The 144,179-nt window shown below is 46.3% G+C and overlaps 1 protein-coding gene across 1 annotated transcript; it reads right to left on the bottom strand.

Annotated features, from left to right (window-relative positions):
- Positions 1 to 25,345: 25,345 nt before the first annotated feature.
- On the bottom strand, positions 25,346 to 106,634 carry TDRD15 (tudor domain containing 15). Its single transcript, XM_073674050.1, has 5 exons — positions 106,538 to 106,634; positions 91,813 to 91,867; positions 80,293 to 80,386; positions 35,802 to 41,466; positions 25,346 to 26,362 (listed from the first exon to the last, which is right to left on the bottom strand). Exon 4 carries the CDS (start codon positions 41,459 to 41,461, stop codon positions 35,834 to 35,836), a length of 5,628 nt encoding a protein of 1,875 aa, XP_073530151.1. The 5' UTR covers positions 41,462 to 41,466; positions 80,293 to 80,386; positions 91,813 to 91,867; positions 106,538 to 106,634; the 3' UTR covers positions 25,346 to 26,362; positions 35,802 to 35,833.
- Positions 106,635 to 144,179: the final 37,545 nt, after the last annotated feature.

The raw sequence follows: 144,179 nt of genomic DNA, 5'->3' as shown, positions 1-144,179 counted from the left end.
ATGTTTGATGTTTTCCAGTGATTTTTTTTCTATTGCAATGAATTTAAATGTATGTTATGTTGTTAAAGGGTATCTGACAGCAGGTTTTTGCTACCTAATTGACAGCAGCATGATGAAGGGGCAGAGTTTCTGATTCTAGCAATGTATCACTTACTGGGCTGCTTGGTGCAGTTTTTATAAAATCACTGTTTTATCAGCAGGAGATTATTACTGCAGGACTAGTAAACCTGCTGCCATGTAGTCCAACCATTCTCCCACCACTGATTGGCATAAAGCTTCCAATCAGTGATATGGGCAGGGTTATACAGAGATCCGCATTTAGAGAACTGCTAGATCTACAGTTGATAAAAGTTTTAAATAAAACTGCAGCAAGCAGCCAGGTAAGTGATATGTCGCTGGATTCAGGGACTCTGCCCCTATATTATGCTGCTCTCGGATGGGGTAGCAAATACCTGGGGACAGATTCCCATAAAATTATCATATTGCAAAAATTAAACACTGTAGTAAAGCGACAAGTTCGACTGTAGGCGGAGGTAGACACAGGACACTGTCTTTTTCAATTTCGGGTTAGTTTATTCAGCGTCATAAACTACCCAGTAGTCCATAAAGAAAAAACACAGTCCATTCGGTTAAAGTGGCAAAGCAAAATACAAAACTTGCAGCACAGCCCGTATATCGGCCAAGGTCTGGCCACTCACGATTAAACACACACGGTTCAGCAAAGCACGTGTGAGCTCCTCTCTGGAGCAGGTTTTCCCCAGGTACTGAACACACCTGAGTGTAAAGGCTGGCTATTTAAAACCCAGAGCACTCCCTGGATTGGAGATATGGTGGATTGCGTCCTGCCCTGCACTTCGTCATCCACTAAAAACGTTCCCTTGTAAACCTGGGCTGTTAACCCTCTCTGCACTTAATGTGCAGGAGAAACTTCCATGTTTTCACATCACTGAGGCTAACAGCCTCAGTGACACATATCCCCCTTCCGACACACTGCCAGTGATTTTGTCACAACACAATGAAAAAACCTAACCCTACTCCTGCTATAAATTATGGCATGCAGAATATAACAATATCATGAAATTCCCTCATCACTTATCTGTGTACTCTGACTCATTCGATGGCTTTGCTGCATTCTTAATATAATGTATATAACGGTGTCTGATCTTAGCCATGAAATGACGTTTCTTATTGGTTCGGATTCCTACGTGTGTTATATCGATGCTGCACCAGAGATGCTTCTGCATGGAAATTTACATCATCATTTTCCGCACATATTGTTTGGGACGTCTGTTGTTGCAGTTCTATTTATTCACTGTAATTACGTGGCACATCTATTAACTACAAGTCAGTCGCATAGAAACCGCGCTCTTAAAAATAGTATTATTAGAAGCCTGCTATTATGTAACCTTGTAAAACGTAATTCCCACTGCTTAATTGTACCAGCTGATTTTTATAATGATGCTTTGAGCTGTATGCATTGGATTCCTAAGTAGCTTGGATGTGTATACAAATCACAGGTATTGCAATATTTTCCGACATATGTAGAAGCCATAATTTTAATTTCAGTATAATAATCTTTATTAACCACTTCCTAACATTTTTTTCATTTGTTATTCCAGCCATAAATGTTTTATTTTTCCATCAACATATAATGTACAGATTGAATTTATTAATCTAACATAGAAAAAAAAAAAACTAACTTTTTTTTGTGGGGTGAAATGGGAAAAAACAGCAATTCTTTAAATTTGGGGGTTGGTTCATTGTGAAATATAAATTACATATTGACTATATTCTGCAAGACAGTACCGTTACAGCCATACCAAATTCATATTGTTTTTGCGCTTTTACATCTTCTCTAAAAAAAAAAATAAAAAAAAAAAAGTAATCTTTTTAAAAATATTGTTTATTGCCATATTCTGAGAGCCAGAATGGTTTTTTTTTGGGGTGGGGAAATAATGGAATTCTGAGAGCTTTTTTTGCAGGAAGAGCTTTAATTTTTATTAGCACTCTTAGGGTACAAACTATTTTTTATTTAGTTTTTACTCTTTTTTTTTCAAAGGCAAGTTGACAAAAAAAAAAAATTCTGCCATTTTTTAAGCACTGTGCACCGTTAATGACATTTTTTTTAATTAATTCAGCCTGTGATTGTCATTGCAATACCAATGCTGTTTTCATCTAAATTATTAAAATTTTTCGTAAAAAAATGAAAAGGTGGCATTTGATCGTTTACCATTGGCCTTTTTAAGTTTTGACCATTCCTTAACACTTCTTTTACCTTTTTTTTTTTTCAATCCCACTAAGGCTATGTTCACACATCATGTTTTTTCAGTGTTTTTTGATGCAAATTTTCAGCTACGTTTTGCAGTACCAGCAAAGTCTATGAGATTCCAGAAATCTCATGCACACAATGTTTTTTTTTTTTTTTTTCAGGATTTTGTGCTTTGCATGTTTTTTTGCTAAATAGAGCATGTCACTTCTTTTTTTTTTTCAGCGTTTTTTGTGCCTAAACCAGAATGAGATTATTTTTCACTGAACTTTGTGTACATGCATAACAGACAAAAGGACAGTGAAAAAAACACGGAAAAAATGCACCAAAAAAGCAGGAAAACAGCAACAAAAATCCTGAACAATCTCCTGGCAAGAGATCAGGTTTTGCTGCAGAAAATGAACGCTGAAAAAAAACATGATGTGTGAACATAGCCTTAGAGACTTGAACATAATATAAGGTTTGTGAGACTTGTCTCGCACAAGGTCTTCTCCATTGCTGAACCTCGTTATGAGGTTACTGGAAATGTAAAAGGTGCAGGAAAGTAAATTTGTCAGTAGGATCAACCCTCCTAAGCCGTCTATATGGGCATGCAGGTCATAGAAAGTTGAATAAATGATAAATAGAAAAAAAAGTTTGCAATAGCACTGCCACTGATGTACTTGAAAAACTAATAACGGAAAGCTGCATTCTGAAAATGCACGTGTAGCCCGCATGCTATATAGTGGAAACAATGGTAAAAGAAGACAGAACGCACTGACACAGAGAAATGAGGATCAAAAAAGCTGGCACTAGATCCTACCTGGTATGGACAGTGCTGAATGAGAAGCCGATTCCAGTAAATGCAGTCTGCCAGTTCCATAGGCACCTAGGTAGGTGGTACGGAAGACAACGGTGTCTCTGAAGTCCACGCTGCTCCGGCTTGCTGGAGCATGCTGGAACTGCGTGATTACGGGCGTTCCACCTGTTCCCGGGTTGGTGAAACTGGTCCACAGACGCTCCGGTGAGTGTGGGGACATGGACGTCTGAAATGGTAGGGGCAGGATAGATGTAACCTGCTAGATCCGGGGGTTAGTAAAATAACATGAGCTCCACTAGAGCTGGATAAGGAAGACTTATGGTGCAAAGGGACGGATCAGTCCACAAGGTGTAGTGTGGTATGTCGGCCGGTCACACCAGCGCTAATAATACAAATGCTCAGTGTTGGAGTGACGTTATTGAAACTGCGAGCCTCTCTGTGATCAAAGAATACTCTCCGCAATATCCAACGCGTTTCTGAGGATATGTCCTCCTTCGTCAGGGATTACCAACACTTAGAGCATGATCAACCTTATAGGCAACTGTCCATTTTGATTGGTCCCTGAACATACTCCATCAATTAAATGCCCCTACCTAGGTGCCTTTAGAACTCACAGACTGCATTCAGTGGAGTCGGCTTCTCATTCAGCACGGTCCATACCAGGTAGGATCTAGTTTCAGCTTTTTTGATCCTCATTTCTTTGAATAAAATTATTACCTTGATATCTGATACAATGTCTTATTCCCAAAGAAGCGACGTGTTTCTTAATATGTAAATAAGCGGTTAAGATCTATGGGCCGGACATAGATCTTCCTGAGAATCTGCCCCCAGAAAGTGAAAGGGGGTGATACCAGTGTGAGGTGTGTAGATCAGGAGAGCAGACTGTCTGTCGTTACATTTCTCACACTGGCAGATTCTCAGGGAGATCTATGTCCAGCCCATAGATATTAACAGCCTATTTACATATTAAAAAAAAAACATGGATTTTTCTGGATTAAGACATAGAATCGCCGATATCAAGGTACCATTATATTAATATTTCTATGACCTACCTGACCATATAGACAGATCCTACAGACAAATTCCGTGTAACATAGCACCATCATGTTCTCATGGGTAGGAATTGCCCAAAAGTTTTAGGTATCGGAAAGGAAAGCCAATCTTTAGAATCATTTATCATATTACAATTGCTTCTGATATGCGTGTTTTGGAGGATTATTTTAATACAGACTTCCAAAATGTGAAGTATACGGGTCTTGGAGCCTCGATGCGAGTCTCAGACTTATATCGGGAAAGTAGTACCTGATCCACAAAAACAGTTTGTGAGCCGACTAGGCTGAATAGAAGTCATGATGTGAAGAACCGGACCGGAGTGATGCTGGAAACAGAAGAAGATGACGATTGTAAATTTTTAACACATGTGTGGCACCCCAAGGGTCTGGTTGCCACAGTGATAGAAATATCACGTCTGAGAGCAAGTGGGAGGTTCCCTGGTCAGGAGCCCTTGAACATGCAACACCTCCTGTCCCAGACCAGATAGGGGAGGAACCTGCCCTATATAAACTGGGTCTGGGGCGGGGTTAGTGAGACTAGAGACTGGAGACTGACACAGAGCTGAGTCTAGTTCTGAGTGAAGTTCCAGATACAGGGAAAGGAAGATCTAGGAGCTCTGTAGGAGCAGGAGCTGAGTGCCAGGGACTGGAAGCAGATATTGCTCGTCCTGGCTGAAGACACTACGACTGGACAACGGAGTCCGAGGCTGTGGGGATCTCTAAGTCCAGCAGCAGAAACCAGCCAGCAGGGGATTCCAGGTCCTCTGGCCATAGGAAGCCCGGAGGCTCAGTCACACACAAGGGACCGGTACCGCCATCGAGGAGCAGAAGCTACCAGAGGGTCCAAGTCACCAGCCATACGGGTGAGCACCACACGGTATACTCAGGGACGTGGGCTACTTCCACTAGCTTACAGCAAGGTAGCCAGGAAGAGTGCAGATAGACGGGGAGGCCTACAACTCCACCTGGCCAGGGGAACTCCTGTTTGTTCACAGACTGGCCAGGCCCCTTATGCTAGCCAGTACTCCCGCGAGGATCAGCCTTATCATCATCAGTAAAGACCCTGAACGGCACTGCGAAGACTCTGAGTCGTTCCTGCTTCACCCGTGCACCATCACTCCCATCATCCACACTCACTGCCCTGAGGCTATACTCCTCCCGTGGGGAGTTGTCCCATCCTCGGCTGCGCACACAACACCAGCCTCAGCGGTCTGCCTCGCAGCGGCGGTACACCCTGACCGCAATCCACGGGTGGCGTAGTCAGACATTAAATCATAAAAACCCTATAAAACAGATGGCCACTGGCCTGACCACCCTGAGCCACGGACCGGGTCACCGCCACAGAGACTACAACCCCCAGAGACCCGGCTCCGGGTAACCCACACGTGTGCACACACGGCCCAGGGGGCGCGTCACATGCACTGTACAATATATATATATCACTGAGGGACTACAAAATATTTTTTCTTGGAACCCTTCTCTTACATGATATGTATACCAAACCTTAAATTTTGTAAAGAGCGTACAGGGAAACAAGAGAAGTGTATTTTTTTTAGATATTTATTTTCTAGTTAAAGGGAAGGTCCACTACTCAGACAACCCCTTATCAGTCAGTATATTACCCCATGTAAAATAACAACAGCTATACTCACCTGTGGTGCGGGTGCCGTTCCAGTGATGTTGGCGTCTGTTCTCCCGGGGCTCACATGACACTTAGCGGCTGCTTCAATCTCACTTCCTTCAGATGTAATGGATGTCCGGAGGAAGTCCGAGAGCAGTGGCCGCTCTCACTTCTTCCTGATATTAGTTTCATCCAAAACAAGAGAGAGAAGCGACCACTGACTGGCTGCAGGGCTCTCATGACATGTTTGAGTAGTGGACAAGCCCTTTAATAACAAATGTTATATTGTGCCTTCGAAAAATACACCTTCAAAAATCAAGGTATACAGCTACAGTGGAAAAATAAAAAAGGAGGGTTTTTTGCCTGCTGAAAACAATCTTTATTGCTACCTGAAACTACCAATGAGCTGCTGTTGACGGATTTCTAATTCCTATTCAAATTAAATTTAGAATGAATTGTTTTCTTATATATTATCTTCTTTCCTTTCTGTTTCTCCTTAGATCCCCAGCCATTTCGTTAAGAATCTGACCTTTCCGTATGTTATTTTAATAAATTCCGATAATGCCGCTTGAAAGCTTATTTTAAGACTATGGGATATTTTCGTCGTTTATTTTTTTTTGCATTTGAATATAATTATAAAAGAAAGACTTTTGGTTACAAACATGACATTTATCCTAATATCGTTTTTTTTTCCTTAGGGCTTTTTATAGTCTTAGATAGAAAGATATTTGATTTATAGTCACGCTGGCACTTACAGTGATTTATAAATTAGTTACTCTCACTTTATGGGCTGTAATATAACTTCACATTTGGAAATAAAAGCACAACATAAAATTCCTACATAAAAAGCAACAGCAGATATGCGGTTAGTACATGTGCATCCTCTCTGAATGCTATTTTACTACTTTATTGCATTTCATTGCAATGTTGCGTTGGCCAAAAAAAACATAATTTTGTTGTTTTGACTTTTTTCTCATTACACCTGTAACACCTGCACATGGAACTGTCAGGGCAGCTACCGGTATACTGGAACTTACAGCCACTAAGAAGAGCTTTGCAGCTGCTGTTAAACAGGGACCTACAGACATTAACTGTTTTTCCCCTGAGCTGCAGAGGACTACAATTCCCAGGGACCCTTGTTTCAGTCAGATGACACAGCCTGGAAGGATAGAAGGAGAGAGAGTGGATTGGAGGAGGAGGGACTTGGGGGAGGGAGCTGGGCAGGAAGTGAAAGTGAAAGTTCAGAGGAGAAGGAGCGTGCAGCATGCTGTGAAAGACAGAGCGGTGTGGATCTGCATTCCTTTACGCTGCAGAGTGTGGCGGCCCCATCAGATAACCGCGCTGCTGGAGAGAGCGCGGTCCTGTCACCCTCTGAAGCAAGTTACATGAAGGACTCGGAGAGTTCTGCCGGCACTCCCACTGTATAAAGGCCTGAATCCTGCCGCCACCAGCTGGTGTCCAGAGACCCATCCGACTGTTTGAGACACACAGTGAGTGCCCTTCTGAGACTTGTGGTTGTACCAGCGCTATTTACAGTGAGTACACTACAACCCAGACTATTGACATTAATATTCATCTAAGTGCACCAACGGTTCTAATTTGCGCACCAACATCCGCGGCAACTGGGCCCCAACGTTTGGACTGAGTTAATACAAAAAGGGAAAACCTGCTACGTTATATTTGCAGGGTCGGAGTAGAAGTAGATTGTGATGTGTATATGACTTTTATAGAGCACCGTTACTTGCATTGTATGTTATTCCTTTACACCCACCTCAATTCTGCTGCATAGTAATAAACCTGTTAAACGGTTTTACTCCTGTTCCCTGTGTGTGTACTGAGCTGTGGCAGGGGCTTCCCGAATCAGTCCCTGGCAGAAGATAACCGTCCTTCTGCAGTCCCAGAGAGAGAGCTCCAATCAAGATTCGGGTGGAGGCACAGCGCCCTAGAGAGGTGAGACCCCCCATAACACCCAGTGTACCGTGGTAGCCCTAAAGGGGTGTTACAGTGGAGGCACTGCTGAGATCCAGAACTAACACAGGAGTATTTACTATGGAGACTTTAACAGAGCAAGAAGTGTATTTGTGGTGTGAAGAGATGGATGTTACAGCTAAACAAAGCTTTGCAGTGAGTGGTGAGCTCTGTGATGGGTCTGATGAAGAGATACTGAAAATAGTTAACCGACTCACTGAACTTGCCCACCCTAAAGTGGTCGACCGCAGGAAGGAAAAGGGGGGACAGTTACCCACAGCCCTGATCTCAACCGGGCAGATCTTGAGGAAAGAATACTTCCCATCCATGATAGCCGTGTCCCCAGAGTATGGTCGACAATGGAAGATCACTTGGCCTACTGAGTCCGAAGTTGAGACGCCGCAACAGGAATCAACCACTCAGCCTAGAAAGACTAGTATATGTCCACCCTCTATTCCACTTAGAGCCAGTCCTGAAGAGACAGCGGCCCCTGCTGATGTGCTTATGACCGCTATGGAAAAGTTAGTCAGTCAGTTTGCAAAGATGCAGCCAGAAGGGAACTACCGTCGTCTAAGAACTTTCTCTGGTGCCCTCCCCACCCCTGCTGGAGAAGAAGGATGTGATACTTGGAGGGATGTCACTTTACTGTGCTTAGAAGAGTGGCAGTGCACTGATGCCGTAAAGAAGCAGAGAATAGTAGAAAGTTTGAAGGGTACTGCTATGGAAGTGGTGCAGGCTGCTTGGCGGAGCAAGCCACTAGCAACTTATCAAGATTATATGAGTGCTTTAGAAGATGCTTTTGGATCCCCTGAAGATGCTACTGATCTACTCTATAAACTTCGTACCACCTATTAACTGCCAGATGAGAAGATGTCCAACTATCTATACCGACTAGATAAGCTGGTTCATAGATAGAATAGTATATAAAGGTGGAGTCAGCCCTAAAGAAGTTAATCAGTGTCATCTGGAACAAGTACTCAGAGGAGTTCTCACGCATGATCCAATTGCCCAGCGGATGAGGTCTTGTGATAAAGAGAAGATTCCTGGTTCTTTTCATGAGTGGCTTAAGGAAGTTCGCAAGGAGGAAGTTATTTTGGCCGCAAGAGAGAAGACATCCCCTCGGGTGACTACAGTTGCCCTGAAGCCAGCAGCCGACTGCCGAGAGATGGAACTGTTGAAAGTCATCGAGAAACAGGGGGAGCAGATTACACAATAGTTAAGTGCCCAGGCCAAGACAATACAGTGGCTACAAATTGCTGCGTAGGTAGCCGAGAAGCAAACCCTGGCTTCAGGAAGTGAGAATGATGACCTCTGTAGAGTAGAGAGTAGGAAACCAGAACAGCCGACTGCCGAGAGATGGAACTGTTGAAAGTCATCGAGAAACAGGGGGAGCAGATTACACAATAGTTAAGTGCCCAGGCCAAGACAATACAGTGGCTACAAATTGCTGCGTAGGTAGCCGAGAAGCAAACCCTGGCTTCAGGAAGTGAGAATGATGACCTCTGTAGAGTAGAGAGTAGGAAACCAGAAGGGTGCTTTGTCTGTGGGAGTCCAGGCCATATAGCTCGTCAGTGTCCGAAGAGGTGGAGCTCAAACAGCTCTTCACATTTTCCCCATCACACTCAGAGGCAGTCGGGAAACGGGAAAGGGGGCCAGTAGAACCCCATACTGAGCCCCCATCAGCAACTAAGACCTACTCTACCGCCCCATACAATAGTGCCTCATTGAAAACACTGCCTGAAGGTTTAGTGGGACCAGCCCCACATGTCCCCGCATATATCAATGGTCAACCTTGTACAGTATTCCTGGATAGCGGGTCTCAAGTGTCCATCATCTTCGAAGGATGGTATAAGAGATATTTATCCAATGTGCCTCTGAAACCGTTGTCTGGACTCGTGGTGTGGGGACTGAGTGAGCACAGCTACCCCTACAGAGGGTACGTGTCCGTGATACTACGATTCCCAAAGACTGTTGTTGGAGTGGATAAAGAGATACCCATCATAGTGCTAATCTGCCCGGAGGCAGAGGCAGATGAGAGACCAACACCTGTCATAGTGGGAACAAATGCCAACATCTTCCGTACGTTAGCTCAGTGGTGTCGGGAAGTTGGGGGAGAAAATTACTCGCAGACCCTATCCATCCACCCAGTCTGTCTGGAAGCCTATGTGAGCAAGAAGGAGGAGAAGAGGGAACTACAGCCTGAAAGCTTTGACCCTTGTTTTGAAAGAAGTGAGCTGAAAGGAGAAGAGAGGAGGCTGGTCATCGACGGCATGATTATGCAGGGGGCGGCTTTCTCTTTAGGCGAATGGGACATGGGCCTCGCCCAAGGAGTAGAGCATCGCATTCGGCTAAAGGATCAAAAGCCTTTCCGAGAGAGATCCCGAAGATTGGCCCCGGCGGATATCGAAGATGTCAGGCAGCATCTACGTGGTATGTTAGACACAGGAGTCATCATAGAGTCTAGTAGCGCCTATGCTTCCCCCATCGTGATAGCTCAGAAAAAAAATGGAGCTATTCGGATGTGTGTGGATTATCGTACCTTGAACAAACGTACGGTCCCTGACCAGAACACTGTGCCCCGAATCGATGAAGCTTTGGATTGCCTGCAAGGGAGCCAATGGTTTTCTGTGTTAGATCTCCGGAGTGGCTACTATCAGATACCCATGTCAAAAGAAGATCAAGAGAAGACCGCTTTTATCTGCCCAACTGGGTTCTTCGAGTTTCAGAGACTGCCTCAAGGACTGATAAGTGCTCCGGCCACTTTTCAGAGATGTATGGACAAAGTAGTGGGGGACATGCACTTATGTGAGGTCTTGGTTTATCTAGATGATCTTATTGTTTTTCGGAAGACTCTGGAAGAACACAACCAGCGGTTGTTCAAGGTGCTGGATCGGTTGAAGGAGGCTGGGTTGAAGTTGTCCCTTGACAAGTGCCGGATTTGCCAGACGACTGTGAAATATGTGGGGCACATAGTCAGCAGAGAAGGAATTTCCACTGACCCCGCCAAAGTGGAGGCTGTTGTAAACTGGCCTAAGCCCACCAAACTGAGGGAGCTTAGGTCCTTTTTAGGATTTTGTGGATATTACCGAAGATTTGTACCCCAGTACTCTCGGATTGCGAAGTCATTAACTGCCATTACCCAGGGGTATCCCCCTTCCGGGAGGACAGCCCCCTCCTCAAGGTCAGGAAAGAGGGTCTATTTCCGAGTTAATGAACTTTTTGGGAAAAGATGGACACCTGTATGCGATGAGGCATTCGAGAAACTGAAGTCATGTTTGACCCAAACTCCAGTGTTGGCCTATGCAGACCCCAGTAAACCATATGTGTTACATGTAGATGCTTCTCTCGATGGACTAGGAGGGATTCTCTACCAGGACCATGATGGCTGTCTGCGTCCCGTTTACTACATTAGTCGAGGATTGACTCCCAGTGAACGCAACTACCCAGCTCACAAACTGGAGTTTCTGGCTCTGAAATGGGCTGTAGTGGACACGCTGCATGACTACCTCTATGGGGTACACTTCGTGGTTCATACTGACAACAATCCATTAACCTACGTGAGAACCACAGCAAAACTGGATGCCATGGGGTACCGGTGGCTTGCCGCACTCTCTTTGTACGATTTCAGCTTAAAATATCGACCAGGGATCAGTAACATTGATGCAGACACACTCTCTCGCCTGCCTAGGGAACCCTTAAATGAGGAAGAAGAGGGAGGATGGATAGAGGTCCCTGCCCCTGAGGTGAAGACTCTGTGCCATAGACATCAAACTAATGCCCTCCCTATGCAGTGCTGTGCTAAATTCTTAGGAGCATCCAGTGAAGCGCTTCCGTTGTTGTACTGCCGAGTGACAAATGTAACCCCCGACTCTCTCCCTCAACTGACTCGTAATCAAGTCAGAAAGGCGCAGTAGGATGATCGGTCGGTGGGGCTAGTCCGATGGTGGGTTAAGAGGGACTGGAGGCCCGAAAAGAATGCATTAAGAACAGAGGAGTCTGTCCTGCTGACTCGGCAGCTAGAGTCGCTAATAGTAAGAAATGGACTACTATACCGGGAGTCAAAGCGCCAGAAGGGAGGAGTCCGTAGACAGCTAGTGTTACCCACCCGATTTCGGCGGATGGTCATGAAGTCCCTGCATGATGATCATGGACATCTTGGCATCGAGAAGACCACGGGTCTTGTGGCCGACCGATTTTACTGGCCTCAGATTGAAGCGGATATTGAAGAATACTGCAAATCATGCTCCCGGTGTGTGTTGAGAAAAACCTTGCCTTTGAGAACAGCCCCCCAGGTGAATATTACCAGTGATGGCCCACTTGAGCTAGTGTGCATTGATTTCCTCTCCATCGAGCCTGATGAAAGCAATGTCAGTAATGTGTTAGTGGTCACTGACCATTTCACCCGATATGCCCAAGCCTACCCCACTAAAGATCAAAGGGCAATTACTGTGGCAAAAACACTATGGGAGAAGTTCTTCATACATTACGGGCTGCCAGCCCACATCCATACCGATCAAGGAAGAGATTTCGAAAGTAGACTAATCAAGGAGCTATGCGCCATTTGTGGGATCAAGAAATCCAGAACCACACCATATCACCCCCAAGGGGACCCTCAATCTGAGAGGTTCAACCATACCCTTCTGAACATGTTAGGCACTTTGGATCCCAGGAAGAAGGGACACTGGAACAGGCATGTGAGTCAGTTGGTTCATGCCTACAATTGCACCACAAATGAGTCAACTGGATACTAGCCTTATTTCCTCATGTTTGGAAAAAAAAAACAGCTACCAGTGGATATTAGTTTTGGGACATCCTTTGACAGTTCTAATGGGAAGACCTACTTAAAATATGTGTCCCAGCTACAAGAAGATTTGAAAAAAGCTTACAGATTGGCAGAGCAGGCCTCTGGTTGGTCAGGGAGGTGCAATAAGACTCGCTATGACTGTAGAGTTCGGGAACAAGTTTTACTGCCTGGAGATAGAGTCCTTATTCAACTTCTGGGCCTTCCTGGGAAGCACAAGCTTGCTGATTGGTGGTGTCCTGACCCTTATGTGGTAATGGAGAAGCTGCCCGGTGTCCCGGCCTACAGAGTGAAGCCCGAGAAAGGGGGCGGAGCTGTCAAAACCTATCATCGACACCATCTGTTGCCCGTGGGAAAAAAACATCCCTTTACCACCATTGCCAACCCAAGGAGGTCATACTACCCTTCCGTGCAATAGGAGAAGTCGTAGGTGTGAACACCCACCCCAGCCTGGGGTTGCCTCAGGAGGAAGTGATAGCGAGTCTGGGGATGAATGGGGACCCGACGGTCAATGGAGCTACAGGTGGACCGAGGACCCATGCCCCATAGGCGCGGACCCTGTAAACCAGACTCCTCATGTGGAAACACGAAAAAAGGACATTTGTCAGGAGGCGAGTGCGCTCTGCCCACAATTGGGGGAGAGTTCAGAAGAGGGACATTTATTGAATGAAGAGATCCACCTGGAGGAGCCCGTTTTTGAGAGACAAGAGTCGGGGGCTGAGGAGGGGGCCCCCCTCGGTACACACTCGTCCCAAACGGGACACTAGGCCACCCATGATGCTGACCTATGATAGAATGGGACATACCACTGAGGTCCCCAGGCTGATACACCCTAATTCAAATTCTGTTTGGCCTTATTTCCCAGTATCTCTCATGTGTCCAGGCGGTGGTTTGTGTGCATGTAAATTTGGTGTTAGTCAGGATGCCTTAACCCCCATTCATGTTTCAGGTGGTGAGTCCTCATGTCGTGAAGGGACACTTTCAATGACTCACCAGGGGGAGAATGTAACACTTGCACATGGAACTGTCAGGGCAGCTACCGGTATACTGGAACTTACAGCCACTAAGAAGAGCTTTGCAGCTGCTGTTAAACAGGGATGTATGTCATATGTCGTGAAGGGGTTAATAACATGTAAACATTTACTGGCCTCTGGCCTGAACTGGAACTCGTGTCCCTGATTTTGATCTTTGCACCTAATTTACCCTGCCTGTTACTGATCCAAGCCTATATGGCCACAAATACCCCATCTGGCAGCCTAGAGGGGCCACATTCTGGGTATTTAACTGACAAAAGTCCAAACCTCCCTGTGGATAAGGGTAAAGAACAATGGATACCTTAGAATTCACAACCCAGGTTAGCCTGCACAAGCTCAATAACACATCACACCACTTATTGTTCTAGTTTGCTGATAAATTCTCCTAGAAATCCAACTCTTCTTAAAGAATTCACTGTTGTTGAAGTTAGTTGCTGATACACAGTTCTACCATGTCACCATCTGAGATAGGAGATAAGGAGGTAATGTTTTTTCCTTGTGGAGAGTGCAAAGTTAGCGTAAGAAGACTTCGAGGACATGCAATGCTCCTCTGGGAATTTAAAGACCCAAATAGTTTATTCACAGAGGAAGAGGATTTGAATTTTAACATCACCAATTGGGGGGTAGCAATCATAAGAGTCAATACTGGCCGTTTAACCCTAGAACGCATACCTGGGGCCTCGCAGGCCCGTCCTGTTAATTGTTTTCTATTTTCTGCAAGATTACTTTAGTTAGAATTTTGAAACTCTAGGTATTCCTCAGGTATATAGTTGTTTGTCATTTTTGTTTGAGTTATTCCATGTTATTTGCACACGGGCCTAAAAGGCCCCAGGTATGTGAAAATGTAGATTTTTATGGTCATGCGTTCTAGGGTTAATAAACCTTGCCACGACATAGGATAAGAAACCCAACCAGACACTCCATTTGCAGACCCGTGTTTCAGGGTGTTTGCCCCTCATCAGTGCAAAGCGGGAGATCTGATTTGGCTAAGGGAGAACATTTCCCCTCAATTCTCCAGCTTTGCTCTGATTAGGGGCCAACATTCTGAAACATGAGTCTGAAATAGGAGTGTCTAGTTAGGCTTCATATCCTAAGTTATTTGACAAAGCTCATTTAAGTGTCAATACTGGCTTTTAAGACTGCTACCCCCAAATAATAGCACTAGAGTTCAAATCCTCCTCCTCTCTGAAGACTATTTGCCTCTTCAAACTCTGAGAAGAGCAATGCTTGACCTGTAAGTCTCCTTACACCGGCTTGGCACTCTCCACAAAGAGAAATGTTCCTCCTTAGACCTCTAAACTATCAGAGGCCTCTCTCATAGCCAAATCAGACCCAGTTTACCAGACATTATATTGTGGCAAAATTTATAAAAATTATTATTTTTTTAATCTGCTTACTGTTTTTCTTTAACTTTTTAAAATTAATTTCTTAGCCTCAAAGTACAAGTGCTTCTCACTAAATTAGAATATCAAAAAGTTAATTTATTTCAGGTCTTCAATACAAAATGTGAAACTCATTATATAGAGTCATTACAAACAGAGTGATCTATTTCAAGTGTTTATTTCTGTTAATGTTGATGATTATGGCTTACAGCCAATGAAAACACAAAAGTCATTATCTCAGTAAATTAGAATACTTTATAACACCAGCTTGACAAACGTTTTTAAAATCCGAAATGTTGGCCTACTGAAATATATGTTCAGTAAATGCCCTCAATACTTGGTCGGGGCTCCTTTTGCACCAATTACTGCATCAATGCGTGACATGGAGACGATCAGCCTGTGGCACTGCTGAGGTGTTTTGGAAGCCCAGGTTGCTTTGATAGCAGCCTTCAGCTCGTCTGCATTGTTGGGTCTGGTGTCTCTCATCTTCCTCTTGATAATACCCCATAGATTCTCTATGGGGTTAAGGTCAGACGAGTTTGCTGGCCAATCAATAAAAACTGTTGTTTTTAATCCAGGTATTGGTACTTTTGGCAGTGTGGACAGGTGCCAAGTCCTGCTGGAGAATGAAATTTCCATCTCCAAAAAGTTTGTCGGCAGAGGGAAGCATGAAGTGCTGTAAAATTTCCTGGTAGATGGCTGCGCTGACTTTGGTCTTGATAAAACACAGTGGGCCTACACCAGCAGATGACATGGCTCCCAAAACCATCACTGATTGTGGAAACTTCACACTAGACCTCAAGCAGCTTGGATTGTGGCCTCTCCTCTCTTCCTTCAGACTCTGGGACCTTGATTTCCAAATGAAAATTAGAACTCTGGGACCTTGTGGAGTGTGTCAATGACTGCCTTCTGGACATCTGTCAAGACAGCAGTCGTCCCCATGATTGTGGAGCTTACTGAAACAGACTGAGGGACCTTTTTAAACGTGTAGGAAGCCTTTGCAGGTGTTTTTTGTTAATTATTCATATTTACTGAGATAAGGGCTTTGGTGTTTTCATTGGCTGTAAGCCATAATTATTAACAGAAATAAACACTTGAAATAGATCATTCTTTCTGTAATGACTATATAGGAGTTTCACTTTTTGCATTGAAGAACTGAAATAAATTAACTTTTTGATATTCTAATTTAGTGAGATGCACCTGTACATTCGATTTTGTATTTTATTTTTTAACCAGTTCTACCTCTTTTGCTCACCACGATTTCCCACAAAATCTCATTTGTGTACGAGGTTAAAGCTTTATTTAATCTCAAGTATCTTCGAGACCCTTATACAAAACTTCATTCAAGATAGTTATTTCCATTTTCTATTATCCAAGCAAAATTCATGAAAAGCCATTCAATGGCAGTCATCAAGCAAGGTGCCAGTACTGATGTGCCTCATTTTTGAGAGAAATTACATTTCATTTTCAAAAAAACAAAATGTGAAATTGAAGTGGGGGGGGGGAAACTATTTATGAATTTTACTTAAAACTACCAAAGTGAGCGATGCCAATCAAATGCGAGGGACCAATTTGTAACACTGGCCCATTTAGAATGGAAAATGTGCTGTAATTTCTGACATTTCATCACAGAAATTGTGAGCGTGAACAGATGAAATCTATCAAGGCCAACTGAAAGGAATGAAAAATAATTTGGAACATAACAGTAACATTGTTTTATGGAAACACTCATTTCTTTTTATGCTTGTTTATTACCGGGAGCATGGAAATGATGAAAGGCAGTGTCATGCATCTATTTCCTCCTTGCCATGGTGTGACGTTAATTCTCTTTGTATGTGATATGCAATTTGTGCGTCGAGCGTTGTGGCAGAATAAAAGATGGGAGGCGTTACACATTATCATTTATTAAGGTACTGCTGAAGCATGAAAACAAATTGGAATAAAGATGTCGCGCTAATAGAAGATTTGCCCTTCAATTCCGACCAACACTTAAGTTACCCTTCTGTGAAACTTTTTCGATCGTTCATGTTTACGGTAGGGACCATCATACTTTTATAAATGTGAGGCTATTTTCCAATTAAAAGCTAATTAAATATGCCATTTATATGCTTAGTGATTAGTAGTGGGAAGCTTTTTAGGAATAGAAAAAAATGCAACACTTATTTAGAATTCCTTATTTTTTTTTTTTTTATTTTGTCCTTAAGTTTTTGCACATTTGCATTAGCGATGGTCATCAATCACTGAATACATTTCTTTATGTAGTCCTTGAAATCTGCTTAAAACTATGTTTTGCCTAATGCAGGTGTTGTCACCACGTAATGTGGGACGTTCTGAGACTTTGTGCCTGTTAAATTAAATTGTAAAATCCAAGTACGTACAAGGAGAGGTACCACACTGACAATCTTAAGTATCAGAACAGAACTGTTTATTACATATATGACAAACTCTGGCCCAGCGTGGTTTTATTTGGCCCGTGACCCCAGATCCACCACCTTTATGTTGGGCCCATTATTCTGTATGGAGGACTATGTGGGGCCCATTATACTGTATGGAGGACTATGTGGGGCCCATTATACTGTATGGACGACTATGTGGGCCCATTATTCTGTATGGAGGACTATGTGAGGCCCATTATACTGTATGGAGGACTATGGGGCCCATTATTCTGTATGGAGGACGATGTGACGCCCATTATTCTGTATAGGAGTACTATGTGACACCCATTATTCTGTATAGAGGAGTATGTGGGGCCCATTATTCTGTATAAAGGAGTACGTGGGGCCCATTATTCTGTATGGAGAAGTACGTGGGGCCCATTATTCTGTATGGAGGACTACGTGGGGCCCATTATTCTGCATGGAGGACTACGTGGGGCCCATTATTCTGTATGGAGGACTACGTGGGGCCCATTATTCTGTATGGAGGACTACGTGGGGCCCATTATTCTGTATGGAGGACTACGTGGGGCCCATTATTCTGCATGGAGGACTACGTGGGGCCCATTATTCTGTATGGAGGACTACGTGGGGCCCATTATTCTGCATGGAGGACTACGTGGGGCCCATTATTCTGTATGGAGGACTACGTGGGGCCCATTATTCTGTATGGAGGACTACGTGGGGCCCATTATTCTGTATGGAGGACTACGTGGAGCCCATTATTCCGTATGGAGTGTTACGCTCACGCCCGGACTGACTGGCGTGAGCGTGGTTAGTGGTCCCACTGGGCCACGAACAGAGGAGTGCCTGGAGGGGCGTGACTAGGGGCCTCGCCAGATCCGACCATGAACACATGGCGGCTCAATAGACTCCGTGGTCCGAGGAGGGACGAGGGAGATGGCCCAGGTGCTACTCCAGGTCAGATCCCGGTCACAGCTGTTGACCCACAACGGGGAATGCAGGAACGGGCAGGCACGGCTGGTATGCAGACAGGTGGGTTCTGGCAGGCACGGAAGGTATGCAGACAGGCGGGTACTGGCAGGCAGGAAAGCAGGCTGGATAGGGACCAGTACAAACTGGGATACAGGAACAGAGCCGCAGGTGCGGTGGACAAGCAGAGCAGAGCCGCAGGCGCGGAGGACAAGCAGAGCAGAGCCGCAGGCGCAGAGGACAAGCAGAGCCGCAGGCACGGAGAACAAGCGGAAAAGAGCAGAGCAGAACCGCAGGCACAGAGGACAAGCGGAGGAGAGCAGAACAGAACCGCAGGCAAGAACAAGCGGAGCAGAGCAGAACCACAGGCGGAGGACGAGCGGAGCAGAGCATAGCCGCAGGCACGGAGGACAAGCGGAGCAGAGCAGAACCGCAGTTGCGGAGGGACAAGCGGAGCAGAGCCGCAGGCGCGGAGAACAAGCAGAGCAGAGCCACAGGCGGAAGACAAGCGGAGCAGAGCACAACAGCAGGCGCGGAGGACAAGAGGAGCAGAGCAGAACCGCAGGCGCGGAGGACAAGCGGAGCAGAGCCGCAGGCACGGAGGACAAGCGGAACAGACCAGAGCAGAATCGCAGGCGCGGAGCACAAGCAGAGCGGAGCGGAACCGCAGGTGCAGAGGACAAGCGGAGCAGAGCGGAACCGCAGGTGCAGAGGACAAGCGGAGCAGAGCGGAACCGCAGGTGCAGAGGACAAGCGGAGCAGAGCGGAACCGCAGGTGCAGGCAGACAGGACAGGGTTCTGTTCACATGGAACAGACTAGGAAACACAGGAAGATAGCTAGAACACAGGAGGTAGATACAGAGGCAGGGAAACGGGACAAGCAGAACCAGATGCACACAAGGTACTTGCAATGAAGTAGCGAGTGGATACAAAACTCACAAACAGAAGTACAGAGACAACGAGTTGGAGTTAGGTAGAGGTTAAGACACTGCAGGAAAATGAAAGGATCGGACATAGAGACAAACAGGTAAGGGGCTATGACAGTTCAGACAGGAACTGAACCTGGAACAAGATACAGGAACGAGCCTGGGTACTCAGCCCCCAGGGTGGCAGAAACAGACTAGAAGTCACAGATACAGGTAACGGGTCTGGGTACTCAGCCCGCAGGGTGGCGGAAACAGAAAAGATACAGGACAGGACCTGGCAACTCAACTGCACAGAACACACTGAAAGAAAGCGTTGCTCAGGCACCTCCTACTGGGTGGAGGGGGTTTAAGTATCCAGTGACTCACAGCAATAGGCTGGGGACGCATTAGGACTGCGCACACCGTAACTTTAAGAATCAGGAAGTAACAGCGCCGCCGCCCTAAGCAATCAGACAAGAGACGTGCACACAGCAAGTAATGTAGCAAAGTATGCAGCCAGGACTGATAGGTAAATTGGCGGTCTTGCTTGGTGGGAGATGGTAAGCCATGCCAGCACGCCGCCAGAGATGTTACATGGAGGACTACGTGGGGCCCATTATTCTGTATGGAGGACTACGTGGGGCCCATTATTCTGTATGGAGGACTACGTGGGGCCCATTATTCTGTACGGAGGACTACGTGGGGCCCAATTATTCTGTATGGAGGACTACGTGGGGCCCAATTATTCTGTATGGAGGACTACGTGGGGTCCAATTATTCTGTATGGAGGACTACGTGGGGCTTATTATTCAGTATGGAGAATAATTATTTAATCATTGGTCACTTTATATAGGCATTTACTGGAAATACATTGTAACACTACAATTGGCTCAGCTTATCTCTACATATGTGCTGGCATTAGCATTTATACATTTCATTGGCTAAAGTTAATACAGTCTACACCCAACTTTAAGGGTTTAGGTGTGGTACTCACTTCTTTACTTTCACTTTCCTATGAGTTATCTCCAAGACCCATTAGACAAAAAAATTCCTGTGACAATCTAAACCCAGACTTCATTTCACAAGAACAGGAGATGCAAGTAAAATAACCAAAATAGATAAATAAATCCTGCTCTTACACAGGTCATGAGGAGGCATAGCGAAAGATGGTGCCATACCGGTACCGTAAAAGTACTGTAGTATGAAGTAGAAACTTTCTTTTACACCAAACTACTAGGTTCAGAAAGATATGACATATTATAATCCAGGCTGTGATTACCCTGTGAAAGAATGAGTGTATCTTCAAATGATTTCTGTATAGCTTTACTTGTCTCAAAAACATTTATCAACTATCCACGATAGATATAGGATTGTGGGGGTTTCAGATGCTGAGAACACCAGTCATCTTGAGATCATGGGGCTAAAAGTCTCAAGTGAATGAAGTGATAGTGAGCATGTGCAACCACTGCTTTATTAGGGTATGTGCACGCGCCGTCATTTTTCAGGCGGATTCTGCCTTAAAAAAAAAAAAAGGTCCATAAATGTTAAAAAGAATAAACATATGCACAGCAAATGTTAGAACAATTCGTTGTGCGTATGTTCATTCTTTTTCAGCTTTTTTTCACCCCTTTAGGCTTTAAAAGTCATTAAGCAACTGAAAGATGGTGATGGGTCCATTGTTTTGCTGGCACTTTTCGACTTCAAAAAAACTATGCCCGGACGCCGACATCTCCTAACTGTAACTAAGACTAACTAAACCCTTATTAATTTTTTTTTATTCTTTTAATTGCAAACACACGTGGGGGGGGGGCAGGGGGTTCAGATCCTGAGACCCGTACCGATCACTCAAAAAAATCCCTGAGAAGTGCGCAGCTCAGTAGAGAGAAACGCACAAGTTCCTGTGTCAGCGTACAGATAAAATAGAAAGTCTATGCAAAACCAAAAAAAATTTGAACATGTGTAAATGCAACGTGCTCCATTCCTATTCCCATCACATCTGAAGACACAAAACAATGATTTTCTTAGTAGTTCATGCCTAATATGTAAATATTCTATTAGATAAAAGCATATTTAGTTTCTATAAATCTTTCACTTTTTTTCTTCTTAATTTGTCATTTGCGAGAACAAGTGCAAGTTTCTCCTACGCAGAATTTTACTGCCACCATGTGGTCATAGTTTGCTTGCAAAATGACAAAGCAAGCAGCTAAAATATCTTCGCAAAATATGCAGACGCATAGAGGGCCTTACAATAACAAAATCCGTCTGCTTTTACCCTCTTAAGATTAATCGGTCTCAAAATACAAATGTAGCAGCCTCACTTCCAATGGCAAATGAGACCGGACCTTCTGTACTGAACTGAATAGTGAATGTTCTTGGTCAAAGATCTCACTGCATGTCCAGCCAAGAAGGGGATACTCACCTTTAACACCCCCCAAAGACTTGATATTCTTAAAAATAAAATCATTGCTCTCTGCTGCCCCAGCGCCATCTCTCGCTTAGTCTTTGATGACGTGACCGCACCAATGTAGTCACATCTACAAGCGCGACTGCTGCAGTTAGAGACCGAGGTGCCCAGCAATTGGGTGCAGCAGCTGTGTGATGTAATTGTGAAGTTACCCCTGCAGTTAAATCAAAAATGGCTGGAGGGAGAAGCGGAAAAGATACGATTTTGGTATTTTAAGGAATTCGTGCCTTTAAGAGCGTAAAGCATACATGGATTTATAGCACTTCAGAATAGATCTGCACGTAAGGAATCCACAATCTATGGCTACTATATGACTTGCATCCTTCATATCTAGTTTTTAGTTGTCTCAGATACTGGGTGGAAACTAGATGCTATGATATCTCTGATACAGTAGGAAAAATAAGTATTTGATACGCTGCCGATTTTGCAAGTTTTCCCACCTACAAAGAATGGAGAAGTCCGTAATTTTTATCGTAGGTACACTTCACCTGTGAGAGACAGAATCTAAAAATAAACTCCAGAAAATCACATTGTATGATTTTTAAATAATTAAATTGCATTTTATTACATGAAAATAAGTATTTGATCACCAACCAACTAGCAAAAATTCTGTCTCTCACAGACCGGTTAGTTTTTCTTTAAGAAGCCCTCCTACTCTGCACTCATTACCTGTATTAATTGCACCTGTTTGAACTCGTTACCTGCATAAAAGACACCTGTCCACACACTCAATCAATGACACCCCAACCTCTCCACCATGGCCAAGACCAAAGAGCTGTCTAAGGACACCAGAGACAAAAGTGTAGACTTGCACAAGGCTGGGATGGGCTACAGGACAATAGGCAAGCAGCTTGGTGAAAAGGGAACAACTGTTCGCACAATTATTAGAAAATAGAAGAAACACAAGAGGACTGTCAATCTTCCTGGGTCTGGGGCTCCATGCAAGATCTCAACTATTGGGGTAAAGAAGATTCAGAGAAAAGTCACAGTAGTGTGTGGAAATTTGGTCAAGAATTACAGAAAATGTCTGACCTCTGTAATTGCAAAGGTTTCTGTACCAAATATTAAGTTCTGTATTTCTATAATTTGCATTTTATTGCATGAAATATGTAAAAATCATACGGATTTTTTTAGATTCTGTCTCTCACAGGTGAAGTGTACCTACGATAAAAATGAAAGACCTCTCCATTCTTTGAAGGTGGGAAAACTTTAGCAAAATCGGCAGCGTATCAAATACTTATTTTCCCCACGGTACATTGTCATTAAGGGATTCCTGCTATCCATTCCATCTATAGCACAGACAAAAAGAGGATGAATACAGAGCAGTGAAGCAGTGATTCTAGCTCTTGGGTGGGTAAGCTGCAATGCCACCTCTTTGTCTCGCTTTAGCTTCTCTTAATGTGCTCCTCCCCGTATGGACTTCGATAGGCAGTTTAAGTTTGGTATTGCAGTGTCTTGATTTTAGCAAGAAGATTTCTATCAGTGAAGTTCAGGAGGTGTGAGACAGTAGAAGGAAGCATATTTCATACATAAGATGTATTACTATTATAGTATGCAGGAGTGTACATAGAAATCATGGAGTTCCATAGCAAATGTTCGAATTGGACCCACCCTCTCACCCCCCAAAAAAATATTTGGAGTAGGAGAGGTCATATCTCCCAACATTTATAAACATGGAGAGGGACAAGTATTGTGGTATGTACACAGGTAATTAATTATACCTTAAATGAAGCCCCTTATAGTTCTTACTCACAATACCCCTTTAACGGCCATTAAAGTATAATGCTCCCAAAAAATCCCCCACCCACACAGTATAATATACCACAGTGAATGCCCCCCAATTTAACCACACCTCCCTTGACATATACTGTATGACTCCACAGTACCTCAAGAAAAATATGACACCCCCAACAGCATAATGCCCCTAAACTACCCCCCATGGTATGTTTCCGTAGTTCCCTACACAATATGGTGCGCCACCCCACCTTGGTATGATGATGGACCCCCAAGTTCTGATATTTAAAAGTAAACACTACTCACCTACTCCTGTTCCCCTGCAGCTCAGGTCTGCGCGGTGTGAGGATGGAGGCACCACACAACATCACTTCTATTAACCACTTCAGGTTTCGGAAACCCTTAAGCCATTCAGAGAAATGACATGCACATTCTTCAGGCGGCTTGAGTTTGGAAACAGCATCATGCTCTATACTTGAAAGTAGAGAGTAAGAGGCGCCGGAGGAGTTTTGATGAAGCAGCTTTTGCCTAAGAACTCAGCAGATATGCTATCATCTAAAAGATGGCGGGTGAACATACTCTTACAGACACAAGTTGAATGGTGGATCAAGGAGCTGTTGGCCCCTGATCCACCATTCTATTTAACGGTGAAATTGTAAAGACTGGCACTGGTGAGGTGCCCGGTGAGGCCCCATAGTGGTCGCATAACCCCTAATAGTACAATTTATGCAAGGTTTGTTGAAACGACAAACTAATTAAGGAGTCTGGCACATGACCATATCATAGCTCAGAATGGTATGCATCACAAATTCTGGTGCACGAATACTATTCCATAGGGAGGGTTTTTTCCAACAGACAATAGTAATATGAATGAAAAAAAATTGTGCCATCAGATCAGGTTCAAACAGAAGTTTTCTCCCTAAGGCTATGTGCCCACGATGCAGAAATGCTACATATTTTTTCAGCATCTCCCTGGCAGGAAAAACGCATGCGGATTTTACATGCGTTTTTCCTGCCAGGTAGAAGCACCGACATGGATTTATATAGTGTGACCAAGTTAATAGTTGAAGAAAAGAATAAAAATGGTAAAAAATAAAAACATTATACTCACCTTCTGGTGGCCCCAAGTCTTTTCTCTGCTGCGTCCAGTCTCTTGTACGGCTCGCGGTGGTGTGAAAGGACCTTCCATGACGTCAGAAAAGACTGGGGGCCACCAGAAGGTGAGTATAATGTTTTTATTTTTAACCATTTTTATTCTTTTTTTCAACTATTAACTTGGTCACACTATATAAATCCATGCTGTTTTTTTTTTTTTTTTTTTTTTTTTTTTTAACAGGTACCATGGTACCTGGGTCTGGATGAGAGTCTCCTCTTCTCCAGACCCGGGTACCATCCGCACACTGAATCGCTTAATATCCGCATGTGCACATGTAGTGATGCGGATATTAAGCGACTCAATGCAAGTCAATGGCGGCAATTACGCTGCGTGACCGCAAAATTAATGGACATGCGTATTTTACCGCGATGATAATCCGCAGCGGAAATTTCCGCAGCATGTGCACAGCACATGCGGATTATCATTGGGGACCATGAGGCACATATTACCAAGTGTTTTCGCTGCGGAAATTCAACGGCAAAAATGCTTGAAAAACACATAGTGGGCACGCAGCCTTAGATTAAATGCCATACATATAACGCCAAACATATGGCTTGACAGTGGGCATGTAGCCTGACTTCGAGGGCCAGACACATTCTCTAGTAAAACTAAAAATGGTACATTAATCAGAGAAGTCACTAACGTGAGACATAAATCAGCTTTATTACAAGTAATTTAATACAGACCAATTGCATTTTCAATACACTTGCAAAAGCTACAACCATAGTAATCAGACAGCACGACAAAAATAATCTATATTACTTGTTATTCCTTTATATTACTATTATAGGGGGTAGTCCAGCAGCAGACAAATATTTTGTTGAGGAAATGTAAAGTAATTGAGTTCGCATATACTCATTGGGAGGTGCTTAAGAGGTTGTCCACTACTTTTAGCATTGATGACCTATCCTTAGGAAAGGTCATCAATATCTGATCGGTCGGGATCCAACACCCAGCCCCACGCCGATCAGCTGTTATCGGTGTCGGCGGCCACCATCCGGAAGTACTCCCTTGCGGATCTGCTCCTTCTTCTGGTACTGGCAGAGGCAGGGTACAGAACAACCATCTCTTATTCAACTCAATAGGAGGCGAATGTGTAGAACCCTGTGGTGGCCACTATCAGAAGACCGCCAGTTACGCAAGTGAGCACTTCCTTCCGGCGGCCACGCCACTGATAACAGCTGATCAGTGGTGGTGGCGGGTATCGGACCCCAACAGATCAGACATTGATGACCTATCCCGACAATAGGTCATCAATGCTAGAGTAGTGGACAACCCCTTTAAATAAAATGGCCTAAGTAAATGTAAAGTATATGAGCAAGTTAAAATATTTCACATTTTCACAACTAGGAAACAGAAAAAAAATCTATTTTTGCTGCTGGAAGCCTCCTTTATCAGTTAAGACTGTCTCCTCCTAAGTCACAGCTGATAGGAGGGTCTTGGCTTAGCTATTTAACTAAACCAAACAGCCAATCTCCTTCATCCTCAGCATGGATAGAGCATCCATCAGAACAAACATGGAAACTGGTTAAGTGGGAACTTGGGTGCGAACATGGAGAAAGGAGCGCTGGAATAGAACTACCCAGAAAAATCGGCATAACTACATTAGTAAGCTGAAATAATTCTACATTTCCTCAACAGTAAAACAACGTTCTGCTGCTTTACACAATAACAAAGTGGAACCGAAACCATAAGTGTGAACTTTACACATTGTGCTGATCCTTTCACACAACTTTAAACTCCATCCTTCACAGCAGACTTAACAGAAAATTAACACTGTGCGATGGCTTCATACACAAGCTCCTGATATCCCTGCAAAATAGACAATGAAAATCTTTCAGACAGATTATATATTATAGTAATGATATATGAAAACAAATCTTTGAAAAACAAATATATATATATTATAGTAAAACAAATCTATAAAATAGAAAGACATTCTATCTAATTTGGGCACAATAATATATTTTTTTCTAATTGCATATTATTGCATTTCAACACATTAGGATAAATTCATGCAGTATGTTCACTACGGAAGAGAAAACATTTTTTTTTGACACTTTCAAGATTGGTGGTGAAAGTTTTGAAAAGTTTAGTGAAAAAAAAAGTGAATGCCAGATTTGCGAACACTCTACCTTCTGGAATTGTCACGAAATATGCAGGAATGTTATTTAAATGGCTGCATTATGGTTTTGGCAGAAGCAAAGTGTGGATGGTGTGCCAAACAAAGCCATCAGTGATAGATATGTCCAGGCATACAAGAAGCTGATATGCTGCCTATGTTTGGTTGAGCTGAGGTGGTAAAAGTCAACATTGTATCAATTTGTAAAAAGTTTCAAATAAAGTTTGCAGTATGTGTTCGGAGTGAGCTCACTTTACTTTTTCTGATGATCTAAAAGTCCTGAACCGTTTCAAAGAAAGAAAAAAAAAAGTCTAAGACACTCCCCCCGCATTCTGATTGGATAATGATGTCTGTGTAAGTAGCACTGGCCAATCCAAGAATGGATGGGAAGGGTCTTAAGACTTCCAGAGCACAGTAAGCATTGTGTAGTCTGAAAAGTTGAGTGGTCACTTTGTGGTAGCTGCTACAGTATTATCTTTTTATGTAGTTTCAATTCTTATTATGTAGAGAAAATCCATAAGTGTTAAGGTACAAATATTAAATTGTTCCTTCTGAAGAGACACTACTAAAATGATGTCTATACACAAATGATAGCGGGAGTCGCTTTAAAGTCATCTGACAAACGATAAATAGTGAAACCGGATTTAGGAACCAGAACTGGGGAAGGAAAAAGTAACCTGTAGTTCGGAATAAATAATAATAAACTGATGCTAACAGCATATGAAAGTCTAAAGAAACACATCTATCTTTTTACATTTAAGCCTATTTCTTAGAGAAAAAGAAACGGTAATTAGACTTGCCGGTAATTGTATTTCCAGGAATCCATCCTGACCGCACCATGGAGGACGTCCTTCTTGTCCCTTCAGGAAGAGGAAACACCGCGAGGTTAAAAAGCCCCTCTCCCACATCCACCCCTCAGTGTCTCTTCCAAGTACCACACCGGGATGGATGCAACGATATTTTAAGTCTCCTCATACAAATGTTAATTCACATCTGCATAGAAACTGCAAAAGGGAGGGAAACTAACAGTGCTGTCTGGATGGACTCCTGGAAATACAATTACCGGTAAATCTAATTACCGTTTTCCAGGATGTCCTCCTGACAGCACCATGGAGAATACCAGAGTATGGCTTTAGGGTGAGACCACTGCATGGAGAACCTTCCTGTCGAAAGCAGTCTGTAGCCCCGACAACATATTCAGTTTATAGTGTCTGGAAAACATGCTCCGGTTGGACCACATTGCCGCCCTGTATATCTGATCCACCAAAGCATCCGTCCCCACCCCCACTGCCCATGAAATGGGGACTGCTCTGGTTGAATGGGCCTTTTAACACCTCTGGGGGGGGGTTTTCCCTTCTGCTGTATAGGCCAGCCCTATCATGGACCTTATTCATCTCGCAATTGTTGTCTTTTTTTCCCCCTTATTTTTACCCCCATAGTGAATGAACAAATTGGGGTCCTGTCTCCAGTTCCAGGTAGCCTCTAAGCAATGAATGACTGCCTGTCTGATATCCAGGGAGTGGAAAAATTGTTCTGTTTTTTGGGATGCTGACAAAATGAGGGCAGGACAATCTCCTGATTTATATTCATAGTAGACACTACCTTAGGCAGAAAGGCCAGGCCAAATCTGAAAACTATTCTGTCCTGATATATCTGTAAATATAGATCCTTGATGGACAATGCTTGGAACTCTCCCATCCTTTTGGCAGAGGTGATAGCTACCAAAAAGGCTACTTTAACGCAAAGTCTGCTGATGTTCACCTCACTGACTCTTTCGTTTGGATGTTTGCATAAGGGAATAAGTACTAGATTAAAGTCCCATGGCGGTACTGATTTCTATACCCAGGGTTTTAGTCTCTGAACTGCCCTAGAAAATCTAGCTATCCAGGGATGGGCGGCTAGGTGAAAGTCAAAAAACCACACTTAGGGCTGAGATCTGAACCCTCAGAGTACTTGGGCGTTAACCCTTCATTGAACCCTGCCTGTAAAAAAATCTAAGATTTTTGGAATATTTAGATTAGAGGTGCCCATTGATAATTCCCCACATTCTGAACAGAACCTCTTCCAGATTTTATTGTATATGGCAGAGGTAACCCGCTTTCTGCTTGCCTACATAGTAGAAATTACTTGGTCAGAAAGACCTCGGGATATTAGGATCAGCCTTTCATAATCAACGCAGAAAGGTGAAACCTGTCCACATTCTGGTGAAGAGCTGGACCCCTGGTGAAGGAGGTCCTTTCTTAATGGGAGCAAAATAAGTTCCTCCAAGGCCATCCTGGTCAATAGAGGGAACAAACTCCTTTTTGGCCAAAAAGGAACTACCAGAATTATTTTTCCTTGGCCCTCCTGAACCTTTCTCAGAACCCTTGGAACTAAGGGTAGTGGAGGGAAGGCATTAGAAAGGTATTCGTTCCATTCCCGAGACAAAGCGTCAATCCCCTCTGGGTTGTGTAAGGGATTCAGGCAGTAAATCCTCCTGGTCTTTGAATTTTCCCTGGTCACAAAGAGGTCTATCTGCGGGATTCTGCACTATTGACACAGCATGAGAAACACTTCCCCATTTAATTCTCATTCTGTGGGTAAGATCCTCTACCTGCTTAGGAAGTCTGCTAAATGATTTTGGGTGCCCTTTAGGTGGATGGCTGAAATTGACAGAACCCTCTTTTCTACCCAAAGGAATATTTTTGCAGCTAGACCCTGCAGTCAAATAAAGAAAAAACACGCGATCAAAAAGACCCAAGAACTAGTTAATTGGTATAAAAGTTAGCTTTTATTAAATATAATAGGATAAAAGATATCTGACAAAGGCGGTGCAAAACACATACAATGTAAAAAATCCATCATAATGGAGGACCAACTAGGTTCATACTGTGAGAGTATGGCACTGTGGCCCATAAATTCATCACCAATGTCTTACATAGTCACAGGTAAAGTCTCAAGAGAAGCTATATTATAGATGTCCAAGCATTAAGGTTATCTACTATGGCTAGTTATGCATTAATCATATGTTGCCTAATAGGTATACAGCCAGCCACAACCAACAGGACAAAACAGTTGGAATTAGAATGTATAAAGTATGTACCTGGACTCAGAACAGGACCGTATGGGGACTCACAGATGAACCACGCGTCCACCCCAACGCGCGTTTCGGCGCTGCCTTCTTCAGGGGGCATAAATCACCTCCGGCGGTGTGTCATTTTATATGTTAGCCAGCCAATCCGGGATAGGACAAGGACCTTAGATGACGCGTGCAGCGTCACGGCCGTCAGGCCAATCCCCGATGTCAGCGTCATGCAATGGGAGGTGCGGAGATCACGTGGGCCCACGTGATCCCGCAGGTCCTGCATAGAGACGCCGACATCACAGGAGCGCCGAGACAGCTCGCAGCGCGCACGCGCACAGGTCCGGTCAGCTACATATTGTGACAGGGTGACATCGTATATAATTGCATTTGTTTGCTCAATTGATAAATATGTACCTTTGATGATTCGTTGATTACTTTGAATCACACAACATCACTTGGGCAGTCTTGCCTATGGGATTGACTTGGTTGTATGGTATGTACGTTTTGCATCTGTAGATTGACACATGATCGCCTATGTTGTCATACTAGCTTAATAAAATACCCTGTCACAATATGTAGCTGACCGGACCTGTGCGCGTGCGCGCTGCGAGCTGTCTCGGCGCTCCTGTGATGTCGGCGTCTCTATGCAGGACCTGCGGGATCACGTGTGCCCACGTGATCTCCGCACCTCCCATTGCATGACGCTGACATCGGGGATTGGCCTGACGGCCGTGACGCTGCACGCGTCATCTAAGGTCCTTGTCCTATCCCGGATTGGCTGGCTAACATATAAAATGACACACCGCCGGAGGTGATTTATGCCCCCTGAAGAAGGCAGCGCCGAAACGCGCGTTGGGGTGGACGCGTGGTTCATCTGTGAGTCCCCATACGGTCCTGTTCTGAGTCCAGGTACATACTTTATACATTCTAATTCCAACTGTTTTGTCCTGTTGGTTGTGGCTGGCTGTATACCTATTAGGCAACATATGATTAATGCATAACTAGCCATAGTAGATAACCTTAATGCTTGGACATCTATAATATAGCTTCTCTTGAGACTTTACCTGTGACTATGTAAGACATTGGTGATAAATTTATGGGCCACAGTGCCATACTCTCACAGTATGAACCTAGTTGGTCCTCCATTATGATGGATTTTTTACATTGCATGTGTTTTGCACCGCCTTTGTCAGATATCTTTTATCCTATTATATTTAATAAAAGCTAACTTTTATACCAAATTAACTAGTTCTTGGGTCTTTTTGATCGCGTGTTTTTTCTTTATTTGACTTCTATGTTGGGCGATTTTCCCTTACCATTATCCTAAGGTGTGAATTTTTCTACTTTTGTACTTTAATTAATATGCACCAGTTGGAAACTGTATGTATAGCTAGACCCTGCAGTAATGAGTGTCTTGGCCCCCCTTGACGATGCAGAAAGGATACAGTTGTCACATTGTCTGACAGAACCTTTACGTGTTTGTCTTTTTACTAGAAGTCGATTGTGTTGTAGGACTTCCCATACGGCACAAAGTTCCCGGTAGTTTGATGATGTGGAACGAATCTCTAGAGGCCAGACCCCTTGAAAAAAAATCTTCCTTCCATATGACCACCCCAACCTGATTGACTTGCATCGGTTGTAACGACTATGCACGGGGAGGAGGTACAGGATATCTCCACCTGTAGGTTTTTTGGAACCGTCCACCAGACCAGGGATGTTTCTACTATCTTGGAAAGGGGCATTACTTTGTCTAGCATGCACATCACCACATCTCTGTATCAGGGGAATGGTTGACCTCAATGACTCCATCTTGAATCTATTGTATCTTACCAGTGATTTAGTGGTTTTAAGTTTATTATCAAACGGGTCTCCCCCAAAGGTTTTTTTATTTTTTTATTTTAAAGAGACTCAAGTAGTTTCCCTAGAATGTTTCTCCATGGGGGACTGGAACTATGGCTCCTATTTTTAATAGATCCTGAATATCTGATCACATGGGAGAGAGAATGGCCATGGACTGGGAATCTGTTAGGCTAAATCTTTCGGGTAGAAACTGGGTGAATTCTATCCTGTACCCGGAAGATATAGTTTTAAGCACCCACTGATCCTGAGAAATTTCCCGCCAACCCCCAATGTAAGACCTTAGACGCCCTCACATGTGTATGGAGTCATGATATTCCCGAACCTGACCCAGAGCCGCAAAGGGAACTTCTACCCCTGCCTCCTTTGGGGTAGCTCCATCTACCAGATATCCCTTGTCCTTTACAATCTGGTCTCTGTGAGTGGGGCGGGATTTACAAAAGGGCTGATATTTTCGAGTTTTTTCCTCAGGGAACCCCTTCTTTTTATCTGATGCTTGTTCAAGAATATCATCTAAGATGGGCCCGTATACCCTAGCTCCTGAGAAGGGAATGAAACAGTTTATTTTTTGATTGGTTATCCCCGGTCCATGTTTTTAACCAAATAGCACGCTGAGTAGCATTTGATAGTGCACTATTTCTGGTGGCAAATCTGACCGACTCAGAAGACGCATCTGCAATGAATCCTGTTGCTAACCTGAGTAAAGGAAGGGACCTTAGAATAGTTTCCCTAAAAGTCTTATTTCTCAAATGTTCCTCCAGATCGCCGACCCACAAGTGCATGGATCTGGCGACCAAGGTTGCAGCTATATTGGTTCTTATAATAGCTGAAGTCTCCTAGGTTCTATTCAGAAGGCTGTCCACCTTCCTATCCAAGAGCTCTATCAGGCTGGAATAGTCTTCAAAGGTAATTGAAGTCTTTTTGGCTACTTTCACCACCGGGACACCAATTTTTGGAATTTCCTCCCAGGGTTTAATGTCCTCTGGTTCGAACGGTAGACAGAGCCTGAAGTCAAGCGGTATCAGCAGTCTTTTTTCTGCATCCTCCCAATTCCTCAAGGATCATGGCCCGGATGTGGTTATTTACAGGAAAGACTCTACTCCTCTGAGATCTTAGGCCCCCGAACATCTCATCCTGGATAGAATGAGATTTCTGAGTCTCCTCCACCTGCATGGTATTCCTGTTCTCAGGCCAGGTGTTCATCTGTATTCTCTGATGACAAAAAGGTATCTCTTTCCCTCTTTGGGAGGATCGGAGGATCTGAGGCTCTCTTCTTCCTCAACTGATCCAAAGGACTGTAGTTCTTCCTCAGAACTCAGTTCCATCTCCCACCTTGGCTTTTTTGCCGTGGTCCAGGCTGAGATGTATGTGGGGAAACTGGGCCGGAGATGGATGCCCAGACTTCTTCCCGAATCATGGATCCCATGTCTGTGAGAAAGGTTGGTTGCTCTTCCTTGATAATCTTGGAAGTACAGCTCTCACATAAAGGTTTTCAATGCTTCAGGTAGCCTAATGTTGCAGACGGCACACCTCCTAAGCTTCCCTCCTGCTTTTTGGCCATCCCTTTTAACGGCTACAAATGGATTAGCGACACCCCTGTCCCATAATATATAGAAGGGAACACAACTATTTAAATGGGGGAGTGTGTGTGTGTGTGTGGGGGGGGGGGAGTGGGGGGAGGATCCATCTTATGGATTGACATGCATTTTTCTACTTGGGTGTTTACTTAACACCCCCAGTCACGTGCACCTTGGGCAGCTCTGATGGGGCATCTGCTTTCCCAGATTCTTCCATTATAGCCAGTCTCCAGCTCATCAGGGGATCAGACAAAGGTAACATCTCTTATATACTACCTGTCTGAAGTCTTCCCTGCTTCATGCGTTCCACCCTGGAACACACGCTGTGTCTTTAATTTTAAAAAGCGCGCGCCTCCCCGCGTGCTCAGATGATGTCACTGGAAGTGCTTCCTCACACGTGGACCGGATCTTCAGCATGCCAGAGGCAGAGGCCAGAGCCCTCGCTGGAGGGAAGCGTCTCGCAAGGCAGAAGCAGTGCTGAACTGGCTGAGGAACCCCCCTTTGGGGGGGGAGGGGTGTCGGCCGAGGACCCCTTGACAGGGGGAAGGAGAAACTGGGCTCCCTGAGCACCCCGAGTCCGCCATCCAGGTAACGCTGAATCTTTTGCTCTTCCTCTCGCTGTTGCAATCCTCACAGGGACAAAAAAGAGGGGTGGAAGTATGAGGGGTTTTTTAACCTCTCGATGTTTCCTGTCCCTGAAACGATAAGAAGGATGTCCTCCATGGCGCCGTCAGGAGGACGTCCTGGAAAAAGGCACTTTAATATCACTTATTTAAGGGGCCACATAAAAGGGTAGAGAGGCTTTCCAATTAAAATGTTAAGCGGTTTGTGTGCAGGATTTACACATAGATTTTGCCACAGAGTCAACATTATAATCTGCAACACAAACACACTGTGTGAACATACTGAACACGTTGTATGCCAGGAAACTTTCTAAACGGCACTTCTTGGGCACTACAAAAAGTTTGGGGTGAACGTAAGGTTGGAAATCTTAAAAATGTGTAATATAAACACTGTCAGGATTTCACTCGGACAGTTTAAGGGCTTGTCACATGACCAAACGCATGACAACCTCTTGAACTTTCAGAGTGTAATCCTAACAATGCGTATATTACACACTTTTAGTATTTCCTACAATGCCCGGAAAACCCTTTTAAAGGCCATCAACACATTCCAAATGATTGCTTCAATAGTCTCCATGGAAGCCTCGATGCTGTGACCGTTTGATTGCCTGTGTTACACATAACAGGGCTTCAGCCCTGCTATGTGTAACAAAAGTGCCCATCTGCTATGAACTCCGACCGCTAGGCGGTGCTCATAGCAGATTGGCTATGACAACCACACAGGGGTCTCCTGCAGACACCAGGATGTCATGCCAACCCATCGGTGACCCGCGATCATGTGACGGGAGCAACAATGGGCATGGTTTGTGACGCGCTTTCGGCGCGGCTATGTTAAATGCCGCTGTCGGAGATTGACAGCGGCATTTAACTTGTTAACAGCCGTCGGTGGATCACGATTCCACCTGCGGTTGTTTAGGGGCACATGACAGCTGATCACAACAGCTGTCATGTGCTGGGAAAGATGCGGGCTCAGCACCAGAACCCGCATCAAAGGGGGAGACAACATGTGCCACTCATGTACGGCGCATGTCGAGAAGAGGTTAAAAGACAAGCTAGTCAATTCTTTTATGACACCAAAGTACGGTTCCAGTAACAAGAAAGTTTTGCAGTTGTGACTGGAAGTGCATTGAGGCGTGAAGATGCATTTCTAGCTTCTCAGCAGAGAGAAGGGCAGGAGCAGAGAGAGGAAACAAGCAGTAACTGACAAAGACTGTGTGGAGCTTTTACCTCAGTGAGGTAAAGTCTTTTACCTCACTCCAGAGTTAAATTCACATCAACATTTACTAGGTCTCTGCTGTTTTTCTTTGCGTGCTAACTAGGGAATAAATAGTATGAATTCCAGCTCAGCATCAACTGTGATTTAGGAGAGAATCTGCAAAGGGGAAAACTGGTGAAAATGCAGGATACAAGAGATATAATGGCTAGAGAAAATGTTCTTATTTAGAAGTATGGAAAAGCGGTAGGTTTAAAAAAATAATAATTGTGGTCTTCAAACATACTTTTGGCTGATTTGAACGGGAATTGGATGTTTCGCCCCCGGGTACATTTCGTCCCCAGCATTTGGCCCCCAGGATGTTTTGCCCCCGCACATATCGCCCCGCGAAACGTCCGGGGGCAAATCTTCCTGGGGGCGAAATGATAGGGGAGAAATGTACCTGGGGGCGAACTGATGGGGGCAAAACTTCCTATAACCAATTTGAACAACCCCTAATTTAGTGCCATATACATTTCACCAGGATAGAAAAAAAAAAAAAAAAAAAAAAAAAAGTCTAAAACTAACATTACTTAGAATAGGTCCTAAATGGGCGAAGCTGCTGCACCAGATACAATAAACTGCTTAGATGAGTGACTGTGATAAAAGAAAGGGGCATTTATTCTGATAATCACCTCTTTAAAGACAACGCTTTTAAACAAAATGCTTTAAATTGAAGAAAGAAAAAAAAAAAAAAGAAAGAAACGGCTTACTATAGATAGAACATAGGCTGTGTAATTTTTTCGATATACTTACAAATACTATTTGGGGAAAGGCGATCAGTAACCTTACTGAACACAGTTTTGATGAAGTGGAAATCCAGCCTTACAATCCTGTCTTGACTCTTCATGTACATTTGGTTTAGAAGCGTACAATGTATTTTTGCATGGAGAAGGTCCTCTGTAACCAATGTTTTCTAAATTCGGATTAGTATCTGAGGAAAGCGTAGGGAAATGATATATCATTTCTGATTTGCCTCCGACGTCTACCTCCTTAGCAAGACCTTTTTTAACTAAATTTATGGCCAGACTTCCTTGACCATACACGGATACTTCCTCCAAGTTCTTCCCAAGATTTTTAATAGGCAAAATCATCAAGTCATGGTTTTCGACAAAACTAATACAATAGTTAATGGCGTCTTTGGACCAACTGTTTCCGGCATCTGGCATCACGCCATGTAAAGAGCAATGGTAGGTTAGTGCTGGGAAGCAAGAAAGTTTTGTGGGAATCATTTTCAGTTCTTTGTAGTCAGAGTATGGAATAATTTTGTCAACTCCATAGTCAAGTAGATACAATAAAATAAAGTTCATGTTAATGCTCATTATTTCTGCCCTACACCATTCTTGTTCGTCAAATGACCGTACAACACATGAAGATCCTGGTTTTAACGAATCTCCAGCTATTGGGGTAAGTTCATCTTGTATTTGCATCAACTGCGACAAAGTATCCATCATATAAACAGAGTCCGTCAGCTGTACAAAAAAACTAGAGGGGGAATTAAATGAAGTAATGAACCCGGGACAAACTTCTAATGATTTTAGATGATTCCTCGGAATCTGGCATGATGAAATACCGACCTCTGAGTGAGAGTTTGTTTTATCAACATTTATATCAGCCAAGCTTTGAAGATATTGCAATAGTAGAAGACCATCAACTAATATTTCCACTTTCCATGCATTCATACACTCCAAAAATTCAAGAAATATTATCCTAATTTCCTTTTGCAAAATGGACTCTAAATGTGCAGCGAACACATTTTGACCAATTTCTTCAGTCCCGGTCCATTTACAAACAATTGTTCGCTTAGGAATCGAAAGTGCCTCCAAAGAGAGTTTTTTGGCATTGTGCACACTTAGAATTTCACTGGCACCGTGGTCAACAAAAGACACCATCATCCTCATTTCTCTTGGCATGAGTTTTTCAATAGAGGCACGGAGCCAAACTTGCATCTTTTCAGATTTTGCCAAACAAACCATTCCTTCTTTTATCTCCTTAACGGAAAGTCGGTTGCCAAACTGCTCGATGGTGGCAGAAATTTGTGAATTTAATTTGGACTCCTCAGAAAAATTGGCCAAGGTGACAAAAAGTGTTCCAGATTCTGAAAGAGAAATGTTTTTAACTTTTTCTACCAGACCAGGCTTCAATGTTTTGGTTCTAGGTACGTTAATATTTTCATCAACAATGGCTTCCTCTACAGCACTTTCATTTGAGATGTTAAAATAACCAAAATCAGATTTCAGAAGACAGTCCTTGGTAATTGCAGCAGGTGGTTTGGAAGAACATTGAAAGCTTTGAATGAGTGTTTCTGAAAGGGACCGCCCTTCTAAAATGATATCGATTTCCCACTGAGGGTCATGTTTGCACATAAACTTGCAAGAGAATGGTTCACTCTTAACTTTCTCAGAAAACAATTCTGTAACATTGTCACTCCACTCAGCATGGCCCTGAAGCTTTTGAATGCCAGTGAGAAAAGCAGGAATGCTTAACCTAGGTATAGTTAAGAATTTTTCGGGAAGAATGAAAATACATGAAGAATCCACATTTGCTTTGTTACCATAATCAATAAACTCAACACAGAAACGGTCTTGAAGAACGTCTTTAATTTCTGCTCGATAGTACGCCTCATCATCTGGATATTGAGCAACGACTACAAGATCCTTCTGAAGATCTCTTTCATTAATGACTTGGAATGACATTTTATTGAGCTCTTCCACAAGCTGAAAAATCTCAACTTCTTGTTTGGCAAGTTGCACGAAAAAACTAGAAGGACTGTCTACATGGGAAGCATAAACAAGACAGGTAGTATCTGCCTCTAGAAATAATCGTGGAAGGTCAACAGACTTTACAAGCTTTGGGCTGCAGGAAATACTCTTGTCATTGAGTAGGTCTATTGACTTTGTAATATGCACCGAATCTGACTTTTTATGCAATGTACTTCTAGGCAAAGAGTCATGACTATCTGACTCATGCTGATTTTTAATAGTGTTAGAGTCTTCACAAACAGTCAGTTTTTCCTTACTCACAATAGATTTACTTTGAATTTTTTTAATTTCTTGGTTTATGGAGATATTTTCACTATATAATTCCAGTTCCAGTTGTCCTTCATTGTTTCTAGCTACTACAACTGCATTTAAAAGTCGATCAATAGATTGCTCTTCAAACCAGGCTTTGGCCTCTATCGTGAGAGGAGATTCTTTCATGCCAGCCAGATAGCAGGGAATAGCTTGCATTGGCTGAAATAAAATATCACCAGCATCTTCAGGGATAGGAAGCAGTTCACTATTTTTCACCATTTGGCTATCTCCAAAATCAACAAAAAAAGCCAAGAACAGAGATGAGGATTTCACGGGGCATGACAATACCCTATAAAAATTGCCATCTTCGTCATGCTTAACAAGGCAGAGCTCAGTAGGTTTTGTAGCTGGTTTTAGCTTCTTACCTAGCTTAACTACTGTCTTCATCAATGTGTCGAAGATCTTCTCATTTTTTAAAAGATGGCAGTAAAATCTTCCAGTATTGTAAATAAAACTCACATATACATCTTCTCTACTTCCTACTTCAAGGTCAAAACTGGAATAGCAATATGAATGCAAATGGAGACTCCGAACGTTTTTTCTTAGAACCAGATGACCCTTGTCGGTCAATATTTTGTTTGGATTGCCAAAACAGGTTTCCAAGTTTACTGCGTTACACAGATCCTCTGAACCGCTACTGAACAAGGCGACAATGGTGCATTTCATCACGACAGGAGTAGACTGAACAAGGCTTTTAAAATCTTCACACGCATTAACAGACCATTCGAAGGGGACAGATGGAGGTGAAAACACTTCACTCAAAGAGCATCGAAAAGCCTGGCCTTCCAATTCAAGAAACTGTGGTTTAATCTCACGGAGCTCAGAAATCAACAACTTTTCGGTATTCCCGTAGTCAATGAAAATAACCACACATTTGTAAGTTGAAACGTATTTCACAATGGCTGCTCGATAATACTTGCCATTGCTGGAGGATTTTGCAACACAAGCAACTTGTCCATGTTGGTATAGGCAGTCAGAACAGCTATAGAATTTCTGCAAATCTTTCATTAAGGTCGAGAGTTTGGAAGCATTGTCCGACACTTGACACCAGAAACTAGCCGGTGAATCCACATGAGAAACTTTTACATCCATTACAGCCCCAGGTTTGAATATATGCTGCTTAAAATAAATTGTGAAAATCCCAGGACTTACTAAATCACTGACTGGTGTACAAAATGAAGACCTTTGCGCCACTGGTCTGAGTTTCAAGGTCAAAGAATCCAATGACACAAGCGCTTCCTCGCCGATGGGCCTGCTAGTATTTATAGTTCTTTTACCTTTGACAATGAATGTTCTTTTAAGTTTCTCGTGTTGAGTGTTGTAGTCTGAGAACTGACTGTGCAAATTTATTGAGTTTGAATTTAAATCCACTTTCCAGAATTCGGCAAATCCAGATTTCACCAAAAGGGTGACAATATCTGAAGAGTTGGAACTCTCTGAAAGCCGCATTTCGACGACATATTTGTACTTTTGTTTCGCAACAACATGGCAAAGAAGAGCTTTCCCATTCACGGTTTGTTTAAAGAAGTCATTTGCAGTCTTTACCCACACATCATCAAAAGGACAGGCATATGCTAAAGAGCAGCACATTGCTAATGCAGGCAAAACCCTGAACTGTGGTAACAACACCTTTACATCGTAGAAAGGAACGCTCTCTGTATTCCCAAAGTCAATGAAATAAACTGAAATTTGTGAGCTCAACACTTCGGTGACAACAGCTCGGTAATAATGTCCATCCAGTGCATAAAGTGCACAGCAAAGTTGACCGGGTTTAGGATCTTGTAATACCATCTCCATGAGCTCACATTTATTGTACTTTTCAGCAATCCCAGCCATCATCTCTGTAAAGTTCTTTTGGCACTCATCAATTCTAATCCAAAAATTTGAGGGATTTATCACATATTCAACATATGCTACGTGGACAGATTCCAGGTCCATTTTGACCGATTTGTAAGACACACTTTCATTGTATTCCATCTCTATAGATGTAGAGGTCTCAGGCACAGAGATGTTTTGACAGTTCTCAATGACTGGCTCTGCAGTGGCCGTGTAAGGATTCAAAGAGAATGATGGAACGTGCTTATCCGTTAAATGACAGTCTGCAGAGAGCTCAAAGTCAGCATTGTACAATGATAAGTAGTATAGACGTTCTTCACTATAGTCCTTTATATGACCAATAACAACTCGTCCCATCAGGGCTTCTTTAAACAGAGCTAGCTGCACATTTTTAACACTTTCTTTATGGTCATTGTCCCGAAATAAAGCACATGGGATGGTCATCATGGGTAAAGACAAAAACTCAGATTCCAACTTCTGCACATTGGTAATTGGTACGATTTCACTACTACCAATATCAATAAACCAAATCTTCATATCATTACACGAGATTAGTTTCTGGATAACTCCTCTATACCAGGAACCATCTATCCTCTTGGCAGCACAGAGTATCCCAAAACTACCAAGCGAGGAACTTGTTCCTGTTACAGCAGATGCATAATGACAGCCCATAGAAGCGGTCAATTTACTCAACTCCATCTCCCATGACAGAACGTGACAAAAAAAATGATCTGGGCTTATAGCAGCAGAAATTTTTATTTTTTCCATGCTATTCGTACAAATCTTCGGTCTTAGATGATCTAGTAGCTTTTGGAAACTGGGCATGCTGTCTGGAGTGACATCGGGACAGATTTCCTTCTGTTGGAGCAAGTCTGGCATTTGTTTGCAGTGAGAATTTGCTGGGAACTTGTGTAGGAGCTCCACAAGAAGGCAAAAAGTCTCAGAATCAACATACTTTGCTAAACAGAGCTCGATGGCATGGCTTATGACTTTTGGTATTTCTAAAAGAATAACTTGATGGGGCAAGAAGGTTTTCACATTTCCGTGAAGCTGTTGACCGACCAAGGATGAAAAATAATTTACAGCTCTTGGGGGCCACTTCTCCACAAGTGGAAGTAAATTAGAAATGATCCCATTGACCACTTTAGGGGGGAGAATAAACAATTCACCGGTAGTAGAAGCAATTTGTGAAGAGGGAACTTTGATGACATTGCCTTGATCTATTAGCGCAACTTCAGATTTCTGATTGACTTTATCTAAAATTTTTCCTCTGTGCCACGTTCCAAAAGGTTTATCTTGTACCAAGCAGAACTGCCCGATATCAATGTCCTCTGTGGTTTTTGTGACGCGCTGTATTTCGTTCTGTAGGATATGGTAGTCAAACTCGGAATCAGATAGATATGTTCCTTGAAATTTTATCAGAACATCTCCAGACTGGAAACTGATGTTTAAGATTTTCAAGTCCATTTCCAAGTTACAACTTTCGGTTAAAGACATACAGTCCATTACATCTGAAAAATAAAAAAAAATATATAGTTAATAAAATGTAGGATGACATTTTTTTTTACATGTAAGGATGGTTTTACACTGCATCTTGCTGTATGTTTCATAAACGAAAATGTAATTTGCATACAATTTCATGCATTTTATTTTTTTTAAAAAGGAACCTATAGGCCATATGTGCCAAACTCTGGCCCATGGGCCCGCAGGGTGGTTTTATTTGGCCCGAGGCACTATAACTGCCATCCCTATGTGGAGCCATTATTCTGTATGGAGAACTATGGGGAGGCCCATTATTCTGTATGAAGAACTATGGGGGGGGGGCCCATTAATCCGTATGGAGAACTATGGGGGGCCCATTATTCCGTATGGAGGACTATGGGGGGCCCATTATTCTGCATGGAGGACTATGGGGGGCCCATTATTCTGCATGGAGGACTATGGGGGGCCCATTATTCTGCATGGAGGACTATGGGGGGCCCATTATTCTGCATGGAGGACTATGGGGGGCCCATTATTCTGTATGGAGGACTATGGGGGGCCCTTTATACCGTATGGAGGACTATGTGGGGCCCTTTATACTGTATGGAGGACTATGTGGGGCCCTTTATACTGTATGGAGGACTATGTGGGGCCCTTTATACTGTATGGAGGACTATGTGGGGCCCTTTATACTGTATGGAGGACTATGTGGGGCCCTTTATACTGTATGGAGGACTATGTGGGGCCCATTGTTCTGTATGGAGGACTATGTGGGGCCACATTATACTGTATAAAGGACTATGGGGGGCCCATTATACTGTATGGAGGACTATGGGGGGCCCGTTATTCTGTATGGAGGACTATGGTGGGCCCATTATTCTGTATGGAGGACTATGGGGGGCCCATTATTCTGTATGGAGGACTATGGAGGGCCCATTATTCTGTATGGAGGACTATGGGGGGCCCATTATTCTGTATGGAGGACTATGTGGGGCCCATTATTCTGTATGGAGGACTATGTGGGGCCCATTATTCTGTATGGAGGACTATGTGGGGCCCTTTATACTGTATAGAGGACTATGTGGGGCCCATTATTCTGTATGGAGGACTATGTGGGGCCCATTATTCTGTATGGAGGACTATGTGGGGTCCATTGTTCTGTATGGAGGACTATGTGGGGTTCATTATACTGTATACTAGTTGGCCCGTGACTTTGTCCAAGTTTTTCATTTTGGTCCTCTGTGTGTTTACGTTTGACATCCCTGCTATAGGCAATGATTGCCCAAGAGCTGCCACCTATCGGATTCAGGGTATATGTTCACACAAGGCCTTTTTGCAGCATTTTATTTTGCAGCCAAAACCTTCACTCATGGCAGTCAAAACGCAGAGTATAAAAAGAAGCAGTTTGCTGTGTTTTTTGCTGCATTTTCAGGAGGATTACATGTGGGATTTGTTCAAATTTTATTCACCAAAAACGTTGCCCATATTTTTAAGCGATGTTTTTTTTTAAAACTTTTTTTTTGCAGTTTCTCATTACTTTCAATGGGTAAAACATGCTGAAAAAATGCTGAAAGAATTGACATGCTGCAGATTTTCAAAAAAGTTGCAGAGCTCAATTTCAGTCAGGAAAAAAAAAAGCTGTGTGTGCGCATGAGGTTTACTTTTGCTGCTACTTTACAATGCAGCAGTTTTCCCGCCCGAAAAAAAACAAAATCCGCTGGAAAACCACCAAGTGTGAACATACCCTTATACTCCAGGAAATACTTCCAAAGTATATCTTCAATGCAAAATGGAGTGTGAAATAACCTGTCAAAAAACTGCAAGGATATTAGCAAGTCCATCAATCGTACTGAATGGATAGGGTACAATTTCTTTGTAGTAGGGAATGCACTGGAGTATGTCTTTTTTTCGTGGGATTTTAACTGGAAAATATGCATTATATTGGAGGCATATAAAACTACAGTATGGGCCTACAGCGGGTTGCAAAAAGTATTCACCCCCTTTCCCCTATGCTTTTTACCTATTTTATTACATAACAAGTAGTGATGTTCGAATGTGCTCGGATAACGTGCTAACTGAGCATGCTCGCGTCTTATAAGAGTATCTTCAGCGTGCTCTGCTAATATGTTTGACTCCCTGCGGCTGCATGTTTTACGCCGATAGACAGACGCAACACATGCGGAGATGGTCTGTTTCTTAGGCAATCCCCGCATGTGTTGCTTCTGTCCACAGCCGCAGGGAGTCAAACATATTAGCAGAGCACGCCGAAGATACTTGGATAACACCTGAGCATGCTCGGCTAGCACGTCATCAGAGCACGTTCGCTCATCACTAATTACAACCGGTGTTTAAATATTTTTGTAAATCTGAATTGTGTGTGATGCATCAGCACTAAATAGTCTAAGTTGGTGAAGTGAGGTGAGAAAAATATAGGCATAAATTACATTTATAGGATCAAATAACTAAAAATTATCATCTGCATATGTGTTAACCCCTTTTGCTATGAAGACCCTAAAAATTTCTGTTGCAACAATTATCTTCATAAGTCACATGGTTAGTGATAGGACGTCCCCCTGTGTGCAATCTATGTGTCACATGGTTGGTTAGTCAGTGTATACACTTTACCTTTACTGAAAGGCCACAGAGGCTGCAACACAATTAGGCAAGAGGCACCACTAACCAAACACCACCATGAAGACCAAGGAGATCTCCAAACAAGTCAGGGACAAAGTTGTTGAGAAGAACAAGTCAGGGTTGGTTTATAAAAAAACATTCCAATCTCTGATGATCCCCCATAGCACCATCAAATCCATTATCATCAAATGGAAAAAACACGGTACCACAACAAACATGTCAAGAGAGGGCAGCGCACCAGAATTCTCAACCCGGGAAAGGAGGGTATTAATCAGAGAGGCAGCACAGAGACCATAGGTAACCCTGAAGGAGCTGTAGAGTTCCCAAGCAGAGACTGGAGTATCTGTCCATACGACCACAATAAGCTGTACACTCCAGTGAGGTGGTCTTTTTGGAAGGGTGGGTAGAAAAAAAGCCTTTACTTACACACAAAAATTGTAAGGCTCATTTTGAGTTTGCCAAAAGACATGTGGGAGACTCCCCAAATGTATGGAGGAAGGTGCTGTGATCAGATGGCCACCAAAGTAAACGCTATGTCTGGAGCCAAACAAACAGCTCATGACCTCAAGAACACCACCCCCACAGTGAAACATGGTGGTGGCAGCATCATGCTGTGGGGATGTTTTTGGGCAGCAGGGACAAGGAAAATGATGGTGCAAAATGCAGGGATATTCTAGCGCAAAACCTGTTACAGTTTGTCAGTGATTTGAGACTGGGACAGAGGCTCACCTTCCAACTAGAGGATGACTTAAAAGATACTGATAAAGCAACACTCGAGTGGTTTAAGGAGGAACGTGCAAATATTTTGGAGTGGCCTAGTCAAAGCTGAGAATCTGTGGTCAGACTTGAAGATTGCTGCTCACCAGAGAAAATTATCTAACTTGAAGGAGCTGGGGCAGTTTTGCCTTGAGGAATAGCCAAAAATCCCTGTGGCAAGATGTGGAAAGCTCAGAGACTTATTCATAGCGACTTGCAGCTGTAATTGCCGCAAAAGGAGGCTCTACAAAGTGCTAACTTTAGGGGGGTGAATAGTTATGCACACTGAAATTTTCAGTTATTTTGTACTATTTGTTGTTTATTTCACAATAAAAAGAAAAGCAAATGTTCACAGTTGTAGGCATTTTCATTATATGAACTGATGAAAACCCTCAAAAAAAACAGTGAAAATCCAGGTTGTGAGTTAGCAAAAGCCAAAAAATGCCAGGGTGGGGTGAATACTTTTGCAAGCCATTGCATGCAATTTTGTCTCAGCTATATTTTGGCAACATGTGATGAGGTATAAACGTTCTTTTACGCCACCTCTAAAATATTAAAGTGAACAGATTGTTCAGAAGGCGTAATATTAAAAGAAATGACACAGACTATGCTGCACACTGGAACAAACCTATTGCCATAGCATTAAAATACAGACCGAAGTGGGCATTTTTTTTTATTAAATCATAATTATTACTATATACCACAACAAGCCAATTTCCAATTTTCGCACTTAAAGTACAAGGACAGAACATTGAAAAAAAACAGAGGTCCATACTTATCAGTGTATGATACAAACATTCTATAGGATGTAGAAAAAAAAACAAATAAATAAATGAAGAAGCTCACTACACGGATATTGTTCGGGATACACCGGAAAGTTGATGAACGGGTGCCAATTCCTGCTGGTGAAGCTCAGCTATTGTAGAACTGACAAAGAAAAGGATTTTCTGGCACTTCTATCCATAAAATTAATCTTTTTATTAGGAATTCATTTAAAAACAGGAGGATCCATCAAGAGGATAAAACCTTACACGTCTCTGGCATCCACCACACCCTTTAGTCATACACTACGCCCTATTCCTATGACTAACGCATAAGGTTTTATCCTCATTGTGAAGAAACGGCACCAGGGGGACCCCGCAGAATCTCTCTGTTGCCGCTTCTTGTAACGGATCCACACCCCGTCACCCGCCTGACGTTACTCTATGCCAGACGGAGCGCGTGATACGGATCTACCCTTTGCACCAACGTCACGATCCACACACCCCTCAAGGATGTGCAAGGTCAGATTGTACAGTTCTACACAGTCACCTCCTATCCACACGGGTACAGAGAGGCACCAGGGAGCGAGAAAAGGTGGTTCACTCAGTCACTTACGTGGCCCCACACTCACACCCCTGACAGGCTGAGAGGCTCTTCCACTACTCCAGTGAAGCAGAGCCTTGTCGGCCAGGTAGAGCTGCCACCAGTATCTATTTGATATAACAGACTTCTATCAGGCTAGAAACCAGCCCGGCAGTGTGTTCGTTGGACCGAACAACAGACGCAAGGTTCGTGTATCGAGATAAAAGAGCAGCCCAAGGTTAAATTATATATTTAATCGCCTTAGGGGCACACTAAACGATACACTATATGCATAAGGGTTATACATACACAGTGGCTCACTGTTACAAATACAAAAGCATGGTACAACAAGTATAAGCAGAACTTAAAGTCAATTACCAGATAATTGGAAGGCCTGGCTTGGGGAATGGGCGGCCACATGTGGAGGATGTGGGCCCTCACTTGGTTGGTGGACTTCTCCCACACGTATTGATGTCATCAGCTACCCAGGAGAAACCCAGGGGTAGGAGACCTGCAGGCTGGACTTAACTCTCCACCCCCTGGTCTAAGCTTGCTGCCATCTCCCGAAATCAAAATGGGCTACAATTCCTTACTGGATGCTCCTAGGGAGCCGGTTCTGGAGTCATTGGATCCAGCTGGACCCCAGCTACGCGTGGAGACCAAACACATGGGTCCTAGGGGTCTCCAAAAGGCTGGGGCATGTATCTCCTCATCCCTACAGGCTAGATTGGGCTGGGATGCCGTCTGGCATTCGCTATCTCCCCCTGAGCTAGAAAATCCATTTTGTGAAGCGCTGGGACATCTAGTTCTTCCACAACTCGGTATTGAAATATAGTACCTTAACAAAAGAGCACGTTAGTGATCACTACAGGGGGTCCTTCCTGTCAACTCAGCTCACAGCTGCAGAGACGCTCCTACTGAAGCCCCCCCTCCCTCCTCTCTTACAGCTGCGGGTCGGATTACACTGTGCCTGGAGATCTCTATAACACCTGACAACCAGGGCACATGTGATTATTCTAGAATATTCTTCACATTCATGATGGATCCTCCTGTTTTTACATTAATTCCTTATAAAAAGAGCATATATAGTTAAAAAAAAAAAAAAAAAAGCACAGTGGCCATGAGATTTCTGATTCCCACTTTGCTGGAACAGTAAGACGCTGGATTTTGGTGCAGTGAAAATACGCTGCGTCAAAAACTCACAGAAAAAATCTTGGGCACACAGCCTAAAAGAATGTAAGGTGTAAGGCCTGGAATATTTAATCCTCCAATTTTTGAGCATTACGTTTCTTTTTGGTACACTTCTTATTCTAAACGAATAATGTTATTTTTTTTTTTTTTTATTGTTCTTAGCTCCAGAACTGAAGGTGCAACAGGATGTAACTAGTGATGAGCGAGTATGTTTTGCGTCTAGTGATGATGTTTTGTTAACACTTTTGCCGAGTATGCTCGGGCGAGCACCGAGTAGTTACAGCTGCTGTTATGTTTGAATCACTCCCGTGTGCATGATTTGCGACTGTTTGTCTGCTTCTTACACATTCCTCACATGTATTAAAGCTGTCAAACCGTCGCAAATTATGCACACGGGAGTGATTCAAACCGAGCATGCTATAAATACTCGGTCGAGCATACTCGGCGAAAGCGTTAGCAAAACATACTCGCTCATCACTAGATGTAACTAGTGATGTGCGAGTATGTTTTGTTAACCCTTTTGCCGAGTATGCTAGGGCGAGCACCGAGTATTTACAGCTGCTCGGTGATATGTTTGAATCACTCCCGTGTGCATGATTTGCGACTGTTTCGACAGCTTTAATATATGTGAGGAATGAAAAAGAAACAAGCATTCCTCTAATGTATTAAAGCATACTCGGCAAAAGTGTTAACAAAACATCATCACTAGACGTAACCAGAGGAACGCTAATCATTTTCTTGTTTAGAATAGGATGCAAGATACCCAATGAAATCGGAGAAGCCAAACCCAATCCCTCACCCAAGAGACCAAGGATGTAAACCCCAGCTTTTTTTGAATACCTCAGACTTGTCCTATCAAAGTGACCACACACTGATCAAATGCAATCATCGGGTACTACTTTTCATGCACAGTGGAAAAGTAGAAGGGAAGGAGCGCCATATTGTAGTGTAGATTTGACTGTTATGGTTTGCGGGTGCCATGACTCACTGAAAGAGCCCTTAAAGTGCCAGAACAGCAGAACCCCCCCATAAGTGACCCCATTTTACAAACTACACCTCTCTATGAATTCATCTAGGGGTGCAGTGATCATATTGACACCATGGGTGTGTCATACCATTTTACATCATTGGACAGTGAAGAAAAACATTTTTAGCACAAAAATTTTGCTTTAGCCCTAGATTTTACATTTTCACACTGTGAAATGGGTAAAACCGTCAAAATTTATCTCACAATTTCAGCTATACTAGCCTTCTAAATGCTCCGATCAATATTGATTGCCGCATTTAGGGGGTAAAAACGCCCAGGGCGGTGCGGGCGCAGCTCCTGAAGAGACAGCTGGTCTCGGCTTTAACTTAAGCCGAGCTTCACGCGGGTACAGCTCCTGTGTCCCGCACGATCGCCATGACATACCCATATGTCAAAGGTCGGGAACCGCCTACCATCTATGACACATGAGTACATCAAAAGTTGTGAAGGGGCTAATATGGCCAGGTTCTTTTAACCCACCCATATACTCACTGATGGGGACAGTGTAGTGTTAGATACGTTTACTGCAGCAAAAACATCCCTCAGATGGCTCTGGCATTATTGCAGTGGGTAGCGGATCTGGCACCCATGTTGGGTCCCCTATTTTTGCATTGCCTGGATAAAAGTAGCAGCTTGTAGTGACTGAGAATTTGGCGCAATATTGCCTGTCTTGGCCTCTTTATAATCCAGTGTGATGGGCCGCAGCCCTTAACAAAAGATGCCCTCACTATAAATCAGAGGTAGTAAGGAAAAGTGCTACAGACATTCTTGCGAACCACTAATGTTGAGGCCGCCCTTTCACGAGCGGAAGTCCAGAGTAGAGGCGCCAAGCTGGAAAGGCCTCCGTCATAGCCACAATGCTTTTAAACCACTCTTTCATTAATTTATTTCATGACCAGTTGAAAACTAGACAGGAACTCAGGGTGAGTGGTACTCAGAGTCCACTAGAGTCCCTCAAATCCGAGGGGGTCCGTCACACATGCTGGTCAGGGCAGACCCTGACATTTCTATACATTTTTTTTTTTTACACCTTTGCGGCTCGTCCTCTTTCAGTAGAACAGAACTCATAAATAGCATTTATATCCAAGTTTCATATTTTGCAAATGTTCAAGTGTGACCCTTAGTGCAGCACGAATGCCGCTGATCTATTCTAACATTTGCACACAGAAAATCCGCAGCGTATCACAGTACCAGTCGTGCAAGTGAGATTTAACAAATCTCATTTACAAATGTTCATTCTTTCTGCAGATTTTTCACTTTGCATTTCAACCTTTTGCAACGTAGAGAGTGAAATCTGTGACAAATATGCAACAATACTCCTAAATGTGTAGCCACCCTTAAACCCTTCACAATATGGGACGTACAGTTACGTCTTATATCCCGTCCCTACCTATGATGCGGTCTCTTACGTCAAACCTGTAACTTTTCCGGCAGATGATCGCTTCGCCCGCGGTTGTTAAAGGGACTCTGTCAGCACAGAATGACTGTTCCAACCAAGTACAGGTGCTTGGTGCATTGCGGAAGAGCCAATCGTTTAAATGAGCCCTCCCACCTGCTCGTTTTCCATCTAGCTCCACCCTTTTCTGGCTCTATTAAGCCAGAGATGTCAATCAAATAAGTGGGAAAGGTGGAGCTGGAGGAAGCAGGTGGGATGTTGTTTTTGATTGACTCCACAATGAAGTTTTGAGAGACGAAAATTAGTTTGAACAGTCATTCTGTGCCGACAGTGTACCTTTAACCTGTTAAATGCCACGGTCAATATCCGACAACGGATTTAATACACGCCGGCAGTTGGTTATGTCATTCCACGCGCCCATCGGTGTGTTCGTGATCGCGGGGCGCCGATGGGTTGCCATGACAGCAGGGGGTCTGCTGAAAACCTTCGTGCTTGTCATGACTATTCTCCTGTGAAAGCCAGGCAGTAGCTGGTGTTCATAAGAAACCATGATTTTAGATAGCCGTGCTGATGCACTTCTATGTGTAGCACAAGTGATCAGACGATCGGAGCTTCAAGTCACTATTAAATACGGTAGAACGCAGTAAAAATAAATAAATAGAAAGATGTATAAATATCTCTAAATAGAGAGATACACACATATACATTTTTATATCTACACAGTACAGGCCAAAAGTTTGGACACACCTCATTTAAAGATTTTTCTGTATTTTCATGACTTTGAAAATTGTACATTCACACTGAAGGCATCAAAACTATGAATTAACACATGTGGAATTATATACTTAACAAAAAAGTGTGAAACAACTGAAAATATGTCTTATATTCTAGGTTCTTCAAGGTAGCCACCTTTTGCTTTGATGATTGCTTTGCATACTCTTGGCATTCTCTTGATGAGCTTCAAGAGGTAGTCACCGGAAATGGTTTTCACTTCACAGGTGTCCCCTGTCAGGTTTAATAAGTGGGATTTCTTGCCTTATAAAAGGGGTTGGGACCATCAGTTGTGTTGTGCAGAAGTCTGGTGGATACACAGCTGATAGTCCTACTGAATAGACTGTTAGAATTTGTATTATGGCAAGAAAAAAGCAGCTAAGTAAAGAAAAACGAGTGGCCATCATTACTTTAAGAAATGAAGGTCAGTCCGTGCGAAAAATTGGGCAAACTTTGAAAGTGTCCCCGAGTGCAGTTGCAAAAACCATCAAGCGCTACAAAGAAACTGGCTCACATGAGGACCGCCCCAGGAAAGGAAGACCAAGAGTCACCTCTGCTTCTGAGGATAAGGTTATCCAAGTCACCAGCCTCAGAAATCGCAGGTTAACAGCAGCTCAGATTAGAGACCAGGTCAATGCCACACAGAGTTCTAGCAGCAGACACATCTCTTCAACAACTGTTAAGAGGAGACTTTGTGCAGCAGGCCTTCATGGTAAAATAGCTGCTAGGAAACCACTGCTAAGGACAGGCAACAAGCAGAAGAGACTTGTTTGGGCTAAAGAACACAAGGAATGGACATTAGACCAGTGGAAATCTGTGCTTTGGTCTGATGAGTCCAAATTTGAGATCTTTGGTTCCAACCACCGTGTCTTTGTGCGCCGCAGAAAAGGTGAACGGAAGGACTCTACATGCCTGGTTCCCACCGTGAAGCATGGAGGAGGAGGTGTGATGGTGTGGGGGTGCTTTGCTGGTGACACACTGCTGGGGATTTATTCAAAATTGAAGGCATACTGAACCAGCATGGCTACCACAGCATCTTGCAGCGGCATGCTATTCCATCCGGATTGCGTTTAGTTGGACCATCATTTATATTTCAACAGGACAATGACCCCAAACACACCTCTGTGGTGCCCCTGAGGGTTCGACCGCCACAGGGATGCTGCACCTCTTTAATGGGGTGTAGTGTTCCTTCTTCGAGGTAAGAACGGTGCAATGGTCAGGACCCCACCTCCACATCCAACACCACACTTCTCCCACCAGAGGGGGCTAGTAAGCACTAGAGTGCTGCCCCTACTGGAAATTGACAGCATAGCCAGAACAATAGACAGAATTTTTAGAAAATAGCAAAAGGCAATGGTACTCACCAGCCAAGGTTTCAAGAAAAAATGCACACCAGGACACGGCCGGCCCCCTTTTGTTAGAAGGAGGTAACACAGGTGCAGAATGCTAATGAGCAATCGCCCTCACCCACTCTCACTGGAGGGGCGACTGCCCAGCACTAAAACTGCACACAGATGAAACTTGCAGTAGGGTGCAATTCACACACTCGCGGCACCGTGCCTAGCCAGCATCCTATTACACGAGGAGGTTAGCTCTCGAGTAGATCAGGGGGAACCAGTGGATGTCGTGTATCTCGACTTCTCAAAAGCGTTCGATAGCGTGCCACATAATAGGTTGGTATACAAAATGAGAATGATGGGGCTGGGGGAAAATGTTTGCAAGTGGGTAGCAAACTGGCTAAGGGATAGAAGGCAGAGGGTGGTTATAAATGGAATATACTCAGATTGGGTAAGCGTCACTAGTGGGGTACCACAGGGGTCTGTACTAGGCCCAATGTTATTTAATATCTTTATTAACGACATAGTCAACGGGATAAATAGTAAAATATCAATATTTGCAGATAACACAAATTTATGTAAAACAATTAATACAAAAGAGGATAGTGAAGACCTACAGAGGGATTTGGATAAGCTGGGTAGGTGGAGCATTAAATGGCAAATGAGGTTTAACGAGGAGAAATGTAAGGTCATACATATGGGAAGGAAAAATGGAAGTCACCAGTACTCACTGAATGGGAAATCATTGGGGAATTCAGAGATGGAGAAGGACTTGGGCATCTTGATTGATAGCAAACTAAATTGGAGTGCCCAAAGTCAGGCCGCTGCTGTAAGGGCAAACAGGGTAATGGGATGTATCAGAAGAGGTATAGCTGCAAAAGATGAGAACATTGTTCTTCCACTGTACAAAGCACTGGTCAGACCACACTTGGAATACTGTGCTCAGTTATGGGCCCCAATATATAGAAAGGATATAAATGAGCTTGAAAAGGTACAAAGGAGGGCAACAAAATTAATAAAGGGAATGGAGGGACTGCAATACCCAGAGAGATTGGCAAAACTAGGACTATTCAGCCTGGAAAAGAGAAGGTTGAGGGGGGATATAATAAATGTGTACAAATATGTTAGGGGACAGTATAGAGACCTTGCCCGGGATTTGTTCAAAAGGAGGGATATTACGGTAACAAGAGGGAATTCACTAAGACTGGAAGAGAAAAGGTTTCAGCACCAGCATAGGAAGGGATTCTTTACGGTAAGAGCAGTGAGAATATGGAATTCACTGAGTGAGGAGACGGTAATGTCGGATTCACTACACCAGTTCAAGCGGGGACTGGATGCATTTCTAGATACCAGGCAGATTTCAGCATATACTTAAAAATAAAATAAAATAGTAGGTTGATACAGGGATTTATTCTGACTGCTGGTTTCAGAGTCGGGAGGGAATTTTTCCTCAGGTGAAGATTGGCTAAATCATTTGGGGTTTTTGCCCTCCTCTGGATCAACTTTAGCAATTACAGAACTAACAGGTCGAACTTGATGGACGCAAGTCTTTATTCGGCTTTACAAACTATGTTACTATGTATGAATAGTAGGGGCGTGTAATAGGATGCTGGCTAGGCACGGTGCCGCGAGTGTGTGAATTGCACCCTACTGCAAGTTTCATCTGTGTGCAGTTTTAGTGCTGGGCAGTCGCCCCTCCAGTGAGAGTGGGTGAGGGCGATTGTTCATTAGCATTCTGCACCTGTGTTACCTCCTTCTAACAAAAGGGGGCCGGCCGTGTCCTGGTGTGCATTTTTTCTTGAAACCTTGGCTGGTGAGTACCATTGCCTTTTGCTATTCCCTACTGGAAATTGGGAGACTGGGAAACCAAGAGATAGGGGGAACCAATTAGTGGGTGAGGGTGGAGGACTCACATTTAGTTACACTTAATATTTCATATTTAATAAACAGACATCTTGGCTCGTGTTTTCTTTGATTGTGATCTCCATCCCTGAACGTGGCTTCTGGGTGAACCTGCAGCGGATGGAGACACGGCCCTCGTACCCTGGCCTTGGGTCGAGGGGCAGGTTGGAGTTAACGCATGTCTCAACCCGGTCAAGGACCATGACCAAGAAGGCCTGGAGCTTAGGAGTGTAGCTCCACCGCAAAAGGATTCCAGGGGGATGCAGACGGAGCGGTATACGCCACCTGTCCTCACTATTCTGGCCTAGTCAGAGGGATTCCGGCTGCAAGAGGGGTACCGGCCCCCGACACCTGACTTTGCTACTCTATGTCCTAGTCAGGAAAGCCCGGCAGGCCCTGAGGATTCCATCGGATAAAGGAAGGAGCGGAGCTGCCACCCGTACCCTTTTTCTGAGTGAAATCCAGAGGGAGACCTGGCCTATCTACACACACACACACACACACACACACACACACAGACAGGAAAGGACCCGGTCTGAAGTCTAGGAACACTCTGGTGCGGGGTCTTGATTAAGCACTCAAACTACTCGGAGGTTGTCGGACCCCCGTCCCTGGTGACCGCAGAACTCCGCGAGGAGCAGGGAGAAGCCTTGCAGCTGTACTCTCCAACATGAGTAAAACCCTGGAAGTCAACCCCTATGGCCTCCGGACTCTATTTCTGCACCGCACTACGCAGCGCCAGACCTCCTACACTACAATCCTCTCCATCCTTGTCTCTGCCCTGAAGCCCTGCTCTGACTGTGGGGAGTAGTAACAACTTCGGCTGCCAAAACATCACACCTCAGAGGACTGCAGCAGCGCTGGTGGCCTTCACCAGGTACCACAGGTGGCGTAGTCGATAGCAACCACTCAACCCTGATAGCCCATTACATCCTTTTTGTGACGGCCCTGGGCACGGAACGGGTCCAGGCCACGACTGATTTCCCCCCAACATCTGACCTGGCTCCGAGTTCCCCATCTCCCAGGGAGGGCTGTGAGTGTCACACCTCCAGGCTGTGTAAGGGCTATTTGACCAAGGAGGAGAGTGATGGGGTGCTACGCCAGATGACCTGGCCTCCACAGTCACCAGACCTGAACCCAATCGAGATGGTTTGGGATGAGCTGGACCGCAGAGTGAAGGCAAAAGGGCCAACAAGTGCTAAGCATCTCTGGGAACTCCTTCAAGATTGTTGGAAGACCATTTCCAGTGACTACCTCTTGAAGCTCATCAAGAGAATGCCAAGAGTGTGCAAAGCAGTCATCAAAGTAAAAGGTGGCTACTTTGAAGAACCTAGAATATAAGACATATTTTCAGTTGTTTCACACTTTTTTGTTAAGTATATAATTCCACATGTGTTAATTCATAGTTTTGATGCCTTCAGTGTGAATGTACAATTTTCATAGTCATGAAAATACAGAAAAATCTTTAAAATGAGAAGGTGTGTCCAAACTTTTGGTCTGTACTATACACATACATATATACACACACACACATACATTATATATATATATATATATATATATATAATTACAGTACAGACCAAAAGTTTGGACACACCTTCTCATTTTAAAGATTTTTCTGTATTTTTCATTCTGTATTTTCTCAGCCTTGTGTCCCCAACGGGTATCCTGACAAACAATGTCAAGTGGCCGCTGATCAGCTGCAGCCTTCACTTTCCAGTCAGAGCTCTGTTGGAATAGTAAAGGCTGCAGCTGACGCTTGGCTGCAGCGATCATGTGATGATCATGTGTCAGGATACCGGCAGAGGACATAGTTTGTTAATTTTTTCGCTGCTCTCTGAGACTTAAGAAGTAGTTGACCTTTACTGGACAATCCCTTCAAAAAGTTGCATTCTGCCATCGCTTACTTTTGCATGTGAAGTGAGCGGTGCAGAGGACGTTATGACCCCACTTGACCATTATGCACACGTCTTAGCAGGTATGTGTGGTTATAATGTCATCGGTACCGGGGGATGAGGAAGTTAGCGGTGACAGAATACCCCTTTAAGACAAAAAAAAAAAAAAGTTAGCGTCAGGCAGGAATAGGAAAAACATAGGACTTCACAAGCACATGAAAACAGTGGCGACCTCGGACCCTTGCAATGCAGCACACAAGGTAACTCTTGGTCTGAGAAGATCTCATGGATGGTTGGGAACATATTTAAGTTTTTACAACGTACCAGTCTCTGATAAACTCCACGTCGTTCTGGTGACTGATGATGTTTGTTCTGCGCTAATTAAAGGGGTTGTCCACTACTAGGACAACCCCTTCTTCAACTAAAATGTTCAGCCCCGATAAAATGAAAAAACCTAAACTGGTCTCCTATGCTGGCTCCGTTCCAGCGGTGTCGGCACTCAGGGTCCTAGGGCTGTGATGCGGTGGAATGTCATGTGATGCCGGGCGCCCAATCAGCATTGGCGTCACTGTTCCCGCCTTCAGACAAACTGAATATGAAGATGAAGTCCGAAATCAGCTGCGGCCCTGGCTTCCTCTTCATGATCAGTTTGTCCGAAGGCAGGGACAGTGACTCCAACGCTGATTGTGTGCCAGGCATCAAGTGTCATTCCACTGCATTACAGCACTGGGTCCGCAACACAGCTGGAATGGAGCCGGCATGGAAGGTGAGCATAGGTTTTTTTATTTTATCGGGGCCAAACATTTAGTTGAAGAATATAAATCGCAGTAATCCTGTGACCGCTCAACGCCGGGGAGAATGAGCAGCTCCAGCATGTGGGCCCCGAAGCTGCGCTGAGCTCAGAAGCGGTGCCCTGTCACATACTGAGCGCAGCGCTGGAGCGGCTCATTCTCCCCTGTCTCAGCGGATTACAGCGGGGGGACATCTCTGGGCCGGGGAGGGGGGGGGTATAAGGATTTTATTCTCATTTTTACAGGTGGATACTGCGGGAGCAGACTACTACTACCCTCATCATTGTCCCTGCTGGTACTGATCACAGCGCTGGCAGGAACCATGATGACGGCAGCGCTCAGCACCCGGCGAATGGGAACAGCGCTAACTGTAGCGCGGATTCCCAGGCGACGGTCCGTGTGATTCTGATGCGGGACACGGATATCTCCGGTACCGTTTTTCCGGTAATATACGGACGTGTGAAACCGGCCTTATGACAGCATTTCTCCTCGTCAAAAACGATGATGTGCCATTGTTAACGTACTGTAAATGGGGGCAGAACGACTATACCAACAATAATTCTGTTCCCATTATTTCTCGGTGGCTGTGTGAAAAGGACAGTAAACGAGCACTGAACAACTTGTAAATAGTCAATCTTTGCTCAATATTGGGCAGAAATCCATGCATCTTAATGAATCATTAGATACATGAAAATGTAATAGCAGCACACAACATAGAAAAAGCAGCACAGAGTGAAGCATCGCAGAGTGAAACAGCACAGTGGTACCCTGACCACTTCTTTTAGCGACTTCAAGGCTGTCGAAGCACAGCAAGTTCATTCTTTGTGATTTTTTTTAAACACTTTTCCAGGCGCCTGAAAAATATGTAGTGTGCACATACTCAGTGCTCCTTCCCAGACAGGCGTGTACAACTATCAGTCAGTGTGCTGCAGATCCTGTTCCCCAAGTGCTGCCCACATCCCCAGTGAAACGAAAGCCATTTTAGCCACCTCCTACCTCACCGATCAGCAAAAGCATATGTTTTTGGCAGCTGCATTTTTACTACCAAGAGATGTAGAAATGGTGCAGAAATTTCTGCACTAAATACTTAATGTGTGCACATACCCTTACAATGACAGAGCACGAGTGACCTTCCAGCAAATCCTCGGAGTGGTCACCAACTCTACATCAGTGATGCTAAGAAATCTATTAGGGGTCAAAAAAGGTAGAGTTGGATCTTTGAGGACAATATTTAGGTCCCAAGGTGGGATTATGTTGATCTTTGTTGGGTGTACCCAGGAAGCAGTGGTCATGAAGCTTATCCGTTTTGATAAATCCTAGTAAAAACAAAACAAATAAACAAGGCCGACACCATGACTTTGGAAGGGTACTAGGTTTTAAGCCTCTTCCCAGACCATCCTGAGCAGTACGGTGGCTCAGTGGTTAGCACTGCAGACTTGAAGCGCTGGGTTCAAAACCCACCAAGAACAACATCTGCAAGGAGTTTGTATGTTCTTCCCGTGTTTGCGTGGGTTTCCTCCGGGTTCTCTGGTTTCCTCCCACACTCCAAAGGCATACTGATAGGGAATGTAGATTGTGAGCCCCATTGGGGACAGTGACCATAATGTCTGTAAATTGTCTGAATTGCAAAGATCTGCGGAATATGTTGGCGCTATATAAATAAAAATATTATTATTATTTATCCAAGATTCTGTCTATGTCTGTATGAAACGGATCTGGAGAAACAGCCCCATACCACGAGATAAAAGTTTTCCATATTTTTTCATAGATGGTATTAGTTATGTGTTTTCTGCTCTTCTGAAGGGTACCCATGAGCCTATCTGACAGACCTTTTGCCTTTAATATTTTGGCTTTAGAAACCAAACAGCCAGGCAGATTTTGCAGAGTTGGAAGGAAAATTGGACCTTGTTGTAGAAGGTCGTGGACAGGAGGGAGGATAAGAGGGTCCAGAGCCAGCTCCTTTTTGACCTAAAAGGGTGCTATAAGGATTGTATTGACTCCCTCAGTCCTGGTGTTCTGTACCGTTTTCGGTAGCATGGGACCCGGAAGGGGGCCGGGCGAGTGTAAGCCAACTTGAAATCCCAGGTATGGGCAAATGTATCCACTGCCACACGTGTCATTTGGATGCAGGGAGAAGTATTGATCTACTTTCATGTTTTGACAATTCGCATATAAGTCCACCTCTGGATGGCCCCACTTCCTGGTATCATTTGAAAACACCAAGGTTACTTACCGGTAGCCATTTTTTTTCCACAACCCATGACAGCACACCTGAGAGAGTATCCGCCTTTCGAGGACAGGAAACCATCTGAAATAAAAGAGCGGCAGCTCTCCCCCGCTTCAGTTGGTTACAGAGCATTGAGAGGACCTCCATTAAAAAAAAAAAAAAAAAAAAAGTTTTATACAAAATCCAACACCACATCAAATAACACCCAACAAACGCTCACACCCATATGGTGAGAAAGAAGTGTGTGTGGGGGGGGGATATACGGGTGCTGTCAAGGGTTCTGGAAAAAACAGCTACCGTTAAGTAACCTTGGTGTTTTCCCTTCACCCATGACAGCACACCTGAGAGAATTTTGGAGAAAGAAACACCTTGGGGAGGGACCACCGCTTGCAGCACCCTTCTACCAAAGGTTAAGTCAGATAGGCAGGATAGATCCAAACGGTAGTGTTTGAAAAAGGTAAATGGTGACGACCATGTAGCGAGCAGCCTTACAGATCTGATCTATCAATACCTGTCACGGGTGAGTCGCCACGAAGATCGTCACGATTACACAGCCTGACTTCTCGCAAATGACTTTTTGGTGCTTTGTGTTTTTTGGCAGTGAGGGAGTTAATTCTCTCTCTCTCTGTGCTAGACGAGGTCCAGCCTCGCCCAGCTGCAATCAATGCTGCTGTAGTGAGACTCCTTCAAATGACTGCTGGTCTGTTAGGGAAGTGTCGGTGAAAGCATTTCATGCAGACTAACAGAGCGGATCGTGGTATTTGGAGTTTCAGAGATAAGTGTATTCGGAGAGTTTTTTCCCTTCCTCGCTTTATCATTTATCTCCTTTCCCGTTGGTGTTACCTCTGTTGTAGTTGTGTAGTTTTTGTATGCAAGGTGGTTTTGGTTTTTCCCTTGTACTGTCTCGTTCGTCTAAGTACTGTGTGTGGGCATATTATTACTTGTCCCCTTTTGTTGTGATCGGGGTCCTTCTCAGGACTAGATTACTTAGGTGCAGGGATCCTCAGGAGGTAGGGGTTACGCTGGCGGCCTGGACCTCTGTACCTTTAACAGTACCTCCAGGTTGAGGGATTAGTCAGGGCCCCAGCTTAGGGATAGCTTGGGCCCCCTACCTCCAGTATACAGAGACAGCGTGACATTTTCACCGACCACTTAGTTTTTCTCCAGCTACCATGGATCCAGTAGCCGGTCTAGCTCGGCAGTTGCAGAGTTTGTCCATGGAGCTGGCGGACGTTAGGTCCAAGGTTTTGTATCCTCAGGAGCAAGCCGGACCAGAACCTAAAGTAGCTCTCCCTGACAGGTTCACTGGGGGGCGGGACAAGTTTTTTGTTTTCCGGGACGCATGCAAGTTGTACTTTCGGCTGCGGCCTCGGTCATCGGGGAGTGAAGAACAAAGGGTGGGAATTGTCATCTCGCTCCTACAAGGGGACCCACAATCTTGGGCGTTCTCTCTTCCCCCGGGCTCCCCGGTTCTCCAGTCAGTGGATAGGTTTTTCGCTGCTCTGGGACTCGTATATGATGACCCAGATCGGATCTCCCTTGCTGAGTCTAAGTTACGTAGGATCCAGCAGGGAGATCGTCCGGCGGAGGAATTCTGTTCGGAGTTCCGTAGGTGGGCCACGGACACCCAGTGGAATGACCCGGCTCTTAGGAGCCAGTTTTGTCAAGGTTTATCCGACAAATTACAGGATGTGTTGGCACAGTATGACTCTCCCGCGTCACTGGAAGCCGCTATGGCCCTTGCTATTCGCGTTGACAGACGGCTTCGGGAGAGGTGCGGGATAACTCTACCCCCTGTGATGACTCCACCTCCTACAAGGTCCCCTCATATGGTGGTTCCCCTGGTCAGTCCAGAGGAGCCTATGCAATTAGGAGGGACATCATTTCGGGGGAGGGGACCGGTGGTGCGCCATAAGACAGGAAGGTGATTCTTCTGCGGGAGAAAGGGACATTTTATTGGGGGGTGTCCATCCCGTCCCTTGCAGAGTGAAGAGTCGTCGGAAAACTGTTGATCCCAGGTTGTGTGGTGGACGGCAATATGGGAGTAGGTATTTCGTCCCTAGGTTCGTCTCAGTTTCTCGTACCGGCGGAGGTGGTGGTGGGTACGAGAACTGAGAGGATATCTGTTCTTCTGGATAGTGGGGCCGGGGCTAATCTAGTTGATGCTCGGTTTGCCCGGGTTCAAGGTATGCGATTGAGTGAGCTGGCTAAACCCATCCCCATATTCTCGATCGATGCCAGGCCTCTCGGTCAGGGAAGTTTTTTGCAAGCTGTGCATGACGTAAAATTTCAAGTGGGGGCGATACATAAAGAACTGTTGTCTTGCTACGTGTTGGAGGGTCTTCCCACTCCTATAGTGTTGGGCCTTCCTTGGTTAACTAAGCATAACCCGGTTATTAATTGGCAAACCAGAGAGATAAGCCAATGGAGTAAATTCTGTAATAAAAACTGCATGAACACGGTCATCGGTGCGGTTACTCCTTGGGTCTTACCTCCATTTCTGGCGGACTTTGAGGATGTATTCTCGGAGAAAGGGTGTCAGGAACTACCTCCTCATCGCGAGTATGACTGTTCTGTAAAACTGCTCCCTGAGGCCAAGTTACCTAAAGCTAGGTTGTATAACCTTTCTGGTCCTGAGAGGCAGGCCATGAAGGATTATATTTCAGAAAGTCTGGCTAAGGGGCATATTAGACCTTCATCTTCACCGGTGGCTGCAGGGTTCTTCTTTGTTAAGAAGAAAGATGGAGGCCTACGCCCTTGCCTGGATTTCCGTGAACTTAATCGGATTACGGTCCGAGATCCGTATCCGCTCCCACTTATTCCCGATCTCTTTAATCAGATCGTGGGCGCCAAATGGTTCTCTAAGTTGGATCTCAGGGGGGCGTACAATCTGATTAGGATGAAGGAGGGGGATGAGTGGAAGACGGCGTTTAACACTCCGGAGGGGCATTATGAGAACCTTGTCATGCCATTCGGTCTGACTAATGCCCCGGCGGTGTTCCAACACTTTGTTAATGACATTTTTCGCCGCCTGGTGGGACAGTTTGTTGTCATATATCTGGATGATATCTTAATTTACTCGCCGGATCTGGTGTCTCATCAGGAGCACGTTAGGCAGGTGTTACAGATCTTGCGGGATAATAAACTGTATGCCAAATGGGAAAAGTGTGTGTTCGCCGTACAGGAACTCCAGTTTTTAGGCTTCCTGGTTTCAGCGTCCGGTTTTCGTATGGACCCTGGGAAAGTGCGGGCAGTTCTTGAGTGGGATCGGCCAGAGAATCTTAAGGCACTACAACGTTTCCTGGGGTTTGCTAATTATTACCGGAAGTTCATTCGTAATTTCTCGTCCATGGTTAAGCCTCTCACAGACATGACTAAAAAGGGGACGGATTTTTCTAGGTGGTCTGACAAGGCTTGTCAAGCATTCTCCTCCTTGAAAAAATGTTTTGCCTCGGCACCCATACTCATTCAACCGGATGCGTCACAGCCATTCATTGTAGAGGTAGACGCTTCCGAGGTAGGGGTGGGAGCAGTATTGTCACAAGGTTCGTCCCCTGGTAAGTGGCATCCGTGCGCCTTTTTCTCTAAAAAATTGTCATCCGCTGAGAGGAATTACGATGTCTGCAATAGGGAACTCTTGGCCATTAAGTTAGCTTTTGAGGAGTGGCGCCATTTTTTGGAGGGGGCAGTCCATCCGGTCACCGTCATCACCGATCACAAGAACCTGCTATATCTGGAGTCCGCGAAACGTCTGAATCCCAGACAAGCTAGGTGGTCATTGTTTTTTACCAGGTTTAATTTTGTCGTTACATATCGTCCTGGGTCAAAAAATGTAAAGGCGGATGCCTTATCTCGTAGTTTCCCTGGGGCCGGGAATACGGACGACCCGATTCCTATCCTTCAGGAGGGGGTGGTGGTTTCGACAGTATGCTCTGAGCTGGAGGAGGAGGTATTGGAGGCTCAGGGGGACGCCCCTGTTGGACCTCCGGGGAGACTGTTTGTTCCAGATCAGTTGCGACAAAAGGTCATCGAGGCACACCATAACTCAGTTTTTGCAGGACACCCGGGGAGTAGAGCAACTGTGGATCTCCTCTCGCGTCGGTTTTGGTGGCCTAACTTACATAAGGAGGTGGTAACTTTTGTCGCGTCCTGTGGGGTTTGTGCGCGCTCTAAGACCTCACATACCCGTCCGTCTGGGGCCCTCTTACCTTTGAAGATCCCGGAGCGTTCTTGGACTCATCTGTCTATGGACTTTATTACGGACCTCCCTCCGTCTTCGGGTAAAACGGTCATACTCGTTGTAGTGGACAGGTTCAGCAAGATGGCACATTTTATCGCTCTTCCGGCTCTCCCTAATGCTAAAACTCTTGCACAGGTGTTCATTGGGGAGATTGTGAGGCTTCACGGGGTACCCTCCGAGGTGGTGTCTGATCGGGGGTCTCAGTTTGTGTCCAAGTTCTGGAAGGCGTTTTGTGCACGGCGGGGTATGCATTTGTCGTTCTCATCGGCTTTTCATCCTCAGACCAATGGTCAGACGGAACGTATGAACCAGAGCTTGGAGACATATCTCCGGTGTTTTGTCAGAGAACGAGGAGGACTGGGCTTCTTTCTTACCTCTGGCAGAGTTTGCTCTTAATAATAGGCGGAGCGAGTCCACTGGTAAGTCCCCGTTTTTTGGGGCATATGGTTTTCACCCCCAGTTTTGTACTTTCAGTAGGGGGGGCTCTTCGGGGGTTCCTGAGGAGGAACGATTTTCCTCATCACTCGCTTCAGTATGGAGAGGGGTGCTGAAGAATCTGAATACTATGGGGAACCGATACAAACGTATGGCTGATAGGAGGAGAGTGTCTGGTCCGGACCTAAGTGTGAACGATCGGGTATGGTTGTCTACCAGGAATATAAAACTTAAGGTTCCCTCCTGGAAACTGGGTCCCAGGTTCATCGGGCCGTACAGAATCAGTTCTATTATTAATCGGGTGGCATTCCGTCTTGACCTCCCCCTACGTTTAAAATTCACAACGTGTTCCACAGATCGTTGCTTAAGAGGTATGTGGCGCCGGTGGTACCGTCACCTTTACCTCCCCCTCCAGTGGTGGTCAAGGGTAACTTGGAGTTCCAGGTATCGAGGGTCATCGATTCACGCTTTAATCGCTGGTCCCTTCAGTACCTGGTTCATTGGAAATGGTATGGTCCTGAGGAGAGGATGTGGGTTCCTGCGTCGGATATTAACGCAGACCGATTAGTTCGGGCCTTCCACACGACTCACCCGGATAAACCTGGCCCTGAGGGTCCGGAGGCCCCTCGTAGAAGGGGGGGTACTGTCACGGGTGTGTCGCCACGAAGATCGTCACGATTACACAGCCTGACTTCTCGCAGCTGACTTTTTGGTGCTTTGTGTTTTTCGGCAGTGAGGGAGTTAATTCTCTCTCTCTCTGTGCTAGACGAGGTCCAGCCTCGCCCAGCTGCAATCAATGCTGCTGTAGTGAGACTCCTTCAAATGCCTGCTGGTCTGTTAGGGAAGTGTCGGTGAAAGCATTTCATGCAGACTAACAGAGCGGATCGTGGTATTTGGAGTTTCAGAGATAAGTGTATTCGGAGAGTTTTTTCCCTTCCTCGCTTTATCATTTATCTCCTTTCCCGTTGGTGTTCCCTCTGTTGTAGTTGTGTAGTTTTTGTATGCAAGGTGGTTTTGGTTTTTCCCTTGTACTGTCTCGTTCGTCTAAGTACTGTGTGTGGGCATATTATTACTTGTCCCCTTTTGTTGTGATCGGGGTCCTTCTCAGGACTAGATTACTTAGGTGCAGGGATCCTCAGGAGGTAGGGGTTACGCTGGCGGCCTGGACCTCTGTACCTTTAACAGTACCTCCAGGTTGAGGGATTAGTCAGGGCCCCAGCTTAGGGTCAGCTTAGGCCCCCTACCTCCAGTATACAGAGACAGCGTGACATTACCTCTGCCTTCTCTGCCCAGGAGGTAGCCACACCTCTGGTGGAGTGAGCCTTGACACCGTCAGAGATCGGGGTGTTACTAGTCGAGTAGGCTAAGCAAATGGCCTCCCTAATCCATCTAGCTATAGTTGCTTTTGTCACCCCATAACCCTTCCTACTCCCCTGGAAGGCTACGACAGGGATTGGCTACGTCTCCACAGGCTAGTTATTTTTATGTGTTGTAATAGAGCCCTTCTAACATCAAGGTTATGAAACTTTTGTTCCCCTGGGGTCTGTTGGGCTGTTACAAAAGGAGGGCAGAACAATTTCCTGAGATCTATGAAACTTGAGCGCAACCTTAGGAAGGTAGGCTGAATCAGGCCTCAATACTATTCTATCCTCAAATATTTGTGTATATGGAGGATTTATGGATAGGGCCTGCAAATTAATTACTCTACGGGCCGATGTTAAAGCTACCAAAATAATTGTTTTGAGAGTTATGTATTTTGCAGACAACTCCTGAACTGGTTCAAAGGGTTCCACAGTTAGGGCGTCAAGTACTAAATTCAGGTTCCATGGAGGAACTTTGGGTATTGAGACTGGCCTAGAACTACCACAAGATTTAATGAACCTTGTAATCCATTTATTGGCTGAGAGGTTATGGTTATATAGCGCACCCAAGGCAGAAACCTGGACCTTAAGTGTACTGGTAGCCAGACCTAACTCAAACCCTTTCTGTAAGAACACCAGGACGGAATTAATTGGAGGTTTTTGCCTTAAAGGCTTTCCTAGAAAATCTAAAATTTTTCTCCATGTTCTACCATAGATTTTGATGGTTATGGGCTTCCTACTTCATAATAGAATAGAGTCTAAACCTGATGAAAAACCTTGGCCCCTCAATATTGCCCTCTCAAATTCCACGCTGCTAGGTGGAAACCCTTCACTTGAGAGTAGAATATTGGTCCCTGAGCTATAAGGTCCGGGGTCTCTGGTAGGATCCAAGGGTCTGATCGTGACATAATCCTCAAAAGGGAGAACCATGGTCTCTTTGGCCAGAAGGGGTCTATGAGAATCACCCTCGCTTGATCCTTCCTGATCGTCCTCACTACCAGAGGTATCATAGCTATTGGAGGGAAGGCATAGGCCAACTTGAAGCTCCAAGGAATCTGGAGAGCATCTATTGCCAATGGGTTTCCCCTTGGGTCTAGAGAGCAGAACTTCTCCACTTTCCTGTTGTTTTTGTCGGCGAACAAATCTCTCTCTGGTAGACCCCACACCTGTACTATCTGATGGATTATTCTGGGATTCAGGGCCCATTCCCCTTGTCTCAACCTGTTGCGGCTTAGGAAGTCTGCTCTCATGCTTTCTATGCCTCGTATATGTAGCGCCGTAAGAGGTAGAAGATTTTGGTCCGCTATTTGAAAAAGCCTGCCTACTGCTTCCAGAAGAGAATGAGATCTTGTTTCCCCCTGATGGTTTATGTAGGCCACAGTGGTTCTGTTGTCCGACATAATCCGAACATGACGACCCTGGAATAAAGGGAAGAAGCCTTCTAAAGCGTTCCTTACTGCCCATAGCTCTTTTAGATTTGACGACCCCTTTATCCGTAGGAATGACCAAGAGCCTTGAATTATGTGATTTTCTAGGTGTGCGCCCCACCCTGAGTTGCTTGCATTGGTCGTGATGATGTTTTGTACTTGTGTGTCCCACTGGACCCCCAAAGATAAATTTGACCTGTCTGTCCACCACAAGAGGGCGTTCCTGGTTCGCAAGGACAGATCTAAATACCCTTTTAACAATCTATCAGTGTCTTCTAAAGGGAAGCATGGTCTCCCCCCTCTATCACTGTCTGAAGAGGATGAGGCCCCACTACGACACTGTCCATCCGATAACACAGAGGAGTCAGAGGAAGGATAAGATATGATTTTTCTTTTCCTCAAATTTGTTTCAAGGGAACCCTCTACCTCCAATCTGATAACAGACCTGAGGCTAGCTGCAAAATCTGGGGTACCTTCACAAATAGTTTTCTGAATGCAGTCTGAGCAGAGCTCCTTCTGCCAGTCTATCACTAGCGGGCATTTGCATATCGCACATTCCCTGTTCCGCTTCTTGGCGGTAACTTTCCTGGGTTACTCCTGGTGATTTAAACACACAATAGGAGTCCCATTAGCAAATATATCTAGTGACATTCACAAAGATCACTCACCCAGCCACTGCTGATACTGGAATTGAAGACTGTTTCAGGATACGCGACGCATCCCTCCTGGAGACCGTGGAGTCCTGAGAAGCTTTACCCTTCTGACTGGGACGACTGCTGCTCCTTCCCGCTGGACCCTCTAGACCGGCAAGCAGACGGAGGTGGTGATGAAGGTGGTAGCGACTGAACGTGGCGACAGCTGCTACTGCTCCATGTCAGACATTATGTCGGGACTTTGAGCAGCGTTCTGACCCCAGGTGCTCCTTTATATAGGGAACTGGGCAGGGTCAGCCACCTCCAGGTCCCTGCGGTCTCCTTCCGCTGATTAGCCCCCTCCCCCTGGCCGCCGTTTCCGCAGGCGCAGCCAGCGTTTTGCCATGCCGGCCGGCATTATACAGGGCGCCGCCATCTTTCTTCCGGCGCCTCCCCCGACATCATTGAGGCACGCCCTACCCAGCGTGACCCGCGCCATGACGTCAGAGGCACATGACCGCGGTCACTTCCGGTCACATGGGCGGCAGTGTACGGAAGCCCAGGACCTCTGCACCGCCTGCGCCCGCACATGCAACAGGTCCCCGGGGAAACTGCCAACGGCGCTACCAGCACCTGAAGGCCAGCACCACGGACAAGAGCCAGCTCTTCCAGCGGTTTTTCACTCTGTTTCATTGCAGCCATTTGGTAAATTCTAAAAGGTTCATTTTTTTCTCATTAAAGTACACTCTGCAACCCATCTTGACTGAAACAAAACAAAATGTAGAAATTTTTGCAAATTTATTAAAAAAGAAAAACTGAAATATCACATGGTCATAAGTATTCAGACCCTTTGCTCAGACACTCATATTTAAGTCACATGCAGTCCATTTCCTTGTGATCCTCCTTGAGATGGTTCTACTCCTTCATTGAAGTCCAGCTGTTTAATTAAACTGATAGGACTTGATTTGGAAAGGCACACACCTGTTTATAAAAGACCTCACAGCTCACAGTGCATGTCAGACCAAATGAGAATCATGAGCTCAAAAGGAACTGCCAAAGGAGCTCGGAGACAGAATTGTGGCAAGGCACAGATCTGGCCAAGGCTACAAAAGAATTTCTGCAGTACTCAAGGTTCCTAAGAGCACAGTGGCCTCCATAATCCTTAAATGGAAGAAGTTTGGGACCATCAGAAGTCTTCCTAGACCTGGCAGTCCAGCCAAACTGAGAAATTTTGGGAGAAGAGCCTTGGTGAGAGAGGTAAAGAAGAACCCCAAGATCACTGTGGCTGAGCTCCAGAGATGCAGTAGGGAGATGGGAGAAAGTTCCACAAATTCAACTATCACTGCAGCCCTCCACCAGTCGGGTCTTTATGGCAGAGTGGCCCAACGGAAGCCTCTCAGTGCAAGACATATGAAACCCTGCATAGAATTTGCTCAAAAACACATGAAGGACTCCCAGACTATGAGAAATAAGATTCTCTGATCTGATGAAACAAGATAGAACTTTTTGGTGATACTTCTAAGCAGTATGTGTGGAGAAAACCAGGCACTGCTCATCACCTGCCCAATACAATCCCAACAGTGAAACATGGTGGTGGCAGCATCATGCTATGGGGGTGTTTTTCAGCTGCAGGGACAGGACGACTGGTTGCAATTGAAGGAAACATGAATGCAGCTAAGTACAGAGATATCCTGGATGAAAACCTCTTCCAGAGTGTTCTGGATCTCAGACTTGGCCGAAGGTTCACCTTCCAACAAGACAATGACCCTTAGAATACAGCTAAAATAACAAAGGAGTGGCTTCAGAACAAATCTGTGACCATTCTTGACTGGCCTAGCCAGAGCCCTGACCTAAACCCAATTGAGCATCTCTGGAAAGACCTGAAAATGGCTGTCCACCAATGTCCACCATCCAACCTGAGGGAACTGGAGAAGATCTACAAGGAAGAATGGCAGAGGATCCCCAAATCCAAGTGTGAGAAACTTGTTGCATCATTTCCAAGACGACTCATGGCTGTACTAGCTCAAAAGGGGGCTTCTACTCAATACTGAGCAAAGGGTCTGAATACGTATGACCATGTGATATTTCAGTTTTTCTTTTTTAATAAATTTGCAAAAATTTCTACATTTGTTTTTTCTTTTACTCAAAATGGGGTGCAGTGTACTTTAATGAGAAAAAAATGAACTTTTTAGAATTTACCAAATGGCTGCAATGAAACAAAGTGAAAAATTTAAAGGGGTCTGAATACTTTCCGCACCCACTGTATGTCTTTCCCTCTCATGAAGTCTGCTTGTGTGTTGGTGAACCTCTTAGATGGAGTGGTGATAGGGACAGAATATGTTACTCTGCCCAAGAAAAGATTCTTGCTGGGATTGCCCTCAGATTTGCGTATTTCGTACTCCCCTAGTGAAGGTGAGCCACTGTTGTAATGTCAGAATATATCCTGACAAGCATCCACTGGAGTAATAATATTGCAGTTTTGAGGGTCTCTTCTAACGCTTTCTGTGTTTTAACATTCGATGATTGAATCCTTATTTCTTGTGGCCAGATCCCTTGAAAAGAAACAAGGGAGACCATTGCTCCTCATCCTCTTTTATTGGCATCCGTCATTCTAGTTATCAGCGGGAATTGAATCAATGATACTCCTTTTGCTAGATTCTCTGGCTTGAGCCACCAGCCCAAGGAGGATTTTGATTGAACAGGCAAATAAATTCTTCTGTTTAGAGATTCGTGGAATTTGTTCAGCAGGACAGAATATATGTTTGAAGAATTATTGTATGTGCTTGGGACCATGGTACAGCCTAATACACAATGTCATGGATTCCAGGACAGACATTTCGAGCTTTATAGAGATGTGACTTGATTACGCAGAGCAGAGATTTTGGATTTTATCCACATTTGCTTGTCTCTTGGCAGAAAAGATGCCAGTTTTTGAGAATCCAGAAGAAGCCCCAGGAAAACTTTTGCAGTTGATGGATTTAAGTCTGACTTTTGCAGATTCACCAACGATCCCAAAGATCTTAGGATCTGCAGCGTTATTTGTGTGTGTTCCCAGAGAAGTGGTACAGAAGAAGCCATGATTAAGAGGTCGTCAAGATAAGGAATGAGAATTGTATTCTGTTTACTGACGAATGCTACTACCTTTGCCATAATTTTTGTGAACACCCGAGGTGCTGATGAGATCCCGAAGGGAAACACATTAGATTGGAAGTAAAGAGTCCGCTGCCTTTGCATAATCGTGAATCATAAACATTTCCGATGTGCCGGATGTATGGTAACATGATCTTTGTGTCTTGCAATTCGACAGATGCCATGACAAAGTTTTTGCTTATCAGAGGGATGGTGGATCTTATGGATTCCATGTTGAACCTTCTGTATGCAATACACTGATTTAAGGGCATTAGATTTATAATTATCCTGTAGGCTCCACTTGGTTTCTTTATTAGAAATAGACTAGATTAATGACCTTTGCCATGTTCTATATCTGGAACTAGTGAGATAACACTTGACATTAGTAGATCTTGGAGCCTGGATATCTGAACATTCTGAAACTTTTGAGATGTAAAGGAGGTTATTTTTAAATTTTGTGGACCTTTATTCCCTCCTTGATGGATTCCACGATTCTTCTGTCTGAGAAAATCATCTGCCACTGGGAAAATAAATTTGAGATTCTGCCCCCTACATACCTGCCATCAATGTCTATCTTGGCGCTGGTTTTGAAAAATATTTCTACCCCTTCCTCCTTTGGGGTAGCTGCAGAATCTAGTCTTCCCCTTCCCTCTATACTGTGGAGGTTGGGTCTGTGGTCAACGAAAGGATTTTCGCCTGACAACTTTTGGCAAACGTAGTGATTTATTTTTATCAGATGCCTTTTATAATAGTTTGTCTAGAGCAGGCCCAAACACATTCAGCCTGAAAGGGAATGGCACAAAGTTTGTCTTTGGATAAGACATCCCCGTTCCACATTTTTAGCCAAAGTGCCTGTCTTGTGTTTGACAACACCACATCGAGGACCTAGCAGCTACCCTGACTGACTCTGCTCAGGCATCTGCTAGGAAGCTAGTAAATCTTCTCTAAAAGTGCCCATACGTAGGTGACTCTCGAAGTGATTCAATCATCTGAACATACATCTTGCCACGCAGGTGGATGCTACATTAGTTGTTACTGAGGCCGCCGATGCTTCCTAAGTTTTCTTCAAAAGGCTATCCATCTTCCGATCCATTGGATCTTTAAGTTGTGAAGAATCCTCAAATGGAAGAGTTGTTTTTCTAGTCACTTTAGCGATCTGGATATCAATCTTAGGAATTTTAGACCAAACCTTAGCTATGTCTTCTAATAGAAATCTTTCTTTTAGTTCGCCCGGAATACCCGAACACTTTTCTGGGAACTTCCATTCATCCAGAATCAAACTCTAGATATTGTCATGAACCAGGAGACACAAACTTCTTTTATTTCAATCCCCTCAAACATTTCATCTTGGACTGTTCGGGTCGTCTCTTCTTCCTCGACTTCCATTCTAATTCTTACGGTTGTTAGAAGAGTTCCTCCATGTCCTCAGCAGAAAAATAATATTTTTTGGCCCCTTCGTCAAAGTCGTCGGGCATAATTTCTCTTCCTCCAGCCTATCTTCAGGGATGGATGCATGGGCTTCTTCTGAGACTGAACTCTCCTCTGAACTAATCTTCCTCTTTTTGGTCACAGGAGGTGCTAAAGAACCCGATTGCGAGAAGGTGGCAAGGGAAGACTGAATTTCCCAACGTACCCTCCTCCTTAACTCCTATTAGAGACTGTTTTTCATCCCTTACAAACTTTTCTGTGCATTCCTGACATAGCTGGATGGGAACTTATTGCAAATGGTACGTCTATCTAGATTTAGCTCTCGTTTTTGGTTTGGGATCCTTGTCCCCCTAAAAGGCAAGGCGGCAGTAGTAACCATATCCTACTCCCAGAATGAGGCACCCATCTCAGGATTACTTACTGGGCCAGGGTTTGCGCTGGGCTCAGCAGATGCAGAGCAAAGAGAAGATGCACCCATCCAAGTAAATATGGGATCGGTCTTACCTTAAAGTGGCTTCTTGTTAGGGTCACTTATAGCGAACTGACAGTGACCCAGCAACCCCCACCCCCCAAGGCTGAAATACACCATACGTGGAGCGCAACCTGAAGCTGCACACTGTCAAAGAAGGAGGATCATTACTCAGAGGAGTTCTCAACAGGAGAACGAGGATTAAATATATATATGTATACCGTATATACTCGAGTATAAGCCGACCCGAATATAAGCAGAGCCACCTAATTTAACAAAAAACTGGGAAGCCTTATTGACTCAAGAATAAGCCTAGGGTGGGAAATGCAGCAGCTATGCATGGCTCTCCATCACTGCACACATGAAAAAAAATAAAACACATACTTCTACTCGCCTTCCTTCCCTCTGCTCCAGCGCTGTGTCCTGTTCTCCTGCCAGCAGCTGATCTCAGCATCTGAGCAGCGCATGACATCACTGCCACGCACCCTCAGACGCTGCAGGGATATTCACTTCTCTCCACGCCGGGGCTATGGGCGTGGAGAGGAGTGAATGTTCATTTACTTTAATAGCGCGAAGTCAGCAGAGGCCGCAGCTCCTGCTGCTGCTGCTCAGCGATCCTGTGTGCCCGCTACTTAAAGAGAATGAATATTCACTCCTCTCCACTCCCATGGGTGTGGAGAAGAGTCAATATTCATTTTCTTTAATAGCGGGCACAAATGGTAGCTGCAGCAGCTGGCTACTGCTTGTGCAACGCTCCTCCGCCGCCGCAACCCCCCCCCCCACCACCTTTCACAGCCAGTATATACTCGAGTATAAGCCGAGGGGAGCTTTTTCAGCATAAAAATTGTGCTGAAAAAGTCAGCTTATACTCGAGTTTACACGGTATATATTGAACACATCCCATATTTTCTAAGTAAATCTATTTCTAACGGTGCTATTGATATGAAATTCTCACCGGATGTCGCCAAAAACCCATCCAATCCACACAGGTGAAGAAATCAAACCATAGATGTCCATAAATTAGGTTATGTGTAATAATGAGAAATGACAAGGGAAAAGTATAGAACACATGAAGAAAAGCCACGAAAAGTCATGACACCAGCTAAAATCTATCAGTAATTAGAAAGCAATCCTGCCACTTAGTGACAAATAATATCAGCTGGTTGAACTGATGGACTATAAAAAGGTGTTTCATTACCAAGGTTCCACACAAGAAACACATCTCGTAATGGGTAAAACCAGTGAGCGGTCTCAATACCATCGGAAACCTTATTGTTGTAAAAAATATATTTTTTTACATATTACAAACACTGCTAAAAAGATACATTTAAAGGGATTTTATCATCACAGAATGACTGTTAAAATGAAGTACAGGTGCTAGGTGCACCATTGGCATGGTCAAACAATTAGCTACACCTTCCCACCTGCTTGTTTTCCATCTTAGGACAAGAAGCCAAAATAGAAGCTCCATTTGCATCATGGAGACAAGCACGTCCTCACGGTAGTACAGCTTGCCATTTTCTCCTGTCATGAGACGGAGGCTCAGGGCTTCCATTGACCTCATGTATAGCTCCGTGGCTGCGCTCATCTTCTGCTCAACATTCAGTCTCATGCTTATGACACGCCCCCTGGGCCGTGGGGTACTCAGTGCCGGGCCGGTCGTTGCTAGGGGAGATGTCACAGTGGGGGTGACCCAGTCTGTGACCCAAGGCGGTCAGTAAAAAGGGGATCTTTACAGGGGAATTAAAGTTCTTATATACAGTTCGTGACGACACCTGTGGTATGCGGCTAAAGGAAGCCGCCGCTGCGGAGCAGTCCTCTGGAGCTGGTGTAAATGCAGCAGAGTTGGTTTAGCTCTCCACAGGTGGAGCTTAGCTCCAGGGCAGTGTAGATGTTGCTGTTATGGAAGTAGCACTCGTGGTGCAGTGTAGTGCAGGGAGTGATGGCTCAGCAGTAATTCACAGAGACAGTGGGGTGCAGTCTTCCGAGTTTACTCACAGTTCTCTCTTTGCTCCTGGTTACAACTGCAGATCATAACTTCCCACGTCGTGCTGCGTTCACCAGGCAGGGGCTCAGCCAACCCTCAAGTACCTCTGGAGTACATAACAGGACCCCCTCCTGTGTTTTCCTTCTGGCTGTCTCCCTGCACCTCACACCTAGAGTCCCAATCCAATGACCGCGGACCTTGCCGGGCGACGTCTTCTGTCTCCTGGGTCCTCTATGACCACCTTCTTGGTGAGATAGATGTGGCTTGTGGCTTCAGTACCTGAAATACTGCAGCCTCCGGTTTCCTTGTTGAGGCTTAAAGAACTCTGCTAGTTTAGGGACCAGTCCCCTCTGTGCGACCTGACCCATCCAGCTCCTGACAGATTCGGGTGTACGGGTGGCCTCCAGCACTACCCGTACCCCTGGGGTCCCTTCCACGTTCCTGGAGCCTTTCTCCTGCTCCTCTCTCTCCCTTCAGTCTTGGGCCTCTCTGGCTAGGCCCTCCTCCTGAGCAGAGCTCCTACAGAGCTCCTGCTCCTCTCACTGTCTTCTCCTGACTGAACTCCTCTGACTGAACTCTCACACCCAAGATGGCTTCCCTCTTTATACTATTCCTAACAAGTGCTCCCCTGATTTACTTCCTCCACCCACACCCACTACATGGTTCCCCCTCTCTTGGTTCCCCTCACTCCAGCCAGGGACAGCGCTCAGCAGGGAGGCGACGCATCTTGCCCCTCCTGCTGGTCTGGAGTAGTGTAGTGTTGGATGCAGGTGTTAGGGTCCCGGGCAGTACTCCTTCCTTACCTGAGAGTGAGATACCACACCTCTGGGTGAGATGCAGCACCTCTGTGGCGACTGAACCCGCAGGGGCGCCACACTTAGATGTACACACAAGGCCAATTTAAAGAGTAAAAATGGATTTGCAGGTGTAAATGACATTAGTAGAGGCGTTATTGCGACCTCTGGGTGTAGTAAACATTTTTACCCCACAGGGTCGATGCTAGTACAGCCAATGATGTCAGCTATCTGCTGCCGATGGCACGGGCTCAGTTCCTGAGCATGCAAAATGATGATGTAAATAGATCTTGGACATTTTCTTTTAAGGGAATCCGTAACCAAGATTATGCAATCTAAACCGAAAGTAACATAATGTAGGCTTTTGCTACCCTATCTTAAGGCAGCATGATCTGGGGACAGAGACCCTGATTCCAGCGCTAGCTGGGTTACTTGCTGGGCTGCTTGCAATAGTTTCACAGTTTTATCAATCGGAGATTATCACTAGAGGACTGGAAAACCTGCTGTCATGTAGTTCAACCCCATTTCCACTACTGATTATGCCTATGAACAGTGCATGCAAAAGCTGTCAATCAGTGGTGTGGAAGGGGTTATATAGAGCTCAACATTCAGAGAATCGCTAGATCTGCAGCAGAGAAAACAGTGATTTTCATCAAAACTGCAGCAAACAGCCCAGTCAGTGACACAGCGCTGGACTCAGGATCTAAGACCCGGATCACGCTGATCTCAGATGGGGTAGTAAAAACCTGGTGAGTTAGACCTGACACTATAGTCAGGATACTTATTACACAAGGGCTCAGGTACCATTCACATGTGCATTCAAGTCTTTCGTGTACAGATGGTAGGCAAAAGTAAAATGGAGACATGTCCAAGTTTGTTCCGATTTGCAAACCAAAGTCGCCCATTCAAGTGAACAGGTCCATAAAATGCAAAGACGACTTAGGCTACGTTCACACAATGCGTATTTTTGCGCACGCTTTTTCAAAATACGCAAAGTGCCTTGTATCTGCCGGCAAAGTGAATGGGAAATTCACTTTGCCGTTCAGACACTGTGTAATTTTACGCAGCGCGAAAGAATAGCTGCGTAAAGAATTGACATGTCAATTCTTTACGCACCGCAGCCTGCGCTTTCTCCCATATTGTGCCCATTATAAGCGATGGAATTACGAAACGGTGTTCGCACACTGCGTAATTCCAGCGCTTTTTTACGGAGGTGCAGGAGAAATGAAGGATGTGACATCACACGGGGGCAGTCCTAAGGAAAACAGGAACCGGAAATCCCACTATTTTGGGATTCTTTGTTCCTGGTTCACCGCCGCAGCTCACGTGCGACAAGCATTGACACCTTAAACAGAATGTCCATCAATGCCGGTGTCCTCATCGAGGCGGTAAGTATATGTATGTGTAATGTATGTGTCTGTGTGTCGTGTGTGTACTGTCTGTGTCTATGTGTCGTGTGTGTGAGTGTCCCCCTAGCAGTGTATGTACAGACAGCTTCTGGCTGCAGTACATACACTGCTTAAGTTAAAAGAAAAAAACTATGGATACTCACCTATCCGATGGATGGGAGAGGCGTCCGCTCCGGTTGAAGGATGAAAAGCTGGATGGCAGCGCTCAGCTGCGATCCAGCCTGTCATCTCAATGCCATCCCAGCGTGGGAGAATTCTCCTGCTCAAGCGCAAGAGAATTTTCCCACGCTGTCAGTGAGGTGCATGAGGTGAGCTGAGTTCATTGAACATGCACTCGGCTCATCTGGATGCCGTCACAGCCAGACACTGAGGAGCGCAAGCATGCCTGCGCTTCTCAGTGTCTGCGGCATGGCAAGCTGGATGGCAGCTTTTGGCTGCGATTCAGCCTGTCATGTGAATGTAGCAGAGCTGGAGCAGTCCTGGGAACCATGGAAAGGTAAGGATAATGTTGGTTTATTATTTTACTTTTATTGCAGAAGACATTGGCTTCAGCTGGAATGGGTGTGATGGTAAGTATGGTTTAATTTAGAACAATAAAGAATTGTGTGTTTATTTCAATTAAAGGACTTTATTCTGGGTGTTGTGTTTTTTTTAAATACTTTACTAGAAATTCATGGTGGTCATGTCTAATATTGGCGTGACCCCATGAATTTCGGGCTTAGGGCCAGCTAATAATACCAAGCTGACCCTAACCCCTTTATTACCCAGTGAGCCACAGCACCAGGGCCCTGGATGAGTTGGGTACAGCGCCAGAAGTTGGCGCTTCTATGAACGCGCCATTTTCTAGGGTGGCTGCAGACTGCAATTTGCAGCACGGGGGGGGAGTCCCAGAAAGCTTGGGCCTCCCTGCGTGGCAGATTCCAGCCCCCAGCTGCCTAGTTGTACCTGGCTGGACACAAAAATAGGGCGAAGGCCCACGTATTTTTTTTTTACATTTATTTCATGAAATTCATGAAATAATAATAATAAAAAAAAGGGCTTCCCTATATTGTTGTGTCCGGCCAGGTACAAATAGGCAGCTGGTGGTTGGGGACAGCCTGTTCCTGCCTGCTGTACCTGGCTGGACACAAAAATAGGGCGAAGCCCCACGGCAATTTTTTTTTAAATTATTTCATGAAATTCATGAAATAATTTTAAAAAAAAAGGGCTTCCCTATATTGTTGTGTCCGGCCGGTCCGGTCCGGCGGCTTCTAGCATCTGCCGGTGAAGCGATCAGCTGACTGTCAGCTGACCGGCTTGTAAATCAGCTGATCGGTATACCGGCCTGGATGTGACTTACTGACCGATGCATCATAGGAGAAAAAGAGGGCGGAAGATTCCAAATACAGGAGGAGATCAATACAAAATAATGACGTCCAGTGGGGCGTGCAGTGAAGCAGCGAGGAGGGGACAATGGACCCTGGAGCCGCCTTTCCAGTCTCCTGACAGAACGACCGCCAGTAAGTTATGTCATTTTTCAACATCATTATAGGGTGGATTTACAGCAGAGAGGCATGATTAGGGAGCAGATAGGAAGGTGTAGGGACAGCTAGTGATAGGTCAGGAGGCTAGAATGTGGTGACAGGTTCCCTTTAAGTTTTGCCTGTCAGCTACAGTTTATCCCCTAACGTTTGCATACCTGTCCATGCACCTTGATATCACATCCGTAAGCATCCCTCTGTCACGAAACTTGTTAATGAGTAATATTGTTGGGAGATATATATTGCTCGATTACTTTTGTATGTATGTAAATACATTGACAAAACTCTCCCCCATTGGTTCTCACAATGTTAACCTCTATGTAAAATTATGGGAGGAAAGTGGATTGCCTGGAGGATAGTGGATACTCCTTTCAGTACACCAGTGCATAATCCTCCATTTTTGGGTGACTCAGGGAGGATTAGGGATGTAGTAATAAGGTGCACGGGCAGATAGTAATAGGTGTGGGTGGACAAACGGCATTTTTAATTCGCCCTGATGTGTGTGGATGGGAAATCTGTGTGTAATTTAAGTCCTTTTTTAAAAAAAAAAATAACTTTCCGATTCCCTGGTGTGGATAAATCCATAACGTAATTGTTAATGTTTTTCTTTTTTAGGTTCAACATTTTCCAGCGCTGTGGGATAAGGGGTCCAGGGACTTCTCCAACAAGATGGTCAAGGCTGCGTCCTGGAATAAAGTAATTCCGAGCCTCTACCCCCATTTTGAATCCTATTCAAAGGAGTTGCGGTCTGATATCAGTAAATGTTTTTTGATTTGGAGGTGTTTATTTTAATTTATTGTCTGTATACACTAGAATTGTATGCTAATGTATTTGATTTTTCCCATTCTAGAAACATCAGTGAAGAAACGGTGGAGGTCTGTGAAGGACCGATTCATGCGGGCCAAACAGGAAGTGCCAAGTGGCTCTAAGGCCTATGGGAATAATGTGAAATTTGACCAGGAGCTACAATTCTTGATGGGAAGTCTGCATTACCGTCCGTAAGTATCAATAAAGTTATTAACTTCTAATTTTAAGCGTTATCAAAATGACAAAAGACTAACATAATTGTTTTGATGTTTCCCTTTACAGAACCATTGGGAATGTACGGCCACTCCCAACGATGCCATCCTCTTCCTCTCCTGCTGCAGTGACTGCAACACCAACCGTGCCTGCGGTTATCCCCAGTGCTGTGCTGAGCACTACACCCCCAATGCCAGAATGCAACTCAACCTCGGTGACGATGACAACAGAGTGTCAATCACCGACTACTGACAGCACCCTCTCTCAAGTCCAGCCACCGAAAACCTGCCTGACTCTGAGGACCGTAGTGCTGCTAGACCTGTTGTGGTTGATTCGTCTAGCCCCTTGTCACCACCACGCAGAAAACAAGAAAAAATGTGGCAGCGCAGGAGGAGGAAAAGGTGTCTCTGGCACGGGCTATGGCCTTGATCCAACAACAGCCAGAGGATGATGAGTATAGAACCTTTGGGAGCTCGCTAGTCGGACGTGTAAGGAATTTAACCCCTGACAATAGAGAGTCCTGCATGTCATTTTTATCGATGGTGGTGACATACTATGCAGAATACCCTAACCGCAAGCCCTCCTTGACAAAAGTTGTGTCCTCATTAGAGGACTTGTGGCAGCCTGAGCCAGCAAGTTGTACTGCACCTACAGAAGCATTGAGATCTATGACATCTGTACCCAATGCTACTGCAGGTGCAAATGGTGCCAAAGTAGCAGCACAGTCTAGAGATCACTTTCCAGACTGGAGCTACTACTCCTACACACAAAGCCTTTTACATGACAATTAGGCAAGTCTTGCCTTTAAAGACAGTTTGTATGGTGTTACAATGCCATGATGTCCAAGTCCACTCCTCAGTTGCCGCCAAGAGGGCATGTTTCCGGCTTTGATTAGGGTTGCCCAAGTGCTGAATGACTCACCGTTAGTGGTGACGAGTAAAGGGCCTTGGGCAATACTAATGAAAGCTGGAAGCATACCCTCTTGGCGGCCATTGATGAGTGGCGTTGGACATCCATGTGGGTTTAAAATGTTCGCACCACTTTTTGGTGCTTTGCACTTTATGTTAACATGTTAAAGTTTACAAGAAAAAAATCAAACCAATTTATGTAGATGAAACGTTTTTTATAACATTTTTGAAAACCAGAAGAAATACTTTTGCAAGTAAAAACAGTTCCAGAAATATAAAAAATTTGAACTACAATGTTGTCTGCTTGTTCTCTTTGTCCACCGGGGCAAAATGCTGTATACTCCAGTGTATAATCTCTTCTCAGTAGAGAAGACAGGAAATGACATCAATGACACTTTTTTTTTCTCAACAAACTTTGTCTGTCTTTGTAGTGTACACTGCATGAAAAAACGCATGCGTAAAAAAACGCAGCAAAAAACAAACACAGTGTGTGAATGGAGGTGTTTTTTTTACCTGCGAAAAAAAAACACAGGTAAAAACTGCAGGAAAATACCCGTGCGTAAAAAAAAGCAGCAAATACGCAATGTGTGAACGTAGCCTTAGAGAAGCGGAAGCCGTCAGTGAAGCATTCGTGTGCTCTATGGTTTTCACATATTGCTTTGTACGATCAGCTTGGAAATGGATGAAACACGGATGGTAAAAAAATAAAACAAGACTCAGACCAAAAACGGATCCAACACACTGCATACGAATAATAAAAAATAACGTGTGAATTTGGTCTTATTCTGGGAGTGCGCAAAAAAAAAAATAATTCACAGCACTTACCACTTCTCTTTTACTCTGAGCACCACCAGTGGCGGACAACAAGCCTCAGCAAAGGCAATCAACTTGATAAGGTGTCGTGTAGATTAATTATCACCTAGAATGAAAGGTACAATTTTATTATGAATTATTTTTTACATTTTAGGAAAAAGTAAAATGATTAATTTACAGATGTCCATGTGACGGTCTCATCTGATCGCTGTACTTCTATTGCTTGGCCCGAGCTACAATTGTTGATAAGAAATAATTTAATAGCTAATAATTTTTTTTTTAATGTATGTTCCTAATATGATTTCTATTTACATTTATGATAAATTGAGCACAAAGTGTAAGAAGTTATTGTGTGAATATATAGCCAAACTTATGGGAAACACAAATCTTATCAGGATCCAAGTAATAGAAATCCTCTTACGGACAACCAGAAAATGCGGGCGTTGTGTTCGGGTTGTCATTAAGGTTCGGAAACCTTGATGTGGTTAAAATAATATGTCTATTTCTAGGGCGGCTTAGTTTGAAAGCTATACACTTGGAATTCTAGAGCAAAGGCAGAGCCACCACAAAAATCGCTGAGAAAGACGCTGGTGTAGACGTGGTAGTTTTCTTGAAGAATTTTTGCCTTGGAAAACTTAGCAGTAGAGATTAGTGAACTCGAACGTAAAAGTTAGCGTCCAGTGGTAAATGCCGAACATGGACTTTTCCCGGAAGTCCGTTGTAATGTTCGGAGTTCTGGGGAAAGAGAAAAAGAGAGCCAATTTTCCAGCTGGAAAGTTCGGATCCTCATTGTTTTCAATGAGGTTTGGGTTCAAGTTCGGGTAAAGTTCTAGTGCCCAAACTGAACTTTGGAATAAAGTTCCGGTAGGGTGCCAGAAGCAATATTTCCACTGGTCCGCTCATACCTATTTAGCATTTCCACCGATGTCTTAAAAGATGCATAGACCCCTAAGGGGCATTCCTCAATCATTTTAGGTAAAAGGGCAGAATATACCATGAGTGTATAAAGAAGCGATCCCCACCTTAGGCACTCCCATATTTTTTCAAACCCAAGATCTTCTGACCCACCTGGTGGCGTAGTAAAAAGAGATAGTGATTCCATTTGAAAATAAACTTGCCGTACCACTAGCCAGACAGGACCAAATGCTGCCATCTCAAAGCAGTTGTGGCATGTCGGTGGGCCAGCTATCCAAAAGGCAGACAAAACTTTCTGAAGCAGAACCACAAAAAATGAAAAAAGGACGATTTCAGCAGATGTGCAGAGCAGCAATATTCTCGCTCACTACCGTTGATGAAGTGAGCGGCTCTGGATGATGGAGGATAACTCCTTTAAGACCGTTTTCCAAATGTAAAAAAAATTGACAGAATTTTCTCTTGGAGTTCATGTTTATGGATTTTTTACCTTATTATCACCATTTACCACCACCATATATTTGAAGGGGATTTATCACCATGGATGGCATACAGGCACTTCTTTGATTTACCATGAATAAAGGGTTACATTTTATGACCAATTTTGATGGTGCATTCTTGTACTTGTGAAACCTTCAGGATTAGCACACCTACCAATTTTTTAAAGATGTCTGAGTTTTTCGGTGTTTGCTTAAAATCATCTTTTAAAAAAATTTAATAAAAAGTAACAATTTTTTATCAAGATATTTGTTGTATTTTGTTCCTGGCACATTTCTTTTTTCGGTTATCCAATTACCTCCGTGCCCTATGGGGAACTGTAACTTTACTGGGCTAATTACGATATTTTTTTTTTACTCTACGAGCTTGCAAATAAAAATAAGAAAGTGAGCCCTACTTCCTCCCAGGCCCTGCTGCTCCAAGAGTTGCCCAACACTGCCCTGATCATTGTCTGCGACAGTCATGTGCTGTAGTTATGTGACCAATCACTGAGTTCAGCGGGGATGACAATGCACGAGCCATTAAGATCACTGACTGGCTGCAGCGGTCACATGCTCTAGTGGGGATAACACCACTGAATCCTGCCAAAGGCTCACACTTGGACCCGAAACGTTGCCTAAAGCCCTTATTAGGCTATTAAATCACCATTTATTTTTCTAAAGAGGCGTGCTGTCTTCATTTTTTTTAATCTATATTGAGGATTGGTATATGCCTGGAAGACATGGCACCCATGTTTTTTCTTATTGCTTGCTAGCGCTGCTTTTTGCTCTTTTTTTCTATAGATATATATATTTATATATATATCACCAAAGCCCACAGCAAACTGCCCTGAACAAAATTTTTTAGGATATATTCCTAATTTTTTTCCCTACAATTCCCTCAATTTGTTAAACACAAAAGAAATAAAACAACAGTGTTTGCTGACTTGTACTTTGCACTTATTTGCCCACAATGCTGGAAAACCGCCACATGAAGTAACATTTGTTCTCACTTGTTTGTCAACCAGTAAGGCCTGGCAGACGGACCTGTTCTCCGCTTCAGCTGAATGTTGCAGGAGATCACACATCTGCCCCATACAGGCAGACCCCAGGTTATGAGCTAGATGCCGTCTGTAGCTTTGTTCATAACCCGGATATGTAGTTTTTTTTCCAATACTCACCTTACCGCTGACTGCCCTGCTGCTCGCCACCCACTCCACTTTTTCCACCGTCGCGCTGCCTCTCCGGCTTCTTCAATATAGACCAGGACCTTCTTGGGGCATCCATAACTCAGAGAGGTCACTGAGAGTCCATAAGATCATGATCTGATGGCACGCAGCGACCTCCGGTGCCTGGACGTGGCTGGAAGTGCAATGTGCGACGGACGGCGAGCAGCGGGGCGGTCTATGTGTTCTGTGTTTCATACGGATCTCCATAGAATCCAATGGTCGATTCTAAGCCGCAAAGCAGATGAAAAATAGAATTAGACTTACCAGTAATTTGGTTTCTAATAACCCTCCACGACAGCACCAAAGAAGGAGGATGTCACCCCACCCTAATAGGGACAGGAAACACAAAGGTCAATTAGCCCCTCCCTCATTCTCCATCCAGTGTTTTTATAAAGGACCACACGAGTATGGATGCTTCAAATTATAATTATTCTTCTTCAAATTAAATGATTTTTTGGCTAACCAAGCCAGGGAGCGAATTACCAGTGCTGTCGTGGAGGGTTATTAGAAACTATATTACTGGTAAGTCTAACTCTATTTTCTCCAATAACCCCGCACGACGGCACCAAAGGAGGAGTACCAAAGACTCATGTTTAGGGAGGGACAATGGCCTGAAGCACATTCCGCCCAAAGGCCAAGTCTTTAATGGACATTAAATTAAGCTTGTAATGCTTGGTGAAGGTGTGGACCGAGGACCATGTAGCTGATCTACATATCTGCTCGAGGGAAGCTTTAGCCTTCTCGGCCCAGGAGACAGACATGGCTCTAGTAGAGTGTGCTTTCAGTTTCTCTGGCGGTGAGAAATTTTGGATCTGATAGGATTCTACAAATTGCTTTCTTGATCCAAGTAGCGATGGTAACCTTTTGAGACTTTCTTTCCTCTGTTCTGACCTGATGACTGAATAAAGAGGTTCTGATCCTTCCTCCAGGCCTCTGTTTTTTTTTGGAGGTAGTGAAGAACGACCCACGTTACGTCCAAAGAATGGAATTCTTCTTCTTCTTTTATTTTTTTGGTTCTGACAGAAGGCGGGCAGGATTATCTCCTGTGATCTATGAAAGTCTGAGACCACTTTTGGTAAGAAGATGGGTCTAGTTGAAGAATAATCCTATCATCCAGAATTCTCAAATACGGGTCCATTCACTGAGAAGGCCAGGATTTCTTCCACTCTCCTGGCCGTGGTAATTGCTACTAAAAAAGTTGTTTTCCAGGCTAATTTATCCAGCTCTATTGAGACCAAAGGTTCAAATGGTGGTAGTGTCAGACCTTTAAGGACGATATTAAGATCCCAGGAGGGAAGGTGGTTGATTATTCGGGGACGCAGACGAGTAGCGGCTGTCATGAACCTTTTTACCCATCGATATTCGGCTAGGCTTTGGTCGAAATAGGCACTTAGTGCTGCGATCTGTACCTTGAGGGTGCTGGGTCTAAGGCCTTTTTCCAGCCCCTCTTGTAGGAAATCCAAGATCTGGGTCATGTCAGGATGCCGAAGATCTGGCATATTTGGTTTATACCATGTTAGGAAGGTCTTCCATATTTTGCTGTAAATCGAGTTTGTTATTTGTTTCCTACTTCTTTGTAGGGTATGAATTACTCGGTCTGAGAGTCATTTGGCTTTCAGGAATGTGAACTCAGAAGCCAGGTCGCTAGGTGGAGGTTCTCTGAATCTGGATAGAGTATTAGACCCTGATGGATAAGGTTTTTGATTGCTGGCAGAGTGAGGGGTCCTTCTATGCTTAGACTGTTTAGTGCACAGAACTAGCTCCTTTTGGGCCAAAGTGGGGCTATCAAGATTATCTTGACCTCCTTGGTCCTTACTTTCTGTAAGGTCTTGGGTAGCAATGGAATTGGGGGAAAAGCGTAAGCTAGATAGAAACGCCAAGGGTGAGCGAATGCATCTATCCCCAGGCATACGTCATCTGGATCTAGGGAGAAGGATCAGTCAATAAGTAATGCCTCCTATTTTTTTTCTCCATAAATAAGGTAGTTATCTTAAATATTCGAATTTGGCACAATTCTTCAAACCTTCTTCTCCAATCCATAGCAATTGCAACTTCCTGCACCAACAGGTGGCAGGACTGTATCCGTTTGCAAAATGGCTGACATCGATGCCGATATTTTGAGTGCCTCCTCCATTGCCTTTAATTCGCGGAAGTTGGAAGATTGTCTGCTGGTCTCTTCTGTCCAGACCCCTTGGAAGGGGGTTTGGGCGACAACGGCTCCCCATCCCGTCTTGCTGGCTTTTACCGTGACTGTTATCAGAGGGAATGGAGTCCATGGAACATGGTTCTTAGGTTTCTTGGGCTGAACCACCATGACAGGGATGTCTTCACATAATGAGGGATCACGATCTTCCTGTTTAGGGAGTCTGGGGATCCGTCCCACTGTGCGAGAATATAGGTTTGCAATACCCTGGTGTGAGCTTGAGCCCAAGCTACGGATTGGAAGCAGGTTGTCATGGAGCCGAGGGCTGACATGGCAAATCTTAGAGACAGCTTGTTCCGGGTCTTCAGATTCGTTATCTTGCTTGTCCCTTGGTAGAAAGGAGGTTTGTCTGGCGGAGTCTAACAGAACACTCAGGAACGTTTTTTCTGTGGCAGGGACCAGGTCTGATTTTTGATGATTTATCAACAACCCTAGGGTGGTCAGGTTTTGGATTGTCCTTTGCAGATCTTCCTGGAGTGATGCCACCGAGGGACCTACTAGTAAGAAGTCGTCGAGGTAGGGAATGATGCAGATTTTCTCCTTTCTGATAGAAGCCACTACCTCTGACATAATTTTGGTAAAAATTCTTGGTGCTGAGGATATTCCGAACGGCAATACGTTGAATTGGAAATGTAACGTCTGATCCTCTTGAACCACCGCAAATCTTAGAAATTTTCGGTATGTTGGATGTATAGGGACATGGTAGTATGCGTCTTATAAGTCGATGGTTGCCATCACATTCTTGTCCTATCAAGGGAACTGCTGATTTGATGGACTCCATTTTGAATCTTCGGTAGATGATGTATTGATTTAAGGGTTTCAGATTTATTATTATTCTGTAAGTGCCGTTTGATTTTCTTATCATAAACAGGAATGAATAGTGGCCTGTGTGTCTTTCTGTTTTTGGGACCGGTGAAATAGCCCCCAAGGATTGCAGGATTCTTAGGCTGGACATCAGGGTGGTTTTTAATCTCGGGGAAGTTAGATGAGTTATTCTTACTTTTCTTGGTGGATATGAGGAGAATTCAATCTTCACCCCTTCTTGAATTGCTGTAAAGACCCATTGACTGGAGCAAATCTTTTGCCATTGGGGAAGGTATTTTGTGATTCATCCCCCTACTGCTCTGGCGTCATTGCTTTTGTGGTCGCTGCCCTTTTGAGAAAAAAATATTCCTATCTTTCCACCCTTTGGGGTAGCTCCATCGACCAGACTTCCCTTTCCCCTTGTACTGAGGATTCTACTCCCGAGGGGGGCGAAAGGGGGTCTTCTTGTAGTGTTTGGGTTCTGGCAAGGATCTTTTTTTATTAGCCGCCTTCTCCAGGAGGTCGTCAAGGGCCTGGCCAAACATATATTCTCCCCTGAAGGGAATGGAACACAGTTTGATTTTGGAGGCCACATCACCATTCAACAATTTCAGCCATAGTGCTCGCCTTGTGGAGTTTGATAGGACTGCTGCCCTGGTGGTTACTCTCAGATTCCGCTGAAGCATCTGCCAGAAAGTCCGTGGCCTTTTGCAGTAAAGGTAGGGAAGCTTGTATCTCTTCTCTGGATGTGCCCATAGCCAGATGCTCTTCAAGTTGGTTGAGCCATCTCGACATGGATCGTGCAACACACGAGGAGACTACGTTAGTGTTCAGAAGGGCTGCTGATGTTTCCCAGGATTTCCTGAGAAGGCTGTCCATCTTGCGGTCCAGAGGTTCCTTCAGTTGCGACGAATCCTTGAATGGCAATACTGTCTTTTTAGCGACTCTTACCACCTGAATATCAACCTTGGGTATCTCGGTCCAACATTTTGAAGTTTCTTCGTCTACCGGAAACTTGTCTTTCAATTCTGTTGGTGTGTTCAGTCGTCTTTCAGGATTTTCCCATTCGTCCAGGATTAAGTCCTGAATGTTTTTATGTATTGGGAACACCATTTTTTCTTTGAACGGAGACCACCGAACATCTCTTCCTGGACTGATCTAGTGGGCTTCTCTTCTTCCACCTCCATCGTTCTTCTTACTGCTGTGAGGTCTTCCATTAGTTCTGTTGAGAAATAATATTTTTTATTTTCCAGACCTTCCTCTGCTGGGTTAAGTTCACCTTCCTCTATGAGGTCTTCTGGAAGGGATATTTAGTTCTGGGAGTCTGAGTCTCATTTTTTTTCCAGGGAAACCTTCCTCTTCTTAGCCTTTGGAGGCGAATCAGGAGTGGATCGGGAAAAGGAGGCCAATGAAGATTGAACCTCTTGAAGGACTATCCCCTTGATTTAGTCTATGAGGGACGGCTGTTCCTCCCTAATAATTTTCTCCGTACATTTTTGACAAATATTTTTTGTTTGAAGAAGATAGTTTTTTTGCACATATAGCACACTTCCGGCTTATTTCCTGGTGCAGGATCCTTGTCCCCCTAAAAAAAGAGGGAGAAGGGTAATTAATGTATCAATTCTAACCTGCACCTAGGAAAGGACCCCCAGTGCCAGACTTACTGGGACTGAAATCGCGCTGGGCTCTGCAGACATGGAAAAGATAAGATTCTTGACCATCCAGTGTATAAAATACAAAACGGATTAGGTCCTACCTTAAGATGTCTTCTGTCCAGGGCTCTTATATAGGCGACTGGACTCAGCGCTCTCCCTCTTTCCCTGGGGAGGGGGGTGAGAAAGCTCCTCCCCCTTGGTCCAATTGTGAAGCAGGAACACCTGCAGTTTTTTTTTTCTTTTTTCATTTTACTTCACTGTATGTGCCCTAAACGGACCGGAAGTAACCTAAGGGACCCTGTTTCGGCGTCCCACGTCACTTTCCGGCAGTTTCTAGGTTTCTGCATTCCAAGGTGGAAAGCAGACCGGAAGTGACGTCATCCAGCGGTCCGCGTCACTTCCGGGATCCGGCGCGCATCTCTCCCGCTATGGAAATCGCAAGAGGGTGCCTGAGAGGGGGGAGGAGCTGGGCTGCAGAACTTGAGGAGGCCTCCAGCCCGACACCCACCGAACCTTACCCGCAGGCGCAGACTCGATGGGGGTGGAGGTTCCGAATCCCGGAGCAGCATAAGGGGAGGAGGAGAATACTGCTCGGTCCCAGCGGCCCAGCTTAAAAGGTATGCTGGGTTGTCTGTTGCCGGCACAGAGCACCCTGGATGACCTCTTCATCCCAATAGGGACAGGAAAAACACTGGAGGGAGGAGCTATTTGACCTCTTTGTGTTTCCTGTCCCTATTAGGGTGGGGTGACATCCTCCTTCTTTGGTGCTGTCGTGGGGGGTTATTGGAGAAATAGGACATGCTCGGGTTCTTATAGACTGAGACGCAGATCCGAATTTAAAACAGATGTGTATAAGGATTAATGAGTCCGTGTGCCACTTGAGGAAAAAAAAAAAAAAAAAAGACAGCAGACGGACGTGTCACACAAGGAAGTGTGAACACAGCCTAAGGCTATGTGCCCACGAAGCAGAAATGCTCCGGATTATTTCTGCATCTCCATGGCAGGAAAAAAGCATGCTGATTGTACATGCGGATTGTACATGCGTTTTTCCTGCCAGGGACATGCGGATGTGAAGCGTTCTTCACATGCATTTCCGCATGCGGGTTATCAAGCGCTTTTCCAAGCGATTTTAGCATCACTTGGAAAGTGCTTGACAACTTGCTCACACTATATAAATCCATGCAACTGGCATGGATTTATAAAGTTCTGACCAAGTTAATAGTTAAAAAAAGAATAAAAATGGTAAAAAATAAAAACATTATACTTACCTTCCGATGGCCCCCGGTCTCCTCAGCGATGCGTCTTGGCTCCCTGGCGGTTTGCGATGATGTAAAAGGACCTTCGATGACGTCATTTAGTCATGTGACAGGTCACGCGACCGCTGACGTCGGCAGTCGCGTGACCTGTCATATGACTAAATGACGTCATGTAAGGTCCTTTTAGACCACCGCGAGCCGCTGGGGAGCCAGGACGCACCTTACAGGAGATCGGGTGCCATCAGAAGGTGAGTATAATGTATTTTTTTTATTTTAATTCTTTTTTAACTACAGGTTCTATGGTACCCGGGTCTGGAGGAGAGTCTCCTCTTCTCCAGACCCAGGTACCATCCGCACATTCAATCGCTTAATATCCGCAAGTGTACATGTACTCATGCAGATATTATGGGATTCAATGCAAGTCAATGGCGGCAATTACGCCGTGTTTCCGCTAAATTAATGGACATGCTGCAGATTTTTCCGCAATGATAATCCGCAGCGGAAATTTGCACAGCACATGCGGATTATCATTGGGGACCATGGGGCACGTATTACCAAGCGTTTTTTAATGGGCACATAGCCTTAGGCCACGTTCACATGTTCAGTATTTGGAAGCGAAAACCAGGAGTGGGTGATAAATGCAGAAGTGGTGAAGTGTTTCGATTATACTTTTCCTCCGATTGTTCCACTCCTGGTTTTGGCTTACAAATACTGACCGTGTGAATGTGGCCTAAGAGTAAGGAGCAGCAGGCAGGGTTTACATTTCCTGTTTTTGACACATTTCAGTTGAGAGATCTTCCCCTGGTCACATTAGCAGTTGCTCTTTTTCTGACATTATTTTGGCCGGTAGAGCATAAACTAATTTAATGGGTAATCCTACCCCAGTAAATCTTTAACATCGAGGTTCTGTTTATAAACAAAGCAAGTGACCTAGAAATACACACGACTATTAGTCAGTCCACAAAGCCAACCACACAGAAAGAGAACGCTAACACCCAGTTCATCGCCCCAGTCTGAACCTGGTAGAGTGCCAGCGGCTGACGAAATGGTCACAGTGTCGAAATGTCGGCCCCTCGCGTCTGTTTCATTCTGTATCCACTTCTGTTTGTACCTGGAAATGTTTATTACAAACTCACAAAGTGATCATTTATTAACCAAGAACAACCACTGAACCGTGGATGCTCAGCATTCCTATAATTGCCACAAATGTCCATCTGCGACGGGGAAAAGCCAGCAGAATTCTGCCCCATTCCAATCTTCAAACTCAAGACAGTGTTTTTTTCTAGGTGTAACCAGCCAAATACAAGATGTAAAACAACAAGTACAAACAGTGAAGAGACCTATATAGTAACTCTTAATTTCAGCTGCCAATGTTCAGGTTCTCAGTGTTCCTCTCCCTGCTGAGAGCTCATACTGCTCAGTGCAAGCTGCAGCTGTCTGTCAGGCCGGGGGAGCAGAAACTGAATAGAATTTGACTTATGAGCCCTTTTACTCTTTAGCTGGACTCAAAAAAAAAATTGAAAATCCATGTCAGAATGGCTGTATAATTCTCATATTAAGATAAGCAAAGTAAGTAGCCACCTTCCTCCACTTATGGCCGGTTTACCATACACCTCTAGCCATAGTTGAGATAGTTATAACCATTAGTTCCATTTACAACTAGCCTGCTTTTATGGATTTACACATACATTTCTGGGGTCCCCTGAGGATTAATATTACATCAGTTGGAGACATGATTCATCAAAGAGACTATGCTAAAATTCTGGTGAAACTCGATTTGAAAAGTCATCTGTCTCTAAGCACCGGCTGGAGCTGTGCTCTGATCACTCCTGTTAACCATTTAGATGCTGCAATCAATCATGGACTGATCGCATTTAAATGGTGCCATCGCACGCACGCACCTGCTCCCATCAGCTCCCTCGACACGATCGCAGGGGGCCAATGGGACATCATGGCAGACAGAGACATGCGGAAGGTGCTCATGGCTGCCATCATCGTCCTCCTGCCACTTGCTGGCCTTCATAGAACTATAACAATAAAAACAAAGCAAAAAAAAATAAAACAAAACTATATTTGGTACACTTGTATCCGAAAAAGCCGAAAGAGTCTGATCTGTCAAACTACAGATTTAAACAGCAAGTTAAAACAACGAAAAGAAGAAAAAAAAGCGTCACAATGGCAGAATAAAGATTCATCATTTGCTGCACTTATCTAAAAAGTACAATAAAAAGGAGAGCAAAATTTCATGTGGATCCCAAAATGGTCTCAATAAAAAAAAAAAGTCAGTCCACTGCGTAAAAGACAAGATCTCAACACAGCTCCATTCGCAGAAAAAATGTAAAAAAAAATTATGACTCTTAGAAAATAGTTAAAACTTATTTATAACAAGGTTCTGATTTTTTTAATCACTAAAATAAAAATACTGACCTGGGGAATCCTATTACCAAATCATTCTTACTGCACAATGTAAACTGAAGACAAACCCCCAAAGGCAATTTTTTTGTGGGTGTGGTGGTTGTGGATCGACACTTTTTTTTCCATTTCCAGTGAATTATATGGTAAAGTGAATGGTGTTATTCAAAACTACATCTGGCCCCACAAAAAACATGCTCTCATATGGATGTCGACTAAAATAAAAAATAAGTTCTGCCTTCTGGAACAAGAGGAAGAAAGAAATGACAGCATAAAAACATAAAGTACCGCACTTTCTTTGCAGCAAAAGTCGCATCGCGCACAATTTTCTGTGTATTTGCTGCAGATTTTACCCTTTGCAAAGTATGAAATGCAAACTGAATTTGGCACAAATAACTGACATCCTGTGTATTTTCTGCAACGTGATGATGAGATTTATGGAGATCTCCTCTACCATGCTGCGGATTTTCCATACATAAAATCGGCAGCAAATAGGTGACAACAATAGGCAGAGCGGAGGTGGAGAATGGCCTCAATTCATCACATCGCTGTATGGGAACGATCTGTACAATACTCTGTCCTTACCTTTCTTTATTCCCTTCATTTACATTCTGAGCAATGACTCCGTCTGAAGAAAAATCTGGAAAGGCAAATAGTGAAAAGTGTTACTAAAGCACAAGTATGATTACTGCACCACCTTGTATTTGGCAATTACTAATTTAAGTAAACGGCCATGTAGTTTTCATGGGTGAAACATGTTAAAGGCTTTGTCGGGCACCTAAAATGTCTTTTCTAAATATCTATCTTTACTCCCTAACCACTTTTGTAATTTGCATTATTACACAACACCCTACAGTTCTCCCCATCTAGCTAACCCCTAAATGTGTTTTTTTAACTGCACTTCCTGTGACATTTTCTTTGGAAGGAGTCTCACACAGTACATCACAGGAGGCTGGGGCTGCACTCACTCCCTGCAGTGCCCATAGCTCCCCTTGGAATAGCACGTCATTGGGGGGCAGCGCTGCAGTTACTTACTACAGTTTCTTGCAACACTGCCCTCTGAATATGTCCTGGAACTATGGTGATAGAATCTGTGGGTAAGGCGAGTGCAGCGTCGGCTCTATGCTTCTGTCTCTACACCATATCTTCTGTGACACAAGACATTGTGAGGGGGCGGACATAGATGCAGTCAGTGGGGTCACGCACGGCATCTATCTTCCCTGATGTCTTCTTTCACAAAACATGCGGCATGAGCAGAGTGCCGGCGCTGCACTCACCTCTCCTACAGCTTCTATCACAATTGGAGGTTTTCAGAGGGCAGTGACGCAAAAAACTGTAGTAAGCAACTGCAGCGCAGCCCTGTTAAGACGTACTGTTCAAAGAGGGGCGAGAGACACTGCAGAGAAGTGAGTGCAGCCCCGGCATCCTCTGTACAGCACCACTGAATCATTGTTGCTTTACAAATAACAATAGAGCTGGGTGATTAATCAAATTAATTCACCTTCTCCATCAGTGTTTACATTTGGTCAGGATCATTATTAAATCGATGTTGGCCCTTCCACCCCTTCAGGTGGCGCCAATGTAGGCGCCTAGTAGAAGCGGCAGCAGTGTGTAGAGGCAGCCTAGGAACAGTTGGGGGATTGATCGGGAGGTACTTGTAAAAGAGTAACACTATGCAGCAGGCTTATCAGCTCAGGAAGGATGCCTCTACTTCCCGTAGATCATGAAGTGACAGCATCTCTGAATGAATCCATTGCAGGATTCTGTACTGTAGTGGTTACACTCTGTTAAGGCATGTAGAAGCAGCTTCATCAGCCATCAGATAGGGGTCATGCAAAATTATCGGCTCCAGCGTGATCTGATGTTTATGAAAAGTTCAATCTGCTGCAAGAGACATGACAATACTAGATCCTGCACAGGACATGTGTCCATGGTTTAAAGAGATCTATATCTATCTATATACATACACACACCTCTCTATCTAATTGCTGCAGAGGCAAAAGATTTTCATCAGTCTGTGGATGACATAGGACGTATCATCCTTATCACAAGGCAGGAGGTCTGTGACTCTGTCAATATAGGAGGCACAGACCAGTGATGCCCATCAGGCAAGACTGCATAGCATTTGGCGTGGTGGATTGGATTTATAAAAGGTATTTTTTGTGATATGCAGGGGGAGTTAGTGTCTTATATACATGTTGATTGGCTATGGTACATGAATAGTTAACCCCTTTCAGGACTGATGACGTATGGGTACGTCATCGGTGGCCTTCCTGCCTTTGATGTGGGCTCCGGGACTGAGCCTGCATATTTAACTGCAGATGACAGCTGTTAAATGCCTCTGACAGTGGCATCCAACACGCGCTGGCCGGAGGCGCATCCCGAGACCCGCCTATAGGTGTCCCTGTCATGTGATCACAGGGCACTGATGGGTTGTTATAACAGCCAGGGGTCTGCAGAAGACCCCCATGACGGTCACTGTGAATATCCACAAGCCGGCGTTCGTAAGTGATGATGATTTCTGCTACACATAGCAGGACTGAAGCCCTGCTATGAGTCTCACAAGCGATCAGACGATCTAACTATTGAAGCCAGTGAAAAACAACAGTTTTTAAAAATATATATATATAAAAAAAACTCACAAAAGTTCAAATCACCCCCCTCCTTTTGTCCCATTCAAAATAAAAAAGTTAAGAAAACAAAAAATACACGTTTCATATCTCTGTGTTCAGAGACGCCAGATCAAAATATAAACCAAATTAATCAGATCGGTAAATGGCGCAACGATAAATAAATCAAAATGTCAGAATTACATTTTTTTGGGCCGCCGCAACATAGCAATAAACTGCAATAAGAGGCGATCAAAACATCATATCTACCCCAAAATGGCATCAATAAAAATGTCAGCTCAGGGCGCAAAAAATAAGCCCTCACCCAGCTCCAGATCCCAAAAAATGGAGACAAGAACTTTTTTTTTTCTTTCAAATTTCGGGATTTTTTTTTACCACTTAAGTAAAAAAGAACCTATACATGTTTAGTATCAGCGTACTGGTACTGACCTGGGGAATCATAATGGCAGGTCAGTTTTACCGTATAAAACAATTGTGGAATTGCACTTTTTTTTCAATTTCACCAAACTTGGATTGTTTTTCCCCTTTTTCCAGAACACTAAATGGGAAAAATGAATGATGTCATTCAAAAGTGCAACTCGTCCCGCAAAAAACAAGCAATAGCATGGCCATATTGACGCAAAAATACAAAAAGTTAAACCTCTGGGAAGAAGGGGAGACAAAAGCAAACAAAAAAAAAACAAAAAAAAAAAAACGGAAAATTGCCTGGGGGTGAAGGTGTTAAAGGGGTTGCCCGGAACTTTACCATTGATAGCTATGGATAGATCATCAATGTCTGGTTGGTGGGGGTGTGACACCCAGCAAACCCGGCAATCAGCTGTTTCCGGTGTCGGCTGGGACTGCTCAGCTATGGCCATCAACAGAATAGTGACTTTGGCCAGGTTCTATACATCCACCCCCTACTGATTTGAATATCTAGCGGATGTGCAGTACCCAGGCGTGGCCACTATTCCATCGACGGAGCTGTGCAGCTCTGTAACTGGAGCTATTCTGTCCGACACCGGGGCCAGCTGATCGGCAGGGGTGCAGGGTGTCACACCACCGCAGATCAGGCATTTATGACCGATCCTAAGACTAGGCCATCAATGCTAAAGACCCGTACACCTCCTTTGAAAGATGGTGGCTTTTCTTTACATTGTGAAAAAGTGGTGACAGGTTCCCTTTAAGGCCTACCTGTCTGCGACAGATACATATGGCGCAGGTGGGATAGGGGTTAAAAATAATTAGTAGAGCTACGGAAAAAAAACAAAAAAAAAAACCTGCATGTAACTCCGGTCCGAATTGGTGTTGAAAAGTCTAACATACACTTTTAGAAAAACTTTTGTATTTTGGGTTTGCACAATGCAATCCATTATTCTTCATCTGAAAAAGCAGATTCGAGGTGACTATACCAAGAGTCATTAGCAAAAAAACCACACACCCCATTGTTTCTAAAGCACTTAATGTCTGTAAGAGAGCGCTTATAATTTACTGCACTCGGTGAAGGGCTTGACATTCAGGAGAATTACCCTGGAAAAAAGAAACTACAAAGAAACAGCACAACAACATTTCTATTTATTGGTAAATCTCAATGAATCACGAGCGAGGCAGCACCTGCTTTGGTTAAAATAGTCGGTGAGTAATTGCCGTGTCACAATGTAAAGGTTCGGGCATACATCCTCAGGCTGCGCTGCTGTACATTAGTGACCTGGATAAAAATGTATATAAATCTAAGAAGCCGCCTCAAACCACAAAACAAAATATCACAGATACAAATGCTGCCTGCTCAGGCTTTCTGCAGATACAATAAATGTAACAGCCGGTATTTATCACATTCACAATAGACAGTAAGAGTCCTGTCATAGCGGATCTCCGAGAGTTTACCATCGTCTGTGCTCAGCTTCAGAAAAACGTCTAGGAAAAAACAGAAAACTTCCGTGCGCTGCCGTGTATCTCCGGATCCAGCTTACAGTTAGTAAAATACACCCAAAAAAGCAGATCATATATCAGCAAGGTGGGACGTGACCGCTTCTAAAGGATTGCAACATTTCTAGACAGACGTTTTTTCGTTTTTGTTCTTTTTTTTATTCTTTATTTTATTTCTCCTCTTACATGAGCCAGTACTTTCTTTTAAAAGTTTCCATCAATGTGGCCATATGACGGATTGTTTGCTTCGTATCCCCTCCATTCACTTTACCCTAAAACACACTTTGGCTATGTGCGCACGTTCAGGATTTGAAGCAGAAATTTCCGCAGCATTTCTGCATCTCCTTGGCAGGAAAAACCGCACTGTTTTGCCATGTTTTTGATGCGGTTTTGAAGCGTTTTTGTACATCAATGAATGCTTTTTGGAGCTAAATAAAGTTATTTGGTGGGACATTGCTTAAACCCTTGGATTACCTTCAGATCTGGGGTGAGTATATTGGTTAATTTAAATGATTAAATAATGTGTCTGTTGTATTTCAAATAAAGTGTTTACTCTATGTCTGTGTGTTTATTTAACTCTTTAATTAGGTTTGAGGATGAAAGGGTCTGATTGACACCTTGTCATCACCAAACAAAAGAGCTAGGTGTCAGCTAATCACATTTCCATTCATGTAATTTCTGAAGCAGCTGTGAAATGCTATTTTTAGCCCTAGAAGTTGCCATTAGGCAAACATGGTCCTTGGCTATTATCAACAGCTCACAGCTGTTTCGTTAGCCGCTACATCCCCCCGATCAGCACTGAGCCGCACTTTGTATGCAGCGGATTTTTTCTGCGTCCAAAACGCGGTGTTCTAATGCCGCACTTTTGTTGTCGGTACATGTGAATCCACCGCATATAATGACACTTCAATCGGTCAAAGTCTGCAGCGGAGACTAGCGTGTCTGCTACAGAAATTGACATGCTGTGGGTGAGTTTGGGTACGATGCCATGATCAGGAGCTGCTGCGTGTTTATACAGCGTCAAATCCGCAGTGTCCAGATGTTACAGCATCATGGATGGGATCTCTAGAAATCCCATGCCCACTATGCGTGTATCTGAGGATGAGAATCAACCGTGGACACTAACATGCCGCACGTCTTTCAGGACAACAGCATGTAAAATTCTCTTGCGGACTCGCTAGTGTCCGCAACAGAAATTTGACCACCAGAAAGTTTTGAATGCGGTAAATTTGCATGGTTCAGTGAACGCATGTGGATTTACCTGCGTTCAATAGAATGCAACGTTTTGGATGCAGCAAAAAATGTGTGTCCAAAGCGCTGCTACGTCCGGATCGTGGGCACAGAGCCTAAAATTTTAAAAAAATTGCCGCAAGCTCCCGCGTCATCTTTATAACCAGTAGACGGTGTTAGAACCCTCCTGCTTGTTTTTTCCATCTTGTGTTTTGCGGTCACGTGACCATCTGCTTTTATATTCCAGCTCCGCCCTTTTGGCTGTGCTGGACTTCAGTGTTTGACTGTTTCTCTAGCCTGGTGCTTCTGTGCCTTTCTCTGTCAGTTCGCTTGGTCCTTCTGGGACCTCTAGTACCTTTTTGTCTGTCTTCTGCAACAACTTCTCTGTTTAGGAGGTGTCCCATTTTTAGTTCTTTTAGGGACCACTCCCCTAATGCTATAGGTCTTCGTTTAGACTAGCCGAGGACTAAGGCGGTTCTGTTCGCTAGGAATAGGCAGCCCGCTACATCGTAGGGATTCAGCTTAGTTTTACTGTAGGGACAGTTTTCCCTTATCTTTCCTTAGCACATGTTGCAGATCATAACAGTAAGTCCAGCCCAAAAAAACTAAAAGGAAAGAAATTCGGGGATCAGTATGGTTTCCGTCCAGGATTTGTCTCTGGAGGTTGCCAAGCTCCAGCAACACGTCAGTAGCTGTTCTGAGGCGCATTTTGTGGAACCCAAGGTAGGACTGCCTGATGTTTTTTATGGTAAACAGCAAGATTTTTTTTTTCTTTAAAAATGCTTGTTTGTTATATTTTCGTTAGAGACCAAGGTCTACTGGGAATGAATCACAGCGCATTGGTTTTATTATGTCACTTTTGCGCAAAGAACCACAGGGGTGGGCCTTTTCTCCCCAACCTAATGATCCATGTTTAAGGTCTGTAGAAGAAATTTTTTCTGCTATGGGCTTATTATATGACGATCCTGATCGAATCTCATCTGCTGAGGCAGAACTCAAGGCGTTTGCTTCAGGGGTCAGGTGATGTTGAAAATAATTGCACACACTTCAGAAGATGGGCCGCAGAGATTAAATGGAATGATCCAGCTCTGAAATGTCTATTTCTTGCTGGTCTAAGTGAAAGGGTTAAGGATTTGCTAATAAAATTCCCGAAACCTGACTCTGCAGGATGCCATGCAATTAGCTGTTCGTGTGGATAGGAGACTGAGATTTAGACAGCATGAGGTAAAGACTCCTGTAATGCCAGGTCCTAGTCCCCAGAAAATCTGCTCTGACGGCAGAGAACCGATGGAGGTGGGGGCGAAGTCGCTCCCCTCTCAGGAAAGAGACCGGAGGTTCGCCGAGGGATTATGTCTATTGTGGTAAAGCTGACCATTTGATTAAGTATTGTGAGCTTCGTTTAAGTAAAGAAAAAAAAAGGTCAGTTAGGCCCGTATAGCTTGTTTACGCTCTGCAGTAGTATTTCTTTCTGGGAGTACTACTTTGCAGGAAAATTTGACTGAATTTCAGGTATTTGTGGATTGTGGTTCAACACTTAATGTGATTGATTAAGGGTTTTTGGAAAACCTTAAATTGAAATCCAAACCTTTGTCATCACCTATTTCTGTGATTGCAATTGATAACACTCCCTTGAAATGTATTACTCACAAGGTTGCGGCATTTCCCCTCAGTATCAATGGAGTTCATCAAGAAATTTTGGAATTGGTTGCATTAGATAATTTACCCTCTCCGGACGTTCTAGGATTGCCCTGGTTAAAACTGCACAATCCTTTGCTGGACTGGTCTACTAATGTGATTAAGTCTTGGAGTCCGAAGTGCTATGATAAATGATGTAATGGTCGCATTGCGGCTGTGGAAAAAAGGGAATTACCAGTACCTATTCAAGATTTTTGGAGGGTTTTTTCAGAGGAGGAGTCGCAAATTTTACCTTCTCATTAGGATTATGATTGCGCCATTGAGTTTGTTCCGGGAGCTACTCTTCCCAAGAGTCGCTTGTTTAATCTGACTATCCCTGAAAGAAAGGCCTTGGAGGAATACATACAGACTAGCTTGGCTGCTGGTCACATTAGACCTTCTAAGTCGCCTGTGGCAGTTGGATTTTTCTTTGGTAAAAAAAAAAAGAAGGGGGGTTTGCGTCCATGTCTGGATTTTCGTGAAATTAATAAAGATTACCATACGCAATTCCTACCCATTGCCGCTAATTCCTCACTTGTTTAACCAGTTGGTGGGGGCCAAGTGGTTCTCTAAAATTGCTCTCCGGGGGGCATACAATTTGTTACGAGTGAAGGAGGGTGATGAATGGAAAACTGCTTTTAACACTCCGGTAGGTCATTTTGAGAATCTGGTGATGCCTTTTGGTCTTACCAATGCACCTGCATTTTTTCAGAACCTTATTAATGACATCCTGAGGCCTTTGATTGGTAAGAATGTGGTTGTGTATTTGGATGACATTTTGATTTATTCACCAGATCTAGAGTCCCATTGGGAGAGTGTAAGTGAAGTTTTGCAGTTATTGAGTGATAGCTCACTTTTTGCTAAGCTGGAGAAATGTGAGTTCGCTGTGCAGAAAATTTGTTTTTTGGGCTACATTGTCTCCAGCGAGGTCTTTGAGATGGACCCGGTGAAGGTTCAGGCTGTGCAGGAATGGCCTAGGCCTATTGGTTTGAAATCTATACAGAGATTTGGGGGTTTTGCCAATTATTACAGGAAATTCATTAAGAATTTTTCTGTAATTGTTAAGCCTCTGACCGATCTCACCAGGAAAGGTGCGAATACGGCCCAGTGGACTACTGAGGCCATTGAAGCGTGAGTATCTCAAAGAGAGGTTCAGTTCTTCCCCTATCCTTATGCAGCCTGATGAGACCAAACCTTTTTTGGTCGAGGTCGATGCTTCATCGGTGGGAGTCGGACCAGTTTTGTCTCAGGAGAACAGGGATGGAGTACATCCTTGTGCCTTCTTTTCGAAAAAATTTTTGGAAACCGAACTGAATTATGATGTTGATAATCGGGAATTGCTGGCTATTAAACTTGCATTTGAACATTGGCGTCATTTTTTGGAGGGCGCTAGATTTCCTATTCAGGTTTTCACAGATCATAAGAATTTGATCTATCTGGATGCTGCCAAGCGCTTGAATGCCAGTCAAGCTAAGTGGGCACTTTTTATTTCTCGGTTCCATTTTTCTGTTACCTATATCCTTGGTACTAAGAATGTTAAAGCCGGTGCTTTATCTCGCAGCTTCTCTCCTACGGTCGGTGCCGAGGAGGAGGAGGAGAGCATTTTACAGAAAGGAGTTGTGGTGGCGGCATTGGACTCCATTTTGGAGAATGGGATTCTGAAAGCTCAAGATGATGCTCCATCTAACACTCCCCATGGGAGGTTGTTCGTGCCTAGAGCCTTTAGGAGAGATTTGTTTGTGGAGTGTCATGAGTCTCGGTTGGCAGATCATCCAGGAATTTCGGAGACTAAGACTTATCAGTCGCAATTTTAGGTGGCCTGGATGGCAGAAGGAAGTCATCAAGTGGGTGCGTCAGTGTACTGTGTGTGCTAGGTCAAAGGCTTCACATACTCCTGCTGCGGGGTTGCTTTGCCCTCTGGAGGTTCCTAGTGCGCCTTTAACGCATCTCACAATGGATTTTATTACTGATCTTCCTGTGTCCGAGAGTTTTACTGTCATCTGGGCGGTCATGGACCGTTTTAGTAAGATGTGTCATTTGGTTCCATTCATTAAGTTGCCCTGCGCCAAGACACTCGCTAAGGCGTTTGTTAAGGAGATTGTCAAGCTCCATGGCGCTCCCACGGATATTGTTTCTGATAGAGGACCTCAGTTTGTGGCTCGCTTTTGGCGTGCTTTTTGTGACAGGTAGGGAGTCCATTTATCATTTTCGTCTGGGTATCATCCTGAGTAATGGACAGACTGAAAGAAAGAACCAGGATGTTGAACAGTTTTTGCGTTGTTTTGTGGCGGACAATCAAGAGGGGTGGTCTGAGTTTCTGCCTCTCGCAGGATTTGCCCTTAACAATCATACATCCTCCTCTCCTGGGTGTTCTTTTTTTGTTGTACTGGGAGACATCCGTCTTTTAGTTCGTTCTCCAAATTGGTGTCGGCTGTGCCAGAGGAGGAGAATTTTTCCGGTGATTTGGAGAGAGTTTGGACTAATGTACGTTGCAACCTTCAAGAGGCTAACAAGAAGTATTTTGACAGGAAAAGTAAGGAGGTTTTGTTTACTGTGGGTGACATGGTTTGGTTGTCCTAGAAGAACCCGAGGTTGAGGATTCCCTCTAAAAAACTGGGTCCTAAGTTTGTGGGTCCATTTAAAGTGCTTCAGGTTGTTAACTCGTCTGCTGTTAGGCGGGATGTCCCTACTTCCTGGAAGATTAATCCTGTGTTTTATGTTTCCTTGTTGAAAAAGGCTGACGTATCTAATAGGGACGCCACTGTCACAGTTCCTCCTGTGATGGAAGACGGCGAATATGAAATTTCTTGTATCTTGAATTCTAGATGGCATAGAGGGAGATTACAGTATCTTGTCTCCTGGAAGAGTTTCGGTCCTGAAGACATCTCCTGGGTAAGGACGGATGATGTCTCTGCTCCTAGGCTTGTTAAAGCTTTCCACAAGAGGTTTCCGGATAGGCCTGGGCCTGGAGGATCCGGAGGATCCTCATAAAAGAGGGGGTACTGTTAGAACCCTCCTGTTTGTTTTTTCCATCTTGTGTTTTGCGGTCACGTGACCATCTGCCTTTATATTCCAGCTCCGCCCTTTTGGCTGTGCTGGACTTCAGTGTTTGACTGTTTCTCTAGCCAGGTGCTTCGATGCCTTTGTCAGTTCGCTTGGTCCTTCTGGGACCTCTAGTACTTTTTGTCAGTTTGTCTTTTTGTGTTCTACAACTACTTTTCTGTTTAGGAGGTGTCCCATTTTTTGTTCCAGTCCTTAGTTCTTTTAAGGACCCCTCCCCTAATGCTATAGGTCTTTGTTCAGACTAGCCGAGGACTAAGGCGGGTCTGTTTGCTAGGAATAGGCAGCCCGCTACATCGTAGGGATTCAGCTTAGTTTTACTGTAGGGACAGTTTTCCCTTATCTTTCCTTAGTACATGTTGCAGATCATAACAGAGGGAAAGCTGACCGCTGGGGGCTGATATTATTAGCCATGGAAGGGGCCATTAATATCAGCCCACAGCTGTTTGTTTAGCCTTTACTGACTAGATTACAGGGGGACCCCAGAAAAAAAGTTGACTTGGGGTCCCCCTATAAAATCTAACCAGAAAAGGTTAAACAGCTGCGGGCTGATATTAATAGCCAGGTAAGGGGTCATGGATACTAGCCCCCTACGCAGATATTAATATCACCCCTCAGAAGTCCCAGAATTGGTACATCCATAAGATGCGCCAAATCTGGCACTTAGCCTCCGCTCTTTCACACTGCCCTGTAGCAGTGGCGAGTGGGGTAATAAGGTTGGGATTCACGTCAGCCTCGTAATGGCGGCTGTCATGAAGCCCAGGTTAGTAATGGAGGGCGTCTATAAAACACCCCCATTACTAACCGCGCAGTAAAATGGTCGCCACTTTTTCAATAAAAAGGCACGGCCAGAATAAATTATTTTAATGAAATAAAAAACACACGGTTCTACAATTATTTTTATAACCCTCTCAGGCCCGAATCCCTCGATCTCCTGAAAAAAACGTAAAACAACAACCACATCCCTCACCTGTCTGCCGTCAATGACGCAGTCCACGATCACCGCCAATGAGTGTCCCACACAATCCGTGTCACTTCTACAGAAGGGACATCAGCCATCACAGATGTCACAGCAGTAGAAGACAGGGTCACTGGGGTTCATCAGCTGAAGAGCCCCGGTGAGCTAACAACCGTGGGAGCATTCTTCAGAATGCTCCCAGGGGAGGTCACGTGACCGATCAGCTGATGGCTGACGTCACCACAGGTCCTGGCAGCTCAGAATACTGCTGGGCGCGAGCCCGCTCCCCGCAGTATACCGCCGGGAGCAGCACATCGCCGCGGGGGACCAGGAGGACACCGGGAGCCGCCGAACAGGTGAATATGAGGTTTTTTTTGTTTTTTAATACTTTTAGTGTCTTTTTTTTTTTTACCGTGGGCACGCAGGCTGGGCAGAGCAGACTACTGCTCCTCCCATTCACGCCGCTCTCACTGTTATCAGCGGGAGCGGCGGTCGGATGAGAGGCGTTGTAGTCCTCCTCTCCCGACCTGGGTACCACCCCCAGTGCATTTCCGCCGTGAATTCGCAGCCATTGGCTTTAATTGAAACGCAGCAAATCCGCAAGTATAGATATTATACCTGGGGGTTTGGTGCGATTCAGTGAAAGTCAGTGGGCGCGAATTCGCAGCGGAAACGCCCAAACTATGGTCATGCTGCGGTTTTTAACGCAATGCGAATCCGGAGAGGAAATTTCTGTATCATGTGCACAGCACATCCGGATTAGCATTGCTATAGCTGGCAGACCTATTAACAAGCGTTTTCGAAGCATTTCTGCGGTGGGAAAAACGCAGCGAAAACACATCAAAAACACTTCGTGTGCACTTAACCTTAGAGTCTGCTGGCTATAGGGGTCTGTTCATTAGTTATCAACATTTAGGTGGTAAAAATAACATTTTTCATTCCCGTCGTGCCACTTTCCATTAATTCCTGAAAAGCACCCGAAGGGTTACTAGACTACTTGACAGCAGTTTTGAATATGTTGAGGGGCACGGTTTTTAAAATTGTATCACTTTGGGGGATGGGGGTTTCCCCAACATACAGGTCCCCCAACTAGGGCTGTGCAGTCGGAGTCGGTGCCCAGTACATTTTTGTTGAAAACTGTTTTGTTCCCCACTTACTGCATAGTGTTTTCCATATTTACAATTTATGAAAGTTTTTATGTGTTCTAAAGTTGCATTCCAATAAATATATTTTATGTTCTATCTAAATAGCTTGATTATTGTATCATAATAGTGATGAAAAGCCTGATGTTACTATTTTACTGCAGGAAATCACTTAAACATGAGCTATGTATGAGGGAGTCGGAAGTCAGGGAAATTGAGGAGTCGGACGTTTGGCTTACCGACTCCACGGCCCTGCCCTCAACTTCACTTCCAAACTGATTTATGCTGTGTGCCCACAATGCGTTTTTTAAGCGTTTCTGCAGCGGCAAAAACGCTGCAGAAACGCTTAAAAAACGCATGGTAGAAGGTCTGCCATGTTTCCCAATGATCCTCATGTGCTGTGCACATGCTGCGGAAATTTCCGCTGCGGATTATCATTGCGGAAAAAAACACAGCACTACCAATTATTTTGCGGAAGCGCTGCGTTTTCGCCGCCATTGACTTGCATTGGAACGCATGGATTCCGCATCACTGTATATGTAGATGCGCATTCCACGCGTTTCAATGTGCGGATGGTACCCGGGTGTGGAGGACAGGAGACTCTCCTCCGGACCTGGGTACCATAGAACCTGTAAAAAAAAAGAATAAAATAAAAAATATATGTTATATTTACCTTCTGGCGGCCCCCCTCTCATACCGGCAGATCGCGGTGGACTGAAGGACCTACGCTGACGTCATAGTCATGTGACGGGTCACGCGATGCTGACGTCGGCAGGTCCATCAGTGTACCGCGATCTGCCGGGACGGAGCGAAGCAAGACAGCGGGGGCCATCAGAAGGCAAGTATAGATTTCTTTTTTTTAACCATTCTTTGGGGTCACACTATATAAATCCATGCCGGCTGCATGGATTTATATAGTGTGACCAAGTTGTCAAGCACTTTTCAAGTGATGCTAAAATCGCTTGGATAGCGCTTGACAACCCGCATGCGGAAATGCATGTGAAGAACGCTTCACATCCGCATGTTCCTGGCAGGAAAAACGCATGTACAATCCGCATGTACAATCCGCATGCGTTTTTTCTGCCAGGGAGATGCAGAAACGCTCAGGAAAAATCTGCATCGTGGGCACATAGCCTAAGTCTCTAAAAAAATACATTTTGGAAATTTCCTTGATAAAAAAATTGAAAAATTGCTGCTACTGAGCTGTTATTCACTCTCCCCGGCTCCAGTGCACCTGCTGCTCCAGTGGTGCTGTCACACCGACCCAGCATTCTCACACTGCGGCAGCACTTAAAGGGGTTGTCCACTACTTCATGATCCCCCAGGGCCCATAAGTGTTTCTCTAAATACCTTGTGGAGACTTTCCTGCCTGTGAGCGGCGCCATCACTGATCACTCACCGGCATCATGTGACCACCAAGGGTCCCTCTTCCGCGTTGCACTGGAGGCTGCTGAGTTGTGGGCGGGGTTACCCTGCGTGTCACACCCAGCATCCATCGCGCGCTCTGCCTCTCCCCATTCATTGGGATAGCGTGCGGTGGATGCTGGGTGTGACACACGGGGTAACCCCGCCCACAGCCCAGCATCCACCGCTGGGAGCGCGTCACTGATGTCATGCCTCACTTGACGTGACATCAGTGACGGGTCACGTGATGCCTCTGAGCGGCCAGCAATAGCGGCGCTCAAAGGCAGAAAAGGTACCGCAAGGTCTTTACAAAAACACTTCTGGGTCCCGGGGGGATTCATATAAAGTAGTGGACAACTTCTTTAAAAAAGTTGGCCACAGCTTTTTATTATGCCCCTCAATGTATCCCACCGGGGACCATAAGTGTCTTTGTAATTACCTTTTGTTGCAGTTTCTGCTGTCAGCAGAAAGAGTCATCAGTGAAGTTTATTTCAAGGACTGGGCTAGTCCCTATGCAATGTGCACAATGACAGTGCACACTCTCGCCAGCACAGATCAGTGGTAAAGAACCCGGTTACAGAGCGCACTATCAGGGTACGTTCTCAGAATACCTGGTGTGCAGAGACCAGTGCCAAACCTGTAGGTGACATCACCGATCTCTGCACACCAACAATTCTGGCAACGCTCCCCGACACTGCGCTCTGTTGCCGCCTCGTTACTGCAAATCTGAGCCGGCGAGAGAGTGCACTGTAAAGCGTAACTGATGACTCTTCGTTTCAAGGAGGGGGCTGCAACAATGATCACAGCCTCTGCCCCCTGATGATGCTTCATTTGAGTATCCCAGCATGACCTGGGGATTCTCAAACGAAGTGTCATCAAAAAGAAAGTGAGAAAAAAAGAAAAGCAGTGTAGTTAGGGAAGGAAAGGGAATTTTTAATTCAAGTATATAAGAAAATAGTTTAGGATTATATCACTGAACAGATAGGGATTTAGGAGTAAAATTACTTTGGACATCAGAACAGCCCTTTAAATATTACTACCAAGCAGAGGAGACACCAGGGCAGATTAATGACAGCCAAACGTCACTGTTGTCTTTGCAACCTATCAGCGCGCAGCTTTCATTTTGAAAAATCACTAGAACAAATGAAAGCCGCACTGCGATAGGACGCAAAGAAATCAATGCGCTCACTCATAGAATGTGTAACACTAGAAGTGAGCACTGCTTCCTTACACCATACAAAACAGCGATCACTATGATGGCGCAGAGCAGCATAAAACCGGCAAGCAGCGAGAACCAAACAACTCACCGGTGACCGCCTCTCCTCACAAGAACAGCTTCACCCTCACTACCCTGCAGTCTGCGCGCCAAAAGTGACGTCACAACAGGCCCCAGCGGGCTGTGCGCAGGAGCGGAGTCACCGGGCAGGACGTGGGGACCACGTGATTCACTGTAGCCAATCAGCGTAAGCGCTGGCCTGTGCGTGACGTGAGGTCTGAGGTAAAATGGCGCTAGTTTCTCTCCTCTTAATGTTTATTATGTGTGCGGGGAATAGCGGCGGCATGGCCGGAGCTGAGCAGTTGGGGGATTCAGCGCCATGAGGAGGAAATATGTTCTGTTAGTAATATAAAGTCTTTATTGTCATAAGGAAAATTTACTTTAAGTTTGAACGGGAGTAAAACTCATATTAGGAGCTCGGATCCCTAGTGATGGGAATAAAAGTGACATCACAGCCCACTAGGATGTCGCCACTGATATTTCTCTACATGATGTCACAGATGGGGATGTGCAGAGCAGTGATGTCACAGATGAGGCTGTGCTGTGACATCATGGATGGATGTGCGGAGCAGTGATATCATAGATGGCGCTGTGCTGTGATGTCATAGATGGATGTGCAGAGCAATGTTGTCACAGATGGGGATGTGCGGAACAGTGATGTCACATGGGGAGATGTGCAGAGCACTGATGTCACAGATGGGGATGTGCGGAACAGTGATGTCACAGATGGGGAGATGTGCAGAGCAGTGATGTCACAGATGGGGAGATGTGCAGAGCAGTGAGGTCACAGATGGGGAGATGTGCGGAGCAGTGATGTCACAGATGGGGAGATGTGCAGAGCAGTGATGTCCAGATGGGAGATGTGCAGAGCAGTGATGTCACAGATGGGGCTGTGCTGTGATGTCATAGATGGATGTACGGAGCAGTGATGTCACAGATGGGGAGATGTGCAGAGCAGTGATGTCACAGATGGGGAGATGTGCAGAGCAGTGATGTCACACATGGGGAGATGTGCAGAGCAGTGATGTCACACATGGGGATGTACAGAGCAGTGATGTCACATATGGGGAGATGTGCAGAGCAGTGAGGTCACAGATGGGGAGATGTGCGGAGCAGTGATGTCACAGATGGGGGATGTGCACAGCAGTGATGTCACAGATGGGGGATGTGCAGAGCAGTGATGTCACAGATGGGAGATGTGCAGAGCAGTGATGTCACAGATGGGGCTGTGCTGTGATGTCACAGATGGGGAGATGTGCAGAGCAGTGTTGTCACAGATGGGGCTGTACTGTGATGTCACAGATGGGTGATGTGCAGAGCAGTGATGTCACAGATGGGTGATGTGCAGAGCAGTGATGTCACAGATGGGGGATGTGCAGAGCAGTGATGTCACAGATTGGGAGATGTGCAGAGCAGTGATGTCACAGATGGGGCTGTGCTGTGATGTCATAGATGGATGTGCAGAGCAGTGTTGTCACACATGGGGGATGTGCGGAGCAGTGATGTCACACATGGGGATGTGCAGAGCAGTGATGTCACAGATGGGGAGATGTGCAGAGCAGTGATGTCACAGATGGGGAGATGTGCAGAGCAGTGAGGTCACAGATGGGGAGATGTGCGGAGCAGTGATGTCACAGATGGGGAGATGTGCAGAGCAGTGAGGTCACAGATGGGGAGATGTGCGGAGCAGTGAGGTCACAGATGGGGAGATGTGCGGAGCAGTGATGTCACAGATGGGGAGATGTGCAGAGCAGTGATGTCACAGATGGGGGATGTGCAGAGCAGTGATGTCACAGATGGGGGATGTGCAGAGCAGTGATGTCACCGATGGGAGATGTGCAGAGCAGTGATGTCACAGATGGGGCTGTGCTGTGATGTCATAGATGGATGTACGGAGCAGTGATGTCATAGATGGGGATGTGCAGAGCAGTGATGTCACAGATGGGGAGATGGGCAGAGCAGTGTTGTCACAGATGGGGCTGTGCTGTGATGTCACAGATGGGTGATGTGCAGAGCAGTGATGTCACAGATGGGTGATGTGCAGAGCAGTGATGTCACAGATGGGTGATGTGCAGAGCAGTGATGTCACAGATGGGGGATGTGCAGAGCAGTGATGTCACAGATGGGGGATGTGCAGAGCAGTGATGTCACAGATGGGGAGATGTGCAGAGCAGTGATGTCACAGATGGGGCTGTGCTGTGATGTCATAGATGGATGTGCAGAGCAGTGTTGTCACACATGGGGGATGTGCGGAGCAGTGATGTCACACATGGGGATGTGCAGAGCAGTGATGTCATAGATGGATGTGCAAGGCTGTGTTGTCACAGATGGGGGATGTGCAGAGCAGTGAGGTCACAGATGGGGCTGTGCTGTGATGTCATAGATGGGGATGTGCAGAGCAGTGATGTCACAGATGGGGAGATGTGCAGAGCAGTGATGTCACAGATGGGGCTGTGCTGTGATTTCACTGATGGGGCTGTGCTGTGATGTCATAGATGGATGTGCGGAGCAGTGATATCATAGATGGGGATGTGCAGAGCAGTGATGTCATAGATGGGGCTGTGCTATGATGTCATAGATGGATGTGCAGAGCTGTGTTGTCACAGATGGGGGATGTGCAGAGCAGTGAGGTCACAGATGGGGCTGTGCTGTGATGTCATAGATGGGGATGTGCAGAGCAGTAATGTCACAGATGGGGGATGTGCGGAGCAGTGATGTCACAGATGGGGAGATATGCAGAGCAGTGATGTCACATATGGGGCTGTGCTGTGATGTCACAGATGGGGATGTGCAGAGCACTGATGTCACTGATAGGGAGATGTGCAGAGCAGTGATGTCACAGATGGGGCTGTGCTGTGATGTCATAGATGGATGTGCGGAGCAGTGATGTCATAGATGGGGATGTGCAGAGCAGTGATGTCACAGATGGGGCTTTGCTGTGATGTCATAGATGAGTGTGTGGAGCAGTGATGTTATAGATGGGGGATATGCTGAGCAGAGATGTCACAGATGGGGCTGTTATGTCATAGATGGATGTGTGGAGCAGTGATGTCATAGATGGGGATGTGCAGAGCAGTGATGTCACAGATGGGGCTGTGCTGTGATGTCAGATGGATGTTCGGAACAGTGATGTCATAGATGGGGATGTGCAGAGCAGTGATGGCACAGATGGGGCTGTGCTGTGATATCATAGATGAGTGTGTGGAGCAGTGATGTCATAGCTGGGGATGTGCGGAGCAGTGATGTCATAGATGGGGGATGTGAGGAGCAGAGATGTCACAGATGGGGCTGTGATGTCATAGATGGATGTGCGGAGCAGTGATGTCATAGATGGGGATGTGCAGAGCAGTGATGTCACAGATGGGGATGTGCGGAGCAGTGATCTCAGAGGGCTGTGCTGTGATGTCATAGATGGATGTGCAGAGCAGTGATGTCATAGATGGGGATGTGCAGAGCAGTTATGTCACATATCGGGGATGTGCAGAGCAGTGATGTCACAGATGGGACTGTGCTGTGATGTCATAGATGGATGTGCAGAGCAATGTTGTCACAGATGGGGGATGTGCGGAGCAGTGATGTCACAGATGGGGGATGTGCAGAGCAGTGATGTCACAGATGGGGATGTGCGGAACAGTGATGTCACAGATGGGGGATGTGCAGAGCAGTGATGTCACAGATGGGGATGTGCGGAACAGTGATGTCACAGATGGGAGATGTGCATAGCAGTGATGTCACAGATGGGGCTGTGCTGTGATGTCATAGATGGATGTACGGAGCAGTGATGTCATAGATGGGGATGTGCAGAGCAGTGATGTCACAGATGGGTCTGTGCTGTGATGTCATAGATGTGGATGTGCAGAGCAGTAATGTCACAGATGGGGGATGTCCGGAGCAGTGATGTCACAGAAGGGGAGATGTGCAGAGCAGTGATGTCACAGATGGGGCTGTGCTGTGATGTCATAGATGGGGATGTGCAGAGCAGTGATGTCACAGATGGGGGATGTGCAGAGCAGTGATGTCACAGATGGGGGATGTGCAGAGCAGTGATGTCACAGATGGGGGATGTGCGGAGCAGTGATGTCACAGATGGGGGATGTGCGGAGCAGTGATGTCACAGATGGGGGATGTGCGGAGCAGTGATGTCACAGATGGGGGATGTGCGGAGCAGTGATGTCACAGATGGGGGATGTGCAGAGCAGTGATGTCACAGATGGGGAATGTGCAGAGCAGTGATTTCACAGATGGGAAGATGTGCAGAGCAGTGATGTCACAGATGGGGCTGTGCTGTGATGTCATAGATGGGGATGTGCAGAGCAGTGATGTCACAGATGGGGGATGTGCAGAGCAGTGATGTCACAGATGGGGGATGTGCAGAGCAGTGATGTCACAGATGGGGGATGTGCGGAGCAGTGATGTCACAGATGGGGGATGTGCAGAGCAGTGATGTCACAGATGGGGAATGTGCAGAGCAGTGATTTCACAGATGGGAAGATGTGCAGAGCAGTGATGTCACAGATGGGGAGATGTGCGGAGCTGTGATGTCACAGATGGGGGATGTGCGGCGCAGTGATGTCACAGATGGGGATGTGCTATGATGTCACAGATGGATGTGCAGAGCAGTGTTGTCACAGATGGGGATGTGCAGAGCAGTGATGTCACAGATGGGGCTGTTCTGTGATGTCACAGATGGGGCTGTTCTGTGATGTCACAGATGGGGCTGTGCTGTGATGTCACAGATGGAGATGTGCAGAGCAGTAATGTCACAGATGGGGAGATGTGTAGAGCAGTGATGTCACAGATGGGACTGTGCTGTGATGTCACAGATGGGGATGTGCAGAGCAGTGATGTCACAGATGGAGAGATGTGCAGAGCAGTGATGTCACAGATGGGGCTGTGCTGTGATGTCATAGATGGATGGGCGGAGCAGTGATGTCATAGATGGGGATGTGCAGAGCAGTGATGTCACAGATGGGGCTCTGCTGTGATGTCATAGATGGATGTGCGGAACAGTGATGTCATAGATGGGGATGTGCAGACCAGTGATGTCACAGACGGGGCTGTGATGTGATGTCATAGATGGATGTGTGGAACAGTGATTTCATAGATGGGGATGTGCAGAGCAGTGATGTCACAGATGGAGAGATTTACAGATAGAGCAGTGATGTCACAGATGGAGAGATTTACAGATAGAGCAGTGATGTCACTGATAGATAGGGCTGTGCTGTGATGTCATAGATGGAGATGCAGAGCAGTGATGTCACAGATAGGGCTGTGCTGTGATGTCATAGATGGATGTGCAGAGCAATGTTATCACAGATGGGGGATGTGCGGAGCAGTGATGTCACAGATGGGGGATGTGCAGAGCAGTGATGTCACAGATGGGGGATGTGCAGAGCAGTGATGTCACAGATGGGGGATGTGCGGAGCAGTGATGTCACAGATGGGGAGATGTGCAGAGCTGTGATATCACAGATGGGGCTGTGCTGTGATGTCATAGATGGATGTGCGTAGCAGTGATATCATAGATGGGGATGTGCAGAGCAGTGATGTCACAGGTGGGGCTGTGTTGTGATGTCATTGATGGATGTGTGGAACTGTGATTTCATAGATGGGGATGTGCAGAGCAGTGATGTCACAGATGGGCCTGTGCTGTGATGGCATAGATGGATGTGCGGAGCAGTGAAGTCACAGATGGGGATGTGCGGAGCAGTGATGTCACAGATGGGGATGTGCAGAGCAGTGATGTCACAGATGGGGATGCGCAGAGCAGTGATGTCACAGATGGGGATGTGCGGAGCAGTGATGTCATAGATAGGGCTGTGCTGTGATGTCATAGATGGATGTGCAGAGCAGTGTTGTCACAGATGGGGGATGTGCGGAGCAGTGATGTCACAGATGGGGAGAAGTGCAGAGCAGTGATGTCACAGATGGGGCTGTGCTGTGATGTCACAGATGGGGGATGTGCAGAGCAGTGATGTCACAGATGGGAGATGTGCAGAGCAGTGATGTCGCAGATGGGAGATGTGCAGAGCAGTGATGTCACAGATGGGGCTGTGCTTTGATGTCATAGATGGATGTAAGGAGCAGTGATGTCATAGATGGGGATGTGCAGAGCCGTGATGTCACAGATGGGTCTGTGCTGTGATGTCATAGATGGATGTGCGGAGCAGTGATGTCACAGATGGGGGATGTGCGGAGCAGTGATGTCACACATGGGGATGTGCAGAGCAGAGATGTCATAAATGGGGCTGTGCTGTGATGTCATAGATGGATGTGCGGATCAGTGATGTCATAGATGGGGTATGTGCAAAGCAGTGATGTCACAGATGGGGCTGTGCTGTGATGTCATAGATGGGGATGCACAGAGCAGTGATATCACAGATGGGGGATGTGCAAAGCAGTGATGTCACAGATGGGGGATGTGCGGAGCAGTGATGTCACAGATGGGGGATGTGCGGAGCAGTGATGTCACAGATGGGGGATGTGCGGAGCAGTGATGTCACAGATGGGGAATGTGCAGAGCAGTGATTTCACAGATGGGAAGATGTGCAGAGCAGTGATGTCACAGATGGGGAGATGTGCAGAGCAGTGATGTCAGATGGGGGATGTGCGGCGCAGTGATGTCACAGATGGGGATGTGCTATGATGTCATAGATGGATGTGCAGAGCAGTGTTGTCACAGATGGGGATGTGCAGAGCAGTGATGTCACAGATGGGGCTGTGCTGTGATAAGATAAGATATACTTTATTTATCCCGTAGGAAATTGCGTGATGTCATACATAGATGGGGATGTGCAGAGCAGTAATGTCACAGATTGCACTGTGCTGTGATGTCACAGATGGGGATGTGCAGAGCAGTGATGTCACAGATGGAGAGATGTGCAGAGCAGTGATGTCACAGATGGGGCTGAGCTGTGATGTCATAGATGGATGGGCGGAGCAGTGATGTCATAGATGGGGATGTGCAGAGCAGTGATGTCACAGATGGGGCTCTGCTGTGATGTCATAGATGGATGTGCGGAACAGTGATGTCATAGATGGGGATGTGCAGAGCAGTGATGTCACAGACGGGGCTGTGCTGTGATGTCATAGATGGATGTGTGGAACAGTGATTTCATAGATGGGGATGTGCAGAGCAGTGATGTCACAGATGGAGAGATTTACAGATAGAGCAGTGATGTCACAGATGGAGAGATTTACAGATAGAGCAGTGATGTCACTGATAGATAGGGCTGTGCTGTGATGTCATAGATGGAGATGCAGAGCAGTGATGTCACAGATGGATGTGCAGAGCAATGTTATCACAGATGGGGGATGTGCGGAGCAGTGATGTCACAGATGGGGAAATGTGCAGAGCAGTGATGTCACAGATGGGGCTGTGCTGTTATGTCACAGATGGGGGATGTGCAGAGCAGTGATGTCACAGATGGGGGATGTGCAGAGCAGTGATGTCACAGATGGGGGATGTGCGGAGCAGTGATGTCACAGATGGGGAGATGTGCAGAGCTGTGATATCACAGATGGGGCTGTGCTGTGATGTCATTGATGGATGTGTGGAACTGTGATTTCATAGATGGGGATGTGAAGAGCAGTGATGTGACAGATGGGGCTGTGCTGTGATGGCATAGATGGATGTGCGGAGCAGTGATGTCACAGATGGGGATCTGCAGAGCAGTGATGTCACAGATGGGGATGCGCAGAGCAGTGATGTCACAGATGGGGATGTGCGGAGCAGTGATGTCATAGATAGGGCTGTGCTGTGATGTCATAGATGGATGTGCAGAGCAGTGTTGTCACAGATGGGGGATGTGCGGAACAGTGATGCCACAGATGGGATTGTGCTGTGATGTCATAGATGGATGTGCAGAGCAATGTTGTCACAGATGGGGGATGTGCGGAGCAGTGATGTCACAGATGGGGAGATGTGCAGAGCAGTGATGTCACAGATGGGGGATGTGCAGAGCAGTGATGTCACAGATGGGGGATGTGCAGAGCAGTGATTTCATAGATGGGGATGTGCAGAGCAGTGATGTCACAGATGGGAATGTGCAGAGCTTTGATGTCACAGATGGGGAGATGTGCAGAGCAGTGATGTCACAGATGGGAATGTGCAGAGCTTTGATGTCACAGATGGGGCTGTGCTGTGATGTCATAGATGGATGTGCGGAGCAGTGATGTCATAGATAAGTATGTGCAGAGCAGTGATGTCACAGATGGGGCTTTGCTGTGATGTTATAGATGGATGTTCTTAACAGTGATGTCATAGATGGGGATGTGCAGAGCAGTGATGTCACAGATGGGGCTGTGCTGTGATGTCATAGATGAGTGTGCGGAGCAGTGATGTCATAGAGAAGTGTGCAGAGCAGTGATGTCATAGATGGGGATGTGCGGAGCAGTAATGTCATAGATTGGGGATGTGCGGAGCAGTGATGTCACAGATGGGGCTGTGCTGTGATGTCATAGATGGATGTACGGAGCAGTGATGTCAGATGGGGATGTGCAGAGCAGTAATGTCACACATGGGGCTGTGCTGTGATGTCATAGATGGGGATGTGCGGAGCAGTGATGTCACAGATGGGGATGTGCAGACCAGTGATGTCACAGATGGGTCTGTGCTGTGATGTTATAGATGGGGGATATGCGGAGCAGTGATGTCACAGATGGAGCTGTGCTGTGATGTCATAGATGGATGTGCGGAGCAGTGATGTCATAGATGGTGATGTGCAGAGCAGTGATGTCACAGATGGGGATGTGCGTAGCAGTGATGTCACAGATGGGGAGATGTGCAGAGCAGTGATGTCACAGATGGGGAGATGTGCTGAGCAGTGATGTCAGATGGGGGATGTGCGGAGCAGTGATGTCACAGATGGGGAGATGTGCAGAGCAGTGATGTCACAGATGGGGAGATGTGCCGAGCAGTGATGTCACATATGGGGAGATGTGCAGAGCTGTGATGTCACAGATGGGGGATGTGAAGAGCAGTGATGTCACAGATGGGGCTATGCTTTGATGTCATAGATGGATGTGCAGAGTAGTGTTGTCACAGATGGGGGATGTGCGGAGCAGTGATGTCACAGATGAGGCTGTGCTGTGATGTCATAGATAGGGATGTGCAGAGCAGTAATGTCACAGATGGGGAATGTACAGAGCAGTGATGTCACAGATGGGGAGATGTGCAGAGCAGTGATTTCACAGATGGGGATGTGCAGAGCAGTGATGTCATAGATGGATGTGCAGAGCAGTGATGTCATAGATAGGGCTGTGCTGTGATGTCATAGATGGGGATATGCGGAGCAGTGATGTCATAGATAGGGCTGTGCTGTGATGTCATAGATGGATGTGCAGAGCAGTGTTGTCACAGATGGGGGATGTGAGGAGCAGTGATGTCACAGATGGGGGATGTGCAGAACAGTGATGTCACAGATGAGGGATGTGCTGATGTGTCATAGATGGATGTACGGAGCAGTGATGTCATAGATGGGGCTGTGCTGTGATGTCACAGATGGGGATGTGCAGAGCCGTGATATCACAGATGGGGCTGTGCTGTGATGTCATAGATGGATGTACAGAGCAGTTTTGTCACAGATGGGCTATTTGCGGAGCAGTGATGCCACAGATGGGGTTGTGCTGTGATGTCATAGATGGATGTGCAGAGCAGTGATGTCACAGATGGGGATATGCGGAGCAGTGATGTCATAGATAGGGCTGTGCTGTGATGTCATAGATGGATGTGCAGAGCAGTGTTGTCACAGATGGGGGATGTGCTGTGATGTCATAGATGGATGTACGGAGCAGTGATGTCACAGATGGGGCTGTGCTGTGATGTCATAGATGAACGAGTGTGCGGAGCAGTGATGTCACATAGATGGGGGATGTGCGGAGCAGTTATTTCGCAGATGGGGATGTGTTGTGATGTCATAGATGGATGTGCATAGCAACGTTGTCACAGATGGGGAATGTGCTGAGCAGTGATGTCATAGATGGGGATGTGCGGAGCAGTGATGTCACAGATAGGGAGATGTGCAGAGCAGTGATGTCACAGATGGGGAGATGTGCAGAGCAGTGATGTCACAGATGGGGCTGTGATGTCATAGATGGATGTAGGGAATAGTGATGTCACAGATGGGGCTGTGCTGTGATGTCATAGATGGGGATGTGCAGAGTAGTGATTTCACAGATGGGGAGTTGTGCAGAACAGTGATGTCACAGATGGGGCTGTGCTGTGATGTCACAGGTGTTGGAAGAGCAGTAATGTCTCAGATGTGAGATGTGCGGAGCAGTGATGTCACAGATGGGTGATGTGCAGAGCAGTGATGTCACAGATGGGGCTGTGATGTCATAGATGGATGTAGGGAGCAGTGATGTCATAGATGGGGATGTGCAGAGCAGTGATGTCAGAGATTGGGCTGTGCTGTGATGTTATAGATGGGAATGTGCAGAGCAGTGTTGTCATAGATGGGGGATGTGCAGAGCAGTGATGTCATAGATGGGGATGTGCGGAGAAGTAATTTCACAGATGTGGAGATTTGCAGAGCAGTGAAGTCACAGATGGGGGATGTGCAGACCAGTGATCTCATAGATGGGGAGATGTGCAGAGCAGTTATGTCACAGATGGGGAGATGTGCAGAGCAGTGATGTCACAGATGGGGCTGTGATGTCATAGATGGATGTAGGGAACAGTGATGTCACAGATGGGGCTGTGCTGTGATGTCATAGATGGGGATGTGCGGAGCAGTGATGTCACAGATTGGGAGAAGTGCAGAGCAGTGATGTCACAGATGGGGAGATGTGCAGAGCAGTGATGTCACAGATGGGGAGATGTGCAGGGCAGTGATGCCACTGATGGGGATGTGCGGAACAGTGATGTCACAGATGGGGGATGTGCACAGCAGTGATGTCACAGATGGGGGATGTGCACAGCAGTGATGTCACAGATGGGGGATGTGCACAGCAGTGATGTCACAGATGGGGGATGTGCGGAGCAGTGATGTCACAGATGGGGGATGTGCGGAGCAGTGATGTCACAGATGGGGGATGTGCAGAGCAGTGATGTCACAGGTGGGGGTTGTGCGGAGCAGTGATATCACAGATGGGGCTGGGCTGTGATGTCACAGATGGGGGATGTGCAGAGCAGTGATGTCACAGATGTGGCTGTGCTGTGATGTTAATGAAGAGTGTGCGGAGCAGTGATGTCATAGATGGATGTGCGGAGCAGTGATGTCATAGATGGGGGATGTGCAGAGCAGTGATGTCACGGGGATGTGCGGAGCAGTGATGTTATAGATGCGGCTGTGCTGTGATGTCATAGATGGATGTGCAGAGCATTGTTGTCACAGATGGGGAAATGTGCAGAGCAGTGAGGTCACAGATGGGGAGATGTGTAGAGCAGTGATGTCACAGATGGGGAGAGGTGCAGAGCAGTGATGTCACAAATGGGGAAATGTGCAGAGCAGTGATGTCACAGATGGGGATGTGCGGAGCTGTAATGTCACCGATGGGGCTGTGCTGTGATGTCATAGATGGATATGCGGAGCAGTGATGTCACAGATGCGGGATATGCAGAGCTGTGATGTCACAGATGGGGGGATGTGCAGAGCAGTGATGTCATAGATGGGGGTCGTGCAGAGCTGTGATGTCACAGATGGGGTATGTGCAGATCAGTGATGTCACACATGGGGCTGTGCTGTGATGTCATAGATGGATGTGCGGAGCAGTGATGTCATAGATGGGGAATGTGCAGAGCCGTAATGTCACAGATGGAGGATGTGCGGAGCAGTCATGTCACAGATGGCTGATGTGCAGAGCAGTGATGTCACAGATGAGGGATGTACGAAGCAGTGATGTCACAAATGGGGTATGTGCGGAGCACTGATGTCACAGATGGGCCATGTGCGGACACTGATGTCATAAATGATGAATGTGCAGAGCAGTGATGTCACAGGTGGGTGTGCAGAGCAATGATATCACAGCTGGGTGTGCAGAGCAGTGATATCACAGATGGGGATATGCGGAGCTGTGATGTCACAGATGAGGTATGTGCGGAGCAGTGATGTCACAGATGGGGATGTGCAGAGCAATGATGTCACAGATGGGGGATGTGCAAAGCAGTGATGTCACAGATGGGGGTTGTGCGGAGCAGTGATATCACAGATGGGGCTGGGCTGTGATGTTACAGATGGGGGATGTGCAGAGCAGTGATGTCACAGATGGGGGATGTGCTGAGCAGTAATGTCACAGATGGGGCATGTGCAGAGCAGTGATGTCACAGATAGGGCTATGCTGTGATGTCATAGATGAGTGTGCGGAGCAGTGATGTCATAGCTGGGGATGTGCAGAGCAGTGATGTCATAGCTGGGGATGTGCAGAGCAGTGATGTCATAGCTGGGGATGTGCAGAGCAGTGATGTCACAGATGGGGCTGTGATGTCATAGATGAGTGTGCGGAGCAGTGATGTCATAGATGGGGTATGTGCGGAGCAGTGATATCATAGATGGGGCTGTGCTGTGATGTCATAGATGGATGTGCGGAGCAGTGAGATCATAGATGGGGGATGTGCAGAGTAGTGATGTCACAGATGGGAATGTGCGGAGCAGTGATATCATAGATGGGGCTGTCCTGTGATGTCATAGATGGATGTGCAGAATAGTGTTGTCACAGATGGGGGTTGTGCAGAGCAGTGATGTCATAGATGGGGATGTGCGGAGCAGTGTTGTCAAAGATGGGGCTGTGCTGTGATATCATAGATGGATGTGCGGAGCAGTGATGTCATGGTTGGGGATGTGCCGAGCAGTTATGTCACAGATGGGGATGTGCAGAGCAGTGATGTCACACATGGGGATGTGCGGAGCAGTGATGTCACAGATGGGTGATGTGCTGTGATGTCATAGATGATTGTGCGGAGCAGTGATGTCATAGATGGGGATGTGCAGAGCAGTGATTTCACAGATGGGGCTGTACTGTGATGTCATAGATTGATGTGCAGAGCAGTGATGTCATAGATGGGGATGTGCGGAGCCTTGATGTCACAGATGGGGATGTGCGGAGCAGTGATGTCACAGATGGGGATGTGCGGAGCAGTGATATCACAGATGGATGCAGAGCTGTGATGTCACAGATGGGGATGTGCGGATCAGTAATGTCACAGATGAGGGATGTGTGGAGCAGTGATGTCACAGATGGGGAGATGTCCAGAGCAGTGTTGTCACAGATGGGGAGATGTGCGGAGCAGTGATGTCACAGATAGGGATGTGCAGAGCAGTGTTGTCACAGATGAGGATGTGCAGAGCAGTGATGTCACAGATGGGGATGTGCGGAGCAGTGATGTCACAGATGGGGATGTGCAGAGCAGTGTTGTCACAGATGGGGATGTGCAGAGCAGTGATGTCACAGATGGGGATGTGCGAAGCAGTGATGTCACAGATGGGTGATGTGCTGTGATGTCATAGATGAGTGTGCGGAACAGTGATGTCATAGATGGGGGATGTGCAGAGGAGTGATGTCACCGATGGTGCTGTGATGTCATAGATGGATGTGCAGAGCAGTGATGTCATAGATGATTGTGCGGAGCAGTGATGTCATAGATGGGGGATGTGCAGAGCAGTGATTTCACAGATGGGGCTGTACTGTGATGTCATAGATTGATGTGCAGAGCAGTGATGTCACAGATGGGGATGTGCGGAGCGTTGATGTCACAGATGGGGATGTGCGGAGCAGTGATATCACAGATAGATGCAGAGCTGTGATGTCACAGATGGGGATGTGCGGAGCAGTAATGTCACAGATGAAAGATGTGCGGAGCAGTGATGTCACAGATGGGGATGTGCAGAGCAGTGATGTCACAGATGGAGAGATGTGCAGAGCAGTGATGTCACAGATGGGGAGATGTGCAGAGCAGTGATGTCACAGATGGGGAGATGTGCAGAGCAGTGATGTCACAGATGGGGAGATGTGCAGAGCAGTGATGTCACAGATGGGGAGATGTGCAGAGCAGTGTTGTCGCAGATGGAGAGATGTGCAGAGCAGTGCTGTCACAGATGGGGATGTGCAGAGCAGTGATGTCACAGATGGGGATGTGCGGAGCAGTGATGTCACAGATGGGTGATGTGCTGTGATGTCATAGAGGAGTGTGCGGAGCAGTGATGTCAAAGATGGGGGATGTGCAGAGCAGTGATGTCACAGTGGGGCTGTGCTGTGATGTCATAGATGGGGATGTGCAGAGCAGTGATGTCACAGATGGGTGATGTGCTCTGACATCATAGATGATTGTGCGGAGCAGTGATGTCATAGATGGGGGGTGTGCAGAGCAGTGATGTCATAGATGGGGATGTGCGGAGCAGTGATGTCACAGATGGGGAGATGTGCGGAGCAGTGATGTCACAGATGGGGAGATGTGCGGAGCAGTGATGTCACAGATGGGGAGATGTGCGGAGCAGTGATGTCATAGATGGGGATGTGCGGAGCAGTGATGTCACACATGGGGAGATGTGCAAAGCAGTGATGTCACAGATGGGGATGTGCAGAGCAGTGACGTCACAAATGGGGGTGTTTGGAGCAATAATGTCATAGATGATGAATGTGCAGGGCAGTGATGTCATAGATGATGGATGTGCGGAGCAGTGATGTCACAGATGGGAAATGTGCAAATCAGTGATGTTACAGATGGGTGTTCAGAGCAGTGATGTCACAGATGGGGATGTTCGGAGCAGTGATGTCACAGATGGGGTATGTGCGGAGCTTTGATGTCACAGATGGGGGATGTGCAGAGCAGTGATATCACAGATGGGGCTGGGCTGTGATGTCATAGATGAGTGTGCGGAGCAGTGATGTCATAGATGGGATGTGCGGAGCAGTGATGTCACAGATGGGGGATGTGCAGAGCAGTGATGTCACAGATGGGGGATGTGCAGAGCAGTGATGTCACAGATGGGGGATGTGCAGAGCAGTGATGTCACAAATGGGGGATGTGCGGAGCAGTGATGTTACAGATGGGAGGGATGTGCGGAGCAGTGATGTCACAGATGGGGTATGTGCAGAGCTGTGATGTCACAGATGGGGTATGTGCGGAGCTTTGATGTCACAGATGGGGGATGTGCAGAGCAGTGATATCACAGATGGGGCTGGGCTGTGATGTCATAGATGAGTGTGCGGAGCAGTGATGTCATAGATGGGATGTGCGGAGCAGTGATGTCACAGATGGGGGATGTGCAGAGCAGTGATGTCACAGATGGGGGATGTGCAGAGCAGTGATGTCACAGATGGGGGATGTGCAGAGCAGTGATGTCACAGATGGGGGATGTGCAGAGCAGTGATGTCACAGATGGGGGATGTGCAGAGCAGTGATGTCACAGATGGGAGGGATGTGCGGAGCAGTGATGTCACAGATGGGGGGGGTGTGTGGAGCAGTGATGTCACAGATCTGGCTGTGCTGTGATTTCATAGATGAGTGTGCGGAGCAGTGATGTCATAGATGGGGATGTGTGGAGCAGTGATGTCACAGATGGGGAATGTGCAGAGCAGTGATGTCACCGATGGAGGATGTGCGGAGCAGTAATGTCACAGATGGCGAATGTGCGGAGCAGTGATGTCACAGATGGGGTATGTGCGGAGCTTTGATGTCACAGATGTGGGATGTGCGGAGCAGTGATGTCACAGATGGCGGATGTGCGGAGCAGTGATGTCACAGATGGGGTATGTGCGGAGCTTTGATGTCACAGATGTGGGATGTGCGGAGCAGTGATGTCACAGATGGCGGATGTGCGGAGCAGTGATCTCACAGATGGGGTATGTGCGGAGCAGTGATATCACCGATGGGGGATGTGCGGATCAGTGATGTCACAGATGGGGTATGTGCGGAGCAGTGATGTCACAGATGGGGTATGTGCGGACAAGTGATGTCACAAATGGCGAATGTGCGCAGCAGTAATGTCACAGATGGGTGATGTGCGGAGCACTGATGTCACAGATGGGGGATGTGCGGAGCAGTGATGTCACAGGTGGGTGATGTGCGGAGCACTAATGTCACAGATGGGGAATGTGCAGAGCAGTGATGTCATAGATGATGGATGTGCAGAGCAGTGATGTCATAGATGATGGATGTGCGGAGCAGTAATGCCACAGATGGAGAATGTGCGTAGCAGTGATGTCACAGGTGGGTGTGCGGTGCAGTGATGTCACAGATGGGGATGTGCGGAGCAGTGATGTCACAGATGGGGGATGTGCGGAGCAGTGATGTCACAGATGGTGGATGTGCGGAGCAGTGATGTCACAGATGGCAGATGTGCGGAGCAGTGATGTCACAGATGGGGGATGTGCGGAGCACTGATGTCACAGATGAGGGATGTACGAAGCAGTGATGTCACAAATGGGGTATGTGCGGAGCACTGATGTCACAGATGGGCCATGTGCGGACACTGATGTCATAAATGATGAATGTGCAGAGCAGTGATGTCACAGGTGGGTGTGCAGAGCAATGATATCACAGCTGGGTGTGCAGAGCAATGATATCACAGCTGGGTGTTCGGAGCAGTGATATCACAGATGGGGATATGCGGAGCTGTGATGTCACAGATGAGGTATGTGCGGAGCTGTGATGTCACAGATGAGGTATGTGCGGAGCAGTGATGTCACAGATGGGGGATGTGCGGAGCAGTGATGTCACAGATCTGGCTGTGCTATGATTTCATAGATGAGTGTGCGGAGCAGTGATGTCACAGATGGGGAATGTGCAGAGCATGATGTCACCGATGGGGGATGTGAGGGGCAGTGATGTCACAGATGGGGGATGTGCGGAGCAGTGATGTCACAGATGGGGGATGTGAGGGGCAGTGATGTCACAGATGGGGGATGTGCGGAGCAGTGATGTCACAGATGGGGGATGTGAGGGGCAGTGATGTCACAGATGCGGAATGTGCGGAGCACTAATGTCACAGATGGGGGATGTGTGGAGCAGTGTTATCACAGTTTGGGGATGTGCGGAGCAGTGATGTCACCGATGGCGGATGTGCGGAGCACTGATGTCACCGATGGGGAATGTGCAGAGCAGTGATGTCATAGATGATGAATGTGCAGAGCAGTGATGTCATAGATGATGGATGTGCGGAGCAGTAATGTCACAGATGGGGAATGTGCAGAGCAGTGATGTCACAAATGGGGGTGTTCAGAGCAATGATGTCACAGATGAGGGATGTGCAGAGCAGTAATATCACAGATGGGCATATGTAGAGTAGTGATGTCACAGATGAGTGTGCGGAGCAGTGATATCACAGGTGGGTGTGCGAAGCAGTGTTGTCACAGATGGGGTATGTGCGGAGCTGTGATGTCACAGTTGGGGGATGTGCGAAGCAGTGATGTCACAGATGGCGGATGTGCTGAGCACTGATGTCACAGATGGGGGATGTGCGGAGCAGTGATGTCACAAATGGGGTATGTGCGGAGCAGTGATGTCACAGATGGGGGATGTGCGGAGCACTGATGTCATAGATGATGAATGTGCGGAGCAGTGATGTCACAGATGGGGAGATGTGCAAAGCAGTGATGTCACAGATGGGGAATGTGCAGAGCAGTGATATCACAGGTGGTTGTGCGGAGCTGTGATGTCACAGATGGGGATGTGCGGAGCACTAATGTCACAGATGGGGAATGTGCAGAGCAGTGATGTCATAGATGATGGATGTGCAGAGCAGTGATGTCATAGATGATGGATGTGCGGAGCAGTAATGCCACAGATGGAGAATGTGCGTAGCAGTGATGTCACAGGTGGGTGTGCGGTGCAGTGATGTCACAGATGGGGATGTGCGGAGCAGTGATGTCACAGATGGGGGATGTGCGGAGCAGTGATGTCACAGATGGCGGATGTGCGGAGCAGTGATGTCACAGATGGTGGATGTGCGGAGCAGTGATGTCACAGATGGCAGATGTGCGGAGCAGTGATGTCACAGATGGGGGATGTGCGGAGCACTGATGTCACAGATGAGGGATGTACGAAGCAGTGATGTCACAAATGGGGTATGTGCGGAGCACTGATGTCACAGATGGGCCATGTGCGGACACTGATGTCATAAATGATGAATGTGCAGAGCAGTGATGTCACAGGTGGGTGTGCAGAGCAATGATATCACAGCTGGGTGTGCAGAGCAATGATATCACAGCTGGGTGTTCGGAGCAGTGATATCACAGATGGGGATATGCGGAGCTGTGATGTCACAGATGAGGTATGTGCGGAGCAGTGATGTCACAGATGGGGATGTGCAGAGCAATGATGTCACAGATGGGGAATGTGCAAAGCAGTGATGTCACAGATGGGGGTTGTGCGGAGCAGTGATATCACAGATGGGGCTGGGCTGTGATGTTACAGATGGGGGATGTGCAGAGCAGTGATGTCACAGATGGGGGATGTGCTGAGCAGTAATGTCACAGATGGGGCATGTGCAGAGCAGTGATGTCACAGATAGGGCTATGCTGTGATGTCATAGATGAGTGTGCGGAGCAGTGATGTCATAGCTGGGGATGTGCAGAGCAGTGATGTCATAGCTGGGGATGTGCAGAGCAGTGATGTCACAGATGGGGCTGTGCTGTGATGTCATAGATGAGTGTGCGGAGCAGTGATGTCATAGATGGGGTATGTGCGGAGCAGTGATATCATAGATGGGGCTGTGCTGTGATGTCATAGATGGATGTGCGGAGCAGTGAGATCATAGATGGGGGATGTGCAGAGTAGTGATGTCACAGATGGGAATGTGCGGAGCAGTGATATCATAGATGGGGCTGTCCTGTGATGTCATAGATGGATGTGCAGAATAGTGTTGTCACAGATGGGGGTTGTGCAGAGCAGTGATGTCATAGATGGGGATGTGCGGAGCAGTGTTGTCAAAGATGGGGCTGTGCTGTGATATCATAGATGGATGTGCGGAGCAGTGATGTCATGGTTGGGGATGTGCAGAGCAGTTATGTCACAGATGGGGATGTGCAGAGCAGTGATGTCACACATGGGGATGTGCGGAGCAGTGATGTCACAGATGGGTGATGTGCTGTGATGTCATAGATGATTGTGCGGAGCAGTGATGTCATAGATGGGGATGTGCAGAGCAGTGATTTCACAGATGGGGCTGTACTGTGATGTCATAGATTGATGTGCAGAGCAGTGATGTCATAGATGGGGATGTGCGGAGCCTTGATGTCACAGATGGGGATGTGCGGAGCAGTGATGTCACAGATGGGGATGTGCGGAGCAGTGATATCACAGATGGATGCAGAGCTGTGATGTCACAGATGGGGATGTGCGGATCAGTAATGTCACAGATGAGGGATGTGTGGAGCAGTGATGTCACAGATGGGGAGATGTCCAGAGCAGTGTTGTCACAGATGGGGAGATGTGCGGAGCAGTGATGTCACAGATAGGGATGTGCAGAGCAGTGTTGTCACAGATGGGGATGTGCAGAGCAGTGATGTCACAGATGGGGATGTGCAGAGCAGTGTTGTCACAGATGGGGATGTGCAGAGCAGTGATGTCACAGATGGGGATGTGCGAAGCAGTGATGTCACAGATGGGTGATGTGCTGTGATGTCATAGATGAGTGTGCGGAACAGTGATGTCATAGATGGGGGATGTGCAGAGGAGTGATGTCACCGATGGTGCTGTGATGTCATAGATGGATGTGCAGAGCAGTGATGTCATAGATGATTGTGCGGAGCAGTGATGTCATAGATGGGGGATGTGCAGAGCAGTGATTTCACAGATGGGGCTGTACTGTGATGTCATAGATTGATTTGCAGAGCAGTGATGTCACAGATGGGGATGTGCGGAGCCTTGATGTCACAGATGGGGATGTGCGGAGCAGTGATATCACAGATAGATGCAGAGCTGTGATGTCACAGATGGGGATGTGCGGAGCAGTAATGTCACAGATGAAAGATGTGCGGAGCAGTGATGTCACAGATGGGGATGTGCAGAGCAGTGATGTCACAGATGGAGAGATGTGCAGAGCAGTGATGTCACAGATGGGGAGATGTGCAGAGCAGTGATGTCACAGATGGGGAGATGTGCAGAGCAGTGATGTCACAGATGGGGAGATGTGCAGAGCAGTGATGTCACAGATGGGGAGATGTGCAGAGCAGTGTTGTCGCAGATGGAGAGATGTGCAGAGCAGTGCTGTCACAGATGGGGATGTGCAGAGCAGTGATGTCACAGATGGGTGATGTGCTGTGATGTCATAGAGGAGTGTGCGGAGCAGTGATGTCAAAGATGGGGGATGTGCAGAGCAGTGATGTCACAGTGGGGCTGTGCTGTGATGTCATAGATGGGGGATGTGCAGAGCAGTGATGTCACAGATGGGTGATGTGCTCTGACATCATAGATGATTGTGCGGAGCAGTGATGTCATAGATGGGGGGTGTGCAGAGCAGTGATGTCGTAGATGGGGATGTGCGGAGCAGTGATGTCACAGATGGGGAGATGTGCGGAGCAGTGATGTCACAGATGGGGAGATGTGCGGAGCAGTGATGTCACAGATGGGGAGATGTGCGGAGCAGTGATGTCATAGATGGGGATGTGCGGAGCAGTGATGTCACACATGGGGAGATGTGCAAAGCAGTGATGTCACAGATGGGGATGTGCAGAGCAGTGACGTCACAAATGGGGGTGTTTGGAGCAATAATGTCATAGATGATGAATGTGCAGGGCAGTGATGTCATAGATGATGGATGTGCGGAGCAGTGATGTCACAGATGGGAAATGTGCAAATCAGTGATGTTACAGATGGGTGTTCAGAGCAGTGATGTCACAGATGTGGATGTTCGGAGCAGTGATGTCACAGATGGGGTATGTGCGGAGCTTTGATGTCACAGATGGGGGATGTGCAGAGCAGTGATATCACAGATGGGGCTGGGCTGTGATGTCATAGATGAGTGTGCGGAGCAGTGATGTCATAGATGGGATGTGCGGAGCAGTGATGTCACAGATGGGGGATGTGCAGAGCAGTGATGTCACAGATGGGGGATGTGCAGAGCAGTGATGTCACAGATGGGGGATGTGCAGAGCAGTTATGTCACAAATGGGGGATGTGCGGAGCAGTGATGTCACAGATGGGAGGGATGTGCGGAGCAGTGATGTCACAGATGGGGTATGTGCAGAGCTGTGATGTCACAGATGGGGTATGTGCGGAGCTTTGATGTCACAGATGGGGGATGTGCAGAGCAGTGATATCACAGATGGGGCTGGGCTGTGATGTCATAGATGAGTGTGCGGAGCAGTGATGTCATAGATGGGATGTGCGGAGCAGTGATGTCACAGATGGGGGATGTGCAGAGCAGTGATGTCACAGATGGGGGATGTGCAGAGCAGTGATGTCACAGATGGGGGATGTGCAGAGCAGTGATGTCACAGATGGGAGGGATGTGCGGAGCAGTGATGTCACAGATGGGGGGGATGTGTGGAGCAGTGATGTCACAGATCTGGCTGTGCTGTGATTTCATAGATGAGTGTGCGGAGCAGTGATGTCATAGATGGGGATGTGCGGAGCAGTGATGTCACAGATGGGGAATGTGCAGAGCAGTGATGTCACCGATGGAGGATGTGCGGAGCAGTAATGTCACAGATGGCGAATGTGCGGAGCAGTGATGTCACCGATGGGGTATGTGCGGAGCTTTGATGTCACAGATGTGGGATGTGCGGAGCAGTGATGTCACAGATGGCGGATGTGCGGAGCAGTGATGTCACAGATGGGGTATGTGCGGAGCTTTGATGTCACAGATGTGGGATGTGCGGAGCAGTGATGTCACAGATGGCGGATGTGCGGAGCAGTGATCTCACAGATGGGGTATGTGCGGAGCAGTGATCTCACCGATGGGGGATGTGCGGATCAGTGATGTCACAGATGGGGTATGTGCGGAGCAGTGATGTCACAGATGGGGTATGTGCGGACAAGTGATGTCACAAATGGCGAATGTGCGCAGCAGTAATGTCACAGATGGGTGATGTGCGGAGCACTGATGTCACAGATGGGGGATGTGCGGAGCAGTGATGTCACAGGTGGGTGATGTGCGGAGCACTAATGTCACAGATGGGGAATGTGCAGAGCAGTGATGTCATAGATGATGGATGTGCAGAGCAGTGATGTCATAGATGATGGATGTGCGGAGCAGTAATGCCACAGATGGAGAATGTGCGTAGCAGTGATGTCACAGGTGGGTGTGCGGTGCAGTGATGTCACAGATGGGGATGTGCGGAGCAGTGATGTCACAGATGGGGGATGTGCGGAGCAGTGATGTCACAGATGGTGGATGTGCGGAGCAGTGATGTCACAGATGGCAGATGTGCGGAGCAGTGATGTCACAGATGGGGGATGTGCGGAGCACTGATGTCACAGATGAGGGATGTACGAAGCAGTGATGTCACAAATGGGGTATGTGCGGAGCACTGATGTCACAGATGGGCCATGTGCGGACACTGATGTCATAAATGATGAATGTGCAGAGCAGTGATGTCACAGGTGGGTGTGCAGAGCAATGATATCACAGCTGGGTGTGCAGAGCAATGATATCACAGCTGGGTGTTCGGAGCAGTGATATCACAGATGGGGATATGCGGAGCTGTGATGTCACAGATGAGGTATGTGCGGAGCTGTGATGTCACAGATGAGGTATGTGCGGAGCAGTGATGTCACAGATGGGGGATGTGCGGAGCAGTGATGTCACAGATCTGGCTGTGCTATGATTTCATAGATGAGTGTGCGGAGCAGTGATGTCACAGATGGGGAATGTGCAGAGCATGATGTCACCGATGGGGGATGTGAGGGGCAGTGATGTCACAGATGGGGGATGTGCGGAGCAGTGATGTCACAGATGGCAGATGTGCGGAGCAGTGATGTCACAGATGGGGGATGTGCGGAGCACTGATGTCACAGATGAGGGATGTACGAAGCAGTGATGTCACAAATGGGGTATGTGCGGAGCACTGATGTCACAGATGGGCCATGTGCGGACACTGATGTCATAAATGATGAATGTGCAGAGCAGTGATGTCACAGGTGGGTGTGCAGAGCAATGATATCACAGCTGGGTGTGCAGAGCAATGATATCACAGCTGGGTGTTCGAAGCAGTGATATCACAGATGGGGATATGCGGAGCTGTGATGTCACAGATGAGGTATGTGCGGAGCTGTGATGTCACAGATGAGGTATGTGCGGAGCAGTGATGTCACAGATGGGGGATGTGCGGAGCAGTGATGTCACAGATCTGGCTGTGCTATGATTTCATAGATGAGTGTGCGGAGCAGTGATGTCACAGATGGGGAATGTGCAGAGCATGATGTCACCGATGGGGGATGTGAGGGGCAGTGATGTCACAGATGGGGGATGTGCGGAGCAGTGATGTCACAGATGGGGGATGTGAGGGGCAGTGATGTCACAGATGGGGGATGTGCGGAGCAGTGATGTCACAGATGGGGGATGTGAGGGGCAGTGATGTCACAGATGCGGAATGTGCGGAGCACTAATGTCACAGATGGGGGATGTGTGGAGCAGTGTTATCACAGTTTGGGGATGTGCGGAGCAGTGATGTCACCGATGGCGGATGTGCGGAGCACTGATGTCACCGATGGGGAATGTGCAGAGCAGTGATGTCATAGATGATGAATGTGCAGAGCAGTGATGTCATAGATGATGGATGTGCGGAGCAGTAATGTCACAGATGGGGAATGTGCAGAGCAGTGATGTCACAAATGGGGGTGTTCGGAGCAATGATGTCACAGATGAGGGATGTGCAGAGCAGTAATATCACAGATGGGCATATGTAGAGTAGTGATGTCACAGATGAGTGTGCGGAGCAGTGATATCACAGGTGGGTGTGCGAAGCAGTGTTGTCACAGATGGGGTATGTGCGGAGCTGTGATGTCACAGTTGGGGGATGTGCGAAGCAGTGATGTCACAGATGGCGGATGTGCTGAGCACTGATGTCACAGATGGGGGATGTGCGGAGCAGTGATGTCACAAATGGGGTATGTGCGGAGCAGTGATGTCACAGATGGGGGATGTGCGGAGCACTGATGTCATAGATGATGAATGTGCGGAGCAGTGATGTCACAGATGGGGAGATGTGCAAAGCAGTGATGTCACAGATGGGGAATGTGCAGAGCAGTGATATCACAGGTGGTTGTGCGGAGCTGTGATGTCACAGATGGGGATGTGCGGAGCACTAATGTCACAGATGGGGAATGTGCAGAGCAGTGATGTCATAGATGATGGATGTGCAGAGCAGTGATGTCATAGATGATGGATGTGCGGAGCAGTAATGCCACAGATGGAGAATGTGCGTAGCAGTGATGTCACAGGTGGGTGTGCGGTGCAGTGATGTCACAGATGGGGATGTGCGGAGCAGTGATGTCACAGATGGGGGATGTGCGGAGCAGTGATGTCACAGATGGCGGATGTGCGGAGCAGTGATGTCACAGATGGTGGATGTGCGGAGCAGTGATGTCACAGATGGCAGATGTGCGGAGCAGTGATGTCACAGATGGGGGATGTGCGGAGCACTGATGTCACAGATGAGGGATGTACGAAGCAGTGATGTCACAAATGGGGGATGTGCGGAGCACTGATGTCACAGATGAGGGATGTACGAAGCAGTGATGTCACAAATGGGGTATGTGCGGAGCACTGATGTCACAGATGGGCCATGTGCGGACACTGATGTCATAAATGATGAATGTGCAGAGCAGTGATGTCACAGGTGGGTGTGCAGAGCAATGATATCACAGCTGGGTGTGCAGAGCAATGATATCACAGCTGGGTGTTCGGAGCAGTGATATCACAGATGGGGATATGCGGAGCTGTGATGTCACAGATGAGGTATGTGCGGAGCTGTGATGTCACAGATGAGGTATGTGCGGAGCAGTGATGTCACAGATGGGGGATGTGCGGAGCAGTGATGTCACAGATCTGGCTGTGCTATGATTTCATAGATGAGTGTGCGGAGCAGTGATGTCACAGATGGGGAATGTGCAGAGCATGATGTCACCGATGGGGGATGTGAGGGGCAGTGATGTCACAGATGGGGGATGTGCGGAGCAGTGATGTCACAGATGGGGGATGTGAGGGGCAGTGATGTCACAGATGGGGGATGTGCGGAGCAGTGATGTCACAGATGGGGGATGTGAGGGGCAGTGATGTCACAGATGCGGAATGTGCGGAGCACTAATGTCACAGATGGGGGATGTGTGGAGCAGTGTTATCACAGTTTGGGGATGTGCGGAGCAGTGATGTCACCGATGGCGGATGTGCGGAGCACTGATGTCACCGATGGGGAATGTGCAGAGCAGTGATGTCATAGATGATGAATGTGCAGAGCAGTGATGTCATAGATGATGGATGTGCGGAGCAGTAATGTCACAGATGGGGAATGTGCAGAGCAGTGATGTCACAAATGGGGGTGTTCGGAGCAATGATGTCACAGATGAGGGATGTGCAGAGCAGTAATATCACAGATGGGCATATGTAGAGTAGTGATGTCACAGATGAGTGTGCGGAGCAGTGATATCACAGGTGGGTGTGCGAAGCAGTGTTGTCACAGATGGGGTATGTGCGGAGCTGTGATGTCACAGTTGGGGGATGTGCGAAGCAGTGATGTCACAGATGGCGGATGTGCTGAGCACTGATGTCACAGATGGGGGATGTGCGGAGCAGTGATGTCACAAATGGGGTATGTGCGGAGCAGTGATGTCACAGATGGGGGATGTGCGGAGCACTGATGTCATAGATGATGAATGTGCGGAGCAGTGATGTCACAGATGGGGAGATGTGCAAAGCAGTGATGTCACAGATGGGGAATGTGCAGAGCAGTGATATCACAGGTGGTTGTGCGGAGCTGTGATGTCACAGATGGGGATGTGCGGAGCAGTGATGTCACAGATGGGGTATGTGCGGAGCTGTGATGTCACAGATGGGGTATGTGCGGAGCAGTGATGTCACAGATGGGGGATGTGCACAGCAGTGATGTCACAGATGAGGCTGGGCTGTGATGTCAAAGATGAGTGTGCGGAGCAGTGATGTCACAGATGGGGGTTGTGCAGAGTAGTGATGTCACAGATGGGGGATGTGCAAAGCAGTGATGTCACAGATGGGGGATGTGCGTAGCAGTGATGTCACAGATGGAGGATGTGCTAAGCAGTGATGTCACAGGTGGGGAATGTGCAGAGCACTGATGTCACCGATGGGGGATGTGCAGATCAGTGATGTCACTGATGGTGTAAGTGCGCAGCAGTGATGTCACAGATGGGGGATGTGCGGAGTAGTAATTTCACAGATGGGTGATGTACGGAGCAGTGATGTCATAGATGGGGGATGTGCGGAGCACTGATGTCAGAGATGGGGGATGTGCGGAGCAGTGATGTCACAGTTGGGGGATGTGCGGAGCAGTGATGTCACAGTTGGGGGATGTGCGGAGCAGTGATGTCACAGATGGCGGATGTCCGGAGCACTGATGTCACAGATGGGGGATGTGCGGAGCACTGATGTCACAGATGGGGGATGTGCGGAGCATTGATGTCACAAATGGGGTATGTGCGTAGCACTGATGTCATAGATGATGAATGTGCAGAGCTGTGATGTCATAGATGATGGATGTGCGGAGCAGTAATGTCACAGATGGGGATGTGCTGACCAGTAATGTCACAGATGAGGAATGTGCAGAGCAGTGATGTCACAGGTGGGTGTGCGGAGAAGTGATATCACAGGTGGGTGTGCGGAGCAGTGATGTCACAGATGGGGATGTGCGGAGCAGCGATGTCACAGATGGGGTATGTGCTTAGCTGTGATGTCACAGTTGGGGGATGTGCGGAGCAGTGTTGTCACAGATGGTGGATGTGCGGAGCAGTGATGTCACAGATTGAGGATGTGCGGAGCACTGATGTCACAGATGGGGGATGTGCGAAGCAGTGATGTCACAAATGGGGTATGTGTGGAGCTGTGATGTCACAGATTGGCCATCTGCGGAGCACTGATGTCATAGATGATGAATGTGCAGAGCAGTGATATGATAGATGTGCGGAGCAGTAATGTCACAGATGGGGGATGTGCAGATCAGTGATGTCACTGGTGTGTGTGCGGAGCAGTGATGTCACAGATGGGGATGTGCGGAGCACTGATGTCACAGATGGGGTATGGTCGGAGCACTGATGTCACAGATGGGGTATGGTCGGAGCACTGATGTCACAGATGGGGCTGTGCTGTGATGTCATAGATGGATGTGCAGAGCAGTGTTGTCACAGATGGGGGATGTGCGTAGCAGTGATGTCACAGATGGGGTATTTGCGGAGCTGTGATGTCACAGATGGGGTATGTGCGGAGCAGTGATGTCACAGATGGGGGATGTGCGGAGCAGTGATGTCACAGATGGAGGTTGTGCAGAGCAGTGATGTCACAGATGGGGGATGTGCAGAGCAGTGATGTCACAGATGGGGTATGTGCGGAGCAGTGATGTCACAGATGGGGGATGTGCGGAGCAGTGATGTCACAGATGGGGAATGTGCGGAGCAGTGATGTCTCAGATGGGGAATGTGCGGAGCAGTGATGTCACAGATGGGGAATGTGCGGAGCAGTGATGTCACAGATGGGGATGTGTGGAGCAGTGATGTCACTGATGGGGGATGTGTGGAGCAGTAATGTCACAGATGAGGGATGTGCGGAGCACTGATGTCATAGATGGGGGATGTGCGGAGCACTGATGTCACAGATGAGGGATATGTGGAGCAGTGATGTCACAGATGGGGGATGTGCGGAGCAGTGATGTCACAGATGGGGGATGTGCGGAGCACTGATGTCACAGATGGGGTATTTGCGGAGCTGTGATGTCACAGATGGGGTATGTGCGGAGCAGTGATGTCACAGATGGGGGATGTGCGGAGCAGTGATGTCACAGATGGGGATGTGCGGAGCAGTGATGTCACAGATGGGTGATGTGCGGAGCAGTGATGTCACAGATGGGGGATGTGCGGAGCAGTGATGTCACAGATGGGGGATGTGCGGAGCAGTGATGTCACAGATGGGGAATGTGCGGAGCAGTGATGTCACAGATGGGGGATGTGCGGAGCAGTGATGTCACAGATGTGGATGTGCGGAGCAGTGATGTCACTGATGGGGGATGTGTTGAGCAGTAATGTCACAGATGAGGGATGTGCGGAGCATTGATGTCATAGATGGGGGATGTGTGGAGCACTGATGTCATAGATGATTAATGTGCAAAGAAGTGATGTCATAGATGATGGATGTGTGGAGCAGTGATGTCATAGATGATGGATGTGTGAAGCAGTGATGTCACACATGGGGGATATGCGGAGTAGTGATGTCACACATGGGGTATGTGCAGAGCAGTGATGTCACAGATGGGGATGTGCAGAGCAGTAGTGTCACAGATGTTGTATGTGCAGAGCAGTGATGTCACAAATGGGGTATGTGTGGAGCAGTGATGTCACAGGTGGGGGATGTGCGGAGCAGTGATGTCATAGATGATGAATGTGCGGAGCAGTGATGTCACAGATGGGCGATGTGCCGAGCAGTGATGTCACAGGTGGGTATGCGGATCAGTGATGTCGCAGATAGGGATGTGAGTAGCAGTGATGTATCATGTTACAGATGTTGGATGTGCAGAGCAGTGATGTCGCAAATGGAGGTGTACAGAGCAGTAAATTCACAGATGGGGATGTGCAGAGCAGTGATGTCACAGATGGGTGTGTGGAGCAGTGATGTCACAGATGGGAGATGTGCGGAGCAGTGATGTCACAGATGGGTGTGTGGAGCAGTGATGTCACAGATGGGAGATGTGCGGAGCAGTGATGTCACAGATGGGTGTGTGGAGCAGTGATGTCACAGATGGGAGATGTGCGGAGCAGTGATGTCACAGATGGGAGATGTGCGGAGCAGTGATGTCACAGATGTGGATGTACGGAGCAGTGATGTCACAGATGGGTGTGTGGAGCAGTGATGACACACACAGTCCGCACATAGGTCAGAATTTCAGCGATCATATACTATCACTTATCCTATGGATGTGTAATAAACATACAGTGTTTAGTACAAAAATGCCTTTAAAGGGGTTTTCACACGAACGGAAGTTGATTTTAATCAATAGATCTTGGAATAATAATAATTTCCACAATTGGATGTGATTAAATAAAATGTTCCTGTGCTGAGATAATCTTATAAATGTGCCCCTGCTGTGTGCTGTGTAATGACTGTGTCTGACCGTGCAGGAACATGGTCTGATCATACCACAGCTCCTGGGCAGGGGAGTAAGCAAAAGAGATATACAGACAGGACAGCAGGGGATCACAGCTGATTATTATTGTGAGGTAAAACATTTCCCTGCCTGTTTTTATACAATGTTTTACTTCAAAGAAAGAATCAGCTGTGATCCCGTGCTGTCCTGTCTGTATTCTCTTTTGCCTCCTCTTCTCCCCAGGAGCTGTGTTATGATCAGACCATGTTCCTGTACGGTTAGACACCGCCATTGATTAAAATGAACTTTTGTTCTTGGGAAAACCCCTTTATAGGGAACCTGTCATGTCATTTGGAGCGTGTAAACTGCCCCCAGGTTGTTGTTAGTGATGCAATATGCATCACTAACACGCTTTTTGCATTAAAATCGGTGCTGTAATCTTTAGTAAAAATCACTTTATGTACTTATATCTTACTTGCTCCATAGTCATAGGGGTGTTCCTTTCCTTATTCAGTCCGGCCTGTCCCGCCCACTCAATTTGAATTGCCCCCAGTGTCCCCCGACGTCACATGAATAGGCTTGCTGTGGTCATGCTGATGCTGTGAATACGCGGTTGCACAATGCGTATTGAGCGGCTGCGCGTTGCCATGATGATCGGCTCCCGCACATGCGCAGTGATGATTGGCCCCAGCGCGTGCGCACTGATAATCGGCTGCTGCGTGATTTTATTGTAGACCCATTAAAATCTATGAGGCTGCGCACATCATTGTGGAGCGGCTGCGTGCTGGTATTTTTAGGCTGGGAAGCGTCCAATAACCATGGACCTTCCCAGCATAATAATATCAGCCTGGAGCTGTCTGCTTTACCTGTGCTGGTTATCAAAAATAGCGAGGACGCAACATCATTTTTTCAATTATTTATTTATTAGCGTAATAAAAGCACAGTAAAATACACACGCAAGGCACTAATTATATATCTCGCGAATATCTATCTTGCTATCTATCTACTCCTATTTATCTCGATATTTGCACATCTAACACCTAAACATCTGTCATTTGTATTCTGCATTCTATTCCAGAGCATGTCACACAGACGGTGCACGAGGACGGCACGCTGATGTCACACAGACGGTGCACGAGGACTGCACGCTGATGTCACACAGACGGTGCACGAGGACGGCACGCTGATGTCACACAGACGGTGCACGAGGACGGCACGCTGATGTCACACAGACGGTGCACGAGGACGGCACGCTGATGTCACACAGACGGTGCACGAGGACGGCACGCTGATGTCACACAGACGGTGCACGAGGACGGCACGCAGATGTCACACAGACGGTGCACGAGGACGGCACGCTGATGTCACACAGACGGTGCACGAGGACGGCACGCAGATGTCACACAGACGGTGCACGAGGACGGCACGCAGATGTCACACAGACGGTGCACGAGGACGGCACGCTGATGTCACACAGACGGTGCACGAGGACGGCACGCTGATGTCACACAGACGGTGCACGAGGACGGCACGCTGATATCACACAGACGATGCACGAGGACGGCACGCTGATGTCACACAGACGGTGCACGAGGACGGCACGCTGATGTCACACAGACGGTGCACGAGGACGACACGCAGATGTCACACAGACGGTGCACGAGGACGGCACGCTGATGTCACACAGACGGTGCACGAGGACGGCACGCTGATGTCACACAGACGGTGCACGAGGACGGCACGCTGATGTCACACAGACGGTGCACGAGGACGGCACGCTGATGTCACACAGACGGTGCACGAGGACGGCACGCTGATGTCACAGACGGTGCACGAGGACGGCACATTGATGTCACAGACGGTGCACGAGGACGGCACGCAGATATCACACAGACGGCGCACGAGGACGGCACGCAGATGTCACACAGACGGTGCACGAGGACGGCACGCAGATGCCACACAGCCGGTGCACGAGGACGGCACGCAGATGCCACACAGCCGGTGCACGAGGACGGTACGCAGATGCCACACAGCCGGTGCACGAGGACGGCACGCAGATGCCACACAGCCGGTGCACGAGGACGGCACGCAGATGCCACACAGCCGGTGCACAAGGACGGCACGCAGATGTCACACAGACGGTGCACGAGGACGGCACGCAGATGTCACACAGACGGTGCACGAGGACGGCACGCAGATGTCACACAGACGGTGCACGAGGACGGCACGCAGATGTCACACAGACGGTGCACGAGGACGGCACGCAGATGCCACACAGACGGTGCACGAGGACGGCACGCAGATGCCACACAGACGGTGCACGAGGACGGCACGCAGATGTCACACCAACGGTGCACGAGGACGGCACGCAGATGTCACACAGACGGTGCACGAGGACGGCACGCAGATGCCACACAGATGACACGCACGGACATGGAGCACCACTGCTGTTTTTCCAGTACCGGAAATATCAGGATGTGTGAAGGAGGCCAAAGACTGGGGCCACTGCGGCTTTGGCTGCAACACAGGTCACACACCAATAATCGCTCCATGCAGGTGCTACTTTGCAGGTAAATAGGGTTGCATTGTGACTCCCAAGTTACAGCGACAAAAAATCCAACAGGTTACGACTTTACAGCTTGCTTATCATGTCGCAGTACGTTGGTGTAGCAGCATACAGCTATCTTTGTCCACGCAAGCTGTGTCATAGCCAAAGTCACTGTGTAGCCCCAGCCTAAGGCCACGACCCCAATATCAGTATTCGGTCAATAATTTTTCTCAGGAGTGGGTGATAAATGCAGAATTGGTGACTTGTTTCTATTATACCTTTTCTCTGATTGTTCCTCACCTGGTTTTGGCTCCCACTCCTGAGAAAAAATACTGACCGAATACTGACCAGATGCTGATAGTGGTACCGTGGCCTTACACTAAAGATTAAGACCTCTTTCCAGTGTCTGTGTACATGGATGGCCTTGTGTGTCTGGTAAAACTGGCCAGGCTTACACAAGGAAAGTTGGCTGAGGTTGATCAGTCATCATTATATCTACACAGTATTCTGTGAAGTTGGATTTTCTTTCGTACTTCATCGACTAAAACCTAGACATTTATGCCATTTAGCTGGTCATTTGTTCTAGCGCATTCTGTTCTATCCTTTTTTATTTCTCGTGTCTCTTATCTACCAGTTTAGATCATTTGTATGAACCACCCAAAGTACGATTGACCCCTCATACTTGTAAGATGTATGGCCAATTTATAGTTATTCCATTGGATAGGTGATAGTTTACTTTTCTGGGAATCCTGTTGGTCCCAAAACAAAGGGCTGTGAAATGCGCCGTGCATGCACACCACTGCTCCCTTCATTGCGTATGGGACTGCAAGAGGTAGCCAGGTCTAGTGCTTGATTACCCTACATCCAATAGTCCCATTGACAATTAATGGAGCGCCAGCATTTCAGAGCCTCGTTCTCAGGATCGGTGGGTATCCCAGTGGTCGGGCCAAAAGGATAGGTGATAATTTGTAATTTGGGGAAAACCCATTAAAGTTAGAAATGTCATATTTATATGCCATGAATGTGTAACAGACGCAGGTCCTACTGGGCTCCTTTGTTCCCTTGTTAGTGGAGAGGTGGTGGTGTATGCGCGGTTCTCTGCGTATTTGTATGCAAGCTCTGAAAATTGCCAAGCAAGCGAGTTCACTTGACAAATAATAAGTGTTGTGTCCTATTTTTGCACTTTGCACCTGTCTATCATGTTTGTCGAGGGTCCGTGTTGAAGTCTTGCTCTCAAGTCCCATCATTCCTTGTTGTGCCCCAGTAAACAAATGTAACAAAATTCCATAACATTGAAGAGGTATTTTTTTACAGTTTTGAATGTACCTAATTGTAATTTCCCTATCAAAATCGAAAAACAACCTCTAGTTTACAATAAAATTATCAAAGTATTAAAAATTGTGTAATATTACTCAGCTCCACATCTACCCCTCCGTAATGGCGTAAAGGCACGCTACTCATATGTTGGGATCACAGGAGGACAGCAGATTAGCGCAGGGTTATTGTCTATACCATAAATGTGTTCTGCCAGCTGTTAACTCACATGCCCTACTACTGAGATTCTCCTCTCGTTCCTACACAAACTCCCTGCGTTAATGATTAGCAATTATATTCATTACAGCCCTCGCTGTCTATGCTATAGAAATAAGAAATGCCTGAATATTGTTATTTTCAAACAGGTTGTCCAGGACTTTGATATTGATGGCCTTCCTAGGATAGGTAATCAATATTAGATTGGTGGGAGATCAACACCTACCACCCCTACTGAGCTGTGCTGTTCCGACTCTATTCAGTATGCTGCATACTGGGAATGTCGGGTCCTCCACAATCTGATATTGACCGATCCTAAGGATTGACCATTAATATCTGTTACTGACCTCTCCTGGATCCAGCACCAGGGGCTGCTTCCTCTTGATGCATCTGGATCCCTCTACTCCTCTGCCGCGGCAACCTAGCATGCTTCTGTGATGTCATCTTGCTAGCCTGCTTCTGTGATGTCATCTTGCTAGCATGCTTCTGTGATATCATCTTGCTAGCCTGCTTCTGTGATGTCATCTTGCTAGCATGCTTCTGTGATATCATCTTGCTAGCATGCTTCTGTGATATCATCTTGCTAGCATGCTTCTGTGATGTCATCTTGCTAGCCTGCTTCTGTGATGTCATCTTGCTAGCCTGCTTCTGTGATGTCATCTTGCTAGCATGCTTCTGTGATATCATCTTGCTAGCCTGCTTCTGTGATGTCATCTTGCTAGCATGCTTCTGTGATATCATCTTGCTAGCATGCTTCTGTGATATCATCTTGCTAGCATGCTTCTGTAATGTCATCTTGCTGGCCTGCTTCTGTGATGTCATCTTGCTAGCCTGCTTCTGTGATGTCATCTTGCTAGCCTGCTTCTGTGATGTCATCTTGCTAGCATGCTTCTGTGATGTCATCTTGCTAGCCTGCTTCTGTGATGTCATCTTGCTAGCCTGCTTCTGTGATGTCATCTTGCTAGCATGCTTCTGTGATGTCATCTTGCTAGCATGCTTCTGTGATGTCATCTTGCTAGAATGCTTCTGTGATGTCATCTTGCTAGCCTGCTTCTGTGATGTCATCTTGCTAGCATGCTTCTGTGATATCATCTTGCTAGCCTGCTTCTGTGATGTCATCTTGCTAGCATGCTTCTGTGATGTCATCTTGCTAGCATGCTTCTGTGATGTCATCTTGCTAGCATGCTTCTGTGATGTCATCTTGCTAGCCTGCTTCTGTGATGTCATCTTGCTAGCATGCTTTTGTGATATCATCTTGCTAGCATGCTTCTGTGATGTCATCTTGCTAGCATGCTTCTGTGATGTCATCTTGCTAGCATGCTTCTGTGATGTCATCTTGCTAGCATGCTTCTGTGATGTCATCTTGCTAGCATGCTTATGTGATGTCATCTTGCTAGCATGCTTCTGTGATGTCATCTTGCTAGCCTGCTTCTGTGATGTCATCTTGCTAGCATGCTTCTGTGATGTCATCTTGCTAGCATGCTTCTGTGATGTCATCTTGCTAGCATGATTCTGTGATGTCATCTTTCTAGCCTGCTTCTGTGATGTCATCTTGCTAGCATGCTTCTGTGATGTCATCTTGCTAGCATGCTTCTGTGATGTCATCTTGCTAGCCTGCTTCTGTGATGTCATCTTGCTAGCCTGCTTCTGTGAAGTCATCTTGCTAGCATGCTTCTGTGATGTCATCTTGCTAGCATGCTTCTGTGATGTCATCTTGCTAGCATGCTTCTGTGATGTCATCTTTCTAGCCTGCTTCTGTGATGTCATCTTGCTAGCATGCTTCTGTGATGTCATCTTGCTAGCCTGCTTCTGTGATGTCATCTTGCTAGCCTGCTTCTGTGATATCATCTTGCTAGCCTGCTTCTGTGATGTCATCTTGCTAGCCTGCTTCTGTGATGTCATTTTGCTAGCATGCTTCTGTGATGTCATCTTGCTAGCACGCTTCTGTGATGTCATCTTGCTAGCATGCTTCTGTGATGTCATCTTGCTAGCATGCTTCTGTGATGTCATCTTGCTAGCATGCTTCTGTGATGTCATCTTGCAAGCCTGCTTCTGTGATGTCATCTCGCTTGCCTGCTTCTGTGATGTCATCTTGCTAGCATGCTTCTGTGATGTCATCTCGCTTGCCCCCTTCTTGCTAGCATGCTTCTGTGATGTCATTTCGCTTGCCCACTTCTGTGATGTCATCTTGCTAGCATGCTTCTGTGATGTCATCTCGCTTTCCCACTTCTGTGATATCATCTTGCTAGCATGCTTCTGTGATGTCATCTTGCTAGCCTGCTTCTGTGATGTCATCTTGCTAGCCTGCTTCTGTGATGTCATCTTGCTGCACTCAGCAAGATGCCGCCTGAGTATTCAGGTGATTGGGGTCACCACCGCTGTTGTGTACCTATTATATAACTCATATCCTTTACACCACTGACCAACTCTGCTTCTTTGAACTGCTTATACAACTTAGCTCTGCTACACCGCTGACCTTCTCTGCTACCTTGAAGCACTTGTACAACTCAGTCTTGCTGAACCGCTGGCCTGTTCTGCTGCTTTGAACGACTTGTAGAACTTGGCTTTTCTACACCGCTGACCTGAGTACTCACATGGTTGGGGCTTCACCTCTGCTCAACAACTCAGCTCTTCTACTATGAACCACTTGTACAACTCAGATCTGCTACACCGCTGACCAGCTCTGCTACTTTGAATCACTTGTTCAACTCAACCCTGCTTCCTCTGGGATCACAGCATTCCTGTGAATGAACAGGCCGCAGTCCTAGTTTAGTGCAATGTTCCTTTCAAAGTGTTCCTGATACCGTGCAGTGCAGTGTGGTCCTCTATACTGTTCTTCACTGCTCAGCGGGACTGAGGGACAATAGTTTTGCATTGAACTGCAGCACAGCCCCATTCTCAGTGCGTTTGGCTTTCAGTCACTGCTCTGTGTTTAGAGAGCTCCAGCTGTAGCAGCGCCCCCGACACTGACTGACAGCAGGATCAGCATTAGAGCCCACTGTCAGTCAGTGCTGAGAGAGCAGTTACAGCTCCCACTAACTATACACAGGGCGGTGACTGAACCCGTGCCTGTGCTGCCCCTGTAACTGAAACCTGAATTCTGCTGGGAGGAATAAAGTTAATTTCCTCCCAGCAGTGGGGCTGTACGTGCGGGCACCACATGGTGTCAGAATACTATTAACCTGCAAATTAAATCCATATCTGCAGGTTAATAGCATTTTTTCACGTAACAGGTTCCCTTTAATGATCATGCCTCATCTAATTGCTTTTCCCATTTTAATGTGGATTCACAGTGATGCAACTGATCCACAGAAAACACATTCACTTCATGGAAGCTCCAATCATGAAAGGACTAGTGTCTAAAAAAAGTGGCCATTCAAGTGTATATACTTAAAGCACCACTCCAGCGTTTTGTTTTTCTTTCCAGCGCTGGAGTGGTGTTTTAAATCTAAGCCCCTTGCCCTCGGTCATATACTCACCCTCCGGCATCTTCACAGTTTTTTCTATGCCGCTCCGGTCTGCCTGTGCCATCTTGTGATCGCAGGTTCTGACTGGCCGGAAGTCAGAAGCTACGTCACAAGAGCGCAGTGCAAGAATGAAGCTCTCCTAGACTTGCATTGTAAAGTGACCTCCGCGCTGCTCCTTGAAACACTGGAGCTGCAAGTAGGTCACATTTCGTCGGAGACCAACAGGAGCGGTGGCGAAAACGGATGAAAACGCCGGAAGGTGCCAGGGGGCAAGGGACTTACAGTTAAAGCACCATTCCAGCAATGCAATAAAACAAAAACGCTGGAGTGGTGATTTAAAGGGGTTGTCCAGGCTTTGGGCTCAAGTCTGAGGTCACTCTTTATGACTATAGACTGTGAATCCTCACAGCCTGCAGTGTGCGTGCGCTCAGTATTTTGTATCACCGGGTGCTGGTGGTCATGTGACCGCACATATACGATTTGCATGCTTCCGGCCACATTCCAACTAGACTTGCGCGGCCTCACTCAATTCACTTGTATTGATTGAGGCCGCGGACATCTAATCAGCATGAGACCGTATGTATACAAATCACATACTTGCGTCCACAGGTCCTCTCGGCACTGGAGAATCCTGACTGCACACTTAGAGTGACTGCTGACTTGGGCTCCAAGCCTGGACAGTCCCTTTAAAGTAATAAGAATTATTATTTTACTGAATCTAGACATAGGCAGGATTCACAGATGACGTCAATGTCCAGAACGGCTTATAGGTCTCCTAACCCAAACCCAACAGCTTTACAGTATATAAGTCTATGAGTCTTTTGAGTTCAAGTCAACTGGAACTGGTCTTACTCTGCTCCTCCTACTCCAACACTTGACTTGAGTTTCTGTCCATAGAACTCTACTGTATGACCAGTTGGATATTT

This window comes from Phyllobates terribilis, unplaced genomic scaffold (genome assembly GCF_046119375.1).
Source record: "Phyllobates terribilis strain yellow unplaced genomic scaffold, ASM4611937v1 Scaffold_3__8_contigs__length_932513732, whole genome shotgun sequence".
NCBI lineage: Eukaryota > Metazoa > Chordata > Amphibia > Anura > Dendrobatidae > Phyllobates > Phyllobates terribilis.
Note: the sequence above shows the minus strand (reverse complement) of the source record. Positions and strands in the feature narration are given on the sequence as shown.

Bases quoted from the DNA above. Each gene is read 5' to 3' on its own strand.
- TDRD15 (XM_073674050.1), bottom strand. From the start codon at position 41,461: ATGGACTGTATGTCTTTAACCGAAAGTTGTAACTTGGAAATGGACTTG.